A 144,179-nucleotide genomic window follows, 5' to 3' on the forward strand; every position below is an offset into this window, starting at 1 on the left:
ATGACTTCGGGGACATTGGACGGGGGCGAGAAAATAACATTAAGTAGCCTCCTGGTGTTGAAGAAAGAGTGTCTCCCTATCATAAAGCCTGTTTGGTTAAGCGGAACTATAGAAGGTATCACGAGTTGGAGGCGGAGGGACAAAATCTTAGCCAGTATTTTACAATCAACATTTAGGAGAGAAATTGGTCTGTAGCTGCCACAGAGAGTAGGATCTTTATCCTTCTTCAATAGTAGAGAGATGGATGCCATGGACAGGGTTTGAGGTAATCTGCCTTCTTTAAGGGAATCATTATACATCCTTGCTAGAATTGGGGCCAAAAGAGACGAATATGCCTTGTAGAATTCGACTGTGAAGCCGTCCGGACCAGGGGATTTCCCATTTTGCATAGATTTGATGGCTTCCTGTATCTCTAAAGTGGAAATGGGGTCCCCCATTCCGCCTGCGTTGACTACGTCAATTTGGGGGAAAGTTAAGGAGTCAAGAGGATTTGGGTTTATTGTGCCAATTGTGGGGCATTCAGAAGTGTACAAATTATTATAAAATTCAAAGAAAGACTTGTTTATTTCAATCAGGTCAGAGACTAAATTGCCTTCGGGCGACTTTACTTTGGGGATTAATCTGGAAGCGTTAACTGCCCGAGCCTGTTGAGCCAGAAGCCTCCCAGCCTTGTCCCCCTGTTCAAAAAAGCGCTGCTTAGTTTGCCTCAGTTGTCTCTCCACTACGCTCGTCATTAAAAGGTCATGTTCCAAATGTAATAATATGCGTTCTTTATATAAGGTTGGTGAGGGGGAGAAGGAATACGTTTCATCAATTCGGAGAAGTTCTTCCAAAATTGCCGACAGCCGAACCCTTTCATCCTTTCTTAGTTTGGAAACATACGATATAACCTGCCCACGAACATAGGCTTTAAGAGCCTCCCACACTGTTCCACAACTTACGTCAGCAGTGTCATTAATTTCGATATATAAACGAATCTGAGAGTTAACAAAGTCCTTAAACTTGTCATCTGACAGCAGGTGGGAACTGAACCTCCACAACTTAGCGGGAGTAACACTAAGAGGGAAGTGGATGTCAATTGATACAGGGGCGTGATCTGAGGTGGCTATAGGATGGTATTGACACGCGCTGGCAAGGTGTAGCAAGCTGTCATCAAGCAGAAAAAAATCTATTCGCGAGAATGTGTGGTGGACGTGTGAGAAAAAAGAGAAAGCTTTACTTTGAGGGTTTTTAAATCTCCAAGGGTCTGAGATTCCTAATTGTGCTGCATAATTTGAGACTACATTGGCGGATTTTGAGAGAGTGCCAAGTTTAAGGGATGACCTGTCGAGATGCACATCTTGAATCAAGTTAAAATCTCCACCCACGATTATGCGGTGATTGTCTGCGTTCGGGATTTTAGCAAAAAGGTTCATAAAGAATTGGTCATCATCCCAGTTGGGTGCGTAAACAGAAACCAAAATTACAGGCATGCCCTGCAAGACACCTGAAACTATGACGTAGCGGCCATTATTGTCGAGAATAGTATTTGTTGGTACGAACATCACACTCTTGTGAATAATAATGGCAGCACCTCTGGCTTTACTAGAAAATCTTGAGTGGAATTAATGGCCCATCCATGCCCGCTTGATGCGAAGGGTGTCAGACGTTTTAAGGTGTGTTTCTTGTAAAAATATAATGTCCCCTTTAAGATGTTGCAATCGAGTCAAGACCTTACCAATTTTAATAGCTTTGTTCATTCCTCTGGTGTTCCAGGAGATCAGGCGCACACTTCTGCCAGCAGTCGTCATACTGTTAGTCATATGGGGAGTCTAATGAAGGTGGTCTGAAAACGTTGTGCTTCCCGAGGACTGAGGGGAGAGGAGTGGTGGGGGGGAAGAAGAAGACCGGGGAAGGGGAAAAAACAGTACAAAAAAAACAAGCAAAGGCAAAAATAGACAAACCATAAACAAAACACAACCCATAAACCCAAATGTGACCATACCCGGAGCATCGCAAATACAAACCCTGACTGAGCGCTATAGCTCAAAGCTCAACAGCAGAACTTATCTTCCGGGGTCCCGTTCCCTATACTAAAAGCGGGAAGCCCATTGTAACACGGAAAAGTATCAAGTGAACAAACAAAAAAACAAAAAACTCAAGTGTATATATATATATATATGCATAAAATAGCAATTATACTAACATCCATAGATAGGTAAACAGCCTACCAATATAAGCATAGCAGGGGGCAATAAGGCACTGACATAGATCTCAAGTAACATACATAAATAAAATAAGGCCCAGAGATCAAGTAAAACAAAATAGAATTGCACTTTAAGGGTTAAAACCCATAGAAGGAATCAGTTCAAACAGCATTCAGAACAGTCCAAGTACCTGGGTCCCATGTAGTGTAAACAGTAGCAGGTACATTCATGTTCATTGCAATATCAGCGCTAGGCTCAAACTATCAGTGCAAATACCAGAGCGGCCAAAGTGCATGTACAAAAAGTGTCCATGAAAGCAGAATACAAAAAAAAGTCATAGTCTCTTACTAAACGTCCCATCAGACGCGTGAGACTGATTCAGCGTCAGGACGAATGGATGCTATGTAGCATTTAGCCTCTGCCACCGAGGAGAATCTCTTCTTACCTCCCTCCTTCGATACGATGGAAAGACTCGCAGGGAACAGCAGGGCTGGCTTGAGCCCTAGGTTGTAAAGCTCCGCCATCACCTCTCGGTATTTGTAGCGCTGTTCCATCACTTCGGGTGCGTAGTCCTCGTAGATGGCGATGGGCGTACCTTGGTATTGTAGCTTGCCTCTCCTGGCCCGGGCCTCACGGATAATATTCTCCTTCTGCTGGTACCTGTGGACGCGGATGATGACCGGCCGTGGCCTCTGTCCCGGCTTGGGCTTGTCGGTGAGTGAGCGGTGGGCCCTGTCGCACTCCGGCGGCGAATCAAAGACGCCCTCACCAAGGACCTCCATCAGCAGCTTCGGGAAGAATGTCGAGGGATGAGGGCCCTCAATGGATTCTGGCAAACCGACAATTCTTATATTGTTGCGCCGGCTGCGGGACTCGAGATCAGTGACCTTGGCCACCAGTTTAGCATTGCTGTCCGTTAGCGTAGCACAAGTAGCCTCCAGGGCTAACATGCGTTCGTCCTGCAAGTTAGCATTGGACTCGAGCGAAGCAATTGTCTGCCCGTGGTCTGACACAGTCGCTTGGATTCGGTTTAGTTTGGCTTCAAGAGTTGAGATGGCAGACTTAAAGTCGGCAGAGAGAGCTCTACGGTGGTCTTCAAGGAGGCTAGCCATGTCCGCCATGTTGAGATCGTTGCTAGCTAGCTCGGGGCTATCGGTCCCGGCGGTTTTTTCTTTTTTGTTGCTTTTCGCCAATTTGGACGGCATACTATGGTGGCGTTGTGAGCGGAATAATATTAATGTTCACTTGAATGTAAGTTAAAGAAAAGTTATGGGCTTCAGAAAAGTTACAGCACAAAAGTTTGCGGGAGCAGAACTACGCACGTCTCTACTCCGTCATGCCCAACCGGAAGTCCATGCCATCCATAGTTAATATATCTTTAGATAATTTGTTTCGTAGATTCTTCGGGCCAAGTACAATAACTTCAGTTTTGGTCGTGTTTAACATCAAAAAATGTAAGGTCATCCACGTTTTTAAGTCCTTGAGGCAGTCTTGAATTGTATTTAGATGATTAATTTCATCAGGCTTGATTGATAAATATAGTTGAGTATCATCCGCATAACAATGAAAGTTTACAGAATGATTCCTTATAATATTGCCTAACGGAAGCATATATAGGGTGAACAAAATAGGTCCAAGCACTGAGCCCTGTGGCACTCCATGGCTAACTTTGGTTTGCATGGAAGATTCATCGTTGACACGTACAAACTGAGAGCGTTCAGATAGATAGGACCTAAACCAGCCTAAAGCAGTTCCCTGTATGCCAACTAAGTGCTCTAGTCTTTGCAATAGGATATCATGGTCGATAGTATCAAATGCAGCACTAAGATCGAGCAAGACAAGAATAGAGACAAGTCCCTTGTCAGAGGCTATTAGAATGTCATTTGTGACTTGAACCAGAGCTGTCTCTGTGCTATGTTGTGTTCTAAAGCCAGACTGAAAATCTTCAAATAAATCATAGTTTTTTAAGTAATCACACAGCTGCTTAGCGACCGCTTTCTCAAGAATCTTTGAGAGGAACGGAAGATTAGAAATAGGTCTATAGTTGGCTAAAACCTCTGGATCGAGGTTGTGCTTTTTAAGAAGCGGTTTTATCACTGCTACTTTGAATGATTGTGGAACATAGCCTGATAATAAAGACATATTCATAATATTTAATAAAGAAGTGCTAATTAATGGAAAAACTTATTTTAACAGCTTAGTTGGAATCGGGTCTAAGATACACGTTGATGGTTTAGAAGAGAGAATCATTGAATTTAATTGTTCAAGGTTAATGGCTGAAAAGCATTCTAGTTTACTATCTAGTGTAATATTAGAACTTACGTTTCCGGGAGCTGTTGATAACACTATACTGGTTAAAGGCAAGAGGTCATTGATTTTGTTTCTAAGAGTAACAATTTTATCGTTAAAAAAGCACATAAAATCATTACTACTGAGTGCTATGGGAATAGAAGGCTCAGTCGAGCTGTGGCTCTCTGTCAGCCTGGCTACAGTGCTGAAAAGAAATCTTGCATTATTCTTATTCTCATCTATTAATGAAGAGTAGTATGCTGCTCTCGCTTTACGCAGTGCTTTCTTATATTCATTGAGTGTAATTTGCCAAATTAAACGAGATTCTTCAAGTTTAGTGGAACGCCATATCCTTTCAAGTTGTCTCGACTTTTGCTTTATTTTGCGGGTTTCGGCATTATGCCATGGAGCTAATCTATGTTGTTTTATTTTCTTCTTTTTCAAAGGAGCAACAGAGTCTAATTTTATTCGCAGCGCACCTGTAGCACTATCAACAACATGATCATTTTGGGGTGGTGTACATTTTGTATAAGTTTCCTCCCCTACATGCAGACATGCTATCGAGTTAAGTATTGGTGGAATCTCTTCCTTAAATTTGGCTATAGCACTAACAGATAGGTTTCTGCTGCAGGAGCTTTTGGCTAATGCTTTGTAGTCTAGTAACAGTACTTCAAAAGTTACTAAGAAATGGTCGGATAAAGCAGGATTATGCGGTTCGACTAATAGTTGCTCAATTTCAATACCATAAGTCAGAACAAGGTCAAGAGTGTGATTATAGCAGTGGGTTTGTTTATTTACACTCTGACAGAAACCAACAGAATCTAATATAGAGTTAAATGCAACAGTAAGGCTATTTTTATCATCGTCAACATGAATATTAAAGTCACCTACGATAATTACTTTATCTGTTTTAAGTACCAAAGCTGTTAAAAACTCAGAGAATTCTGATAAGAATTCTGAATAAGGACCTGGTGCACGGTACACTGTAACAAATAAGATTGGCTGCAAAGTTTTCCAGGTCGGATGCGTAAGACTGAAAATGAGGCTTTCAAAGGAGGTATAATTTAATTTTTGTTTAGTATTGATAAGTAAACTTGAGTCAAAGATTGCTGCAACTCCACCTCCTCGGCCCGTGCCTCGGGCAATATGAGTATTGATATGGCTGGGTGGAGTGGCCTCATTTATGCTGACATATTCTTCATGTCTCAACCAAGTTTCAGTGAGACAGCATATATCAATATTATAATCTGATATTAAATCATTTACCAATATTGCTTTAGATGCTAGAGATCTTATGTTTAAGAGACCACATTTAATCTTCCTGTTTTGTTGCACTGTAGTAGTTGTTACATTTACTTTTATTAGGTTATTATGTATGACACCTCTATTAGGTTTTACCTTAAATTGTCCTTGGGCAGACACACACACCGTTAATATTGGGTATTTTATTGGGTTCGGGATTCCTATGGATGACTGCCTAGGAGAGAGCGCAGAGAAGCGTGTAAGACTGCGACTCTGCCTCCTGGTCTCAACTCCAGTTTGTCATGGATTAAGTCCACAGAGCCCTGAAATGTTTGCCAAAATGAGATTTGCACCTTCCAAAGTAGGATGAATGCCGTCTCTCTTAATCAGACCAGGTTTTCCCCAGAAGGCTGTCCAATTATTCACGAAGCCCACATTGTTTGCTGGGCACCACCAAGACAACCAGCGCTGAAATGATGACATGCGGCTATACATGTCATCATTGATCAGATTGGGGAGGGGACCAGAGAAGATTACGGTGTCCGACATTGTTTTAGCATAACTACACACCGACGCCACATTAAGTTTGGTGCATTCTGATTGGCGTAAACGAACATCATTACCACCGACGTGAATAACAATCCTACTGTATTTACGTTTATTTTTAGCCAGCAGTCTAAGATGCGCCTCAACGTCGCCCGCTCTGGCCCCCGGAATGCATGTGACTGTGGACGCTTCGGTCTCTAAATTCACGTGTCTCATAATAGAGCTACCAATAACCAGAGTTGGCTTCTCAGCGGGTGTCTCGCTGAGTGGGGAATATCTGTTAGATACGTGAACGGGTTGGTGGGGACCTGCGGGTTTCGCGTTATGCCCCTTCTGAACAGTCACCCATTCTCCCTGCTGCTCGGGAGTTGCCGGGGGACGGCTAAGAGGAGCTACCTTTTGCCGGTCCGCACCGGCTAACATGGGCTTTAATGTAGCTGAGTTATTTTCTAAGATGCGGAGCCGGGCTTCTATGGCTATGATTCCCGCCTCCAACCTAACAACTATACTACATTTAACACATGTATCGGTACCGGTAAAGGAGGTAGGGGAGTAACCAAACATGAGACAGTTAGAGCAGGAAATAGCACCCGAGGGTGGGGAAAGAGCCATGGCTAGCTATCAAGCTAAAGTAGCTACCGTTAGCAAACCCGAAAAGAGTGTAGGCAACTGTGGAGTTACAGTCGCTAAGAGAAGGAGAGTTTGTGAGTGCTTAAGCTGTAGTAACGTGTGATTACAACGTCAGGCAGTTGCCGTGATCAAGAGTTTTAAAACGATCGATTAAGTTAAGATAATAAGCTATCAGCAACAGAACAGGCACACGGGATACCCGGAGATGACAACAACAACCGGAAGTTACAACATGCTTACCGCAATAGTGGTATAGCCACATGGTGTAAAGTAACTAAGTTCATAAACTCAACAAGTACTATACTTGGGCACAATTTTGAGATACTTGTACTTTATTTAAGTATTTCAATGTTTTGCTACTTTGTTCTTCTACTCCACTACAGTTCAGAGGTACATGCTGTACTTCTACTCCCCTACATGTATTTAATACCTTTAGTTACTTTACAGATGTGGATGAATGATGTGAAATATAATCAAGTGTTAAATCAGACTTTAGTTCCACCTGGAGTAAATCCACAAGCTACCCTTTATTATACAAAGTCATTCAAACTAGCTGCACCTTTATCAGCTTTGAGAACACTTTCATGATCAATCATTATAAAACATATCATATGTATTATTCTGAAATGGACCAATCTGCACAATGACTACTTTTACTGTCGCTACTTTCACTATATTTTGATGAAAATACTTTTCTACTTTTACTTGAGGAACATTTTGAATGCAGGACGTTTACTGTAACAGAGTATTCCTACACTCTGGTAGGCCCTACTATTACTTTTACTCAAGCACAAGATCTGAGTACTTCTACTTTTACTCAAGTACAAGACCTGAGTACTTCTACTTTTACTCTAGTACAAGATCTGTGTGCTTCTACTTTTACTCAAGTATAAGATCTGAGTGCTTCTACTTTTGCTCAAGTACAAGATCTGTGTGCTTCTATTTTTAGTCAAGTACAAGACCTGAGTGCTTCTACTTTTACTCAAGTACAAGACCTGAGTAGTTCTACTTTTATTCTAGTACAAGATCTGAGTACTTCTACTTTAACTCAAGTACAATATATATATATACTTACTTATACCACCTCTGTTTATAGCCTATGAAAAAAACTATTAGAAATAGAAGGCTAAAGCTAACGTTAGCACAGGGGTCGGCAACCCGCGGCCCACGGCCCTTTAAGCCCTCTGCTCTGGCTCCCTTGAGTTTAGACAAAAATAAGAAGGAAATAAAATAAAAGTATTTGTATGACTATTTATATTTTGTTGCACGGTTGAAAATGTTTCGTATCTTGTATTTTGGGGTGATACTGTGACACATAAATAAAAAACAAAACGGTTTTAATTAGGTCAACTAAAATATGCGTCACATCCTGCTACGGTCCCGCGCGAGCGCCTTTTCTTGGAGGCGCTCGCGCGGGGACCCCCGGCTCGATGAGCGAACTATGGATAAATCAAAGAAAAGTACCGGAGGAACACAGGATTTAATTCTGTGTGGACAGGATTTATGCTTTCACAGCAAACGATGCTGGTTTACCGGTATGTTTGATATGTAGAGAGAAGTTGTCAACGGTGCTGCAGCCTTTACGTATCGAGGAACAACACGGGAGAGGAAGACAGCTGACAATCTTCAGTCATAATTCAATGGGGTATGTAATTTATTTCAGAAAACACTTTTTGTTATATTCCATGGAATGCTCTTAACGTCCCGATAGCAATGAATATATTAAATGCTTTGACAATAAATACATACAAAAATTAATCTCTGGAAGCCTTAGCGCTGTAAAAAGCACGACCAATCATCTTAGCCGACCTGGCTAAAATAACTGGATGGCCTACCTGCCTGTCAGCCTTCCATCTGTGCACAAATTTATCTCGTGGCCTCATTGATGATGCACGTTCGTGTGTGTTGGAGGAGGGAATCTGTAAGAAAGTCTGAAGGAAGAGGCCTATTTTTTCCGGTTGTGTATCTTCAAATTCTAGCGCACACGAGCTGGTTTCTCCATTCTTACCTACCCTACCTTTAACTCGTTTTAGGGTGAAGCTATATGTTTTATTTATTTCAAAGTGGGCCCATTTTCATAATATTTTCTTTTCCTTCAAATGTGCAGAGGACTCCCCAAGTGCTGTGTTTAATTTATTTTAAAGTAGGCCTGTGTATTATTTGTAATTCTCCTTATAGGAGTTCTTTGTTTCTTATTAGAGGTTAACAGTTTTATATAATGTAATAAATAGCCTAATAAATGCAAAAAAACTGTAGTTTTTGTCTGGTATAACAATAAATACAACTTAGCTATCAAGCTATGAAATATGTTTTGCGGCTCCAGACAAAAGATTTTGGGGAAAAACGAGCAAAATGGCTCTTTTGGTCAAAAAGGTTGCAGACCCCTGCGTTAGCAGATAGTGACAATGTATGCTAGCTAGCTAGCTCAACGATTCCTTAAATAATATTGCCACAGAAAAACTTTTCAGTTCACATCACGCTCTGCCGCTCCGACAGGGAGCTCTGCTCTGAACACCTGAACGGCCCGTTCTAACAGCTGTTCACCAGCGGTCCAGTCTGTGCCACAGTGACTCTGGACGCACAGTTAATATTAACGAACGCACCCGTAGGTAATGTAGCTGCTGAAGCTAGACCATCATATCGGAGCAGAAGAGCCTTATTATACATCCACCATGAGCAGAGCCGACAGGCAGGAAGACTCGAGCCCACAGCTCGCACTTCATTATAATATATAAAAAAAGAACACCATGCGTGTCATGATGGCACATAACAGCTCACGGCCGCAGATTACTCCGGGTCCCAGACCCCCCCATACCCCAAACAATATTTTTATTGCGGATCTTCATGAATCACACAAACGACCTATTTTGGATTCAAAACGGCGAATTTCGCCGAAAGGTGACAAGTTTGCATCACTGAACCTAGACAGAGCACAACTGAAACATAACATCTGAGATGTAACAACATAATACACTTTTTGGGGATGCAGCTTGGGATGTGAGGAGTGAGGGACACGGCTTAGAACGGGCGTGTCGCCTGGCAGGACAGGAGAGTGTGTGCACCAGTCTGCCTTGATCTATGAATTCATGTCCGTGACACTCACTGCTGCCCACAGCTGTTTTATAGAAGGAAAACCTCCTTCACTTCATGAAAGTGTTTTAACCACACACACCTCTACACACACATGACGGGTGTTATTTTCCCCATAAGGAACAAGTCGCTGCAAATTATCCCGCTTATTACACGGCCACATTCTCAACAAAGTAACGACATGACTCCCTATATTAATTTAAATGCTTTTATGGATTTAGAAAATGTTTTTATTGATTTAAAAAATAGTTGTATGTATTGATTTAAAAAATAGTTGTATGTATTAATTTAAATTGACATTCACCCGCTAAGAAAAATAGACCGTTGTTATCATTTTGTAAACAGTCTGAATGAAACGGCAGCTGTCAGCTGTGTATTTACACAACTAATGGCCCATCAACCACAGCTCTCTCCCCCCCTCCCCCCCTGATCTTTCTTCTCCAGCAGCTAAATTAACTGTAGGTTACTCTGAGTTAAAAGCTTACAGTTAGACACAACACTGTCATTGCAAGTGACCCTCAGTTAGTTGACTTTTATGTTCAACTGCCAAATTCGTTACTGATAAAAAAGGGCTTCTACTGTACCTAATTACCTTAACACTAGAACCGCCCGAGGTTTTTGTATAGGCCTACCTAAACCCGTCAAATCCCGCGATTAGAATACAATTTTTAACAACATAGGGTGCTCCATAACACACTTTCAGGAAAAGTCAAGGACTGGGAGACTTTAATATTTTATTGAAAAAAAGTTACATTGCACACACACAACACACATCACACAAATTGACCCGATTGGTGGTTCTAGTGTTAAATAAACTCACTAATTAATTAAAACAGTTCAATACGCATTATTCTTATTCTTATCATTCTTTTTGAGCGCAGAAATAGTCTTAAAATCAGATCTGTTTTTTAAATGAAATCTGACGGCAGGCAGTTAGCTCTGATCACCTATGATAAATGTGCCGCACCTAATCGCTGGCCATTCAGCCACAGACACTGTTCGAAATGGGGGGGAGCCAGGGGGAGCTTGGCTCCCCCGAAGAGGGAGGGAGCTCCCCTGAAAGCTGACTTTGAGATAAATAGGGAGAGCCCAAAACAATCGTGCATATTTAGAAATGAGAAACATTAGAAATGTTGAGTTTCTGTAAATAACAGTTCTTGAAATAAATAATAGTTATTGTTCATTACAGTTTCTGAATATTTGTTTTATATTTGTGAATATGTCTGGGTGTTGCCATCTGTACGTGGCGGCGCTGCATTCTTACTTACGTTGCTACGGTTACGGCGGTGATGCCGGCGCGGTATTTGAAATGTTCATATTGATATTTTGTTAACTCTGGCTTTGTAATAAAAAATATGGCAAAACGAAAACAGCCAAGCGTCACAGCTTTTGGATTCACAAGCAAAGAAGCGAAGGAGTTGGCCGGCTGTACGCGGCGTTAGGGTCGAGCTTGACAGCTCCACACCGAGGGAGAGGCCTGCCGATGCGGAGCCTGAAGAGGCTTCAACAACGGCCACAGCCGCCGGCGTAGTGACACCGTCTGTAGTAGTAGCAGAGTGATTTTATAGCAATTGATCGAATCCGCGCTGCTGCGAGTTGAGTAAAGTTAGAACGATATTGGCAGATTCGGATTTCACGGATCAATAACTGATGAATAAAACGTTATTAAGGCGCAAATGACGTCTCCTAAGTACCGTGGTAAGGTTGACAATCACATGTTGATAAAAAAAAGGCAATATGCGCCGTCCTCCGAGCTGGACACATTAAATTGGTCTCTTTCCGCAGCCGAAGAAGAAACGAGTGCTCAGGAACCGTCTGCAAAGTGCAACACCGAAAAAAGAGAATAAAAATAATATTCAATCACTTCACTATTATACAGTATTACTACCAAACTCACTACACACATCAATAGTCTCCTGATGCTCATACTACAGCAGAGAGTTTGGAAGAATGTGCTTTTGAGTAATTTTGGGGAATATTTATAGTGTAACATCTTCAATAAATATGGCATCATCTTCAATCACTTCACTATTATACAGTATATTTCTACCTAACTCACTACACACATCAATAGTCTTCTGGTGGTCAGACTACAGCTGAGAGTTTGGAAGAATATGGTTTGGTTTTGATTTCTTATATTGACAAATCCAATGGCTCCATTATGTAGATCAAATGTGACCTGAAAAACCTAGGGAATATGTAAACATAAGTGTTATTTTCTATAATATACAGGTGCAAAACAATAATTTAATTTACACAGTATTCATTTTTTATTTTTCTCAACAGGAACAAGAAAAAAAGGGAAGCTTATATTCTAAATGTATTGGTTAAAAACCACACAAATATCTCAAAACTGCATGATTATAATAACGCTGGAAGTTGCCTGTAGACACAGTTCAGTCTCCTTTCTCAAGCCTACAGTACTAAAGGGATGCAAATACTTTGAATAATCAGTTTCACTCACCTTTTTTAGCTCTTACCTGGCCATCTGCTCTTGTGTGCCGTCTAGGATTACACCCATGATCCAGGAGGTATAGACGGTTATTGAAGATGATGCCATGATTTTACATTATAAATATTCACCAAATTTATTCAAAACCATATTCTTCCAAACTCTCTCCTGTAGTCTGACCACCAGGAGACTATTGATGTGTGTAGTGAATTTGGTATAAATATACTGTATAATAGTAACGTTATTGAAGATGATGCCATATTTATTGAAGATTTTACATTAGAAATATTCACCAAAATTATTCAAAAGCACATTCTTCCAAACTCTCTGCTGTAGTCTGACCAACAGGAGACTATTGATGTTTGTAGTGAGTTTGGTAGTATTAAGCTGTATAATAGTGATTGAATATTATTGTATTCTCTTTTTTCGGAGTTGCACTTTGCAGACGGTCCCTGAGCACTCATTTCTTCTCCGGCTGCAGATAGAGACCAATGTTTCCAGTTTGGAGGACAGCACGTATTGGCTTTTTTTGATAAAAATGTAGTTCGTTGTCAACCTTACCACGGTACTTAGGAGACGTCATTTGTGTCTGAATAACATTTTGTTCATGAGTTATTGATCCGTGAAATCTGAATCTGCCAATATCGTTCCAACTTTACTCAACTGCTGCTGCGCCAGTCAACAGAGCGTGCGTGTGATATATTTAGTAGCAGGATGTGCACTGAATAATAGGGCTCCCCCGAAAGCAAATGGGTAATTCGAACACTGGCCACAGAGCTCCCTCTATACAAATCAAACTGTAGACGGTGTGAAAGCACCTATTGTTTTAAATAATGGTCGGAATGTGACCTGTGAGCCTTCTGAATTACCGTGGGACAGCACATTCTAAACTAAAATGTTCAATCAATAAAGTAACATCTTATCTTATCTTAATAATATCTTCATATTAATAATAATAATAAATCATACAGTATGTATCCGAAAGGGAGCAGGAGGAAGCAAACACAAAAATATACAACAAATATACTGCATATTAAAGCGAACGATTGTAAAGGTAAAAGTATGAGCATAACAAATAAAGAAGTGTAATGTAAACATTTACATTATTATTATGATTATTTAATATATAAAGACTATATTGTTGCATTACAAGATTAGATATACTTTAGTTGATCTAAAATATTGATGTGTTCAAATGCTCTTCAAAACACAACTGAAAGTCCATGAAACTTGTCTTTCTGTATTTGTGAATGAAGTGCCATCTCCTGGTTAAAACCTGAAATTGAAAATCTGGCAACGCCCTCTTGGAAAATAGTGGGAGGGCTTAACATTCCTCTATACTGGTCTTAGGCAGGTCGTAGGCAGGAAGCTGTAAGCTGGAGTCTGAAATGAAGTGCTAGATCTGTAGGGCTAACCCATCCAGTGGTGGGGCTCAAGTCAGTATTTGTAATTTAATTACATACACACTATATCGTACCCCTTGACAGTGAAACGCCACGCGTGAGGCTTTTATTAGTCTCCTTTTATTAGCTAAATTACATCGAGAGCAAATGGTGTGAGTTAAACAATACAATAGCCTATTCTGCTAATTTGTCACGGTTTGTGAAACAAGCAGGACCCAAATGCAGATATAAACTGAAACTTCCTTTATTTCAAGGCTATGATATATATAGACAATGACAAAACAGAACACTCACCGCAGAACTAGTCAGGGAACAAGACGAACCGACCAAGACAGAAAGAAAACCCAGAACTTAAATACACACAAGACCAATCACACAACAAGACACAGGTGAGGAGGGAGGAGAAAACACAGGGCCCCAGGTGAACATAATCAGACAATTAGACACACCAGGGAAACTAATGACAAGAGGAAAAACACAGGGAAAAGGACCAGACAATAACCCAGAGGAAAACATGACATGGAAAACAGCAAAAACACCCAAACCTACAAAACTATAAACGTGACATAACATGAGAATTGTGACATAACCCCCCCCCTCAAGGGACGGATTCCAGACGTCCCAAAAAAACAAAAATCCAGCAGGGTGGGTGGAGGGGGTCTGGAGGACGGGTCTCGGGCGGACGGCCCGGGGGCAAGGCAGAGTTCAAAAAGGGGGGAATTCGGGCGGACGGCCCGAGGCAAGGCAGAGTTCAAAAAGGGGAATTCGGGCGGACGGCCCGGGGACAAGGCAGAGTCCATGGAGGGAATCTCGGGCGGACGGCCAGGGGGCAAGGCAGAGTCCGAGGAGGGGTGAAGACCCGACAGCTCCGGAGGCCGGTCAGGAGCCGGTGTCGGCAAGATCCCCCATGGAAGAGGACACAGGACCGGCAGGACCCCCGGCAGGAGAGCAGTCGGCGGAATCCCCAACGCGACAGGACATGGAGTTGGCAGGACCCCCAGCGGAAGAGTAGTCGGTGGGACCTCCAACGTGGCAAGATATGGAGTTGGCAGGATCCCCGGCAGAAGGGCAGTCTGCGGAACCTCCAACGGCTCAGGACATGGGGTTGGCAGGACCCACGGCAGAAGAGTAGTCTGCGGGACCTCAACGGCTCAGGACATGTTGGCAGGACCCCCGGCAGAAGAGTAGTCTGCGGGACCTCCAACGGGACCAGACATGGAGTTGGCAGGACCCCCGGCAGAAGAGTAGTCTGCGGGACCTCCAACGGCACAGGACATGGGGTTGGCAGGACCCTCGGCAGAAGAGCAGTCTGCGGGACCTCCAACGGCTCAGGACATGGGGTTGGCAGGACCCCCGGCAGAAGGGCAGTCTGCGGGACCTCCAAGGACACTTGAGTGGGTTGGTTCGCCAACAGAACCCGGGTAGCTGGCGTCGGACGGACAGCCAACAGGAGACGAGGTGCTGGAGTCGGCCGGTATGCCGACAAGACACGGGGAGCTGGCGTCGGACGGACAGCCATCAGGACACGAGGAGCTGGCGTCGGACGGACAGCCAACCGGAGACGAGGTGCTGGAGTCGGCCGGTATGCCGACAAGACACGGGGTGCTGGAGTCGGCCGGTACGCCGAAAGGACTCGAGGAGCTGGCATCGGCCGATGAGTCAGCAGGTGACGAGGAGCCGGAGTCGGGACCATGGTTACTGGAGCCGGCACTGAAGCCGGGAACATGGCTGTAAGGTCCGGTTCTGGAGCCGGAAACATGGCTGTAAGGTCCGGTTCTGGAGCCGGAAACATGGCTGTAAGGTCCGGCACTGGAGCCGGAAACATGGCTGTGTGGGCCGGCACTGGAGCCGGAAACATGGTTGTAAGGTCCGGTTCTGGTGCCGGAAACATGGCTGTAAGGTCCGGTTCTGGAGCCGGCAACATGGCTGTAAGGTCCGGTTCTGGGGCCGGAAACATGGCTGTAAGGTCCGGTTCTGGAGCCGGAACCCTGGCTGCTGGGCGCGGAGCGGAAGCCTGGACCCTGGCTGTGTAAGCCAGGTAATGGAGTATGGAAGCAAAGCTGCATGGGCCGGCACTGGAGCACGGAGCCACGGCTGCTGGGTTTGGCGCTGGAGCCGGAACCATGGCTGTTGGGCGCGGAACCCTGGCCTTGCGTCTCTTAGGAGTTTTTTGGAGGCTTCGTGGACCCCCAAACTCCAGACCAGACCCCAAGAAAGGGTCAGAAAATGAGGACTGGCTCTCAGGGCTACGTGAAAAAATCCTAAGCCACTCGGGCAACAAGCTCCAGAGCCAGGGCTTGCGAGCAACCTCCTGACGTGCCTCCTTCAACGCAGCCTCTCTACCCCGTCTAGATGAGGCGCCTTTCCACTTGTAAAAAATATACTCCAGAAAATATCCAAGACGTTCCGCCTGTAGCTTGAAAAGGTCTGCTGGGTCCATTTTAAGGTCGGTTCGTACTGTCACGGTTTGTGAAACAAGCAGGACCCAAAAGCAGATATAAACTGAAACTTCCTTTATTTCAAGGCTATGATATATATAGACAATGACAAAGCAGAACACTCACCGCAGAACTAGTCAGGGAACAAGACGAACCGACCAAGACAGAAAGAAAACCCAGAACTTAAATACACACAAGACCAATCACACAACAAGACACAGGTGAGGAGGGAGGAGAAAACACAGGGCCCCAGGTGAACATAATCAGACAATTAGACACACCAGGGAAACTAATGACAAGAGGAAAAACACAGGGAAAAGGACCAGACAATAACCCAGAGGAAAACATGACATGGAAAACAGCAAAAACACCCAAACCTACAAAACTATAAACGTGACATAACATGAGAATCGTGACATAATTCCACGTTGTTACAACATGCTACGCAGCGGCAGAAACAAGAAAAATTGGCCTATAGAATTGACACGGAGAGGGAGACAGAGAGAGAGAGAGACACAGACACAACAGGTGGCCTGTGTCTCTATTGTCATACAAACACTTTTTCAAATGACCCATTATTAAAAAATATATTCAAAACTCACTATTCACTCTTCAGGTGGGTCGTGTGACTCTGGCACCTGTTCGACTTGTACCACAATGCGAGGGTGTTTAAGAACAAATCTATCCATCCGAAATATACAATTAATCCTAGAAGTTATGCTGTCGGTCTGCAATTTACTCGGCGCGAGTTTGGGGACTTTTCACTGTGAACGTGACGTATCAGTAATGCATGACGCAGCAGACCCAACGTTTCGTTGCTCTGATTGGCTGTAGGTCTATTCAAATTGCATTCGGACTCGGAGGCATTTTGATCTGACCGCGGCCGCGCTGATATTATTACACGAGATAATTTCCACACCTTTAGTGTATAAAACTCCCCCGCTATTAGACTATTCCATTCACACCAACGGTGTTTCAGGGCCGGTTCGGAGCTGGAGCTTGAAAAGTACCGGGTTTTCGTGTTCACACCGCAGCGGAGCAGTCTCTTAGCTCCGGAATCCGGTTCGTTTCAAGCAGTTTTATCCAGTTTGTACATAACGATGGAGAAACTTAACACGATTTTCAGAGTTTCAGTGTTTCTGCCATATACTGTATAGGTTTTTGCTCATGATGAAGCAACGTGTCTGCGTGTTAAGGTGGAACCTGAGCATTCACGTTGATCACCTCTCATTATAACTCATTATAAATCTATAAAACTATAAATATTCAACTTTACTCCACATGTTCATTTGAGAACAGCTGTTACATACCTGGGTGAAGGTTACAGTTCATTTAAATGAAAGATACAACGTTACTCCACACTCATGCAGTGGCGAGCCGTGACTTTTATACCTAGGCCCTCTGACCCCCACACCTTCCCTCGAGTTATTACGTCACAGCGTATACTTCAGCGGAATATCAAAACAACGGCCCGGGGTGCAACACGCATCAATGAAAGCGACCCTCTACCACACAAAACAACACCTGTAAATAACCCTATTTGTGTTCTTTGAAATTGAAAAGGATATTGCATTGTGTTTGTTACTTTCGTTGCAGTTGTATGTCTTAAGTGTAATTTGGCATGCTTTTATTTTGAAGGCGAGTTAACGCTGTTGACAGGAAGTTGTTGTTGCTATGGAAACAAGAAAAGTTTCACAGCGGGCGGAACTTGTCATAAAGTCCGCGATAATAACACCCACCCATTTAGAGGGAAGATATGATTGGTCAATTGTACTGTCATTTTACATTACTCTCTCGTTCAGTTACGGCCCGTCCACACAGCAGCGTGCGTTGACGCTTGCCGGCGGGCGTGTCTGACACTCGACCAACAACCAATCACATGAATCTCCCGCCCCTGACACACAAGCAGCGGTTTGATTGGCTAGAGCTTGTATTGGCATATGATTCGATTGGCTGACGCTTCTGCGGAGGCGTGCCACGCCAGCAACGCTCCGCGTCGCTTCCCACGATGCATTTCGGCAAAAAGTGACATCAGCCCATTCAAAGTGAATGGTGAAGCGTCAACGCACGCCGCTGTGTGGACGGGCCGTTACTATAGCTGGGCCCTCTGTGAATTCATAGCTGGACCGCACGTCCTCTTCACAGTAACTCGCAGAGACGAGCTTCTTTCATTTAACCCTTCAAATTCCAACAGAAACTGAAAAGGCAGATTCGAAGGATTTATTTCTTTGGAAATGTTATTTTAAATACAATTAAGTCAAGTTATTTTGGTAAACTACAACAGCAACGACTTCATTCCATGGCACCAGCATCTTGGTTTTCCAACACCCAATCAAGGACTACAAAGGTGAGGAGCGTGGACAGCTCAAGTTTGGAGAGGACAAAGTGAAGGTTATTCCAGAACTACCTGACTCCTTCATAAATATACGCCCTGCCTTCTTCACCAAGAAATACCCTGTTCCTCCAAAGAGTAATATTACAGAGAATATAGTAAATGGGCCAGATAATAGTCTTCACATGTCACAACTCGCAATAGAGTACGAGTGGCTAGAAAAGGTTACTGTGACTGATGGCCCGGTGGATGTGACTTGGTCAGCCCACAACGCTTCAAAAAAGAAACACCCAACATTTGAGGTAAGCATCACATCACTTTTACCTCTGCTCCGAGATCAAGCCCACTCTATTGCTACTGTCAGACATGTGATGGACAAAATCAAGGACATTGTGGCATTTTTTAACCCAGGCCAGGTACCTGTAATTGCTGCTGACCAGCCAATTTATGCAGTAGCCAAACAGGTGCAGTGGCACTGGCCTGAAAACTATGGTGAGGACAAGTTTGTCATAATGTTTGGAGGCCTACATATTGAAATGGCTGCACTGAGGTCAGTTGGGACCCTACTCCAGGACAGTGGTTGGACAGGAGCTCTAGTTGAAGCTGGCATTGCATCTGCCGGTACAGCAGAATCGTTTTTAACAGCTTCAAGCATCACTAGGACATGACAGATGCACCAGATAACAGCATGCAGTTTGTTCAAGCTAATGAAGGTGGCCTATGCTGACTACTCCTGTGAGGCAACTGAAAATGCTGGGGAAGTTCTCTGTATTGAAGCTTGGTGTGAGAGCTGCAAACTAAAAAGCCCCCAGTTTCTCTTCTGGAATACAGTGCTGTCAATGGAACTGGTGATTTTCATGTTGATTCGATCATTCAGGGAAGCCAACTTCAGCTTATACTGTCATTCACTTGCTGAGCTCTTACCCTACTTTTTTGCAAACAACAACACAAACTGCACGTTGGCTTCCTATCCACCTCAGAGACATGATGACCTTAAAAAAAAAGCACCCTCACACTGGCCCAGGAATTTGAGAGTGGAACATTTGTTGTGCACAAATCAAGCCAAGAGTTCTCAGCAATGGCCATCGACCAAGCCCACTAACAGGCCAACGCTGTTGTCAAGGCAGATGGGGGAGCAATCGGCCTAACTGAAGATCCATCAGCACTCAGGAGGTGGATGATAGCTGGGCCTGAAATCAGCCATTTGGTCGCACAGTATGAAGCAGCCTCTGAAGTCAAAGAGGTTACAGAGCACACCAGCCACCATGAGCAGACAGAACGAGCTCAAATGGTATTCCTTGAGAAATTTGATAAGCTCTCACAAGTCATGACAGATATGGGCAATCCTTTCCAAGAGGAGAGTCGTGACCTGCTGTCACTAGACACAAAGGATATTGCTCACACCAGTGCAGTAGACTTCATGAGAACTCACTATGAAAGGGGCAAAGCTCAGTTCCAGGAATTCATGGCAGGAATCGACGTAGAAGATTCAACCTTCTACAAACAAATCAAGAAGAACCGTATGGATTTTTTTGGTCAAAAACCAGCCTCTATAATTTTTTCCAAACAGAAGGTATTGCAGGAGGAATGTCAACTATTCTCCAAACTGTTCATTTCATGCCAAAGTAGAGAATGTGACCTGAAGGAGTTCTTTGGTCATGAGAACCACCCATTCCCTGCTGCTCTGAGTGATGGGGGAAAGATTCACAGCTGCCAGAAATCCCAGCTTGCTGGCATTCTCGAGTCGCCTGTTGCAATCCCTGACACTGGGCCTGAGGCAGATATCATCATTATTGATGGTTCAGCACTGGTATACCGTCTTCCACCACGAGGCTCCAAGAGCTTTGAAGACTATGCAGCACGGGATTTCCTTCCCATGATCGAGGCATGCTCTACCAAGTACAAGAGGACTGACATTGTGTTTGATGTCTACCTGCCCATGAGCCTAAAGGTTGAAACCAGGTCAAGGCGAGGACGTGCAGTCAGACGTAGGGTGACCAAAAAGGGCAAAATTCCATCAAACTGGCAGAGCTTTCTCAGAGACGATGACAACAAAACTGAACTCTTCCACTACCTTGTTGACAAAATTGCACAGATGTCAGCGCAAAATGTGGTCATTGTGACCAAAGAAGAAAAGGCTCTAAGTACCCAAACCATGAGCCTAGACGAGTTGGCTCCCTGTAGTTACGAAGAAGCTGACACAATAATCTTTGTGCATGCCAAGCAAGCAGCAAAAGACGGCAGAAAAAACATAATTATAAAAGCCAACGATACAGATATTCTTGTGATTGCAGTCAGCATTCTTCCAACCCCTTCAGGAAATTGGTCTGCAACAGTTGTGGATTGCCTTTGGCCAAGGACGGAACCTTAAGTGGATCCCTGTGCATGACCTTTGTCTTTCTATTGGAATGGAAAAGAGCAAAGGGATTCTCTTCTTTCATGCCTTTACTGGCTGTGATGTTGTTTCAGCTTTCCGCGGTAAAGGCAAGAAGACAGCTTGGCAGACATGGGACGTTTTTGACGAGGCATCTGATCTCTTCAGTAAACTCAGCCAGTATCCACCGACAGTGGTTTACGATGACGAACTGAAGATCTTAGAAAAATGTGTGGTCATGATGTATGACAGGTCCAGTGTTGCTGAGGGTGTTAATGATGCCAGATTTGACATGTTTGCAAGGAAACAGAGGGCCTACAAGGCCATTCCTCCTTCCCAAGTGGCTCTACTGCAGCATTTTAAACGTGCAGCCTACCAGGCAGGTATATGGAGTCAGTCAACAGTGCTTCAACCTGAAATACAAAGTCCTGCAGAGTGGGGATGGACCAAAGAAGAAGATCATTGGCAGATATTCTGGACCAAGTTTCCGCCTATTGCTGAGAGCTGTCAGCAGCTGACCAAGTGTGGATGCAAGTCGGAATGCAGTGGACGATGCAAATGTTACCGATTTGGTCTTCCCTGTACAGCATTATGCAGCTGCAGGTGTCAGGAGTAAATACATACACAATCATACTGTGGCAATGTTATATCTATTAAACATGGAAATACGTTTCCTGTTGGTGTTTGAAAATCGTAGTTTTACATGTTTTTTGCAATTATCCATTTTTTTAATTGTTATTTTTTAAATGTTGCATTTTAAAATTACACAAAACAGGTCTAAACAAGTTCAAACCTATGCATTTGACTTTCCCATAGTCAAAAACATATAATTCAATACCAAAATCACCCAAATTGACTCAGTGGTTGAAATTATGTGGTAAAATACTGTTTCCTCGGCTGGAAAGGGCGGCCATCTTGGAAGATGGTCGCCATTTTGAAAATTGAAGTGGCTAACGGGCTTTTTTTAATTAAATGGCCCTGGAGGGATAAACATTGACATTTTGGTGCTTGTAACCACTTGTGAAAGATTGTTACAGCTATCTGCAGCACTATATCCTCTGCTGCTGAGGTGTTTCAAAATGCCATATGCCAAACACTGCACGGTCTGAAAGGTGTGAAGAATCTCAGCGATTAAATCATTGTTCATGGTGCCACTCAGGCTGAGCATGACAACAACTTCAGAGCCCTGTTCCAGAGACTGAAAGATAGTGGTCTCACACTTAAACGTGAGAAATGCGAATTCAACAAATCCAGGCTTGAGTTTTTCGGCTTCATCTTCTCAGCGCAAGGTGTTTCAGCTGATCCCAAAAAGGTTGTGGCCGTCCATCATGCCACAGATCCTGAAAATCAGAGTGAGGTCAGCAGTCTGCTGGGCATGGCCAGTTAGTGTGTTAATTATCACTATGTGTTACATCAATATGTGTGAATTATGTGTTTTGTGAAATGCTGTAGTGTTTTGTGAAATGCTGTAGTGTTTTCGGGAAATGCTGTGGCGTTTTGAGAAATGCTGCGGCGTTTTGTGAAATGCTGTAGTGTTTTCTGAAATGCTGTGGCGTTTTGTGAAATGCTGCGGCGTTTTGTGAAATGCTGTTGTGTTTTCTGAAATGCTGTGGCGTTTTGTGAAATGCTGCGGCGTTTTCTGAAATGCTGTGGCGTTTTGTGAAATGCTGCGGCGTTTTCCGAAATGCTGTTGTGTTTTGTGAAATGCTGTAGCGTTTTGTGAAATGCTGTAGTGTTTTCTGAAATGCTGTGGTGTCTTGCACTTCAGGGCCACCGTAGAAGACAGTCTAACCAGCGACACAGTCATGTCATACTTGTACCCTGGCAGACAGACAGAACTTATAGTGGATGCTAGCCCTGTGGGACTGGGTGCTATCCTCTGCCAGCATGATGAAAAAGGGGTGAAGCACATACTAGCAAGTAGGTCTCTAAGTGATGTAGCGAGGAGATACTCCCAGACTGAAAAAGAAGCACTGGCTATTGTGTGGAGCTGTGAACATTTCCACCTGTACATATATCATCCTTTCAAACTAGTGACAGATCATAAAGCACTGGAAATCATATGGACCAATCCCATGTCGAAACCACCTGCGAGAATTGAAAGATGGGGACTCAGGCTTGAGCCATATGAGGTCAAGGTGGAATACAGAAAGGGAGCTGACAATCCAGCTGACTACATGTCTCGACACCCTCTACCGTCAAAGACAAGTGACAGCACACGAGCAGCAAAAGTCGCAGAAGAGTATGCAAGCTTCATTGCAACTCATGCAACACCCAAAGCTATGATACTCACAGAGATCAAAGCAGAAACAATTAAAGACCCGATCCTTCAAGAGGTAATCTCTCATGTAACTCACAACACATGGCATAAGACTGATGAATCACAACACGCTGCCATATTAAAACAGTTTAGACGAGTAAGCAGCGAGCTGACAACGTCACATGCATCAGACATAGTACTACGGGGGGCACTAGAATAGTGATTCCCACAGCCCTACATGTTGTAAATTCCCCTTGTTTTCTTTGGTCTGCGTTGTATCGTTTGTGTTTTTTGGTCAGGCACATTTGGGGACAGCTAAGTAGCGCAGCTACGGGTCCTCGAGCTGTTTACCCATGTGCGTTTGATGACAGGACATTATTGCGGTCGCATCGTCACCTACATAATTACTGTCAAAGAGAGAATGCGCTCGTGAAGAATGTGAGCATATATGCAGATCTTTAGTGTTGGTAATGTTATGAGATTGTATGCATAGTGTCCTGCTGAGTCAGTGTGTTAATTAGTCTATTGATGTCCCGCTTTTATCTGTTATGCTGTTCAGAAATGGAGCTAATGCTACCGCTAGCTAGTTAGCTAAGTTAAGCTATTCAGTGATAGTGTGTGGATGAGATGCTAACTTAGCCTTGATTAGCCATGTGTGTGTTTGCAACGTGTCTCATGTAATGTGTTTTAGCCTCAATTAGAATTGCTGTTGCTTATTATTAATAACCAGAGTATGGTTAGTAATTGTAATGTGAACCTTATTTCTCAGTGATGCAAATTAGTCGCTTTTCGGCGCCTCCCGCTTTTTTAACGCTGATTTGGGTGACTTGTGTCCGTCAGGGGGGAGTCCGTCAGTCAGTCCGTTAGTCGGACGGACTGACTGACGGACAACTTCTCACTTCAAAAAAGAAGAAGAAATCTAGATTGCAAAATAATTAAACAAGCGAATGCCTGTTTTTCCTGGCCAAGGACAGGTTCCTTGCACTAAACACGAGCGTAACGTGTCTTCATGTGGTTATGTCTCGTCTGAAAGGAGTGCTGACGGAGAGCACCGGAACGCCGCTCCAGCTCTTCAAATATTGCAGTACCCATAAGGAGCCGTACACGTCACATGCCACAGTGTTTGCGTGGCTGTGTCTTGAAGTATTATTTGAGTTATTTGAAGTATTAACGTAACGTGTTATGGCAGGAAAATTCAATCTGGTATATTCATTTTAATGTCACCTTATATAGAATATGTGTTAAACTTGTGATTTCTGCATTGAGTGACTTCTGCCTAGCAGATACCAAGAAGAGGCCCCTAGGGTCTCTCTGTTAATTATCAATAGTGCTTGCAATTAACAGGGGAAGTCCCAGATACATTTTCAGATAATGTAGTTAAAGTCTTGTAGAATTAATGTTTATCTCCTACACATCCTGCAGGCCTGGAGACTTGGGTCACCCAGCAGTAACCAAGATAAACGTCCTTTTGAGCTTATCAATAAAATGTATTCATTCCTAGCAAGCTGACTTTGGGGTGAAGGGAAGTTCAGGGAAGCCATTAAGCCACAAGAACAATTAAACTTCTGTTAATCAACCAAAACTCATGACTTTCAGGGGACAGGACATTCGGACCTATAACAAGGGTCACTTCATAGAGAATATGGGTGTGTATTTCTTACTGTGATCAGATGTCCTGTATAATCATTTATCAACTATTCCTGTATTAGTGTTTTATTTGATTCCTCTGCTTTTATTCTTTCATATGTGGGTACTGGAGGGCTACAAACAGAGTGGAGAAATTAGCTTAAACATGTTTTATTACTCTATGGGAAATGGAAGCAGCATGTCAAATGATCAGGGAAATCTACTTGTTTTAAATAGATGTGTGTGGTTGATTACTTTGTATTAATAATAGCAGTATGTGTAAAGGAAGCTGGAAATATGCAATGTGAAACCTTTTATTTGAAATAAAGATTCTGCAGGGAATATTCTTAAAGAACAATAGCTCTAGTGTCTGGAAGAGCTGCAGGCTAAATGAGTGTGCGGTACTTTTTACTGCTTGAGATCAGAGCTGATGTTTTCCTCTTGTTATTATTGTTTGAGGTTAAGGTAACTCACATGTGTTATTTGTATAATCCAACTATAAAAAACTATATCTTAAAACTATCTTTATAAAATGCCAAAAGTATGTGAAACTTGCAAGGAGGGGTTTGTTATCTCGAATGTAAGGGTCGCCTCTGGCTCGCGCTGATTGGCTGTCTTTTCTAAGTGGAGGACCCCTCGGGGGGGGGGGGGCAGCCACATAGCTCCTCCTGGGGTTTTGGATATAAGCCGATGTTTTCTTTAGACCAGCCTCTTCTTTTCTTCAAACTGACCAGATCCGTGAGATTGGAGGAAGAGCAGGAAGTACTTCCTTTGTATTTGTCTTTTTATTTGTATCTGTATTTTGTACTGTTGCTGTTTATCATTAAAGCAAGATTATTGTGTAGCTTGTATTCTGGTGTTTCTTAATCCCTTCCTTTTCACGAATTTACCCAGCTTATCAAACGACACGCGGAGACGAGGTTGGTTTTCAACATCCTCCAAATCTCCAACAAGTGGTGACCCGACGTTTCTGAGTGGGGTGTTTTCGGGGAAGGGACCACCAGCAGCAAGCGGACGGAATAGTCCAGGGCTAAACATCTCGGCTTCTTCTGACAACTAACAACAGAGCTCTGACAATAACAGGTAAACAGATGCCAGTTTAATTCGAAATCTGTGATTTGACTATATTCCAAATTTTAGGGTTGTCAGACGAAGTTTACAGTGTTTTTATGGTAACAGTACAGATACATATTTTAGATAGGTAGGAAAGTTATATAACATAAAAGTGAATCAACGAGGTATGTAAGACGAAGGTGAAAGGCCCCGTACTTTTTTCAGAAAGGAGACGGCTGAAGACTCGTTGGGGGACGTCCAGTGACCGTTTTCAGACGGCATCCAGGAGACGAATCTGAATAACAATTCTTAGGTTCATAGGAATCGAAGTTGAGTTATAAGTAAAATCCAAAGGAGAGTAACGCAACCTTCAAAAAGCAATTTTGAAGTGACCGGACCTCATTAATCCTTTGTTCTGTGGGGTTGAATCTATAAGGCCAAACGTCACGATAAAGAGTTCTGCGAAGCCTGGGGACTCCTCCATGTCAGCGTCACATCGTTGAAAGACGGTGTTGAAGCGCGCTGAGAGGCTTGCTAGACTTGTTGAAATAAACATCGGACAATAAAGGCTGAATAGACTGTACGGGGAATTTTTCTGTGAATATTTACTGGTCAGATAAAGAGGCAAAGTTTGAGCCTGCTGCTTCCAAAATCATTTCTCCCCTCAGTGAGGTGGAGCTCATTCCTGGTCGGGTGCCGCCATCTGGTGGCAAACAGGGTGTGGCACAGAAAGGACAGACTAGCGGTTCGAGTATTGCTTAATAGTATAGTTTGTTGGCTCCATCTGCTGGACGTATTTTGTAGTATCTCTTGCAATATTGCGTTACACCTGGAAGACGCTTTAATCCAAAGCAACTCACAATAACTGCGTTTCACCAGGAACATACAATCAAAGAAGACAGGATCATTAAACTAATCAGGTTTTATAAGTGCCAAAACATTTCGAGTGCTACTCAACTGGCTTTCAATAAGCCAGTCCGCTGCTCCTATATAACTGCTTTACTGGTACTTTTCTGTTACTGCATTTATCACTCAAGGGGGAGTTCAAATACATGTGTTTATACACTCAAACTATTTACACGTCTAGACAAAGCCAGGGCAGTTAAATAAATACAATTACTACATTAGGAGTGACGACGAGCATTGTCCTGTATATCACAAATTACTAGTGAACACATATTAACCAAGTCAGATAAATACACGCGAAGTCAATATGGAAGGGCAGTTCAAAAAAAGTGATTTAGACGTCCCAATTCCCGGAAGTTTCCAAGAACAATGGGGACAGATTGAGGGATTGATTTTAAGTGGAACAAAACAGGGAGACAAGAAGAAGGCTTGTGCCGACCTTAGGTTCCTCCATGATAAAATGATAAAAGAAGATAGAGTGGGAGGGGATGACACTCTAGGTAATTTAGGCTCAGCTCTGAATCAGTATGAGCGACAGCTGGTAAAGAAACTGGGTAACCTAAACGAGCAGAAGCCCGGATTTTTTGCCCGTCAGAAACTAAAGGAAGAGAAAGAGGCGGTTGATAAATTAAGGAGGATTTGCCACAACGCAGCAATTGTCGGGAAGGGGATGATTGTGGTTCGCCCCCCAGTCAACAATCCCCCAGTCATGGTAGCAGCCCAAACACAGGGGGGGGAGTTTCAACGCTCTAGTGACGTTGGCACTCTCCTGTTCCCCCAGGACAGTAGGGACGCATGCGTGCTGACACCACCACCCACAGATGACGACATACATCAATATGTTGCAGAACGTATCGCATTTTATAGGGATATGACTCAAAAGGACACCTCGGCCTCAGACAGGAGGAGACGAAATCTCAGCAGTGCTGTAAATAACGGGTGCACTGCAAGAACGGCTAGTTCAGGAGAGGGGTCTCAGACAGGAAATGTAGGGGATCAGGAGGTCTCAATTCAATCCCCCCTGATTTATCCGGATTTATCCAGTGTATCTACACAACCGCCTCCTTACTCTTCCCCTGTCCCGAACGCACCCCCCAGGGATAGTCTACAAATGACACTGACAAAAGTGGGCTCTGGGTCAGCCCAAGAACAAGCAGGTGTAAGGGGGGGTAACTTTAAAATAGTGGGTAATGTTTCGCTAACTCCTTTAAGGAAGACCTCCATTAAAAGGGGCGAGAGCAGCCCCACACCGGAAGAATTGATCGCCATTGTAGAAAAATATGAGGAGAGGGAAAGAGCTTATGGTGGTGCGGACCATCAGGATAGGGAGGGGGTCTATTGTCAGGAAGCGGAAGAATCATTGAGAAGAGAGAAGGAAGAAATAGAACAAGTACATCAGGACAGCATGAATAAAGAGCAGGGGGGCGGTAGCCAACAACAAGCAGGTGGGGAAGGGTACAGTGGAGGTTCTTCCGAGGGCGAGGGCAGTTTGAGGGACCTGCCGTTCCAAGAACGGCAGGCACAAACAGGCCATTACTACACCAGCAAGGGAGGGGCATCGGGGGATGAGAGTGGTGAGCGTTCCTCTGGAGCAAAACAGGGAGATGTCAACGGCAGGGTGTGCAAGAGCAAGGTTAAGTACATAAGTATGACAGGAACGATCTCTGAACTGACTGCTACACAGGTCCTTGCACTTCCCCGTATGACTTTGAGATCCCAACACACCTCAGAGGACAACACACCTCTTCCCTTTATGGTTCCAGTATTACAGGCTCCTTTGGTGGCGCTCCCCAATGGGAATACCGCTTACCACCCTTTCTCACTAGGAGATGTGCATGCACTGGTTGACAAAATGCCGCTACCTACTGAGGGAGGGAGACATTGGATGAGAAAGTTTGCTGATATGTCAGTAGGACAAACAATCTGCCTTGGTGATTTCAGGAGGATATTAGCACAACAGACTTCCAGCCATGACGTAAAGAGAGTTGAGGAAAGATCAGGAACAGTAACAATGAACGATAACCAGCCTATCTCTTCCAACAACATACACAGCTTGCTGAGCTTGGCAATGAGAGCACATTTCCCACAGACGGGAGGAGGTTACGGCTCACTGTCTTTCACGTTCACACCTGGGGAGGCCGCAGCAACCATGTTGCTCAGGTCACGCCAACAATACATAGTAGCTACTGACTGTAGTCCAGAAAATAGTGACCAACATATGCAGATGTTCCGTAAAGCAATATTGGCAGCAGTACCTGCCGAGATTAAAGCTCTTATGGAGGACAACCCAGAAGTTGATCTACTAAACACGCAGACATGGGAGCGTCATCTGGGCCATCATGTAGGAAAATTTAACAAACAACTTACAAAGAATAAAACTGAGGAAGAAGAGTTAAGAGTGCAACTACTCCGTGCTCAGCTAGAAATAGCCCGTAAAACAGTTCAAAATGAGAAGAAAAGTGCCAAACAGCTGATTGTTCATCCTGTGGGGCCGGCAGAGCAGGCACCGGGTCCGCAAAACCCAAATGGGGGTTTTCCCAACCAAGGTCCATTCTATAACCAGCCCCAATACGGCTACAATAATGGTTTTCAGCAATGGAGGGGCGGGTTCAGAGGCACGGCTAAAGGTTTGGGAAGGGGTGGAACAGCTCCTGGAGTGATCCAATATCAGCAGAACGGGTGCTACATCTGTGGACAGGCCACCCACTGGTACAGGCGATGCCCACAGAGAGGGCGGGGACAGAGGGGGCAGGGACAAGGGAACAGAGCAGACATGCAGTATGTCCAGAAACCCCATGAGGCAGCCCCACAGGCCCAACACCAAGACCAGGGTCACGTTGCACCAAATATGATGGCTGCTCCCTATGGCCAGTTTGTCCAGTACGAACAAGACTGTTACCCACCACAATGAGGTCGCCCAGGGAACCCTGAATGTACGGGCCTGGCGGACCCTTACATGGACATGACTGTAGAACACGCGAAATTACCGTTCCTTGTTGATTCAGGAGCTCGATATTCAACTATCAACTCCCCCGTTTTTAACACATCCAAGTCCAGTAATACGGTCTCAGTCATAGGGTTTTCGGGAGGAATAGAGCAGGTGCCGCTCACTACGCCATTACCCACCAGAATAGCGGGCCAGCTATTTCTTCATCAGTACATTTTGGCACCCCAAAGTCCGGCTAACCTCATGGGGCGGGATGTTCTTATCAAAGCTAACGCCTCGATCCTCTGTTCCCCCGACGGACTAATAATATCATTCCCAAATGGCACTCGCCTCAATTGTTCACTGTCAACCATAAAGTCAGCTTCTCAAATGATGTTGGCCCAATCCACTGCAGCAGAAGCAACTCAGCAGGCCACTATATACTGGGGGTTGCTCGACCGGCCCCAAGACAACACACCAGGACTATTTTCCATTTTTCAACAATGGAAGCCGTGGATTAACCTCCTCAGGCCTTATGGTTCCCCTCCAGATCCTCCCCATCTGACGCTGAATTATGATAGAATGGACGACCAAAGTTATGCATATGCGTATGACGCAGAGGTGGCTATGTCCATTTGGGACGTAGCCACAACCAATTTATTTATGGGTCAAGCGGGGGTGGCTGCATCTGTTGAACTCACTGATGAGCAACTCTATTGGTACCGTATGTCAGCTGAGGCCACACCACACATTTCATTAGCTATCAGGAGGGGCTATGAAGCCAGGGAACTTGGTCCTATGGTAAAGACACTGCTAGAAGTCGAGGATTGGGAACCAACACAAATAGCAGCACTCACATACTCTCCCTCACACAAGGCTTATGCTCTAAAAATCTGCACACAAGAATGCATCTTCATGGAGAGACACGAAGTGGAGAGACATCACGGTAGAGAAAAGACTGACCATTCATTTACTGAAGACATGTTGCGTGACCTCCCACCTGACCTGTGGGCATCTGACTCTCATGACGTAGGTTTCTGCTCAAAGGCTGCACCAATAACATTTGAAGTGAGTAGCACTATGCCTGTATATCAACCACAGTACCCTGTTAAACCACAGGCCAAAGGGGGAATCAGCAAGGCAGTTGAGGGTCTGAAGAGAGCAGGGGTGTTGGATCCCTCACAAAGCGAGTGGAACACTCCAATACTCCCGGTATCAAAACCTAGCGGGGAGTACAGAATGGCTCATGATTTAAGGACCATTAATGCTATTACAACTACAGCTCTGGTACCAGTGCCTAACCCATACACGGCTATTTGTAATATCACACCTGAACATACCTGGTTCACCTGTATTGATCTGGCCAACGCTTTCTTCTGCATACCCCTGGCGGAGAAGATGAGGCCTATTTTTTCATTTACAATGGGAGGGGAGAAACTACAGTACACGAGACTGCCCCAAGGCTTCAGTCTGTCTCCAGGAATATTTAACAAAATACTCAGGGAACAGCTAGATGGCGTTTCATTACCAGAGGGGGTGGTGTTGATCCAGTATGTAGATGACCTTCTCATTGCAGCACCCTCCGCAGCCTCTTGTTTAGAGGCCACCAGGAACCTACTGGTTCGCCTCCATGCAACAGGGTTCAAGGTCTCCAAGAAAAAGCTACAATGCACCCGTAAAGAGGTGACATTTTTGGGCAGAGTTATCTCTCCAGCAGGTACGGGCATGTCAGCAACACATCAGGAGGTTATATTGCATCACCCAAAACCCAGGACAGTCAAAGACATGTTATCTTTTCTGGGTCTCACAGGCTACAGCAGACACTATATCCCAGAGTATAACCCAAGAACAGCTGTACTGAGGACACTGATCAATGAGAAAGGCATGCGCAATCTCACTGTCACACTGGACTGGACACAAGCTGCAGAAGCTGCGTTCATTTCTCTCAAACAATCCATGTCCCAGGTCACCTCTCTCGCCTCTGCATCCTATGCATTGCCATTTTTCCTTGATGTTTCTGAAAATGAGAACACAGTAAATGGTGTTCTATTTCAGAAAAAGGGGGGATGTAGGTCAATACTGATGTACATTAGTGTCACACTGGACAGAGTGGAGAACAGGGAACCTCCATGCACAAGACATGCGGCAGGTACAGCACGTATCTTAAACAAAATTTCACACATTGTGATGAGACACCCTTTGACAGTACTGACAACACATAGCATTGTCTCTTTTGTGAACTCAAGTGCATTCACAATGACTTCCACAAGACAGACCAGGTTAGAGAAAACTCTGACGCAACCACACATCACCTACACACATGAAGGAGTTAACAGCGCAGACACCATTGGCAGCGGAGAACCCCATAGGTGTGAGGAAAGAATCATCCAGGATGTGAAGCTAAGAATAGATCTCAGAGACGAGCCTATGCCACATGCAGAAAACCTGTTCACAGACGGCTGTTGTTTTAGACACCCCACCAAAGGGCTCCAAGCGGCCTACGCAGTCGTGAGTCAAAAAGCTGAGGGAGAGTTTGAAGAAAGATCAACAGGAGAAGTAACAGGGAAAGTCTCAGCACAGTTGGCAGAAGTAATGGGAGTCATTGCAGCATTAGAGCTATCAAAGGGAAAAGATGTAAACATCTATACAGATTCAGCATATGTTCATGGTGTCATACATGTGGAGATGCGCCAATGGATGCGAGCAGGATTTGTAACATCCACCAATACTCCCATCAAACACGAGAAACAGATCAAAAGGCTTGCAGAAGCAGTAATGTTACCCAACAAACTAGCTTTACTTAAATGTAAAGGTCACAGCACGGTGGACAACTATTTGGCTTGGGGTAACAATGCAGCAGACAAGGCAGCTAAAGCCAGAGCAGGGTATATACCCCAGTTTCAAATGCTGGTCTTAAAATCTGCTGACTTACTGCCCGCAGTAACAGATGATACTCTTAAAGAAGCTCAAGCAACAGGGTCTCCTCAAGACAAGACAGTATGGTTAGACAGAGGAGCTACCAACAAAGACGGGATATGGTACTCCCCAGATGGGAGACCAGTGATACCCCCAGGATGGATAAGATCAATGCTTAAAGAAGCACACGGCCCAACACATTGCGGCAAAACTCAAATGAACAGACACCTGACTCACTGGTGGCACCCCTACCTACCTGACATGATAGCTAATTACCTAGAGGAATGTGTAATTTGCTTAACCCATAACATCAGAGCCACTGTAAAACCGCACCAGGGAAAGTTTCCTTTACCTAAGATGGCAGGAGAAGAAATCATAATTGACTACACTGACATGATTGACAAAGTAAGAGGGTTCAGATACTTACTAGTTGTAGTCGATGCATACACAGGTTGGCCAGAAGCTATGCCATGCAGGAGAGAAGATGCAGACTCAGTGATCAAGTTCTTAGTCACTCATTACATTCCACTACATGGGTTTCCTAGGAAAGTGAGGTCAGACAATGGCAGCCATTTCAAGAACCACGACCTACGCACAGTAGAACAGTCTTTAGGACTAAGACACAGTTTTGGAGCTGTCTATCACCCCCAATCTCAGGGAAAGGTAGAAAGGATGAACCAGAACATCAAACAGAAACTCAGCAAAGCATGTGAGGAGACAGGCATGAAATGGTTAGAGGCCTTGCCTCTGGCTCTCATGTCAATTAGGAGCTCTATAAACAAAGGGACAGGCTTCTCCCCATTTGAGCTGACACATGGCCATCAGTTTCCTGGCCCAGGAGCCTTGAGTGTAGGAAAGGAAGTAGAGGTCCTGAGTCCGAAACCTTATTTCCAGCAGCTTAAGGGATTGGTGTCAGGACTTTCCACACAGGTTGCTGATGCCAAAGGGGGACCCGAAAAACACGAGGCCAACACAGCGGAGTTCGTCTGGCTGAAGGTCATCCGGCCCAAGTGGCTCAACCCCAGGTTCACCGGCCCCTACAGAGTGACCCAGCGGACATCCCATGCTGTCCGCCTAGAAGGAAAGGGGGACATCTGGTACCACTGGAGCCAGTGTGCAGCGGGGAAATCACCCGGAAGGACCCTCGACGACATCCGGACGGACCTGGCTATCATCAACGCGGACATCCCTACAGCAGACGACTTGGAAGCAGGCATCAGCGGACTGGAGGAGAAGGACCTCGCGGACATCCCTACAGCAGACGACTTGGAAGCAGGCATCAGCGGACTGGAGGAGAAGGACCTCGCGGACATCCCTACAGCAGACGACTTGGAAGCAGGCATCAGCGGACTGGAGGAGAAGGACAACAAGGACATCCCTACAACCGACAGCCCAGAAGTCGCCATCAGCAGGCCGGAGCACGAAGACACAGGACTTCACGGGAAGACAGAGGAACCTGCTCCCCTCTGATCAGGTTGCTATAAGCTACACATAGCACCTCATTTACTAACCCATTTTTTGAGGGAAGTGGTATCTTAACCCACAGTTTAAAGTTCTTTTAATAACCCATTTTTTGAGGGAAGTGGTATCTTAACCCACAGTGTAAAGTTCTTTTAATAACTCATTTTTGAGGGAAGTGGTATCTTAATCCACAGGTTAAAGTCATTTATTAACCTATAAGAAGACCCCATTTATAAACCCAAATTTAGGGAGTTGTTTTCTAAAAAATCTATATTTAAGGGATTTGTCTTTCTTTTTACCTCATGTAATACTGACACAGGGACCAAAACCTCTCAGAGAAGAATAGAAAATGTCTGAAGGAGCCCTGAATTTCCTGATAACTTGTTGGTCACTACTAGTGTTAGGAGTAATAATCTACTTGTTCGCCCTGCTGTATGTACATTGTAACCTTTAAAATCATGGTTGAGTGACCCAGTGGTTCACAGCATTTTTTAATAACTTGGGGGTTAGAATAGACGTATACTGACACTAGAAGGGTTGGAGCTCACAATATAACTATGTATGGTAACTGGAAATGGTTGGCAGGATTAGCCCTGGTTTCTACTGTGATTGTTACCATTATTTTAATCTTATGTGATTCCATTGACCACCCAGACTCCACTCCTCCGCCAAATGAATCCGTAACTAGAGTCAAACGGGGCCATTATGAGACAGTAGTTACCCCAATGTCTCCTAGACAAACCTTCACTCTCCATGCAGGTAGTGATGGAATAATACAACTCGACCTGTGCAAAATTGCCCCCTGCAGAAGCCTCGACCGTACCTATTCCTACCTAGCCAAATATGTCTGCTTAGCCCCTGCGGTATGTAACAAAACCGTCACAGATACGGTTAAAGGTGCTCCTTACATTTACAGAGGCAGTACATACAGGACCAAAGGCGACCCTGCTGTGTCCGTCACATACACATACGGGTGCACCTGCGAGTCCTGGTCCGGTGTCCTAGCAAATTCGGGTCCTGATGACTGGGGATACATGCCACCTTACCGATCGGCGGAAATCGTTAGATCCCTCAAACATAGAATGAAAGTGATTAGGAGAAACCCAAACGTCCCATGCGTTGTCAGGTTTTGTAATCCCGTACGCATAACGCTAAAAAATGTAGTGCTCTCCGACGCTGGACTTTATGTCCTCGCGGTACATGCAGGGGGGGGTTCGCCACAAGGCCTCTTCGAAATTAAAGTTAAACCTAAGGTGGAACGAAACCTTCCTCGGGCAGCATCTAATATTAAATACCTGTCTAAAATTACATGTACGGATAAATGCACGGGGGATTATAGCCAACTTCAACCTCTAGACGTCATCCAAATGGCCACAGGATACACAGATGACAACCTATGGTTAAAATGGGTTGCCCAAACAGCCCAAGAACAAATGGCCGGGGATTGTCTAGCCTGTGCTACGGCCCGCCCGCAATTAGCCACTGACCCTGCGCCCCTGTTTCCCACAGATACCTGGGGGTACAACTGTATGTTACAACTGACTAGGATGGCCAGCCCTCCTAACTGTACCACCCTAGCCAAAGTTTTCCCTCCAATTGATAATGACACTAGGACAGGCCCATTTACGCCTGACAAAGGCGCCGGTGGGTACACATGTTTTTCCATGGTTCAGAAATCCCCACGTTTTGACCTAGGAAATGTCTCTCCGGATTGGTGTAACCTCACCCTGTCTAGCACTAATATAGGACATTGGGCCAGAGCTGGGCTCTACTATTATTGTGGGGGTCACCGCCTGTTCACCCGTATTCCCGAACTATCTGTAGGATTGTGTGCTATGGTGCGCCTCCAGGCACCCCTAATGTTATTAGGCAAAAAACTGGGGCTCACGGACCCTAAAGACACACTTAATACCAACCTAATCACTCGACGTAGGAGACACGCGCTGTCCAAACGCCACGCCCCGGGCTCCTTCGATTTGTCTGTCGACTCTCCCACCTACATCGATTCCATCGGAATCCCACGAGGGGTCCCTAACGACTACAAACTAGCTGATCAAATCGCTGCAGGGTTTGAAAGTTTGCCAATTATCTCTGCCTTCTTCCCTGTGACCCCTATCAAAAATGTAGAAAGGATTAACTATGTACATTACAACATACTCCGATTGGCCAATCTCACTAGGGACGCGGTAGAGGGCCTGGCTGAACAATTGGGTCCAACGTCCCTTATGGCTGTGCAAAATAGGATGGCGTTGGATATGCTTCTTGCAGAGAAGGGTGGAGTTTGTGCAATGTTTGGGGAGATGTGCTGCACATTTATTCCCAATAACACGGCTCCGGACGGTTCCGTCACAAGGGCTTTAGAAGGCCTTCGCACCCTATCTAAAACTATGCATGAACAATCGGGGGTACACAATTTCTTAGAGGAGTGGTTTGCTAACATGTTTGGTCAATGGAAAGGTTTAATAATGTCTCTTTGTATTTCTGTAGCTACTTTTATGGCCATTTTAATAACATGTGGTTGTTGTTGTGTGCCTTGCATCCGCTCCTTGTGTGTCAAACTTATCATTTCCACCATTGAAGGAAAAGCTGCTCCTCCCCCACTGTACCAAATGCCCTTGTTGGCATATGCGGAGGGAGAGGACGAGTATGATGATTCGGCAAACAAGGACACAATTTTTTAACATAGTTTGGTCTTTCTTAACTGTCATTGGAGGTTGTTTTCTGTTCCCAAAGGTTTAATGAAGGGGGACAGACACAGTATCAAAGAACGACAGTACTTTTGTTTCAAATGTCTTATGTGTGTTGGTCTCGTGAAGGGAGACCAAAAGGGGGAATTGAAGTATTATTTGAGTTATTTGAAGTATTAACGTAACGTGTTATGGCAGGAAAATTCAATCTGGTATATTCATTTTAATGTCACCTTATATAGAATATGTGTTAAACTTGTGATTTCTGCATTGAGTGACTTCTGCCTAGCAGATACCAAGAAGAGGCCCCTAGGGTCTCTCTGTTAATTATCAATAGTGCTTGCAATTAACAGGGGAAGTCCCAGATACATTTTCAGATAATGTAGTTAAAGTCTTGTAGAATTAATGTTTATCTCCTACACATCCTGCAGGCCTGGAGACTTGGGTCACCCAGCAGTAACCAAGATAAACGTCCTTTTGAGCTTATCAATAAAATGTATTCATTCCTAGCAAGCTGACTTTGGGGTGAAGGGAAGTTCAGGGAAGCCATTAAGCCACAAGAACAATTAAACTTCTGTTAATCAACCAAAACTCATGACTTTCAGGGGACAGGACATTCGGACCTATAACAAGGGTCACTTCATAGAGAATATGGGTGTGTATTTCTTACTGTGATCAGATGTCCTGTATAATCATTTATCAACTATTCCTGTATTAGTGTTTTATTTGATTCCTCTGCTTTTATTCTTTCATATGTGGGTACTGGAGGGCTACAAACAGTGTGGAGAAATTAGCTTAAACATGTTTTATTACTCTATGGGAAATGGAAGCAGCATGTCAAATGATCAGGGAAATCTACTTGTTTTAAATAGATGTGTGTGGTTGATTACTTTGTATTAATAATAGCAGTATGTGTAAAGGAAGCTGGAAATATGCAATGTGAAACCTTTTATTTGAAATAAAGATTCTGCAGGGAATATTGTTAAAGAACAATAGCTCTAGTGTCTGGAAGAGCTGCAGGCTAAATGAGTGTACGGTACTTTTTACTGCTTGAGATCAGAGCTGATGTTTTCCTCTTGTTATTATTGTTTGAGGTTAAGGTAACTCACATGTGTTATTTGTATAATCCAACTATAAAAAACTATATCTTAAAACTATCTTTATAAAATGCCAAAAGTATGTGAAACTTGCAAGGAGGGGTTTGTTATCTCGAATGTAAGGGTCGCCTCTGGCTCGCGCTGATTGGCTGTCTTTTCTAAGTGGAGGACCCCTCGGGGGGGGGGGGGGGGGCAGCCACATAGCTCCTCCTGGGGTTTTGGATATAAGCCGATGTTTTCTTTAGACCAGCCTCTTCTTTTCTTCAAACTGACCAGATCCGTGAGATTGGAGGAAGAGCAGGAAGTACTTCCTTTGTATTTGTCTTTTTATTTGTATCTGTATTTTGTACTGTTGCTGTTTATCATTAAAGCAAGATTATTGTGTAGCTTGTATTCTGGTGTTTCTTAATCCCTTCCTTTTCACGAATTTACCCAGCTTATCAAACGACACGCGGAGACGAGGTTGGTTTTCAACATCCTCCAAATCTCCAACAGTCTTTAGTAAGGAGCCGTACACGTCACATGCCACAGTGTTTGCGTGGCTGTGTCTTTAGTTGTAAGCACAGTGGTGATCTGTTGTTATTAGCATCTGCTTAGCTAGCTATGCTAACAAATTTAAAGAGATGTTCTACAACCAGGTGGAAGAGAGCTCTCTCCTGAGAGGCTCAAATAACCTCAGCTAAGTGAGGTTAAGGCACACCTTGATATGATCATTATACTTATTAATGAGACTAAATGAAAAACAGGTATAAAATACTATATGACAGTAAAGTTATTAAAAATAACAAGAATAGAGTTTAAAAGGGGAGTGATTTGTAAAATATCCAAAAAGAAAAATCTGCTTACAGTTCTATTTCATATGGGTGTTATGCTGGTCATGCCACAACTGTGCACGTGCATGCATGCACGAGTCATGGTAAAATCTCTGGATTAAGAGGTTGCTTTTTCTTATAGAATAGAGTTTAAAAGGGGATTGATTTGTAAAATATCCAAAAAGAAAAATCTGCTTACAGTTCTGTTTCATACTGTATGGGTGTTGAAAGATGTACCCATAGATCTCCTAATGTTGCTCTCAAAGTGCACCAGATTGATGCTTTTAACTTCAATATTTAAAAAAAACATCTAATACATTTCCACACATCTTGTGTCCATATCTGTCTGTTATGGTGGTCATGCCACAACTGTGCATGTGCATGCATGCGCGAGTCATGGTAAGATCTCTGGATTAAGAGGTTGCTTTTTCTTTGCATAACATAAAAGAAAGGCGAAATGAATGGGCTGTGATTTTAGTATTTTTAAGCAGAGGTTGAGTTCAATAATTTGTCCCTCGGAGGATGTTGTAAAAATGTAAAGGAAAAAGGTTCCCCACCCCTGCTGTAAATAATAATAAAAACCCTTCATTTATAACTTAACATCTCTGTCTTCTATTGATCTGAGTATATTATAAAGAATAGCCAGTTAATTGAAGCATTATAGCACAGGCCTTTGTCAGATGGTATATTACGCTGTTTTTTTTCTGCTTCGAATAGTTCTCTCTTTTTTCACCATACCTGTGTTTGCATCACTGATTTCTATTTCTGTGTATTTTGCAGAAACTATGCAATCATTCTACATTCATTCATCAATCTCTATTCAACCATTCATTCATCATTCAATACTGCTACAGCTGTTGTAAGAAGCATTCAAGCGGAAATAAAGTCCAAAGACTGTATTTCCTGTCTCCGCGTCTACTCTCTAACCGGAGTGCTGTTTTTGGATGAAGCGGCTCCGGCACAAACATCACACAACATAAGATTCCCCGATACTACAAGATAGAGTCCTACAGCTAGCTCATGAAGGACATCAGGGCATCACTAAAACCAAAGCACTACTCAGAACAAAGGTGTGGTTTCCAGATATTGATCAGAGAGCAGAAGCATCAATACGCAGCTGTCTTGCATGTCAGTTAAATACCCCAGCTGTACATACTGAGCCATTCAAAATGTCAAGGCTACCAGAAGCACCCTGGCACCGCATCAGCACATACTTTTATGGACCACTACCAACAGGAGAGTACCTGTTAGTCATGATAGATGATTATACACGCTACCAAGTTGTTGAGAGTGTTAGATCAACTTCAGCTAACACAATCATTCCAGTCATGGACAAAGTTGTCTCTATGTTTGGAATCCCCAGAGTGGTAAAAACTGATAATGGCCCCCCATTCAACAGCAGCCAATTCTCTCAGTTTGCAGAATACTTAGGATTTCATCATCGCCGGATCACACCGGCTGAAAGATTCATGCGCACACTGGGCAAAGCAATATGTGTGGCAGAAACACAGGGAATTCATTGGAAACAACATTTGAACATATTTTTAAGTGAGTACAGATATACACCTCACAGCACAACAGAGAGCTCACCTGCTGAACTGAACTGTTATTCCAACGCAAAGTGTACACAAAGGTCCCTTCTGCCAACAAGAGCTCAGACTCAGATGTGAGAGCTAAGGACAAGAACGTTGAACTTGCGTTGAGCTTCATTTTTTCAACACTAGTTGCATTAATTTAACTAGGTTAAGATAAAAAGAGCCACAGAACCAAAACAGCATAAAGCTGCTGTGCTATTATCCCACCCATTTCTGCTTCTGCTGGTGGTGGTTCCCACGGCTGAAGGCCGCTATCCACCTGCTGTTGGAGGCCTACTCCCACCTGTTGGGTGCTACTGTGCGGGGGGGGCCTGGTCTGGAGATACCGCGGAGAAACCGGACTGTTGCCACACTGCTGCTTGCCTATTTCCTTGCTGCTGTCCTGACGTGGTTTTGCTTCGGGAAAATCGTGGATGCTGTTGAGCTGGACTGGGGAAATGGCAAATGTCGTGTTTCTGCTGTGCCTTTTGATGACTGTGCTGGACAAGGAGAATTTCGCTAGTCATCCTGAAAATTCTGCTGGATTCGGGTCTGTTGTGCCGCCCGCAGTGGACATCCCCTGTACAGGTTCGGATGGGTTGCACAAACAATTGCTAGTTGCACGGACATTCATTTCGTCAAATGTCTGTCTTTCTCACATGCCTGCCACGATGGTCCTTCAGAATTGTTTTTGAACTCTAATCTCACTTTCGCGAAGTTTGCTGGTGACTCTAGAACAGCTGACAATGTATGTGTGTTGATTAAGAGGAAAAGGTGCTTGGTATTTTTATTGTTGTTACTATCAGGAAATGTACAGCCAAATCCGGGTCCACCTAGTAGTTTTAGTCAAATAGCTACTCCTGCTGATTTTATTTCTAGATCGGGGTTAGGTTTAATTCATTTAAATGTGCGCAGTCTGTTACCTAAATTAGATTTTGTCTGTATTTGGGCGAGTTCAACTGATGCTGATGTCATTGTCTTATCAGAAACGTGGCTAGACAAATCCATCTTGGCCTCTGACATTTACATAAATGGTTACAATGTATATCGCACTGACCGTCCTAAAAAAGGTGGTGGCGTTGCCATTTATGTGAAAAATAAGTTTTGTGTAACAAATATGGTTTCCAAATCTGTTAGTAAACAACTAGAATTTTTAGCTGTGAATGTCGAACTAACAAAGGGTCAACAGGTCATGGTGGTGGGTTGCTACAGGGCCCCCTCGGCTGTCAAGGACCCCTTATCTTCATTGGCAAAACTGTTATCTCAACTTTCCTACAAGGAAATAGTACTGCTTGGTGATTTTAATTGGGACTGGTTAACTTCTGTGTCAGAAGATTTAAAAAACCTGTGTACCTCTTTGAACATTACTCAGAGTATAGACAGTCCTACTCGCCCAAATATTAAGTCCCCAAATAAATCCTCTTTAATTGATCTAATTTTAACAAATGTTCCATATAAATACTCATCTGTGGGAGTATTTGCTAATGATGTGAGTGACCACTGTGTTGTAGCCACAATTAGGGACACTAAAGTCCAAAAAGTTAAACCACGCATCATCACAAAGAGAGATAAAAAACACTTTGTGGAGCAGGGTTTTTTACATGATCTGTTTGATTTTGATTGGGGAAAAATCGATCTGTGTGCTGATGTAGAAACTGCATGGTCTTATTTTTATCTTGGTTTTATGAAAATTATAGATAAACATGCACCTCTGCGTGCATTTAGAGTGAAGGGACGAAACAATCCCTGGTTTTCTGCTGAACTGTCTAGTCTCCTTCATGAGAGAAACAATGCCTGGGCAAAGGCTAGGAAATCAGGCTCAGAGGTAGAATGGCTACGCTTTAGGCAGCTAAGGAATAGCTTCACTTCACATGTCAAAACTGCTAAGTCAAAGTACTATTTGTCAGTTACCACAGAAAACCTGAATAATCCTAAAAGATGTTGGAAAGCCATAAAATCGATTTCCACTAGTGATATCCCAAATGAGCTACCTCCGTGCCTCACCACAGCATCTGGCATTATATCAGACAGGGCTACTATGCTAAATTGCTTTAATAAGCATTATGTCTCTTGTGGCTCTCGGTTTGATTCTGTCACTGACTGTGCTTCTGCTTTTGTGAACGCTCCAGTCCTTGACTCTGAACAATGTGGTCTGGAAAACCCTTTCAGTTTTACATCTTTAACTGTGGGTATTGTCCATGAAGCTTTATCCAAGTTAGATCCTGGGAAACCGGCTGGCCCGGACAACGTAGAACCTTTCTTTTTAAAGATAGCTACAGATTTTATTGCTCCACCTCTTACTTCTCTTTTTAACCTCTCCCTCAGCACAAATACAATTCCTAAAGTATGGAAGTCTGCTTATGTCCTGCCTCTACTGAAAGGAGGGGAGGCAACTATTTTAAATAACTATAGGCCAATCTCTAAATGGTCAGTTCTGGCTAAGGTGCTCGAACGACTTGTGAGTGAACAAGTAAAGGAGTTTTTATATATAAATGATATCCTGTCTAAACATCAGTCAGGCTTCAGGAAGAAACATAGCACCATCACTGCAACAATGAAAGTGGTAAATGATATTACTAGTATGCTAGATAATAAACAGAGTTGTGCAGCTCTATTTATTGACCTTTCCAAAGCGTTTGACACCGTTGATCATCGCGTTTTAAAACAGAGGCTACTCAGTATTGGCATATCCAGTCATGCAGTGGGGTGGTTTGTGAACTACCTCTCTGAAAGGTCCCAATGTGTTCACATTGACGGGCTGTCTTCTGAGTGGTTAAACATTGCTAATGGTGTTCCTCAAGGTTCTGTTTTAGGTCCACTTTTATTCTCATATATATCAACAGTTTAGGTGAAAATGTGGATGAAGCTACTTTACATTTCTATGCGGAAGATACCGTGATGTACTGTGCAGGTCCCTCCATTCAGGAGGCGGTTGTTAAATTACAGGCTGTTTTTAACATTATTCAGACTCAGCTCTCTGAACTAAAGCTTATTTTAAATGTGGATAAAACAAAGATAATGCTCTTTTCAAAAGCTAAAAAGACACCAGAGCCTGTTTTAGATATTGTATCTACGCAAGGAACAAAACTTGAAGTTGTTGCCTGTTACAAATACCTTGGTATCTGGCTTGATGACTGTCTCTCTTTTAAACTTCATGTCAATAACCTGCTTAAAAAACTGAGGGTTAGGCTAGGTTTCTTTTTCAGGAATAAGTCCTGTTTCTCGCTTGAGGCCAGGAAAAGGCTAGTCGCTGTGACCTTTTTACCTGTGCTGGACTATGGTGATCTGATGTATATGAATGCACCTGCCAACTACCTGAGCAAATTAGATCCTGCGTATCATAGTGCTCTGAGATTTGTCACAAATTGTAAAGCACTTACTCATCACTGTACACTGTATACCAAGGCAGGTTTACCATCACTCACTGTACGGAGGCTCAGTCACTGGTACACTTTTATCTATAAAGCTATGTTGGGCAAACTCCCGTATTATATCTGTTCATTGATAAAGCAGAAAGTTGCAAGCAGCTATTGTCTGCGATCGCAGGATATAGTCTTGTTAGATGTGCCAAGAGTAAGGACTGTCTTAGGTAAGACAGCTTTTATGTGCGCCGCCCCACTTGCTTGGAACAGTCTACAGGCAAAATTGAAATTGAGCATTTTTATTTCTCTGAATTTATTTAAGGCACGTCTAAATGAAATGCTTTCTGACACTCTGGGTATTTGTAAATGTTGAATATGTAAATATGATATCCTCTGTTGTTTGTTTGTATGTTGTTTTTATGTTTCATGTGGAACTAAATGATGCAAGTCTCCTTTGTAAATAAGATCGATGATCTCAAGGAACCAATCTGTCTAAATAAAGGTTTGAAATGAAATGAAAAAAGGCTAAAGCCAAGATGAAATCTCATGCAGACACTCATCGTCATGCTACACCTCACACTTTCACTCCAGGTGACATTGTGTTTCATCGCCAGCCCAAGCATAACAAACTCACCATACAACACTAAACCCTACACCAGTGGCCCGCCAGACATTCTCATCTGGCCTGCACGACGGGGGTGACTGTGGCGTTGGCGGTAACCACTGTGTGCAGTACCGGAGTCCAACAGAGAGGCAGCAGCTGCGGGGCAGTAGACTGCGTACTGCGAAACCTTCCCTGCCTTGAAGAAAAAGTGATCCTTCGTTGTGAAGAGTCTGGTTAATGCGCTCCACACCACAGCAGTAGCCCCGCAGCGACAGAGTCCAGAGGCAGGAGCTGCGGGACAGTAGCCTCGAAGCAGGGTTGGGTTGTAACGGAATACATGTAACGGCGTTACGTAATCAGAATACAAAAATCAAGTAGGCTAACTGTATTCAGCTGGCGTTACATTTGAAAAACGAGTAATCTGATTAAAGTTACTTTCGTAAACCTGAAGTGAATACATTTTGGAATACTTATTGGAATTATTGGTGGAAAGTTTCCTCACAAAATGTAATATTCATTACCGGCAGAACTGTGTGCACACTGCACAGCGCTGCGGCATGTCTGTGAGCGAGAGAGAGATGCAGCGTGTCTGTGAGGCCCCGCCCCCACACACAGATGAGAGAGAGATCTCTTTTAAAATATATTGAAAGTTAGAAACGGAGATGGTTGGATAAAATGTGCAAGATAACATTTATGTAGCATTTATTTATTGTCGAAATGATGACATTTGATAACGGGATCAAATCAAAGTGAATGGCCTGCTGCCGCTGAATGCATGGGGCAAGTGACTGGAAAAAGTTAATACATCGTTTCAGATAATAAATAAATAATAATGATAATTCATTCTATTTAGGGGCACCTTTCAAAGCACACCTTACAATTCATAACATATTCCAAGGAAAGGTTTTAAGACAGTACAAATAATGCAGTCCGGGTAATGTTTTTTATGTGGGGTGGAGATGAGAGGGAGCTGTCCAGAATGACACCAAGATGTTGTGTTTGAGTTCTTGATAAGCCATTAAAACAGTAAAACAAGTGTCTCCTGTTCACCAAAACATACCCATCTGTTATGGAAAAAGAAATTATTCCAAAAGTATTCTAAAAGTAATCTGAATACGTTACTTTTTTAAGACACGTAACTGTAACTGTATTCTGATTACTTTCAGAGCATGTATTCAGTAATCAGGAAGTAACCCTCCCAACCCTGCCTAAGTGATCCTTCGTTAGCGTGAAGAGTCTGCTAAGCTTTATGCCCGGTCAACAACTTCACAATTCTGGGCTATATAAAAATAGCTGGCCCGCGATAGTGTCTATTGGATACATTTTGGCCCTTGGACAAATGTAGTTGGTGATCCCTGCCCTACACTGTGATTAAAGTCAAAAGCTCAATGGTTACAGCGGCAAGAGATGGACATCGCATAGTCAGGAACTGTTCATTCTTCAAGAAGACCTCTGGAGAACTAATTGACATCCCACCAGATCCAGTCAGTGGTGACTCTACTGTCACAACAACTCCCAGATATCCCATGAGACACGATAGTCGTCCTCCTGCCTATTTACAGGACTATACGTAGTGTATGGACTGCTAAACATGTGAATGATACGCTGGGTATATACAAATGTGTATATTTCCAATTGTTGTTAACTTGAAGAGACTGTTGAGTCCTGATTAAGACAAGAAGTAAGATTTATGTAGGAAACAGTTTTAATGCACTTTAAGTATGCATAATTTTGTGTGGAGGATGTGTCCAAAGCTAAAATGTGAATGTAAAAGTCTTAAAGATACTGTTACAGCAAAATTGCACTATTTCCAGATAACTGTTATGTTAAATGCAGTATAACAGCCAAATGTTTAAAGCTATTAAAAAAAGGGCAATGTGATATTCATGTGAATGTATTGTGCTCTCAGTATAACTGCGCCCCCTGCTGTCTACACAGGATATAGATAAACTAGCAGTGATGAAGTGCACAGTAAGCATGTATAACGTGTGTGTGAGCCAGCACTGGTTAATAAACCCTGTTAACGTCCAGCAAGTTGAGTCTTTCATGTCCAATCACAACATGGAAACATTACATCTTCTATCACTCCCATCTAGCATGGCCTGAAGCTCCGCCTGAACAATTGTCCTCTTGTGTTCAGGCAGCCAATAGCCGCATTCACACCGCAGGACTTTCCCTGGTACTTTGGTTCTTTAGTTCCGTTAGTACCAATAATGTCGCGTTCACACCGCCGGGACTGGTCAGTGCCGGGAACTCTTTTGGCCATTTTCAGTCCCTGCTAGAGAGGTGGTACGAACCTGGTGATAAAAGAGTGCCAATTTCTATTCTATTTCTATTGGCTGGGCGAATTGCAAACCACGCCCCTTTAGACTCTGATTCCGAACCAGCATTGCACTTACAGCATCCGACGAGTGGGTAAAATCCCTAGTTGGCTGCAATAACCCAGTTACAAAGCTGTATAACATGAGCACAAAGACAACAAGCTCAGTGAAATCCATCATGTCTGAGGTCGGAAAGTAAACAAACGCCTCATTTACAGCGGGTGGGCTTTATACCCCCTCCCCCGTGTTGTTGTTCTTCTCTCGTTTGTTTTTGTACTCGCCGTGAAGTGGTTTTGCGGCCTGCCAGTAAACCCAGAGAAGAAGAAGACGAAGTGACGGCAGCGTAATCTTGCCTCAGGGAAAGTACTGCGGTGTGAATGTGATTGGCACTAGCCCCCTGGCGGATTCAGTGCCGTGGTACTTTAGTGCCGGCACTAAAGTACGGCAAGTCCTGCGGTGTGAAAGCGAATAATATGGCCGTGAACGAATGGCAATGCCCTGGGGCATTTCTATGTGGTGGTGTACGAGAGAGGTGCGCCCTGGCAGCAGGGACAGCACATTGGCAAACTGCCTTTGCAACGAAGCAACGTCTGCTCTCTGGCCCAGTGAGAGCTGGTCGTCAACAGACCAGGGCTAATTTGTTGTTTTTAGATAGATAGAATAGAATGGGAGGGATGAAACCCTCTTTAATGTTCACACATGCAGAGCACACAGCACACACAGTGAAATGTGGCCTCTGCATTTAACCCATCCTAGCACCAGGAGTCTAGGAGCAGTGGGCAGCTATTGCACAGCGCCCGGGGAGCAATGGGAGTGGCGGGGCTGTCTTGTGCCTTGCTCAAGGGCACCACGGCAGGGCCCAGGAGGTGAACTGGGACCTCTCCAAGTAGCAATCCACACATAATTTTAATTACCTCCGGGCCCAACTCATCCCTCTCAATCACCGTGGTGGCCAGAGAAGTAGACGCCATTTCTCTCCATGCTTTAAGGCGGTTAAGGTGGTAAATCTGTGTTGCTGCCCCCCTGTCAGAACGCACCACTTCATATTACGTCCCCCACTCGTCGTGTGACCGCAAAGGGCCCTTGCCACTTGGCGATTAATTTGTAGCTAGAGGATGGGAGTAATATAATCAATTAAAACTGCGGTCACAGACGTGCATGCAGTTGTGGGCGGGCCTTCGCCTCCGAGCGCCTGTCGGGGAGGGTCGCCGGTCGTCCCGGCGTCAAGGAGCCGTTCATAATTTCTCAAATGTTCGTGTCCCGGACTCCTCGGTCCTCCGGCAGCGACCCAGAAACGGATGTGGGGGCGCCGCCTCGAAGGAAAACAAATTTCTCTAAAGGCTCGTTGAGGATCGATTATCGCGGAGGCTGTCTGGAGGAGCCTTAACCGTGGCGTGTGGTGCAGTGGGTTGTGCAGACTTTCTGCCCTTGACCGTTTGTTTACTCAATAAACGCATCTCCTCTGGATATTAGCATACCTGCCAACCCTACCGATTTGGGCGGTAGTCTACCGCTTTTGACATGTTTCTACCGCCTACCAACTTAGCTGGATTTCCCTACCGATTTTCAATCTTCCCAAACTATAACAAATAAAAATGACACTCCATAAAAACTGGACTCGACTTTTGGTGGACACCGTTTGCAGCGTGTCTGTGATCGCATCATACAAACAGTTCTCTGTGTTTCTGAAAGAGAAACAACTTGCAGACCGGGAGTAACGCTGCGGGAAAGGCAGCGTTACCCCCGACGAGGCATTTGAGTCCTGCAGGATTTCCCCGTTAATATCAGTGTCTCGAAAACACATGTTGGCGACTGAAAGACATCCAGTGTTTGGTATTTTCCGGAAGCATCCTACAGTGTCTCAACTAAAAGAGGACCACAGACACACACAACATATAATACAATTTTGAGATTTGGCGATATTTATCTCCCGTTCTTTCACTTTTTGACATTTTCAACACCAAACATGTCGTTAATGTCTCTGTTCAGTTAACTACAGCAATCTGAAAGCCTGTACATTATTTATATCACACTCTATCAGTAGAAAAATGCAGGAAATTACTTTTTTAATGCAGTGTTTTCTGATATATCGCGCAACACAAAGATATTTCGCTCTTTGCAAATCTTTGAGTCTAATATGTCATCAACATGAAACAAGAATATGAACCTGGCTTTATCCAATGTTCACACAAGAGTTCTACATCCTGACACATCCTTCATCTATTCTACACTGTCTCAACTGAAAGTGGACAAGAAACACATTAAAAATATAATAAAATGTGGAGACTTTGGGATATTTATCTCCCATTCTTTTACTTTTCGGGCATTTTACAGACCAGACATGTCGTTGATCTCACTGTTTACCAAACTACCACTTTTTCTGAAAAATGCACAAAATGATGCAATATATGTTAAATACGTGGTTTATACATGTAATTACCGGGGTTCCATTTCTTCTGATTACCTAATTTGGGCGAGCACATTTACCGCGTGCAAACCTACCTCTTTTGGATTTGGAAAGGTTTGCATGTATGTATTAGGCTATGTATGTTTTTAATTCAACTGCTTTAATTGTGAGCCAACATTTACAGTGAGAACAGCTGCTGAGGCCAGTGCAGAAAGTAAAACAGTGTGTATAATATATATCACTCAATAATATAAGTAACAGGCCGACATTACACACTTTATTTGTATGCTTCAGTAGATATCTACAAATAAACAGTTGATATTTTTCATGAAACCAAAAAGGGGTTCACATCATAACATATACATGGGCTGTAGCATGATACACTATATGCTTTAAGAGCTGTATGTGTGTGTTATGGAGTGTATATGTGTCTGTTGTAATTGCATGTGCCGCCAGCAGAGGGAGCTGCTGGACTAACACTCAACATCATTGCCAGCAGTGTGTGTGTGTGTGTGTGTGTGTGTGTGTGTGTGTGTGTGTGTGTGTGTGTGTGTGTGTGTGTGTGTGTGTGTGTGTGTGTGTGTGTGTGTGTGTGTGTGTGTGTCTGTGTGTGTGTGTGTGTGTGTGTGTGTGTGTGTGAGAGAGAGAGAGAGAGATAGATGATGTGGAAGGCAGAGTAGCTTATCTGACACCTAAATGTTGGAAAATGGTACATTCTAGCCTGTGAGCTCCCTGTTCAAGCGACTGACTATTCCTTCGCAATGGATATGGGCTGAACTTGTCCTGAAATGGAATTTTCCCGGCCATTTCCATAGGAGGCCTTTGCAAAAATGTGAGGAAAAGGCATGAAAACTGCACATTTTTCAAAATGGCCGACTTTCTGAGTGCCGGGTCAAATGGAAGGCAATTTGAAAGATGTCCGCAATCATAACAGCAATATGTATACAACGTCTCGTGCATATTGGAACAACCATATGCGAGTAGTTTGGCGTAATTTGCGACATGTAAATCGTCAAAAATGGTATATTCTCTGTTAGCTTACGACCGCCCCGATTGAGCTAGCAACTTTTTTATTCCCAATTTAGCATGGCTGTGGATATGGGCAGAATTTTTCCTGGAGTGGAATTCTTCCGATCATTTCCATAAGAGCACTGTGCAAATATTTGCTCAAAATGCATGAAAAAATGGCCATCTTCAACATTGTCATTTTTCTGGGGGACGGGCCTAATGAAAAGCCATTTGAAATATGTGTGGCATCATAATAGCAATGTGTATACGTTTGGTGAATATCGGGAAAACTATATTTGAGAAGTTTGGAGTCATTTGCGACATGTAAATCGTCAAAAATGGTATTCCCTGTTAGCTTACGATCTCCCCGATTGAGCTAGCAACTATTTTATTCGCAATTTAGCATGATATTGGACATGGGCTGAACTTGTCCTGGACTGGCATTTTTCTGATCTTTTCCCTAGGAGGAGTTCGCCAAAACGCACTTAAAACGGACATTTTCCAAAATGACCGACTTTATGGGGGGAGGGGCTAATGGAAGCCATTTTGAAATATGTCTGCAATCCCATGAGGAATGTCTGTGCCAAGATTTGTGTAGCTCGGAGAAACTATATGTGACTACAGCACAATAGGGGGCGCTATTGAGCCGTATTTGCAAAAACGTACGATTTTTTTATACAGTGTGGGAAAGGTTGTGGGCTGTCACGTGTGTTCCAACTCATTTCAACAAAAAGTTATGTGACCGTAAGTGAAACTGAATAGGACACGCCCACATTCATCATTGGTTGCAACACTTTAAATATCAGTTTATACTCATCCTGACAGTATATTTATTAAAAAATATATATATTTCGTCCATCCGTTCTTGAGGTATACATTTGTTGTGTGTTTGGCGCCCCCTATTGTCCTAATACACTGAACAAAAATATAAACGCAACACTTTCGTTTTTGCTCCCATTTTTCATGAGATGAACTCAAAGATCTAAAACATTTTCTACATACACAAAGTAACAATTTCTCTCAAATATTGTTCACAAATCTGAAAAAATCTGTGATGGTGAGCACTTCTCCTTTGCAGAGATGATCCATCCCACCTCACAGGTGTGGCATATATACCAGTCAGTATCTGGTGTGAGGGTTAGGATTAGAGTTAGGGTTAGGGCTAGGGAATGCTCCGGTTTTTGGACAAAATTAACATGGGATCACTCCGGTCAATGTACGTACTTCGTCTCACTGGAATATTAATGGCCAGTCTGAATACAACATTGACCCAATTTCCGGTCAATGACAGGAGAGTTTTGAAAGTGACAAAACACTGTTCCACACATTTAAAAACACTTAATCAATGTTTACCCAGGATCCATGCACCTTCCCTGGCTTGTAAAATGTGGTGATGCGCCCTGGAGGTATCCTACTATTTAAAACATGTATACACTCATGTACACCCTTCATAGGGTTCCCTAACACAATGCACACAGCATGGAGCAGCGACTCGGCCGTTTTCCCCCGTTTGTCCATTTGCCTATCAGTTTGTTAACGAAATGGACAGAGCCGGCGTTTTCCCCCTAAAAGTGACTTTTAATCGTGGTTTTTGCGTTTAAATGATGGGTGTTATCATTCACAAGGCCCCCTGACACAATACACATAGTCTGGAGCTCACTGGGGTCCTGCATATGCTTTAATCACACTTTTGTCCATTTGCCTATCAGTTTGTTAACGAAATGGACAGAGGCTGCGTTTTCCCCCTAAAAGTGACTTTTAATGGTGGTTTTTGCGTTTAAATGATGCGTGTTATCATTCACAGGGTCCCTTAACACAATGCACACACAGCCTGGAGCAGTGGAGCAGCGGCTCGGCCGTTTTCCCACTTTTGTCCATTTGCCTATCAGTTTGTTAACGAAATGGACAGAGGCTGCGTTTTCCCCCTAAAAGTGACTTTTGATGGTGGCCCTTGCGTTTAAATGATGGGTGTTATCATTCACAAGGCCCCCCGACACAATGCACACAGCCTGGAGCAGTGGAGAAGCGGCTCCTCCGTTTTCCCACTTTTGTCCATTTGCCTATCAGTTTGTTAACGAAATGGACAGAGCCGGCGTTTCCCCCCTAAAAGTGACTTTTAATCGTGGTTTTTGCGTTTAAATGATGGGTGTTATCATTCACAAGGCCCCCTGACACAATGCACATAGTCTGGAGCTCACTGGGGTCCTGCATATGCTTTAATCACACTTTTGTCCATTTGCCTATCAGTTTGTTAACGAAATGGACAGAGCCTGCGTTTTCCCCCTAAAAGTGACTTTTAATCGTGGTTTTTGCGTTTAAATGATGGGTGTTCTCATTCACAGGGTCCCTTAACACAATGCACACACAGCCTGGAGCAGTGGAGCAGCGGCTCGGCCGTTTTCCCACTTTTGTCCATTTGCCTATCAGTTTGTTAACGAAATGGACAGAGGCTGCGTTTTCCCCCTAAAAGTGACTTTTAATGGTGGTTTTTGCGTTTAAATGATGGGTGTTATCATTCAGAGGGTCCCTTAACACAATGCACACACAGCCTGGAGCAGTGGAGCAGCGGCTCGGCCGTTTTCCCACTTTTGTCCATTTGCCTATCAGTTTGTTAACGAAATGGACAGAGGCTGCATTTTCCCCCTAAAAGTGACTTTTAATGGTGGTTTTTGCGTTTAAATGATGGGTGTTATCATTCACAGGGTCCCTTAACACAATGCACACACAGCCTGGAGCAGTGGAGCAGCGGCTCGGCCGTTTTCCCACTTTTGTCCATTTGCCTATCAGTTTTTTAACGAAATGGACAGAGGCTGCGTTTTCCCCCTAAAAGTGACTTTTGATGGTGGCCCTTGCGTTTAAATGATTGGTGTTATCATTCACAAGGCCCCCCGACACAATGCACACAGCCTGGAGCAGTGGAGAAGCGGCTCCTCCGTTTTCCCACTTTTGTCCATTTGCCTATCAGTTTGTTAACTAAATGGACAGAGCCGGCGTTTCCCCCCTAAAAGTGACTTTTAATCATGGTTTTTGCGTTTAAATGATGGGTGTTATCATTCACAAGGCCCCCTGACACAATGCACATAGTCTGGAGCTCACTGGGGTCCTGCATATGCTTTAATCACACTTTTGTCCATTTGCCTATCAGTTTGTTAACGAAATGGACAGAGCCTGCGTTTTCCCCCTAAAAGTGACTTTTAATCGTGGTTTTTGCGTTTAAATGATGGGTGTTCTCATTCACAGGGTCCCTTAACACAATGCACACACAGCCTGGAGCAGTGGAGCAGCGGCTCGGCCGTTTTCCCACTTTTGTCCATTTGCCTATCAGTTTGTTAACGAAATGGACAGAGGCTGCGTTTTCCCCCTAAAAGTGACTTTTAATGGTGGTTTTTGCGTTTAAATGATGCGTGTTATCATTCACAGGGTCCCTTAACACAATGCACACACAGCCTGGAGCAGTGGAGCAGCGGCTCGGCCGTTTTCCCACTTTTGTCCATTTGCCTATCAGTTTGTTAACGAAATGGACAGAGCCGGCGTTTTCCCCCTAAAAGTGACTTTTAATCGTGGTTTTTGCGTTTAAATGATGGGTGTTATCATTCACAAGGCCCCCTGACACAATGCACATAGTCTGGAGTTCACTGGGGTCCTGCATATGCTTTAATCACACTTTTGTCCATTTGCCTATCAGTTTGTTAACGAAATGGACAGAGCCTGCGTTTTCCCCCTAAAAGTGACTTTTAATCGTGGTTTTTGCGTTTAAATGATGGGTGTTCTCATTCACAGGGTCCCTTAACACAATGCACACACAGCCTGGAGCAGTGGAGCAGCGGCGCGGCCGTTTTCCCACTTTTGTCCATTTGCCTATCAGTTTGTTAACTAAATGGACAGAGCCGGCGTTTTCCCCCTAAAAGTGACTTTTGATGGTGGCCCTTGCGTTTAAATGATGGGTGTTATCATTCACAAGGCCCCCCGACACAATGCACACAGCCTGGAGCAGTGGAGAAGCGGCTCCTCCGTTTTCCCACTTTTGTCCATTTGCCTATCAGTTTGTTAACGAAATGGACAGAGCCGGCGTTTTCCCCCTAAAAGTGACTTTTAATCGTGGTTTTTGCGTTTAAATAATGGGTGTTATCATTCACAAGGCCCCCTGACACAATGCACATAGTCTGGAGCTCACTGGGGTCCTGCATATGCTTTAATCACACTTTTGTCCATTTGCCTATCAGTTTGTTAACGAAATGGACAGAGCCTGCGTTTTCCCCCTAAAAGTGACTTTTCATCGTGGTTTTTGCGTTTAAATGATGGGTGTTCTCATTCACAGGGTCCCTTAACACAATGCACACACAGCCTGGAGCAGTGGAGCAGCGGCTCGGCCGTTTTCCCACTTTTGTCCATTTGCCTATCAGTTTGTTAACGAAATGGACAGAGGCTGCGTTTTCCCCCTAAAAGTGACTTTTAATGGTGGTTTTTGCGTTTAAATGATGGGTGTTATCATTCACAGGGTCCCTTAACACAATGCACACACAGCCTGGAGCAGTGGAGCAGCGGCTCGGCCGTTTTCCCACTTTTGTCCATTTGCCTATCAGTTTGTTAACGAAATGGACAGAGGCTGCGTTTTCCCCCTAAAAGTGACTTTTGATGGTGGCCCTTGCGTTTAAATGATGGGTGTTATCATTCACAAGGCCCCCCGACACAATGCACACAGCCTGGAGCAGTGGAGAAGCGGCTCCTCCGTTTTCCCACTTTTGTCCATTTGCCTATCAGTTTGTTAACGAAATGGACAGAGCCGGCGTTTTCCCCCTAAAAGTGACTTTTAATCGTGGTTTTTGCGTTTAAATGATGGGTGTTATCATTCACAAGGCCCCTGACACAATGCACATAGTCTGGAGCTCACTGGGGTCCTGCATATGCTTTAATCACACTTTTGTCCATTTGCCTATCAGTTTGTTAACGAAATGGACAGAGCCTGCGTTTTCCCCCTAAAAGTGACTTTTAATCGTGGTTTTTGCGTTTAAATGATGGGTGTTCTCATTCACAGGGTCCCTTAACACAATGCACACACAGCCTGGAGCAGTGGAGCAGCGGCTCGGCCGTTTTCCCACTTTTGTCCATTTGCCTATCAGTTTGTTAACGAAATGGACAGAGGCTGCGTTTTCCCCCTAAAAGTGACTTTTAATGGTGGTTTTTGCGTTTAAATGATGGGTGTTATCATTCACAGGGTCCCTTAACACAATGCACACACAGCCTGGAGCAGTGGAGCAGCGGCTCGGCCGTTTTCCCACTTTTGTCCATTTGCCTATCAGTTTTTTAACGAAATGGACAGAGGCTGCGTTTTCCCCCTAAAAGTGACTTTTGATGGTGGCCCTTGCGTTTAAATGATTGGTGTTATCATTCACAAGGCCCCCCGACACAATGCACACAGCCTGGAGCAGTGGAGAAGCGGCTCCTCCGTTTTCCCACTTTTGTCCATTTGCCTATCAGTTTGTTAACTAAATGGACAGAGCCGGCGTTTTCCCCCTAAAAGTGACTTTTAATCATGGTTTTTGCGTTTAAATGATGGGTGTTATCATTCACAAGGCCCCCTGACACAATGCACATAGTCTGGAGCTCACTGGGGTCCTGCATATGCTTTAATCACACTTTTGTCCATTTGCCTATCAGTTTGTTAACGAAAAGGAAAGAGCCGGCGTTTTCCCCCTAAAAGTGACTTTTAATCGTGGTGTTTGCGTTTAAATGATGGGTGTTATCATTCACAAGGCCCCCTGACACAATGCACATAGTCTGGAGCTCACTGGGGTCCTGCCTATGCTTTAATCAGGCGTTTTAACACTTTTCCCGGAGGGAGGCAAGGGGAGTTGACAGGGGTCTCTACCCACTATTCTCGGATACATTTCAACACTTTTAGCCATTTTTGATGGTTCTCCAAAAAATAACTCTGACTTTTTCAGAGTGTGGAGGAATGCAAGGGGAGTTGACAGGGGACTCAATCCGCCTTATGGGGCACTATTCTCGGATACATTTCAACACTTTTAGCCATTTTTGATGGTTCTCCAGAAAATAACTCTGACTTTTTCAGAGTGTGGAGGAATGCAAGGGGAGTTGACAGGGGACTCTACCCGCCTTATGGGGCACTATTCTCGGATACATTTCAACACTTTTAGCCATGTTTGATGATTCTCCAAAAAGTAAAGTGTTACTTTGTGAGTGTGGAGGAATGCGAGGGGAGTTGACAGGGGACTCTACCCGCCTTATGGGGCACTATTCTCTGATACATTTGTTCATTTTCACCCATTTTTTATGGAACTCCAAAAAGACAAGTTAGTCTTTTTTTTCCTTCCTCTTCTGATTTCTCACTGATTGAATGGCAAACGCGACCCGCCATCGGAGGGCCTCTGCCGGCCCGGCCTCGTGCCGGTGCTCTGGCGGTCGGTTCCTCCGAACTGCGGGTTCGACTCTGATGGCCGGGAGGGACGAGGGAAACGTCGGGGGGGTCTGCTGGAGGCTCCTGCTGGAGTCTTGCGTTTCACCGGGACCTGGCTCGAAAAACTCGAAACCCTGACTCCAGTGCAGTGTTGCGGCCATGCGCCTCCGGGTACCAGACTCCCCTGCCTCCTCCGTGTTGCGTGGGCTGCGTTGGGGTAACCCTGCGTGTCCGTTACCCTGCGTGTCTCTTACCTCCCAGGCCGACCGATATGAAGCGTTTCCAAGACGAACCGTCTGACTCAGGGGTCCCACCACGGGTTCCGTAGCGGGGTGGAAGTTCCACCTCCCCACTTCGCCGCGGAATGCAAGACAAACACCTGTTTCTCTCATCCTCCACTGTGGCATAGCAGCCTTAGTCGGCTGCGGCATTCAGCAATTGGCCTTGCTCCGGGCACAGGACCCTACTTCATCAAACTACCTGTTTGATCCTGCGTAACAACCACATATATGCTTGTCTGCAAAGACATTGATCGAATGGCAAACGTGACCCGCCATCGGAAGGCCTCCTCCCCGGGTCCAGCTTACGGTGCTTGGCGGTCAGTTCATCCAAACTGCGGGTGCTCCTGGAGCGGACAAAGATATGTGTATTTGCCTGAAGGATGGAAATAAACAAAGAATCATATTTTACAGGACATGACGGATATATGTTTTTTCCAGGCTTTTTGGAAATAAACCAAATGTGATTTTGCAGTGCATTATGTAGCTCATTAACCCATGTGATGTTGTGCAGTACATAACTGAGCTCATTTAACGATATGGTGTACCAGGCGAAGTGGGATGCTGCCATGTCCCAACTGGTCTCCGGAGGAATATAAGGAGAGTTGACAGGGGACTCTGCCCAGTGCTCATGAACCAAATGAGGGGTGTGTTAGAGGGGAAGGCTCTGGCTGTTTCTGCAGCCTCTGCCTCTACCTTCTCTCCCCACCCCGATACCAGCGCGTGCCTGCTGTAGAAGGCAGGTGCACGGGCTCTCACTGCCACTAACTCTGAGCCTGGCTCCCGAGCAGCACGTTCTCCCCGGCAGTCCGCCAGCAGATGAAAAACACCCACCTCTCCGCCTCTTCCGAGGGACGAGGGAACCGCGCGGGGGGGTCTGCTGGAGGTTCCTGCCGGGTGCTCCGTACTGCGTTTCACCGGGACCTGGCTCGAAAAACTCGGAACTCTGACTCCAGTGCGGTGTGGCGGTCTCGCCCTGGCCGTCCACCGTGCGCCTCCGGGTACCTGACTCCTCCGGGGGCAGGTGCGAGGGGTTCAATGCACCAAATGAGGGGTGTGTTAGAGGGGAAGGCTCTGGCTGTTTCTGCAGCCTCTGCTTCTACCTTCTCTCCCCACCCCGATACCAGCGCGTGCCTGCTGTAAAAGGCAGGTGCACGGGCTCTCTCTGCCACTAACTCTGAGCCTGGCTCCCGAGCAGCACGTTCTCCCCGGCAGTCCGCCAGCAGATGAAAAACACCCACCTCTCCGCCTCTTCCGAGGGACGAGGGAACCGCGCGGGGGGGTCTGCTGGAGGTTCCTGCCGGGTGCTCCGTACTGCGTTTCACCGGGACCTGGCTCAAAAAACTCGGAACTCTGACTCCAGTGCGGTGTGGCGGTCTCGCCCTGGCCGTCCACCGTGCACCTCCGGGTACCTGACTCCCCTGCCTCCTCCGGGGACAGGTGCGAGGGGTTCAATGCCTCCTCCCCCCGCTGCGGCGAAAGCCGGAGCGGGATGGAGCGCCCAGAGGTACTGTTATCCCCACGTTTTTGTACCCAAAACTGTCTTGTGAGCTCGTGGCAGAACCATGAAACAAAAAACAATCAATGTATCGGACCCATCACCAGCCCCGCGTTGGTGCGGAGGTGGGACCATTTTAACCAGGTGGTAACCCAAGTCCTCCCCTTGGTCCGTGTTCCCTGCATTGAAGCATCGGACCCATGGTTGCAATCACCAGTTGGCTAACGCATATAAACGGAGAAACAGAAAACCATTTAAATATACTTCATTGTGTGTGTTTTGGGAAGGATGTTGACCGAATGCCCGGTGTGCAGACTCTGCTATCTGGCTTTGAATAAGCACCTTAAGCACAAACATGCAGTGCGGAACCTGGAGGAAAGAGGCATCATTCTTAAAATGGCCAGTGGTAGAATAATTGTTCGGACCAAACCATGTCCCATCACAGGGTGTTCGTATGCTGGGAAGAAACTACACCGTCATGTAACTCGTGACCACCCTGAGTTCTCCCGAGATGAGGCACATCAGGTCATGGCAAGGCTGAAGCATAGTGTGGCCATGCAGTTGCTCCATGACCTCCGAGAGACTAATCCCATCATTGGAATGGCTACAGTATTGGATATAGACAATGAGGAGGAATACCCGGTGCACCCTCCACCCTTCTCCCCACATACCGAGTGTGACGAAGAGGACTGCATGCAGGTGAGGCTGGAAAATATGGCATTGAGGGCTCAGAAGGATGCCCTCATTGACGAGGTGAAGACCCTGCGCTCCAGGCTAAAACAGGGTCTAAAACCCAGGAAGCAGAATGCCACTGCTGCTCTGATTGAGGAAGACGAAGAATGTATACGATTTAAGGGCCTAGCAATCTCAAGTACCCCCGACATGAACACAGTAGCCTCCGGCAGCAATACCCCTCTCAAGATCCCGGTGAAGACTGTCATGCGGTCCCCAGAAGCCTCCGGAAGCAAGACCCCGGTGAAGACTGTCATGCGGTCCATAGAAGCCTCTGCGAGTGAGACCCCTCTCAAGTCTGTGATGCGGTCCCCAGATGCCTCCGGAAGCAAGATCCCGGTGAAGACTGTCATGCGGTCCCCAGAAGCCTCCGGAAGCAAGACCCCGGTGAAGACTGTCATGTGGTCCATAGAAGCCTCTGCGAGTGAGACCCCTCTCAAGTCTGTGATGCGGTCCCCAGAAGCCTCCGGAAGCAAGACCCCGGTGAAGACTGTCATGTGGTCCCCAGAAGCCTCCGGTAGTGAGACCCCGGTGAAGACTGTCATGCGGTCCATAGAAGCCTCTGCGAGTGAGACCCCTCTCAAATCTGTGATGCGGTCCCCAGAAGCCTCCGGAAGCAAGACCCCGGTGAAGACTGTCATGCGGTCCCCAGAAGCCTCCGGTAGTGAGACCCCGGTGAAGACTGTCATGCGGTCCATAGAAGCCTCTGCGAGTGAGACCCCTCTCAAGTCTGTGATGCGGTCCCCCGAAGCCTCCGGAAGCAAGACCCTGGTGAAGACTGTCATGTGGTCACCAGAAGCCTCCGGTAGTGAGACCCCGGTGAAGACTGTCATGCGGTCCATAGAAGCCTCTGCGAGTGAGACCCCTCTCAAGTCTGTGATGCGGTCCCCCGAAGCCTCCGGAAGCAAGACCCCGGTAAAGACTGTCATGTGGTCCCCAGAAGCCTCCGGTAGTGAGACCCCTGTATGCCAGAATACCCGTGCGTCTGTCTCCAATAAGCTGAAAGCTAATCTGGCTAAGGACTGGCCCTCTCCCCAAAATCGCTGGTCCACTGGGAAGGGACGGGGGAATACCATGCGTGAAATCACGTTGCCTAAAAGCATGGAGACGTACATTCAGACATACAGAGGTCATTGTGAGGGTCTCGCACCGACAGTAAAACGGAAAGAGAATTGTATGTCCAATGTCAGCCGGATAAAGAACTTCCTAGTATTCATGGCCCATGGTGTTGACCGGCTGTCAGACTGGCTGTTTCTAAAAGACACAAAGAGGGTCCGTGGCTGGAGCGAGTATATTTCAGAGTCGGGCCGGGCAGTCACAACATCACTGTTGTTTCTGAAGACTGTGAACAATTTCCTGAGGTACTTGTCTGGGTCAAAGCTCCGGGGGTGCAGGCTCACCCAGTCTGATATGACCCACATCATCAGAGAGGTGAAAGCCAACATTAACGATTTGAAAAAGTCTGTCACTGTCCACCGGTTTAAGGTGAAGAGGGACATGCTGGATCGTCTGCTGAGCTAGGCGGAGCTTCTCGCCGCCATGGCGGCCGCTGAGAAGCGCATCCCTGATCTCCTTGACCTGATGGCTAGCAATCCGACCTCAATCATCCAGTACCTGCTATATGGCTATCTAACCCTCCATTGGAGCCTCCTGTATGGCCACCGTCCGGGTGTGTACGCAAACATGACCAACACGGAGGTCTTTGAGGCGGACAGAAGGGGCACTGCTGAGGGCTACATCATCCACGTGCAGGATCACAAGACTGCCAAGACATTTGGTGAAGCACAGCTGGTGCTTACAATAAAGGAGTTTAGCTGGGTCATGCGGTGGATGGGGATAAAAGAGGGCTTGTCGGGTCCTCAGAGTGAATTCTTCCTTTTCACAACGGGGAAGCACGCTTCCAAGAACCTGAACGCTCACTTGAAGAGGGCTTGGGCTGATGCTGGGCTAGAAACAGCCGTCACCTTCACCATCTTGCGCACTGCCCTGGCTGACAATATCAAGCATCACCAAGATCCAGAAAGCAGGTCGATTCTCGCTAGGTTTATGTGTCACGACGTAAGCACTGCAGACCGGTTCTACGCAAATACGCCTGGAATAAAGGAGGCATTGAAGATCCGCTCCATTTTCAGGGCGGCAGCAGCTGCAGCAGCATCATCATCAGAAGGAGGTCTACCACCGTCAGCTACCTCCGAAGATGACTCAGGGGCGGAGAGCAGCGATACCTCTTCTTCAGGACCGATTGATACTCCTGATGAGGGGAAAGGGGCCGTGGACTCAACCCTTTTTCCCCGGTGCACCGTACAAGTTAGACAGCTAAAATGGCCCCCAGGCCCCTGTTAATCATGTTGTAATCATGTTGTTATTATGTTTATTTTGTATACTGTTTTTGTAAAAATGGTGTGATAATTAAATAAATAAAAAAACAAAAGTATAACCTTGAAGGTTCCCAGGGCCAAATACAGTGCCAGGTATCAGACTATTTAAACAATGTGTACCAATGATTAAGACACCTTCCCTGGCTTGTAAAATGCGGTGATGCGCCCTGGACGTATCAGACTATTTTAAACAACTTTTCCCTGCCTTTCAAACACGTATCCCTGGGTGTATTAGCCTGTCATTTTGCAGGATATCATTTAACATTGACCTCCTCCTGAAAATGGACATATTCTGTGCATTTCCGGGAGAGGTTACATGTTAAATTATATCCTGGAAAATGACAGGCTAAAACGCTCTTCCATACGTTTAAAAACACTTTTCCGACTATTTTAAACAACTTTTCCCCGCCTTTCAAACACTTGTTCCTGGGTTATAGCCTGTCGTTTTGCAGGATATCATTTAACATGGAATCTCTCCTGGAAATGGACATATTCTGTGCATTTCCAGGAGATGTTCAATGTTAAATGATATCCTGCAAAATGACAGGCTACAACTCTCTTCCAGACGTTTAAAAACACTTTCCCCGACCATTTAAACATTATTTCTGGCTTGTAAAGTGCGGTGATGAGCCCTGAAAGTATCAGACTATTTAAAGGGTTACCAGGAGCATGAGAATATCCTCCAAAGAAGGGGTGGTGGTGTCATGAATAAGGCCGAATATGGATGCCGATGTGCGGACGGTAAAGAACCGCAAAATCCACCCCCTTTAGGGTAACCAGGGGCATGAAGTTCTGTAGGGTGTGAACATCTGGGTTTAGTCTGTGGGGGAGTGCTTAAGTCCGGGAGTCCGGGGACTCACGGTGTGCAAGGTTATGGAGGTGTTATCATTCACAAGGCCCCCTGACACAATGCACATAGTCTGGAGCTCGCTGGGGTCCTGCATATGCTTTAATCACACTTTTGTCCATTTGCCTATCAGTTTGTTAACGAAATGGACGGAACCACTGTTTTCTCCCTAAAAGTGATTTTTGATGGTGGATTTTGCGTTTAAATGATGGGTGTTATCAGAGCAGCGGCTCCTCCGTTTTCCCACTTTTGTCCATTTGCCTATCAGTTTGTTAACGAAATGGACAGAGGCTGCGATTTCCCCCTAAAAGTGACTTTTAATGGTGGTTTTTGCGTTTAAATGATGGGTGTTATCATTCACAAGGCCCCCTGACACAATGCACATAGTCTGGAGCTCACTGGGGTTCTGCATATGCTTTAATCACACTTTTGTCCATTTGCCTATCAGTTTGTTAACGAAATGGACAGAGCCTGCGTTTTCCCCCTAAAAGTGACTTTTAATCGTGATTTTTGCGTTTAAATGATGAGTGTTATCATTCACAGGGTCCCTTAACACAATGCACACACAGCCTGGAGCAGTGGAGCAGCGGCTCGGCCGTTTTCCCACTTTTGTCCATTTGCCTATCAGTTTGTTAACGAAATGGACAGAGGCTGCGTTTTCCCCCTAAAAGTGACTTTTAATGGTGGCCCTTGCGTTTAAATGATGGGTCTTATCATTCACAAGGGTCCCCGACACAATGCACACAGCCTGGAGCAGTGGAGCAGCGGCTCCTCCGTTTTCCCACTTTTGTTCATTTGCCTATCAGTTTGTTAACGAAATGGACAGAGGCTGCGTTTTCCCCCTAAAAGTGACTTTTAATTGTGGTTTTTGCATTTAAATGATGGGTGTTATCATTCACAGGGTCCCTTAACACAATGCACACACAGCCTGGAGCAGTGACGCAGCGGCTCGTCCGTTTTCCCACTTTTGTCCATTTGCCTATCAGTTTGTTAACGAAATGGACAGAGGCTGCGTTTTCCCCCTAAAAGTGACTTTTAATGGTGTTCTTTGCGTTTAAATGATGGGTGTTATCATTCACAGGGTCCCTGACACAATGCACATAGTCTGGAGCTCACTGGGGTCCTGCATATGCTTCAATCAGGCGTTTTAACACTTTTCCCCACGAAAATGATTTTTAATCATTTTTTGGGGATATATAAATCAAATTCCGGGTAATGCGGAGCACAATTGTACCTTTTACTATTTTAATGAATCTGCATAATATATCTTTGGTCTATAAAAAAGACATATTTGGATTACTTTGTCAGTTTATGGAGCTTATCCCACAAATCTCGGAGGATCCTGGCCGAATTTGGCAGCTCATAGGTGGCCTGCCATAGGCCCCCACCCGTGGAAAGAAAAAAAATGAAAGAAAACGGTCAATTATATGTTAAAATAATCAAAAAATGAACTTTTGAAATTACAAGGGAGAAGGGGCTCAGAAGAAGGGGCTGCTCAAGTGTTCGGCGCTTCGGGATGAAGCCCCGAACACTTTTCCCCTCCCCCCGTTGCAATGTACAACGGAGAGGGGAATCCAGACTTCCCCCTCTCCTTTGTAAAAAACCGTTCATGTTTTCCAAGATACTGTCTGCACGAAATCGGAAACCCGGTTTTTGAGAGGACTCAGAAAAAAAAACGGCTGTGTAACTTCATGGAGGAATTCATCCGCCGTATGTTCACTCTGGCTCGGATACATTTTGTTGCCCGGAGACCCCCCAGCATGGTTCTTACCAAACTTTAAGTTTTTGAACTGGGCTCCGGAGGAAGGCAAGGGGAGTTGACAGGGGACTCAATCCGCCTCATTAGGCACTATTCTCGGATACATTTCAACACTTTTAGCCATTTTTGATGGTTCTCCAAAAAATAACTCTGACTTTTTCAGAGTGTGGAGAAATGCAAGGGGAGTTGACAGGGGACTCAATCCGCCTTATGGGGCACTATTCTCGGATACATTTCAACACTTTTAGCCATTTTTGATGGTTCTCCAAAAAATAACTGACTTTTTCAGAGTGTGGAGGAATGCAAGGGGAGTTGACAGGGGACTCTACCCGCCTTATGGGGCACTATTCTCGGATACATTTCAACACTTTTAGCCATTTTTGATGGTTCTCCAAAAAATAACTCTGACTTCTTCAGAGTGTGGAGGAATGCAAGGGGAGTTGAAAGGGGACTCTACCCGCCTTATGGGGCACTATTCTCGGATACATTTCAACACTTTTAGCCATTTTTGATGGTTCTCCAAAAAATAACTCTGACTTTTTCAGAGTGTGGAGGAATGCGAGGGGAGTTGACAGGGGACTCTACCCGCCTTATGGGGCACTATTCTCGGATACATTTCAACACTTTTAGCCATTTTTGATGGTTCTCCAAAAAATAACTCTGACTTTTTCAGACTGTGGAGGAATGCAAGGGGAGTCGACAGGGGACTCAATCCGCCTTATGGGGCACTATTCTCGGATACATTTCAACACTTTTAGCCATTTTTGATGGTTCTCCAAAAAGTAAAGTGTTACTTTCTTTGAGTGTGGAGGAATGCGAGGGGAGTTGACAGGGGACTCTACCCGCCTTATGGGGCACTATTCTCGGATACATTTCAACACTTTTAGCCATTTTTGATGGTTCTCCAAAAAGTAAAGTGTTACTTTGTGAGTGTGGAGGAATGCGAGGGGAGTTGACAGGGGACTCTACCCGCCTTATGGGGCACTATTCTCGGATACATTTCAACACTTTTAGCTATTTTTGATGGTTCTCCAAAAAGTAAAGTGTTACTTTGTGAGTGTGGAGGAATGCGAGGGGAGTTGACAGGGGACTCTACCCGCCTTATGGGGCACTATTCTCGGATACATTTCAACACTTTTAGCAATTTTTGATGGTTCTCCAAAAAGTAAAGTGTTACTTTGTCAGTGTGGAGGAATGCGAGGGGAGTTGACAGGGGACTCTACCCGCCTTATGGGGCACTATTCTCGGATACATTTTTTCATTTTCACCCATTTTTTATGGAACTCCAAAAAGACAAGTTAGTCTTTTTTTTCCCTTCCTCTTCTGATTTCTCACTGATTGAATGGCAAACGCGACCCGCCATCGGAGGGCCTCCGCCGGCCCGGCCTCGTGCCGGTGCTCTGGAGGTTGGTTCCTCCGAACTGCGGGTTCGACTCTGATGGCCGGGAGGGACGAGGGAAACGTCGGGGGGGTCTTCTGGAGGCTCCTGCTGGAGTCTTGCGTTGCACCGGGACCTGGCTCGAAAAACTCGAAACCCTGACTCCAGTGCGGTGTTGCGGCCATGCGCCTCCGGGTACCAGACTCCCCTGCCTCCTCCGTGTTGCGTGGGCTGCGTGGGGGTAACCCTGCGTGTCCGTTTCCCTGCGTGTTTCTTACCTCCCAGGCCGACCGATATGAAGCGTTTCCAAGACGAACTGTCTGACTCAGGGGTCCCACCACGGGTTCCGTAGCGGGGTGGAAGTTCCACCTCCCCACTTCGCCGCGGAATGCAAGACAAACACCTGTTTCTCTCATCCTCCACTGTGGCATAGCGGCCTTAGTTGGCTGCGGCATTCAGCAATTGGCCTTGCTCCGGGCACAGGACCCTACTTCATCAAACTACCTGTTTGATCCTGCGTAACAACCACATATATGCTTGTCTGCAAAGACATTGATCGATTGGCAAACGTGACCCGCCATCGGAAGGCCTCCGCCGGCCCGGCCTCGTGCCGGTGCTCTGGCGGTCGGTTCATCCAAACTGCGGGTTTGACTCAGAAAAGTCAGCGGCGAATGCCGGAGCGCATATATGCTTGTCTGCAAAGAGGGACATGCCTGGTCCCGCCCAGGTGTTCTTCTACGGCTAGTGTCCAGCCAGCTGCGGTATCAGCAAATTTGACCCGCCATCGGAGGGCCTCCTCCCCGGGTCCAGCTTCAGGTGCTTGGCGGTCGGTTCATCCAAACTGCGGGTTTGACTCTGCTCCTGGGGCGGACAAAGTCAGCGGCGAATGCCGGAGCGCATATATGCTTGTCTGCAAAGAGGGACATGCCTGGTCCCGCCCAGGTGTTCTTCTACGGCTAGTGTCCAGCCAGCTGCGGTATCAGCAAATTTGACCCGCCATCGGAGGGCCTCCTCCCCGGGTCCAGCTTCCGGTGCTTGGCGGTCGGTTCATCCAAACTGCGGGTGCTCCTGGAGCGGACAAAGATATGTGTATTTGCCTGAAGGATGGAAATAAACAAAGAATTATATTTTACAGGACATGACGGATATGTGTTTTTTCCAGGCTTTTTGGAAATAAACCAAATGTGATTTTGCAGTGCATTATGTAGCTCATTTACCTATGTGATGTTGTGCAGTATATTACTGAGCTCATTTAACGATATGGTGTACCAGGCGAAGTGGGATGCTGCCATGTCCCAACTGGTCTCCGGAGGAATATAAGGAGAGTTGACAGGGGACTCTGCCCAGTGCTCATGAACCAAATGAGGGGTGTGTTAGAGGGGAAGGCTCTGGCTGTTTCTGCAGCCTCTGCTTCTACCTTCTCTCCCCACCCCGATACCAGCGCGTGCCTGCTGTAAAAGGCAGGTGCACGGGCTCTCACTGCCACTAACTCTGAGCCTGGCTCCCGAGCAGCACGTTCTCCCCGGCAGTCCGCCAGCAGATGAAAAACACCCACCTCTCCGCCTCTTCCGAGGGACGAGGGAACCGCGCGGGGGGGTCTGCTTGAGGTTCCTGCCGGGTGCTCCGTACTGCGTTTCACCGGGACCTGGCTCGAAAAACTCGGAACTCTGACTCCAGTGCGGTGTGGCGGTCTCGCCCTGGCCGTCCACCGTGCGCCTCCGGGTACCTGACTCCTCCGGGGGCAGGTGCGAGGGGTTCAATGCACCAAATGAGGGGTGTGTTAGAGGGGAAGGCTCTGGCTGTTTCTGCAGCCTCTGCTTCTACCTTCTCTCCCCACCCCGATACCAGCGCGTGCCTGCTGTAAAAGGCAGGTGCACGGGCTCTCAGTGCCACTAACTCTAAGCCTGGCTCCCGAGCAGCACGTTCTCCCTGACAGTCCGCCAGCAGATGAAAAACATCCACCTCTCCGCCTCTTCCGAGGGACGAGGGAACCGCGCAGGGGGGTCTGCTGGAGGTTCCTGCCGGGTGCTCCGTACTGCGTTTCACCGGGACCTGGCTCGAAAAACTCAGAACTCTGACTCCAGTGCGGTGTGGCGGTCTCGCACTGGCCGTCCACTGTGCGCCTCCGGGTACCTGACTCCTCCGGGGGCAGGTGCGAGGGGTTCAATGCACCAAATGAGGAGTGTGTTAGAGGGGAAGGCTCTGGCTGTTTCTGCAGCCTCTGCTTCTACCTTCTCTCCCCACCCCGATACCAGCGCGTGCCTGCTGTAAAAGGCAGGTGCACGGGTTCTCACTGCCACTAACTCTGAGCCTGGCTCCCGAGCAGCACGTTCTCCCCGGCAGTCCGCCAGCAGATGAAAAACACCCACCTCTCCGCCTCTTCCGAGGGACGAGGGAACCGCGTGGGGGGGTCTGCTGGAGGTTCCTGCCGGGTGCTCCGTATTGCGTTTCACCGGGACCTGGCTCGAAAAACTCAGAACTCTGACTCCAGTGCGGTTTGGCGGTCTCGCCCTGGCCGTCCACCGTGCGCCTCCGGGTACCTGACTCCCCTGCCTCCTCCGGGGGCAGGTGCGAGGGGTTCAATGCCTCCTCCCCCCACTGCGGCGAAAGCCGGAGCGGGATGGAGCGCCCAGAGGTACTGTTATCCCCACGTTTTTGTACCCAAAACTGTCTTGTGAGATCTTGGCAGAACCATGAAACAAAAAACAATCAATGTATCGGACCCATCACCAGCCCCGCATTGGTGCGGAGGTGGGACCATTTTAACCAGGTGGTAACCCAAGTCCTCCCCTTGGTCCGTGTTCCCTGCATTGAAGCATCGGACCCATGGCTGCAATCACCAGTTGGCTAACGCATATAAACGGAGAAACAGAAAACCATTTAAATAGAATTCATTGTGTGTGTTTTGGGAAGGATGTTGACCGAATGCCCGGTGTGCAGACTCTGCTATCTGGCTTTGAATAAGCACCTTAAGCACAAACATGCAGTGCGGAACCTGGAGGAAAGAGGCATCATTCTTAAAATGGCCAGTGGTAGAATAAATGTTCGGACCAAACCCTGTCCCATCACAGGGTGTTTGTATGCTGGGAAGAAACTACACCGTCATGTAACTCGTGACCACCCTGAGTTCTCCCGAGATGAGGCACATCAGGTCATGGCAAGGCTGAAGCATAGTGTGGCCATGCAGTTGCTCCATGACCTCCGAGAGACTAATCCCATCATTGGAATGGCTACAGTATTGGATATAGACAATGAGGAGGAATACCAGGTGCACCCTCCACCCTTCTCTCCACATACCGAGTGTGACGAAGAAGACTGCATGCAGGTGAGGCTGGAAAATGTTACATTGAGGGCTCAGAAGGATGCCCTCATTGATGAGGTGAAGACCCTGCGCTCCAGGCTAAAACAGGGTCTAAAACCCAGGAAGCAGAATGCCACTGCTGCTCTGCTTGAGGAAGACGAAGAATGTATACGATTTAAGGGCCTAGCAATCTCAAGTACCCCCGACATGAACACAGTAGCCTCCGGCAGCAATACCCCTCTCAAGATCCCGGTGAAGACTGTCATGCGGTCCCCAGAAGCCTCCGGAAGCAAGACCCCGGTGAAGACTGTCATGCGGTCCATAGAAGCCTCTGCGAGTGAGACCCCTCTCAAGTCTGTGATGCGGTCCCCAGAAGCCTCTGGAAGCAAGATCCCGGTGAAGACTGTCATGCGGTCCCCAGAAGCCTCCGGAAGCAAGACCCCGGTGAAGACTGTCATGCGGTCCATAGAAGCCTCTGCGAGTGAGACCCCTCTCAAGTCTGTGATGCGGTCCCCAGAAGCCTCCGGAAGCAAGACCCCGGTGAAGACTGTCATGTGGTCCCCAGAAGCCTCCGGTAGTGAGACCCCGGTGAAGACTGTCATGCGGTCCATAGAAGCCTCTGCGAGTGAGACCCCTCTCAAGTCTGTAATGCAGTCCCCCGAAGCCTCCGGAAGCAAGACCCCGGTGAAGACTGTCATGCGGTCCCCAGAAGCCTCCGGTAGTGAGACCCCGGTGAAGACTGTCATGCGGTCCATAGAAGCCTCTGCGAGTGAGATCCCTCTCAAGTCTGTGATGCGGTCCCCCGAAGCCTCCGGAAGCAAGACCCCGGTGAAGAGTGTCATGTGGTCCCCAGAAGCCTCCAGTAGTGAGACCCCGGTGAAGACTTTCATGCGGTCCATAGAAGCCTCTGCGAGTGAGACCCCTCTCAAGTCTGTGATGCGGTCCCCCGAAGCCTCCGGAAGCAAGACCCCGGTGAAGACTGTCATGTGGTCCCCAGAAGCCTCCGGTAGTGAGACCCCTGTATGCCAGAAGACCCGTGCGTCTGTCTCCAATAAGCTGAAAGCTAATCTGGCTAAGGACTGGCCCTCTCCCCAAAATCACTGGTCCACTGGGAAGGGACGGGGGAATACCATGTGTGAAATCACGTTGCCTAAAAGCATGGAGACGTACATTCAGACATACAGAGGTCATTGTGAGGGTCTCGCACCGACAGTAAAACGGAAAGAGAATTGTATGTCCAATGTCAGCCGGATAAAGAACTTCCTAGTATTCATGGCCCATGGTGTTGACCGGCTGTCAGACTGGCTGTTTCTAAAAGACACAAAGAGGGTCCGTGGCTGGAGCGAGTATATTTCAGAGTCGGGCCGGGCAGTCACAACATCGCTGTTGTTCCTGAAGACTGTGAACCATTTCCTGACGTACTTGTCTGCGTCAAAGCTCCGGGGGTGCAGGCTCACCCAGTCTGATATGACCCACATCATCAGAGAGGTGAAAGCCAACATTAACGATTTGAAAAAGTCTGTCACTGTCCACCGGTTTAAGGTGAAGAGGGACAAGCTGGATCGTCTGCCGAGCCAGGCGGAGCTTCTCGCCGCCATGGCGGCCGCTGAGAAGCGCATCCCTGATCTCCTTGACCTGATGGCTAGCAATCCGACCTCAATCATCCAGTACCTGCTATATGGCTATCTAACCCTCCATTGGAGCCTCCTGTATGGCCACCGTCCGGGTGTGTACGCAAACATGACCAACACGGAGGTCTTTGAGGCGGACAGAAGGGGCACTGCTGAGGGCTACATCATCCACGTGCAGGATCACAAGACTGCCAAGACATTTGGTGAAGCACAGCTGGTGCTTACAATAAAGGAGTTTAGCTGGGTCATGCGGTGGATGGGGATAAAAGAGGGCTTGTCGGGTCCTCAGAGTGAATTCTTCCTTTTCACAACGGGGAAGCACGCTTCCAAGAACCTGAACGCTCACTTGAAGAGGGCTTGGGCTGATGCTGGGCTAGAAACAGCCGTCACCTTCACCATCTTGCGCACTGCCCTGGCTGACAATATCAAGCATCACCAAGATCCAGAAAGCAGGTCGATTCTCGCTAGGTTTATGTGTCACGACGTAAGTACTGCAGACCGGTTCTACGCAAATACGCCTGGAATAAAGGAGGCATTGAAGATCTGCTCCATGTTCAGGGCGGCAGCAGCTGCAGCAGCATCATCATCAGAAGGAGGTCTACCACCGTCAGCTACCTCCGAAGAGGACTCAGGGGCGGAGAGCAGCGATACCTCTTCTTCAGGACCGATTGATACTCCTGATGAGGGGAAAGGGGCCGTGGACTCAACCCTTTTTCCCCGGTGCACCGTACAAGTTAGACAGCTAAAATGGCCCCCAGGCCCCTGTTAATCATGTTGTAATCATGTTGTTATTATGTTTATTTTGTATACTGTTTTTGTAAAAATGGTGTGATAATTAAATAAATTAAAAAACATTAGTATAACCTTGAAGGTTCCCAGGGGCAAATACAGTGCCAGGTATCAGACTATTTAAACAATGTTTACCAATGATTAAGACACCTTCCCTGGCTTGTAAAATGCGGTGATGCGCCCTGGACGTATCAGACTATTTTAAACAACTTTTCCCTGCCTTTCAAACATGTATCCCTGGGTGTTTTAGCCTGTCATTTTGCAGGATATCATTTAACATTGACCCTCTCCTGAAAATGGACATATTCTGTGCATTTCCGGGAGAGGTTACATGTTAAATGATATCCTGCAAAATGACAGGCTACAACTCGCTTCCATACGTTTAAAAACACTTTTCCAACTATTTTAAACAACTTTTCTCCGCCTTTCAAACACTTGTTCCTGGTTTATAGCCTGTCATTTTGCACGATATCATTTAACATGGAATCTCTCCTGGAAATGGACATATTCTGTGCATTTCCAGGAAATGTTCAATGTTAAATTATATCCTGCAAAATGACAGGCTACAACTCTCTTCCAGACGTTTAAAAACACTTTTCCCGACCATTTAAACATTATTTCTGGCTTGTAAAGTGCGGTGATGAGCCCTGACAGTATCAGACTATTTAAAGGGTTACCAGGAGCATGAGAATATCCTCCACAGAAGGGGTGGTGGTGTCATGAATAAGGCCGAATATGGATGCCGATGTGCGGACGGTAAAGCACCGCAAAATCCACCCCCTTTAGGGTAACCAGGGGCATGAAGTTCTGTAGGGTGTGAACATCTGGGTTTAGTCCGTGGGGGAGTGCTTAAGTCCGGGGGCCCGGGGTCTCACGGTGCACGAGGTTATGGAAGTACCACTGTTGCCGGAGGTCCTCAGTCCGTCCTTTGGGGCTCTGTCAGGGGCTACAGAGAGGTGGTTTTCCCGGTCCCTCTCCTGGAGGTATGAAATAACCTGAGCTCCATGTGAGGGAGCCGTGCTGGAGCTGCTTAGTCCGTCCTTTGGGGCTCTGTGAGGGGCTAAAAAGAGGTGTTTTTCCCGGTTTATTTTAATGTAAGTCTGACATGAGCAGAGTGTGCATGTGAGGGAGCCGTGCTGGAGTTGCTTAGTCCGTCCTTTGGGGCTCTGTGAGGGGCTAAAAAGAGGTGTTTTTCCCGGTCTATTTTAATGTAAGTCTGACATGAGCAGAGTGTGCATGTGAGGGAGCCGTGCTGGAGCTGCTTAGTCCGTCCTTTGGGGCTCTGTGAGGGGCTAAAAAGAGGTGTTTTTCCCGGTCTATTTTAATGGAAGACTGACATGAGCAGAGTGTGCATGCTTTGAAACTAATCCACCCACGCTTAGCATGCTATTGTAGGGTATAAATCGTACCTTGTCACCATGCATGTAGCTGCATTTAAAAAAAGCTTACAGCACCGGGTATTCCCAGGTGGTCTCCCATCCAAGCACTGACACGGCCCGACCCTGCATTACTATGGGTCTCTGAAACAATCTGACTTTTACCACACTGTGAGCAGGGTTTAATCCGATTTTCAGCACTCTTTCCCCCGCAGAAACTAGTTTAAATCACCGTGGTCACCATGGTGGGGATTTAGGAATGTACCTGTGTGTGGTGCGGAGCTTCCCTGCACTTTAAATCCATTGATTTGCCCTGTTTTTGTTGTATTTTTTACTATTAATGCACTGTGCTCCCTGGGACGACGCGCCCTCCTGTGGGGACACATGAGAACTGCACTCAAATAACTTTGTGCTTTTTAAACAGTTTAACATATTTTTTTCCACATTTAAAAACCGCTTTCTGCCCTGGAAATCATTTCTAATCATTATTACCGTTATGGAGGGGCTGCAGGAACACTTTCCCCGCCTTGCAAACATTTATTCCTGGTTAAAATAATCAATTTGTTCCGCCTGCTTTCCGTCAGCACCTCTGCGGCTGTCGGATTAACACAGATGAATGCACTTTTAACACTCACGCAGCCAGAATTCCTGCTCTTTTCCTGGGTTACAAAGTGAGGTGACGCAGCCTGTCCTCTGAGTCTCCCCGCCTCTCAGAGACTTATTTCTGGGGAAAAAAAGCCATGTGCTCAGGCCCCTGGATCTCTGCATGTGTGTGTGCCTGTGAGTCTCTGGCTACTGTCCACATGCCCGCATTATGAGGCACTATTTTCGGATACATTTTCTAATTTTCACCACTTTTCATGTTTTTATTATGTATATTGTTATATTATTATTATTGTATATATGTATACTGTGTATACTGTTTTTGTATAAATCATGTGATTATTAAATAAATAATAAAACATGAATATAACCTTGAAGGTTCCCAGGGGCAAATACAGTGCCAGGTGTTAGACTATTTAAACAATGTTTACCCAGGATTCAGACACCTTCCCTGGCATGTAAAATGCGGTGATGCGCCCTGGAGGTATCAGACTATTTTAAACAACTTTTCCCCGCCTTTCAAACACTTGTTCCTGGGTTATAGCCTGTCATTTTGCACGATATCATTTAACATTGACCCTCTCCTGAAAATGGACATATTCTGTGCATTTCCAGGAGAGGTTACATGTTAAATTATATCCTGCAAAATGACAGGCTACAACTCTCTTCCATACGTTTAAAAACACTTTTCCGACTATTTTAAACAACTTTTCCCCGCCTTTCAAACACTTGTTCCTGGGTTATAGCCTGTCATTTTGCACGATATCATTTAACATTGATCCTCTCGTGAAAATGGACATATTCTGTGCATTTCCAGGAGAGGTTACATGTTAAATGATATCCTGCAAAATGACAGGCTACAACTCGCTTCCATACGTTTAAAAACACTTTTCCAACTATTTTAAACAACTTTTCTCCGCCTTTCAAACACTTGTTCCTGGTTTATAGCCTGTCATTTTGCACGATATCATTTAACATGGAATCTCTCCTGGAAATGGACATATTCTGTGCATTTCCAGGAGAGGTTACATGTTAAATTATATCCTGCAAAATGACAGGCTACAACTCTCTTCCAGACGTTTAAAAACACTTTTCCCGACCATTTAAACATTATTTCTGGCTTGTAAAGTGCGGTGATGAGCCCTGACAGTATCAGACTATTTAAAGGGTTACCAGGAGCATGAGAATATCCTCCACAGAAGGGGTGGTGGTGTCATGAATAAGGCCGAATATGGATGCCGATGTGCGGACGGTAAAGCACCGCAAAATCCACCCCCTTTAGGGTAACCAGGGGCATGAAGTTCTGTAGGGTGTGAACATCTGGGTTTAGTCCGTGGGGGAGTGCTTAAGTCCGGGGGCCCGGGGTCTCACGGTGCACGAGGTTATGGAAGTACCACTGTTGCCGGAGGTCCTCAGTCCGTCCTTTGGGGCTCTGTCAGGGGCTACAGAGAGGTGGTTTTCCCGGTCCCTCTCCTGGAGGTATGAAATAACCTGAGCTCCATGTGAGGGAGCCGTGCTGGAGCTGCTTAGTCCGTCCTTTGGGGCTCTGTGAGGAGCTAAAAAGAGGTGTTTTTCCCGGTTTATTTTAATGTAAGTCTGACATGAGCAGAGTGTGCATGTGAGGGAGCCGTGCTGGAGTTGCTTAGTCCGTCCTTTGGGGCTCTGTGAGGGGCTAAAAAGAGGTGTTTTTCCCGGTCTATTTTAATGTAAGTCTGACATGAGCAGAGTGTGCATGTGAGGGAGCCGTGCTGGAGCTGCTTAGTCCGTCCTTTGGGGCTCTGTGAGGGGCTAAAAAGAGGTGTTTTTCCCGGTCTATTTGATGGAAGTCTGACACGAGCAGAGTGTGCATGCTTTGAAACTAATCCACCCACGCTTAGCATGCTATTGTAGGGTATAAATCGTACCTTGTCACCATGCATGTAGCTGCATTTAAAAAAAGCTTACAGCACCGGGTATTCCCAGGTGGTCTCCCATCCAAGCACTGACACGGCCCGACCCTGCATTACTATGGGTCTCTGAAACAATCTGACTTTTACCACACTGTGAGCAGGGTTTAATCCGATTTTCAGCACTCTTTCCCCCGCAGAAACTAGTTTAAATCACCGTGGTCACCATGGTGGGGATTTAGGAATGTACCTGTGTGTGGTGCGGAGCTTCCCTGCACTTTAAATCCATTGATTTGCCCTGTTTTTGTTGTATTTTTTACTATTAATGCACTGTGCTCCCTGGGACGACGCGCCCTCCTGTGGGGACACATGAGAACTGCACTCAAATAACTTTGTGCTTTTTAAACAGTTTAACATATTTTTTTCCACATTTAAAAACCGCTTTCTGCCCTGGAAATCATTTCTAATCATTATTACCGTTATGGAGGGGCTGCAGGAACACTTTCCCCGCCTTGCAAACATTTATTCCTGGTTAAAATAATCAATTTGTTCCGCCTGCTTTCCGTCAGCACCTCTGCGGCTGTCGGATTAACACAGATGAATGCACTTTTAACACTCACGCAGCCAGAATTCCTGCTCTTTTCCTGGGTTACAAAGTGAGGTGACGCAGCCTGTCCTCTGAGTCTCCCCGCCTCTCAGAGACTTATTTCTGGGGAAAAAAAGCCATGTGCTCAGGCCCCTGGATCTCTGCATGTGTGTGTGCCTGTGAGTCTCTGGCTACTGTCCACATGCCCGCATTATGAGGCACTATTTTCGGATACATTTTCTAATTTTCACCACTTTTCATGTTTTTATTATGTATATTGTTATATTATTATTATTGTATATATGTATACTGTGTATACTGTTTTTGTATAAATCATGTGATTATTAAATAAATAATAAAACATGAATATAACCTTGAAGGTTCCCAGGGGCAAATACAGTGCCAGGTGTTAGACTATTTAAACAATGTTTACCCAGGATTCAGACACCTTCCCTGGCATGTAAAATGCGGTGATGCGCCCTGGAGGTATCAGACTATTTTAAACAACTTTTCCCCGCCTTTCAAACACTTGTTCCTGGGTTATAGCCTGTCATTTTGCACGATATCATTTAACATTGACCCTCTCCTGAAAATGGACATATTCTGTGCATTTCCAGGAGAGGTTACATGTTAAATTATATCCTGCAAAATGACAGGCTACAACTCTCTTCCATACGTTTAAAAACACTTTTCCGACTATTTTAAACAACTTTTCCCCGCCTTTCAAACACTTGTTCCTGGGTTATAGCCTGTCATTTTGCACGATATCATTTAACATTGATCCTCTCCTGAAAATGGACATATTCTGTGCATTTCCAGGAGAGGTTACATGTTAAATGATATCCTGCAAAATGACAGGCTACAACTCGCTTCCATACGTTTAAAAACACTTTTCCAACTATTTTAAACAACTTTTCTCCGCCTTTCAAACACTTGTTCCTGGTTTATAGCCTGTCATTTTGCACGATATCATTTAACATGGAATCTCTCCTGGAAATGGACATATTCTGTGCATTTCCAGGAAATGTTCAATGTTAAATTATATCCTGCAAAATGACAGGCTACAACTCTCTTCCAGACGTTTAAAAACACTTTTCCCGACCATTTAAACATTATTTCTGGCTTGTAAAGTGCGGTGATGAGCCCTGACAGTATCAGACTATTTAAAGGGTTACCAGGAGCATGAGAATATCCTCCACAGAAGGGGTGGTGGTGTCATGAATAAGGCCGAATATGGATGCCGATGTGCGGACGGTAAAGCACCGCAAAATCCACCCCCTTTAGGGTAACCAGGGGCATGAAGTTCTGTAGGGTGTGAACATCTGGGTTTAGTCCGTGGGGGAGTGCTTAAGTCCGGGGGCCCGGGGTCTCACGGTGCACGAGGTTATGGAAGTACCACTGTTGCCGGAGGTCCTCAGTCCGTCCTTTGGGGCTCTGTCAGGGGCTACAGAGAGGTGGTTTTCCCGGTCCCTCTCCTGGAGGTATGAAATAACCTGAGCTCCATGTGAGGGAGCCGTGCTGGAGCTGCTTAGTCCGTCCTTTGGGGCTCTGTGAGGGGCTAAAAAGAGGTGTTTTTCCCGGTTTATTTTAATGTAAGTCTGACATGAGCAGAGTGTGCATGTGAGGGAGCCGTGCTGGAGTTGCTTAGTCCGTCCTTTGGGGCTCTGTGAGGGGCTAAAAAGAGGTGTTTTTCCCGGTCTATTTTAATGTAAGTCTGACATGAGCAGAGTGTGCATGTGAGGGAGCCGTGCTGGAGCTGCTTAGTCCGTCCTTTGGGGCTCTGTGAGGGGCTAAAAAGAGGTGTTTTTCCCGGTCTATTTTAATGGAAGACTGACATGAGCAGAGTGTGCATGCTTTGAAACTAATCCACCCACGCTTAGCATGCTATTTTAGGGTATAAATCGTACCTTGTCACCATGCATGTAGCTGCATTTAAAAAAAGCTTACAGCACCGGGTATTCCCAGGTGGTCTCCCATCCAAGCACTGACACGGCCCGACCCTGCATTACTATGGGTCTCTGAAACAATCTGACTTTTACCACACTGTGAGCAGGGTTTAATCCGATTTTCAGCACTCTTTCCCCCGCAGAAACTAGTTTAAATCACCGTGGTCACCATGGTGGGGATTTAGGAATGTACCTGTGTGTGGTGCGGAGCTTCCCTGCACTTTAAATCCATTGATTTGCCCTGTTTTTGTTGTATTTTTTACTATTAATGCACTGTGCTCCCTGGGACGACGCGCCCTCCTGTGGGGACACATGAGAACTGCACTCAAATAACTTTGTGCTTTTTAAACAGTTTAACATATTTTTTTCCACATTTAAAAACCGCTTTCTGCCCTGGAAATCATTTCTAATCATTATTACCGTTATGGAGGGGCTGCAGGAACACTTTCCCCGCCTTGCAAACATTTATTCCTGGTTAAAATAATCAATTTGTTCCGCCTGCTTTCCGTCAGCACCTCTGCGGCTGTCGGATTAACACAGATGAATGCACTTTTAACACTCACGCAGCCAGAATTCCTGCTCTTTTCCTGGGTTACAAAGTGAGGTGACGCAGCCTGTCCTCTGAGTCTCCCCGCCTCTCAGAGACTTATTTCTGGGGAAAAAAAGCCATGTGCTCAGCCCCCTGGATCTCTGCATGTGTGTGTGCCTGTGAGTCTCTGGCTACTGTCCACATGCCCGCATTATGAGGCACTATTTTCGGATACATTTTCTAATTTTCACCACTTTTCATGTTTTTATTATGTATATTGTTATATTATTATTATTGTATATATGTATACTGTGTATACTGTTTTTGTATAAATCATGTGATTATTAAATAAATAATAAAACATGAATATAACCTTGAAGGTTCCCAGGGGCAAATACAGTGCCAGGTGTTAGACTATTTAAACAATGTTTACCCAGGATTCAGACACCTTCCCTTGCAATGTAAAATGCGGTGATGCGCCCTGGAGGTATCAGACTATTTTAAACAACTTTTCCCCGCCTTTCAAACACTTGTTCCTGGGTTATAGCCTGTCATTTTGCACGATATCATTTAACATTGACCCTCTCCTGAAAATGGACATATTCTGTGCATTTCCAGGAGAGGTTACATGTTAAATTATATCCTGCAAAATGACAGGCTACAACTCTCTTCCATACGTTTAAAAACACTTTTCCGACTATTTTAAACAACTTTTCCCCGCCTTTCAAACACTTGTTCCTGGGTTATAGCCTGTCATTTTGCACGATATCATTTAACATTGATCCTCTCCTGAAAATGGACATATTCTGTGCATTTCCAGGAGAGGTTACATGTTAAATGATATCCTGCAAAATGACAGGCTACAACTCTCTTCCATACGTTTAAAAACACTTTTCCGACTATTTTAAACAACTTTTCCCCGCCTTTCAAACACTTGTTCCTGGGTTATAGCCTGTCATTTTGCACGATATCATTTAACATTGATCCTCTCCTGAAAATGGACATATTCTGTGCATTTCCAGGAGAGGTTACATGTTAAATTATATCCTGCAAAATGACAGGCTACAACTCGCTTCCATACGTTTAAAAACACTTTTCCAACTATTTTAAACAACTTTTCTCCGCCTTTCAAACACTTGTTCCTGGTTTATAGCCTGTCATTTTGCACGATATCATTTAACATGGAATCTCTCCTGGAAATGGACATATTCTGTGCATTTCCAGGAAATGTTCAATGTTAAATTATATCCTGCAAAATGACAGGCTACAACTCTCTTCCAGACGTTTAAAAACACTTTTCCCGACCATTTAAACATTATTTCTGGCTTGTAAAGTGCGGTGATGAGCCCTGACAGTATCAGACTATTTAAAGGGTTACCAGGAGCATGAGAATATCCTCCACAGAAGGGGTGGTGGTGTCATGAATAAGGCCGAATATGGATGCCGATGTGCGGACGGTAAAGCACCGCAAAATCCACCCCCTTTAGGGTAACCAGGGGCATGAAGTTCTGTAGGGTGTGAACATCTGGGTTTAGTCCGTGGGGGAGTGCTTAAGTCCGGGGGCCCGGGGTCTCACGGTGCACGAGGTTATGGAAGTACCACTGTTGCCGGAGGTCCTCAGTCCGTCCTTTGGGGCTCTGTCAGGGGCTACAGAGAGGTGGTTTTCCCGGTCCCTCTCCTGGAGGTATGAAATAACCTGAGCTCCATGTGAGGGAGCCGTGCTGGAGCTGCTTAGTCCGTCCTTTGGGGCTCTGTGAGGGGCTAAAAAGAGGTGTTTTTCCCGGTTTATTTTAATGTAAGTCTGACATGAGCAGAGTGTGCATGTGAGGGAGCCGTGGTGGAGCTGCTTAGTCCGTCCTTTGGGGCTCTGTGAGGGGCTAAAAAGAGGTGTTTTTCCCGGTCTATTTTAATGTAAGTCTGACATGAGCAGAGTGTGCATGTGAGGGAGCCGTGCTGGAGCTGCTTAGTCCGTCCTTTGGGGCTCTGTGAGGGGCTAAAAAGAGGTGTTTTTCCCGGTCTATTTTAATGGAAGACTGACATGAGCAGAGTGTGCATGCTTTGAAACTAATCCACCCACGCTTAGCATGCTATTTTAGGGTATAAATCGTACCTTGTCACCATGCATGTAGCTGCATTTAAAAAAAGCTTACAGCACCGGGTATTCCCAGGTGGTCTCCCATCCAAGCACTGACACGGCCCGACCCTGCATTACTATGGGTCTCTGAAACAATCTGACTTTTACCACACTGTGAGCAGGGTTTAATCCGATTTTCAGCACTCTTTCCCCCGCAGAAACTAGTTTAAATCACCGTGGTCACCATGGTGGGGATTTAGGAATGTACCTGTATGTGGTGCGGAGCTTCCCTGCACTTTAAATCCATTGATTTGCCCTGTTTTTGTTGTATTTTTTACTATTAATGCACTGTGCTCCCTGGGACGACGCGCCCTCCTGTGGGGACACATGAGAACTGCACTCAAATAACTTTGTGCTTTTTAAACAGTTTAACATATTTTTTTCCACATTTAAAAACCGCTTTCTGCCCTGGAAATCATTTCTAATCATTATTACCGTTATGGAGGGGCTGCAGGAACACTTTCCCCGCCTTGCAAACATTTATTCCTGGTTAAAATAATCAATTTGTTCCGCCTGCTTTCCGTCAGCACCTCTGCGGCTGTCGGATTAACACAGATGAATGCACTTTTAACACTCACGCAGCCAGAATTCCTGCTCTTTTCCTGGGTTACAAAGTGAGGTGACACAGCCTGTCCTCTGAGTCTCCCCGCCTCTCAGAGACTTATTTCTGGGGAAAAAAAGCCATGTGCTCCGCCCCCTGGATCTCTGCATGTGTGTGTGCCTGTGAGTCTCTGGCTACTGTCCACATGCCCGCATTATGAGGCACTATTTTCGGATACATTTTCTAATTTTCACCACTTTTCATGTTTTTATTATGTATATTGTTATATTATTATTATTGTATATATGTATACTGTGTATACTGTTTTTGTATAAATCATGTGATTATTAAATAAATAATAAAACATGAATATAACCTTGAAGGTTCCCAGGGGCAAATACAGTGCCAGGTGTCAGACTATTTAAACAATGTTTACCCAGGATTCAGACACCTTCCCTGGCTTGTAAAATGCGGTGATGCGCCCTGGAGGTATCAGACTATTTTAAACAACTTTTCCCCGCCTTTCAAACACTTGTTCCTGGGTTATAGCCTGTCATTTTGCACGATATCATTTAAAATTGACCCTCTCCTGAAAATGGACATATTCTGTGCATTTCCAGGAGAGGTTACATGTTAAATTATATCCTGCAAAATGACAGGCTACAACTCTCTTCCATACGTTTAAAAACACTTTTCCGACTATTTTAAACAACTTTCCCCCGCCTTTCAAACACTTGTTCCTGGTTTATAGCCTGTCATTTTGCACGATATCATTTAACATGGAATCTCTCCTGGAAATGGACATATTCTGTGCATTTCCAGGAAATGTTCAATGTTAAATTATATCCTGCAATATGACAGGCTACAACTCTCTTCCAGACGTTTAAAAACACTTTTCCCGACCATTTAAACATTATTTCTGGCTTGTAAAGTGCGGTGATGAGCCCTGACAGTATCAGACTATTTAAAGGGTTACCAGGAGCATGAGAATATCCTCCACAGAAGGGGTGGTGGTGCCGTGAATAAGGCCGAATATGGATGCCGATGTGCGGACGGTAAAGCACCGCAAAATCCACCCCCTTTAGGGTAACCAGGGGCATGAAGTTCTGTAGGGTGTGAACATCTGGGTTTAGTCCGTGGGGGAGTGCTTAAGTCCGGGAGTCCGGGGACTCACGGTGTGCAAGGTTATGGAGGTGCCCATGTCAGGGACACATGCTGGAGGTCTGTGGTCCGTCATTTGGGGGTGTTGGAGGGGCCACAGAGAGGAGATTTCCCCGGTCTCTGTCCTGGATGAGTGAAATAAACAGAGTCTCCATTTCAGGGACACATGCTGGAGGTCTCTCTCCCGAAAGTGGACGTCCATTGCCTGTAAATAGGTCTAACATTAGGTCTGTCACTTTGGCTAACCGCACCACTGTCGGTCGTCTCCCGAGAGTGGACGTCCATTGCCTGTAAATATGTCTAACATTAGGTCTGTCACTTTGGCTAACCGCACCACTGTCTGTCGTCTCCCGAGAGTGGACATCCATTGCCCCTAAATATGGCTAGGGAATGCTCCGGTTTTTGGACAAAATTAACATGGGATCACTCCGGTCAATGTACGTACTTCGTCTCATTGGAATATTAATGGCCAGATTGAATACACAATCGACCCAATTTCTCCGGTCAATGACAGGAGAGTTTTGAAAGTCACAAAACACTGTTCCACACATTTAAAAACACTTAATCAATGTTTACCCAGGATCCATGCACCTTCCCTGGCTTGTAAAATGTGTTGATGCGCCCTGGAGGTATCCTACTATTTAAAACATGTATACACTCATGTACACCCTTCATAGGGTTCCCTAACACAATGCACACAGCCTCGAGCAGCGACTCGGCCGTTTTCCCCCGTTTGTCCATTTGCCTATCAGTTTGTTAACGAAATGGACAGAGGCTGCGTTTTCCCCCTAAAAGTGACTTTTAATGGTGGTCTTTGCGTTTAAATGATGGGTGTTATCATTCACAGGGTCCCTTAACACAATGCACACACAGCCTGGAGCAGTGGAGCAGTGGCTCGGCCGTTTTCCCACTTTTGTCCATTTGCCTATCAGTTTGTTAACGAAATGGACAGAGGCTGCGTTTTCCCCCTAAAAGTGACTTTTAATGGTGGTTTTTGCGTTTAAATGATGGGTGTTATCATTCACAGGGTCCCTTAACACAATGCACACACAGCCTGGAGCAGTGGAGCAGCGGCTCGGCCGTTTTCCCACTTTTGTCCATTTGCCTATCAGTTTGTTAACGAAATGGACAAAGCCTGCGTTTTCCCCCTAAAAGTGACTTTTAATCGTGGTTTTTGCGTTTAAATAATGGGTGTTATCATTCACAGGGTCCCTTAACATAATGCACACACAGCCTGGAGCAGTGGAGCAGCGGCTCGGCCGTTTTCCCACTTTTGTCCATTTGCCTATCAGTTTGTTAACGAAATGGACAGAAGCTGCGTTTTCCCCCTAAAAGTGACTTTTAATGGTGGCCCTTGCGTTTAAATGATGGGTGTTATCATTCACAGGGTCCCTTAACACAATGCATATAGTCTGGAGCTAACTGGGTTCCTGCATATGCTTTAATCACACTTTTGTCCATTTGCCTATCAGTTTGTTAACGAAATGGACGGAACCACTGTTTTCCCCCTAAAAGTGATTTTTGATGGTGGCCCTTGCGTTTAAATGATGGGTGTTATCATTCACAAGGGTCCCCGACACAATGCACACAGCCTGGAGCAGTGGAGCAGCGGCTCCTCCGTTTTCCCACTTTTGTCCATTTGCCTATCAGTTTGTTAACGAAATGGACAGAGGCTGCGTTTTCCCCCTAAAAGTGACTTTTAATGGTGGTTTTTGCGTGTTATCATTCACAAGGCCCCCCGACACAATGCACACAGCCTGGAGCAGTGGAGCAGCGGCTCCTCCGTTTTCCCACTTTTGTCCATTTGCCTATCAGTTTGTTAACGAAATGGACAGAGGCAGCGATTTCCCCCTAAAAGTGACTTTTAATGGTGGTTTTTGCATTTAAATGATGGGTGTTATCATTCACAAGGCCCCCTGACACAATGCACATAGTCTGGAGCTCACTGGGGTCCTGCATATGCTTTAATCACACTTTTGTCCATTTGCCTATCAGTTTGTTAACGAAATGGACAGAGGCTGCGTTTTCCCCCTAAAAGTGACTTTTAATGGTGGTCTTTGCGTTTAAATGATGGGTGTTATCATTCACAGGGTCCCTGACACAATGCACATAGTCTGGAGCTCACTGGGGTCCTGCATATGCTTTAATCAGGCGTTTTAACACTTTTCCCCACGAAAATGATTTTTAATCATTTTTTGGGGATATATAAATCAAATTTCGGGTAATGCGGAGCACAATTGTACCTTTTACTATTTTAATGAATCTGCATTATATATCTTTGGTCTATAAAAAAGACATATTTGGATTACTTTGTCAGTTTATGGAGCTTATCCCACAAATTTCGGAGGATCCGGGCCGAATTTGGGAGCTCATAGGCGGCCTGCCATAGGCCCCCACCCGTGGAAAGAAAAGAAAATGAAAGAAAACGGTCAATTATATGTTAAAATAATCAAAAAATGAACTTTTGAAATTACAAGGGAGAAGGGGCTCAGAAGAAGGGGCTGCTCAAGTGTTCGGCGCTTCGGGACGAAGCCCCGAACACTTTTCCCCTCCCCCCGTTGCAATGTACAACGGAGAGGGGAATACAGACTTCCCCCTCTCCTTTGTAAAAAACTGTTCATGTTTTCCAAGCTACTGTCTCCACGAAATCGGAAACCCGGTTTTTGAGAGGACTCAGAAAAAAAACGGCTGTGTAACTTCATGGAGGAATTCATCCGCTGTATGTGCACTCTGGCTCGGATACATTTTGTTGCCCGGAGACCCCCCAGCATGGTTCTTACCAAACTTTAAGTTTTTGAACTGGGCTCCGGAGGAAGGCAAGGGGAGTTGACAGGGGACTCAATCCGCCTCATGAGGCACTATTCTCGGATACATTTCAACACTTTTAGCCATTTTTGATGGTTCTCCAAAAAATAACTCTGACTTTTCAGAGTGTGGAGGAATGCAAGGGGAGTTGACAGGGGACTCAATCCGCCTTATGGGGCACTATTCTCGGATACATTTCAACACTTTTAGCCATTTTTGATGGTTCTCCAAAAAATAACTGACTTTTTCAGAGTGTGGAGGAATGCGAGGGGAGTTGTCAGGGGACTCTACCCGCCTCATGAGGCACTATTTTCGGATACATTTCAACACTTTAAGCCCTTTTTCATGGTTCTCCAAAAAATAACTCTGACTTTTTCAGAGTGTGGAGGAATGCAAGGGGAGTTGAAAGGGGACTCTACCCGCCTTATGGGGCACTATTCTCGGATACATTTCAACACTTTTAGCCATTTTTGATGGTTCTCCAAAAAATAACTCTGACTTTTTCAGACTGTGGAGGAATGCAAGGGGAGTTGAAAGGGGACTCTACCCGCCTTATGGGGCACTATTCTCGGATAGATTTCAACACTTTTAGCCATTTTTGATGGTTCTCCAAAAAGTAAAGTGTTACTTTGTGAGTGTGGAGGAATGCGAGGGGAGTTGACAGGGGACTCTACCGTCCTTATGGGGCACTATTCTCGGATAGATTTCAACACTTTTAGCCATTTTTGATGGTTCTCCAAAAAGTAAAGTGTTACTTTGTGAGTGTGGAGGAATGCGAGGGGAGTTGACAGGGGACTCTACCCGCCTTATGGGGCACTATTCTCGGATAGATTTCAACACTTTTAGCCATTTTTGATGGTTCTCCAAAAAGTAAAGTGTTACTTTGTGAGTGTGGAGGAATGCGAGGGGAGTTGACAGGGGACTCTACCCGCCTTATGGGGCACTATTCTCGGATACATTTCAACACTTTTAGCCATTTTTGATGGTTCTCCAAAAAGTAAAGTGTTACTTTGTGAGAGTGGAGGAATGCGAGGGGAGTTGACAGGGGACTCTACCCGCCTTATGGGGCACTATTCTCGGATACATTTCAACACTTTTAGCCATTTTTGATGGTTCTCAAAAAAGTAAAGTGTTACTTTGTGAGTGTGGAGGAATGCGAGGGGAGTTGACAGGGGACTCTACCCGCCTTATGGGGCACTATTCTCGGATACATTTCAACACTTTTAGCCATTTTTGATGGTTCTCCAAAAAGTAAAGTGTTACTTTGTGAGTGTGGAGGAATGCAAGGGGAGTTGACAGGGGACTCTACCCGCCTTATGGGGCACTATTCTCGGATACATTTCAACACTTTTAGCCATTTTTGATGGTTCTCCAAAAAGTAAAGTGTTACTTTGTGAGTGTGGAGGAATGCGAGGGGAGTTGACAGGGGACTCTACCCGCCTTATGGGGCACTATTCTCGGATACATTTCAACACTTTTAGCCATTTTTGATGGTTCTCAAAAAAGTAAAGTGTTACTTTGTGAGTGTGGAGGAATGCGAGGGGAGTTGACAGGGGACTCTACCCGCCTTATGGGGCACTATTCTCGGATACATTTCAACACTTTTAGCCATTTTTGATGGTTCTCCAAAAAGTAAAGTGTTACTTTGTGAGTGTGGAGGAATGCGAGGGGAGTTGACAGGGGACTCTACCCGCCTTATGGGGCACTATTCTCGGATACATTTCAACACTTTTAGCCATTTTTGATGGTTCTCCAAAAAGTAAAGTGTTACTTTGTGAGTGTGGAGGAATGCGAGGGGAGTTGACAGGGGACTCTACCCGCCTTATGGGGCACTATTCTCGGATACATTTCAACACTTTTAGCCATTATTGATGGTTCTCAAAAAAGTAAAGTGTTACTTTGTGAGTGTGGAGGAATGCGAGGGGAGTTGACAGGGGACTCTACCCGCCTTATGGGGCACTATTCTCGGATACATTTCAACACTTTTAGCCATTTTTGATGGTTCTCCAAAAAGTAAAGTGTTACTTTGTGAGTGTGGAGGAATGCGAGGGGAGTTGACAGGGGACTCTACCCGCCTTATGGGGCACTATTCTCGGATACATTTTTTCATTTTCACCCATTTTTTATGGAACTCAAAAAAGACAAGTTAGTCTTTTTTTTTCCTTCCTCTTCTGATTTCTCACTGATTGAATGGCAAACGCGACCCGCCATCGGAGGGCCTCCGCCGGCCCGGCCTCGTGCCGGTGCTCTGGAGGTTGGTTCCTCCGAACTGCGGGTTCGACTCTGATGGCCGGGAGGGACGAGGGAAACGTCGGGGGGGTCTTCTGGACGCTCCTGCTGGAGTCTTGCGTTTCACCGGGACCTGGCTCGAAAAACTCGAAACCCTGACTCCAGTGCGGTGTTGCGGCCATGCGCCTCCGGGTACCAGACTCCCCTGCCTCCTCCGTGTTGCGTGGGCTGCGTGGGGGTAACCCTGCGTGTCCGTTACCCTGCGTGTTTCTTACCTCCCAGGCCGACCGATATGAAGCGTTTCCAAGACGAACTGTCTGACTCAGGGGTCCCACCACGGGTTCCGTAGCGGGGTGGAAGTTCCACCTCCCCACTTCGCCGCGGAATGCAAGACAAACACCTGTTTCTCTCATCCTCCACTGTGGCATAGCGGCCTTAGTCGGCTGCGGCATTCAGCAATTGGCATTTCTCCGGGCACAGGACCCTACTTCATCAAACTACCTGTTTGATCCTGCGTAACAACCACATATATGCTTGTCTGCAAAGACATTGATCGAATGGCAAACGTGACCCGCCATCGGAAGGCCTCCGCCGGCCCGGCCTCGTGCCGGTGCTCTGGCGGTCGGTTCATCCAAACTGCGGGTTTGACTCTGCTCCTGGGGCGGACAAAGTCAGCGGCGAATGCCGGAGCGCATATATGCTTGTCTGCAAAGAGGGACATGCCTGGTCCCGCCCAGGTGTTCTTCTACGGCTAGTGTCCAGCCAGCTGCGGTATCAGCAAATTTGACCCGCCATCGGAGGGCCTCCTCCCCGGGTCCAGCTTCAGGTGCTTGGCGGTCGGTTCATCCAAACTGCGGGTTTGACTCTGCTCCTGGGGCGGACAAAGTCAGCGGCGAATGCCGGAGCGCATATATGCTTGTCTGCAAAGAGGGACATGCCTGGTCCCGCCCAGGTGTTCTTCTACGGCTAGTGTCCAGCCAGCTGCGGTATCAGCAAATTTGACCCGCCATCGGAGGGCCTCCTCCCCGGGTCCAGCTTCCGGTGCTTGGCGGTCGGTTCATCCAAACTGCGGGTGCTCCTGGAGCGGACAAAGATATGTGTATTTGCCTGAAGGATGGAAATAAACAAAGAATTATATTTTACAGGACATGACGGATATGTGTTTTTTCCAGGCTTTTTGGAAATAAACCAAATGTGATTTTGCAGTGCATTATGTAGCTCATTTACCCATGTGATGTTGTGCAGTATATTACTGAGCTCATTTAACGATATGGTGTACCAGGCGAAGTGGGATGCTGCCATGTCCCAACTGGTCTCCGGAGGAATATAAGGAGAGTTGACAGGGGACTCTGCCCAGTGCTCATGAACCAAATGAGGGGTGTGTTAGAGGGGAAGGCTCTGGCTGTTTCTGCAGCCTCTGCTTCTACCTTCTCTCCCCACCCCGATACCAGCGCGTGCCTGCTGTAAAAGGCAGGTGCACGGGCTCTCACTGCCACTAACTCTGAGCCTGGCTCCCGAGCAGCACGTTCTCCCCGGCAGTCCGCCAGCAGATGAAAAACACCCACCTCTCCGCCTCTTCCGAGGGACGAGGGAACCGCGCGGGGGGGTCTGCTTGAGGTTCCTGCCGGGTGCTCCGTACTGCGTTTCACCGGGACCTGGCTCGAAAAACTCGGAACTCTGACTCCAGTGCGGTGTGGCGGTCTCGCCCTGGCCGTCCACCGTGCGCCTCCGGGTACCTGACTCCTCCGGGGGCAGGTGCGAGGGGTTCAATGCACCAAATGAGGGGTGTGTTAGAGGGGAAGGCTCTGGCTGTTTCTGCAGCCTCTGCTTCTACCTTCTCTCCCCACCCCGATACCAGCGCGTGCCTGCTGTAAAAGGCAGGTGCACGGGCTCTCAGTGCCACTAACTCTGAGCCTGGCTCCCGAGCAGCATGTTCTCCCTGACAGTCCGCCAGCAGATGAAAAACATCCACCTCTCCGCCTCTTCCGAGGGACGAGGGAACCGCGCGGGGGGGTCTGCTGGAGGTTCCTGCCGGGTGCTCCGTACTGCGTTTCACCGGGACCTGGCTCGAAAAACTCAGAACTCTGACTCCAGTGCGGTGTGGCGGTCTCGCCCTGGCCGTCCACCGTGCGCCTCCGGGTACCTGACTCCTCCGGGGGCAGGTGCGAGGGGTTCAATGCACCAAATGAGGGGTGTGTTAGAGGGGAAGGCTCTGGCTGTTTCTGCAGCCTCTGCTTCTACCTTCTCTCCCCACCCCGATACCAGCGCGTGCCTGCTGTAAAAGGCAGGTGCACGGGCTCTCAGTGCCACTAACTCTGAGCCTGGCTCCCGAGCAGCACGTTCTCCCTGACAGTCCGCCAGCAGATGAAAAACATCCACCTCTCCGCCTCTTCCGAGGGACGAGGGAACCGCGCGGGGGGGTCTGCTGGAGGTTCCTGCCGGGTGCTCCGTACTGCGTTTCACCGGGACCTGGCTCGAAAAACTCAGAACTCTGACTCCAGTGCGGTGTGGCGGTCTCGCCCTGGCCGTCCACCGTGCGCCTCCGGGTACCTGACTCCTCCGGGTACCTGACTCCTCCGGGGGCAGGTGCGAGGGGTTCAATGCACCAAATGAGGGGTGTGTTAGAGGGGAAGGCTCTGGCTGTTTCTGCAGCCTCTGCTTCTACCTTCTCTCCCCACCCCGATACCAGCGCGTGCCTGCTGTAAAAGGCAGGTGCACGGGTTCTCACTGCCACTAACTCTGAGCCTGGCTCCCGAGCAGCACGTTCTCCCCGGCAGTCCGCCAGCAGATGAAAAACACCCACCTCTCCGCCTCTTCCGAGGGACGAGGGAACCGCGCGGGGGGGTCTGCTGGAGGTTCCTGCCGGGTGCTCCGTATTGCGTTTCACCGGGACCTGGCTCAAAAAACTCAGAACTCTGACTCCAGTGCGGTTTGGCGGTCTCGCCCTGGCCGTCCACCGTGCGCCTCCGGGTACCTGACTCCCCTGCCTCCTCCGGGGGCAGGTGCGAGGGGTTCAATGCCTCCTCCCCCCGCTGCGGCGAAAGCCGGAGCGGGATGGAGCGCCCAGAGGTACTGTTATCCCCACGTTTTTGTACCCAAAACTGTCTTGTGAGCTCGTGGCAGAACCATGAAACAAAAAACAATCAATGTATCGGACCCATCACCAGCCCCGCGTTGGTGCGGAGGTGGGACCATTTTAACCAGGTGGTAACCCCAGTCCTCCCCTTGGTCCGTGTTCCCTGCATTGAAGCATCGGACCCATGGCTGCAATCACCAGTTGGCTAACGCATATAAACGGAGAAACAGAAAACCATTTAAATAGAATTCATTGTGTGTGTTTTGGGAAGGATGTTGACCGAATGCCCGGTGTGCAGACTCTGCTATCTGGCTTTGAATAAGCACCTTAAGCACAAACATGCAGTGCGGAACCTGGAGGAAAGAGGCATCATTCTTAAAATGGCCAGTGGTAGAATAAATGTTCGGACCAAACCCTGTCCCATCACAGGGTGTTTGTATGCTGGAAAGAAACTACACCGTCATGTAACTCGTGACCACCCTGAGTTCTCCCGAGATGAGGCACATCAGGTCATGGCAAGGCTGAAGCATAGTGTGGCCATGCAGTTGCTCCATGACCTCCGAGAGACTAATCCCATCATTGGAATGGCTACAGTATTGGATATAGACAATGAGGAGGAATACCCGGTGCACCCTCCACCCTTCTCTCCACATACCGAGTGTGACGAAGAAGACTGCATGCAGGTGAGGCTGGAAAATGTGACATTGAGGGCTCAGAAGGATGCCCTCATTGATGAGGTGAAGACCCTGCGCTCCAGGCTAAAACAGGGTCTAAAACCCAGGAAGCAGAATGCCACTGCTGCTCTGCTTGAGGAAGACGAAGAATGTATACGATTTAAGGGCCTAGCAATCTCAAGTACCCCCGACATGAACACAGTAGCCTCCGGCAGCAATACCCCTCTCAAGATCCCGGTGAAGACTGTCATGCGGTCCCCAGAAGCCTCCGGAAGCAAGACCCCGGTGAAGACTGTCATGCGGTCCATAGAAGCCTCTGCGAGTGAGACCCCTCTCAAGTCTGTGATGCGGTCCCCAGAAGCCTCCGGAAGCAAGATCCCGGTGAAGACTGTCATGCGGTCCCCAGAAGCCTCCGGAAGCAAGACCCCGGTGAAGACTGTCATGCGGTCCATAGAAGCCTCTGCGAGTGAGACCCCTCTCAAGTCTGTGATGCGGTCCCCAGAAGCCTCCGGAAGCAAGACCCCGGTGAAGACTGTCATGTGGTCCCCAGAAGCCTCCGGTAGTGAGACCCCGGTGAAGACTGTCATGCGGTCCATAGAAGCCTCTGCGAGTGAGACCCCTCTCAAGTCTGTGATGCAGTCCCCCGAAGCCTCCGGAAGCAAGACCCCGGTGAAGACTGTCAAGCGGTCCCCAGAAGCCTCCGGTAGTGAGACCCCGGTGAAGACTGTCATGCGGTCCATAGAAGCCTCTGCGAGTGAGATCCCTCTCAAGTCTGTGATGCGGTCCCCCGAAGCCTCCGGAAGCAAGACCCCGGTGAAGACTGTCATGTGGTCCCCAGAAGCCTCCGGTAGTGAGACCCCGGTGAAGACTGTCATGCGGTCCATAGAAGCCTCTGCGAGTGAGACCCCTCTCAAGTCTGTGATGCGGTCCCCCGAAGCCTCCGGAAGCAAGACCCCGGTGAAGACTGTCATGTGGTCCCCAGAAGCCTCCGGTAGTGAGACCCCTGTATGCCAGAAGACCCGTGCGTCTGTCTCCAATAAGCTGAAAGCTAATCTGGCTAAGGACTGGCCCTCTCCCCAAAATCACTGGTCCACTGGGAAGGGACGGGGGAATACCATGCGTGGAATCACGTTGCCTAAAAGCATGGAGACGTACATTCAGACATACAGAGGTCATTGTGAGGGTCTCGCACCGACAGTAAAATGGAAAGAGAATTGTATGTCCAATGTCAGCCGGATAAATAACTTCCTAGTATTCATGGCCCATGGTGTTGACCGGCTGTCAGACTGGCTGTTTCTAAAAGACACAAAGAGGGTCCGTGGCTGGAGCGAGTATATTTCAGAGTCGGGCCGGGCAGTCACAACATCGCTGTTGTTCCTGAAGACTGTGAACCATTTCCTGACGTACTTGTCTGCGTCAAAGCTCCGGGGGTGCAGGCTCACCCAGTCTGATATGACCCACATCATCAGAGAGGTGAAAGCTAACATTAACGATTTGAAAAAGTCTGTCACTGTCCACCGGTTTAAGGTGAAGAGGGACAAGCTGGATCGTCTGCCGAGCCAGGCGGAGCTTCTCGCCGCCATGGCGGCCGCTGAGAAGCGCATCCCTGATCTCCTTGACCTGATGGCTAGCAATCCGACCTCAATCATCCAGTACCTGCTATATGGCTATCTAACCCTCCATTGGAGCCTCCTGTATGGCCACCGTCCGGGTGTGTACGCAAACATGACCAACACGGAGGTCTTTGAGGCGGACAGAAGGGGCACTGCTGAGGGCTACATCATCCACGTGCAGGATCACAAGACTGCCAAGACATTTGGTGAAGCACAGCTGGTGCTTACAATAAATGAGTTTAGCTGGGTCATGCGTTGGATGGGGATAAAAGAGGGCTTGTCGGGTCCTCAGAGTGAATTCTTCCTTTTCACAACGGGGAAGCACGCTTCCAAGAACCTGAACGCTCACTTGAAGAGGGCTTGGGCTGATGCTGGGCTAGAAACAGCCGTCACCTTCACCATCTTGCGCACTGCCCTGGCTGACAATATCAAGCATCACCAAGATCCAGAAAGCAGGTCGATTCTCGCTAGGTTTATGTGTCACGACGTAAGCACTGCAGACCGGTTCTACGCAAATACGCCTGGAATAAAGGAGGCATTGAAGATCCGCTCCATGTTCAGGGCGGCAGCAGCTGCAGCAGCATCATCATCAGAAGGAGGTCTACCACCGTCAGCTACCTCCGAAGAGGACTCAGGGGCGGAGAGCAGCGATACCTCTTCTTCAGGACCGATTGATACTCCTGATGAGGGGAAAGGGGCCGTGGACTCAACCTTTTTTCCCCGGTGCACCGTACAAGTTAGACAGCTAAAATGGCCCCCAGGCCCCTGTTAATCATGTTGTAATCATGTTGTTATTATGTTTATTTTGTATACTGTTTTTGTAAAAATGGTGTGATAATTAAATAAATAAAAAAACATTAGTATAACCTTGAAGGTTCCTAGGGGCAAATACAGTGCCAGGTATCAGACTATTTAAACAATGTGTACCAATGATTAAGACACCTTCCCTGGCTTGTAAAATGCGGTGATGCGCCCTGGACGTATCAGACTATTTTAAACAACTTTTCCCTGCCTTTCAAACACGTATCCCTGGGTGTTTTAGCCTGTCATTTTGCAGGATATCATTTAACATTGACCCTCTCCTGAAAATGGACATATTCTGTGCATTTCCGGGAGAGGTTACATGTTAAATTATATCCTGCAAAATGACAGGCTAAAACGCTCTTCCATACGTTTAAAAACACTTTTCCGACTATTTTAAACAACTTTTCCCCGCCTTTCAAACACTTGTTCCTGGGTTATAGCCTGTCGTTTTGCAGGATATCATTTAACATGGAATCTCTCCTGGAAATGGACATATTCTGTGCATTTCCAGGAGATGTTCAATGTTAAATGATATCCTGCAAAATGACAGGCTACAACTCTCTTCCAGACGTTTAAAAACACTTTCCCCGACCATTTAAACATTATTTCTGGCTTGTAAAGTGCGGTGATGAGCCCTGGCAGTATCAGACTATTTAAAGGGTTACCAGGAGCATGAGAATATCCTCCAAAGAAGGGGTGGTGGTGTCATGAATAAGGCCGAATATGGAAGCCGATGTGCGGACGGTAAAGCACCGCAAAATCCACCCCCTTTAGGGTAACCAGGGGCATGAAGTTCTGTAGGGTGTGAACATCTGGGTTTAGTCCGTGGGGGAGTGCTTAAGTCCGGGGGCCCGGGGTCTCACGGTGCACGAGGTTATGGAAGTACCACTGTTGCCGGAGGTCCTCAGTCCGTCCTTTGGGGCTCTGTCAGGGGCTACAGAGAGGTGGTTTTCCCGGTCCCTCTCCTGGAGGTATGAAATAACCTGAGCTCCATGTGAGGGAGCCGTGCTGGAGCTGCTTAGTCCGTCCTTTGGGGCTCTGTGCGGGGCTACAGAGAGGTGGTTTTCCCGGTCCCTCTCCTGGAGGTATGAAATAACCTGAGCTCCATGTGAGGGAGCCGTGCTGGAGCTGCTTAGTCCGTCCTTTGGGGCTCTGTGAGGGGCTAAAAAGAGGTGTTTTTCCCGGTTTATTTTAATGTAAGTCTGACATGAGCAGAGTGTGCATGTGAGGGAGCCGTGCTGGAGCTGCTTAGTCCGTCCTTTGGGGCTCTGTGAGGGGCTAAAAAGAGGTGTTTTTCCCGGTCTATTTTAATGTAAGTCTGACATGAGCAGAGTGTGCATGTGAGGGAGCCGTGCTGGAGCTGCTTAGTCCGTCCTTTGGGGCTCTGTGAGGGGCTAAAAAGAGGTGTTTTTCCCGGTCTATTTTAATGTAAGTCTGACATGAGCAGAGTGTGCATGTGAGGGAGCCGTGCTGGAGCTGCTTAGTCCGTCCTTTGGGGCTCTGTGAGGGGCTAAAAAGATGTGTTTTTCCCGGTCTATTTTAATGGAAGACTGACATGAGCAGAGTGTGCATGCTTTGAAACTAATCCACCCACGCTTAGCATGCTATTTTAGGGTATAAATCGTACCTTGTCACCATGCATGTAGCTGCATTTAAAAAAAGCTTACAGCACCGGGTATTCCCAGGTGGTCTCCCATCCAAGCACTGACACGGCCCGACCCTGCATTACTATGGGTCTCTGAAACAATCTGACTTTTACCACACTGTGAGCAGGGTTTAATCCGATTTTCAGCACTCTTTCCCCCGCAGAAACTAGTTTAAATCACCGTGGTCACCATGGTGGGGATTTAGGAATGTACCTGTATGTGGTGCGGAGCTTCCCTGCACTTTAAATCCATTGATTTGCCCTGTTTTTGTTGTATTTTTTACTATTAATGCACTGTGCTCCCTGGGACGACGCGCCCTCCTGTGGGGACACATGAGAACTGCACTCAAATAACTTTGTGCTTTTTAAACAGTTTAACATATTTTTTTCCACATTTAAAAACCGCTTTCTGCCCTGGAAATCATTTCTAATCATTATTACCGTTATGGAGGGGCTGCAGGAACACTTTCCCCGCCTTGCAAACATTTATTCCTGGTTAAAATAATCAATTTGTTCCGCCTGCTTTCCGTCAGCACCTCTGCGGCTGTCGGATTAACACAGATGAATGCACTTTTAACACTCACGCAGCCAGAATTCCTGCTCTTTTCCTGGGTTACAAAGTGAGGTGACGCAGCCTGTCCTCTGAGTCTCCCCGCCTCTCAGAGACTTATTTCTGGGAGAAAAAAAGCCATGTGCTCCGCCCCCTGGATCTCTGCATGTGTGTGTGCCTGTGAGTCTCTGGCTACTGTCCACATGCCCGCATTATGAGGCACTATTTTCGGATACATTTTCTCATTTTCACCACTTTTCATGTTTTTATTATGTATATTGTTATATTATTATTATTGTATATATGTATACTGTGTATACTGTTTTTGTATAAATCATGTGATTATTAAATAAATAATAAAACATGAATATAACCTTGAAGGTTCCCAGGGGCAAATACAGTGCCAGGTGTCAGACTATTTAAACAATGTTTACCCAGGATTCAGACACCTTCCCTGGCTTGTAAAATGCGGTGATGCGCCCTGGAGGTATCAGACTATTTTAAACAACTTTTCCCCGCCTTTCAAACACTTTTTCCTGGGTTATAGCCTGTCATTTTGCACGATATCATTTAACATTGACCCTCTCCTGAAAATGGACATATTCTGTGCATTTCCAGGAAATGTTCAATGTTAAATTATATCCTGCAAAATGACAGGCTACAACTCTCTTCCAGACGTTTAAAAACACTTTCCCCGACCATTTAAACATTATTTCTGGCTTGTAAAGTGCGGTGATGAGCCCTGACAGTATCAGACTATTTAAAGGGTTACCAGGAGCATGAGAATATCCTCCACAGAAGGGGTGGTGGTGCCGTGAATAAGGCCGAATATGGATGCCGATGTGCGGACGGTAAAGCACCGCAAAATCCACCCCCTTTAGGGTAACCAGGGGCATGAAGTTCTGTAGGGTGTGAACATCTGGGTTTAGTCCGTGGGGGAGTGCTTAAGTCCGGGAGTCCGGGGACTCACGGTGTGCAAGGTTATGGAGGTGCCCATGTCAGGGACACATGCTGGAGGTCTGTGGTCCGTCCTTTGGGGGTCTTGGAGGGGCCACAGAGAGGAGATTTCCCCGGTCTCTGTCCTGGATGAGTGAAATAAACAGAGTCTCCATTTCAGGGACACATGCTGGAGGTCTCTCTCCCGAGAGTGGACGTCCATTGCCTGTAAATAGGTCTAACATTAGGTCTGTCCCTTTGGCTAACCGCACCACTGTCGGTCGTCTCCCGAGAGTGGACGTCCATTGCCTGTAAATAAGGCTAACATTAGGTCTCTCACTTTGGCTAACCGCACCACTGTCTGTCGTCTCCCGAGAGTGGACATCCATTGCCCCTAAATAGGGTTAGGGTAATGTTGTGAATCGAGTGGCCCATGGAAGTGGTGGGGTTGTGTTATGGGCAGGCGTATGTTATGGATGATGAACACATGCCACTCGATTCACAACATTACCCTAACCCTAACCCTAACCCTAATCCTAACAGCCTGTCCTCCTACAAAAAACGACCAAATAGGTCGATTGTTTAAGCAGTGTTGATCACAATATTACGACCCATAGCCACGTAGCTTTCCTCCTATTCATTTCTAGCAGCAGTTTATTACGACCTTTTGTCACGTTTTGTCAAGATCGTAATCCCGTGAACTTTAACCTTGCGCATCAATAAAAGTGCGACGAGCCAAGAAGATGAAGATGAAGAAGAAGATGAAGAAGAAGACGAATTGTTAAAGAGCGTCAGAGCTGTACAATTGGTAAATCTGATTTCTGTATTTCATTTGATTTGTTTACGCTTTTAATTAATCCTGTCGTTTTTCTACAAATCATGTTTAACCACGATATTTCAGTTTTACGTTTTAGGGCTGGCCCGTGGAATAGGCAGTATAGGCGAATGCTTGTTGTTAGCAATAGCATGGCTGTAAAGGTTAGCGCTTAGCTTAGCGCTTAGCTTATATGCGCTAACGGATATGTATTGCAATATAAGAAGGTTTGTCTACAACAAGTTGGAGGGAGAGTTTTCTCCTTCGCACAAAAGGAGCTAAAATCTTGCCTAAAAACAAAACCCTTGGTAGCACGTGACATAACACATAACAATGGCAAAAGTATGTATATTCAGCTAACCAGACCAGGACATGATATGACCGTAAACAATGCGAAAGGAAATGGCATTTTAATAATAATAATAATAATAGTTGACATTTACATGGCGCTTTTCATAATGCACACACTTTTTTTCTTCTAAATGTCACCTAACATGTTGCATTAATGATAGTTAGGGTAAGTTCAACACTTGAATATCATCGGGTCATAGTTGTTTTACTACTTTAAACATTCGCTAATTCAACTTAAGTTTTGTGAAAGCATCACATCTAGTTAAAAAGAGAAATATATTTCCCTGTAATTACTGATTTACCTGGGACTTGATTGATTTTGGTGCCTGTAGTTTTATTTTGGCAAATGCTTATTTATGAAGCAACAATTAAATTACATGGTAGCACAACTAATCTGAGTTCATCGGTTTGGTTTTTTTCAAGTCATCTATCAATTCAATTATTTTAAGTAGCCTTTTATCATAAAAAAATCCACGGTTCTTTTCAGAGCTATATTCCTCTTCCTACTCTCTTTCACCCCTCTCGTTTTCTTTCTTTTCTTTTGTTTTTCTCCCTCCCTGTATGTCAGTTCATCATTTGTTTGTTGTTGCCCTTTTTATCCTCACTTAAAAATGGCATCCAAGCAACTGAATGAATGGCTAGAGATAGGGAATGCCCTCGCAGATGAGTTGGCAAATAAGGCAAGTACAACATTATCCAAATATGTATTATAACTAGGGCCGGGACTCGATTAAAAAAAATAATCTAATTAATTACAGGCTTTGTAATTAATTAATCGCAATTAATCGCATTTTTAATCACATATAAATATTTGACCTGAGAACAGTGAGAAGCAATTTTTTTCACATGGATTTTAGTATACCATTGAATAATGACTGAATACATAAGCTTAAGCAACAAAACATTGTTTATTTTTTTCAAGGTGCTACTTAACCAAGACCAACAGAAAAGTGCAATTTTTGCCATAAAGTGTAGCAATAGCATATTTAGGAATATAGTACATTTCAGAGATTCAGGTAGCCTATAGGTAGGTAGACCTTCTGTAAACTATAACACTTTGTTTTTTAAGTAAAATACAATACTTTCAAGTACATTCAGAACATTGGAAACCCTGACTATTAGAAAACATCTCTCTGTTGCTTCAGAGGCCATAACAGACTTTGTTGATTTACCAACAGTTGATTTAAAAAATCTAAAAAATGTCAGTCCAACTCTCTCAATAACCTTGGCCAAAACAATAAACAGTTCAACATAAAGTGCCAGTTGCACCAACAACACAATAAATAGTTCAACATAAAGTGTACTGTACCATTTAAAATAAAATAAAAAAGTGCCAGTGATTGACCTCAATCCCTCCTATTCTTCCAATATCCTGATGAAAAATAAAATCTCTCTGTTGCATAGGCCACTGTTTGATCAACGCGAATTGGGTGTGGGTCCTTGTACTCCGAGTCGGGCTAACGTCCACGCTAGCTTCCACGCTAGCTGCTATAGGTTTTGCATTGAGGTGATACTTGAGGCTTGATGTGATGCGGTGATATGCAAATTCCTTTTTGCATAATTTGCAAACAACCGTGCTCTTATTGACGCTTCCATCCGTCCGTTTTTTAAAACAAAATGTCCAATCCACGGGGCCAACCAAAGCGGTCTCATCAGCTTCTTCGTTCGACTATTGTTCACTGTGGTTTGTTGTTGTCTGAAGTCATGAACGTGAGTTGGTGCTCCAGTATAATCGGTACCCCTGAAACTCATCCAGTGAGAAACGTTCCGCGGTGCAAAAATAAGTGCGATTAAAATGCGTAAATTTTTTTAACGCGTTAATGTTTGTGTAATTAATTAATCTTAATTAAAGTCCCGGCCCTAATTATAACATTTACTCAAATGATAAAAGAAACACACATTACAAAGATGTGTGTGCAACAATTAAGGGAAATATATATTCTCTTTTATATATTTATATATTAAGATACCAAAGAAACCAAAGAAACCAAAGAAACCGAAGATACCGAAGATACCAAAGAAAATAACGCAAGGATCAAATGTTTCCTGGAGGGAGAGGGACCTGGATGGGAACATTATAGCCCAACATTGGAATAAGAATCGATCTGGTCTGTAAAATATAATCTAGTTCTAGTGTTTCATTAAGTTTGAATGTCGTTGGTCGGTCCTCAATAATGTTTCCTATATCATCGTACTTTGTTTATGCAGTTAAACTTTCCAGCTCTCAGGAGTCCCCAGAGGTCGAGGAGACACATGAGATTCCTCTACAGGTCCCAATTCTTGGTATGCACAATGAATTCTTAAATTATCCTTCAATTGAAATGTAGGTAATTGTTTGTAATATGTAATAGCTTTGTTCATGATACATTGTAAAGTGAAAAGCCATGTATGGAATATCTTTTTTTAATTAAACTAAATTCCATGATTTGTTTTATATTTTGTTATTTTAGATCAACATCTTCAGACACTGAGAAACCTGATGGGTTCTCTCACTGTCCCTGCATCATCAGAAGAAACACCCACTGCATCAACATGGACCCAAAGACAGTTGAAACGTGAACAAAAATTCAGAGCTGCAATGCCAGAGCTCCTTAATTTGAAATTGGCTGCAGAGATTGTCACTACACGTTCCTGTCTCCAATGCAAAACTGCTGATGCTGTGGTCCGGTGCTTGGACTGTGTTCCACCAGGAACTCCCTTTCTTTGTCCGGCATGTGACCCTATTATCCATGGTAAACATGTCTTCCATGACAGGGAAGCCATGTTTGATGGGTTTTACAGACCTATTCCTCCCACATCCTTAGTGGTTGTGGATGAAAATGGCCAATATGGACTCTGTGAACAAGGTGGGTTCAAATAATGTATTACATATTCCCTTACCATGGTTTCCTAATGTGCACTACATATACAGCGGCATCATTTTCACCATGTCGGAAATTTGCTTTAACTGTTAAAATGTCTCAATTTGTATTGACTACATGTCCTAACATGTCCTAACATGTCCTAACATGTGTCTGCTTCCAATTCCTCCACCATCCCAAATCTGCTTCTGTGGTCCAAGCCAAGATTTCACCATCATCCCAGGAAAGCAGACCGTGTTGGTGACTATCAATGGTTTGTTGCCACCAGAAGACGATCAAGCAGAAATACAGGATTACTATTATACTTTTGTCCTACATTGCATAGATAGCTGTCCAATTGCACATTTATATTTTTTCCCAGGTCCATACAACGTTCGTCTGCCTTCTGTGTGCTGTCCAATTTGTTCCGCTAAATGGTCCCCGAGCATAGGTGACTTGCTGGGATACAAATACTGGCCAGCAACCGACAACTGCAAAACTATTTTTAAGTTTGATGTGTTCACATCATTCGAGCAAATGAAATTGGCAAGCCCAGCATTATCCCAGCAAGTATTTATAAAAATGCTTGAACATCGATCGTTTTCCACAGGAAGGGTAAGAATAAAATGTGGTTTTCAAGATTTTTGAATACCAAACTTTTAATTAACCAAATGAATACCATTCTTGTTTCCAGACAGGCAGAATCTGTAGCGATACCTTCCAAAGAGTCTTTCGGGAGTTTGCCTTCTGTAATTACAGACAAGAAGATCTGTGCCTGGTGGAGCCCTTTAAATGCCCAGCATGCACACCTGACATACTGGCTATTGCTGTAGATGGCAATAGAAAGCATTATCGCTTCAAGAAGTCCAGAGGGTCAGTGAAATCATATTCTCATTTTAGTTGTTGTTTTATTGACTAAGCTGAATGTCTTTGCTGAAATGTTTAACTTTCCCCAACTCTGCCCTTTCTTTTTCCAAAGTTTGTAGACCATCAGAAAACAATAGTTGGTTTGAAATTACACATAATTATATCAATCCAATTCATAAACATTATTGTAGGCCTATATGACGCCTGTAAAGTTAACTCAACTTTAAAATGTTAAATGGTTGACGTTAGTTGGATATGTTGGAGCTAAGAACCAGTTTTGGATATAATCGCTTCATGAAAAATGTATTAAATTGCCCAGGAACCTTTTTCTATGCCTTCCTCTGCCCTATTCCATGCCCATCAATATAAAGGATGTACTTTTATTTTTACCTTTTTACAAGAAGTCAGTAAACTTTTCACTGATGTTAAATAATGGTGACAAAAGACTTTACACAGAATTACAGATCAAATTCACAAAGACCTTTTCCACATTTATGAAAAATTGATGGCAAAAGCAAATTGGCCATATTAAATAGAGGACACAATCAAACTTATGATAATGTTGTTTACAATTTCTTTCTCGAATTTTGCAGGACAGATGAACCGTCTCTATTTGATGGACTGTTCATTGCCCAGGACAGTAAAGTGTCTGCCTTTGTCGACAAAATCAGGAGCCAGATGACGATTGTAAGAATCTATTAAATCCCCTAACCCTTTATTTATTTTTCTTAGCACAGGGTTAAATGTAACAGATTGTGTCTATTTCAGAAAAGTGGTTGTGATGTTTGTGGACCGGCAACATTCACAGCTTGCAGAGAAACCTCACACAATTCCAGGGCCAAGGTGGATGAGGAAGGCCTGCAAATAGCTCTGTGCAGACATGGCATCTTGCTACAAGGCCTAAATCACTACCGTGTTGAAATATATGCCTACCCAATGTTCCTGCAGAAGGAGCTGGCTGAAGTTGCGAATGCAACATTCTTTTGTATGGATGTTGCCTGCAGGTACTTATAACTATTGCAAAATTGGAAGTGTTTGTGGGAAACGTGTTATCTATTTAATTCTTGCACATCCAGTAGATGTAAAGCAAAAAAAGCATTCATTTGGATAAATGCTGATGTTGGTTACAAGGATTGTACTGGTAATTTTAAGGACCTGGTTTATCTTTTTACTATTCTGCCATCATGCAACTGGAAAAGCTAATCGATTTTGTCATTACAGGTACTGGCCTTATTTGGAGAAGATGGCAGCAAAGTTGCCTGAGCTCCAACCACTTACAGAGATGAAACCTTTTCTCTCTGTAATGCACGCCAAGGCCCACACAGGCAAATGCGAGGTACAGTATGCAAGTTAAACATTTGTGTCACTAGATTCAAATGTTTTAGAAATTGTAGTGCACATAAGAATATCATGTAGTATATTCTATTCAAGCTAGTGGAATAATTGTAATAGTTACAAATGTTGACAAAATTGCTACAAAACAAACTGTCACAAGGATAGGCTTCCAAAACCCATTATGTTTATTTTAGTAAATATATTCACACTGTAGAAATAATGAATGAACAGAGCTTCAAATAACTGCAGTTGTGACATTGTAGTTCAAAGCATAATTCAATCTCAGAACATTTTAACTTTCTGAAATTGCTCCTGACACTGATGTTAACTAAAGATGTACAGTACAAGATATTATAATATTGAACTAAATATATAGATCTCATTGTTTATGATTCTGAGCAGGTGAAGTGGGGTGGCAGAAGCCAGGAAGGTGCTGGAAATACTGTCGGCGAGGAAGTGGAACAGGTTAACAGCTTCCTCTCAAGGGCAGCTCTGACAACAAAATACATGATCAAATCAGGTTGGTAGAGGAAAACAAATAGTTTTAAGTAGTGCCACATTGTAAAGCTCATATGAATTTTCATGTTTTTGTGTTTACAGCTAGAGCAGATATGATAACCGTGCTGGCTATGCAATGGAACCACAGGAAGGTGGAGAATCTCCACAAGACACTCTCAAAGAGATTTTTCAAAGTAAGACGTCCATGCTGCATTTCAAAATGTACATTAAGAATATCTTAGTTTCTTGTTGTAGTAATTTAACACCATCCTTAGCTACATGTTGTTGAATTGAATGTATTCTGCAATCATTTCATTATGATGGTTCTGCCATGGCACACTGTTCTGCCAAGAGAGTCTCTGTTCTGTTTGTTTGTAATAAAGCACTATAGGTTGATTCATCTGCATTTCTGTATAATAATAATAATAATAATAATAATGTTAATCCTGCTTGATCTTGAAATAAAAGGGACACTAAGGTGATACTTGCCAACCTTGAAGAGAAGGTGTTTAGCATTTCATGTTGTTGTCTGGTCAGTTAATGTGCATAAAGGAATTCAGTAAAAAACAACCTTCTCAACCAACTGGAACGCATATTCACTTTTTCCTTTTAAACATTCTAACCAGACTACACAGAGAGCACAAACTGAAGTGGACAATCTTGAGAGTCTCAAGCAAGAGCTGAACATCTCCCTGGAGGACACGGAGCAGTGGGTGTTGGAGGTCAAGCAATGGGCAGCCACTGGTATGTTATAGGATCACTGTGGTATAGATTTGGTTCCATATTTCCAAACATTTGGCTTCATGTTTTATGATTATACCTTGTTGTTTCTGTTTTCAAGAGAAACATGGAGCCCAGAGTAGCCAGGAGGAGCTCCAGAGAGAAATAGATGAAATGATTTATTCCCTCCGAAGAAAGAAACACGACCTCTATCGACAAAATTGTATTTATTATTACGTTATCTAGAAACAATATTTGTTTCTTGTTGTTGTTATTGTTTGTATTATTAATATTAGTTTATTTGTATTTTGTTTTACTTTACAGACAGCAACCAAACAAGGCAACGCAAATGGAGAAGACTGACAGAGCTCAAGAAGAAACTCAGAGAGAGGATACTGCAGTACAACACCATTGATGCCTGTTCAGAGAAAATTGACACAGAAGCAGCATGCGGTCTGTCTGAGGATGTCATTCTGCCCTGGGAGGCGCAAGGAGATGGTAAGAAACAACTTGTTTTTGTTTGCCCTAGATATTCCATAAATTCAGTTGTAGTACTAGAATACAATCACCAATGTAACAAAGAGCTGTCAACATAGGTGTCACAAATCATAATGATCACAACAAATAATTTTGAAATAATTATATTGAAAGGTCTGTATGATGTTGCCCTATCAAGTCTTAATAGTCTAGTCTCACTGGGACAGGCGCATCTATGGAAGCAGTAAAACCCTTCCTGACCACCCTGAACTGCATACTAATGTTGAATCTCAAGACATACTGAGTGTAATTCTGCCAACATAGACAGAATTGAACAAATTCAGCAAGCGGCGAGGTTGAATTCTTTTTTTACCAGATTTTAAGGTTTTGGTCAATTTAAGTTAAAAAGATTGAATACAAACTGATATTATTTGTTTTATTAGCCTTACCATTGTGGTTGTTATATTTAGTGTTTTTTCCATTATAGTGGTGAACCTGCGCACAAAGAGGCGACTTTTTGACCAGGTTATGCTGGTCAGGCGTATGGAAGAGGAGAAAGTCATCATTGTGAAGGAGATGACCCAGCATTGTCAAAATCTGAGGCAGGCACTGGACAAACTGGACCACCTCCTTCATCAGACAAAAGACGACATCAGGAACTAAAGTATGTTCCACAAATACCGATTTATAACATTTGCCACTGCCCACCTCCCAGTGTCAAATGTCTATCACTGAATAGCATCTGTAATGATTGCATTTTTTCTGAATCACAAATCTTTTTAGCTAATATATAGCCTCGGGGTTAAACATTAAAATTGCTTATATGGAACCAACATCAATGCTAATTAAAAGTTGCCTTACATTGCCTTATCATTTTGCCTTACATTGCCTTGTCATTTTGTCTTTTTATTTTAGTTTCTCCAAGCGATATAACAGAAGAGGGATACAGGGGACTGCACTGCTGTATTTTACACCATCAATATCTTCTGGAGCAGAAACTAAGCAGAGTCACCAGCACCTACAGCTGTATTGGCACGGACTCGTCTTTTCTCATGATGGAGGAAGACATTGAAGACGGTAATGAGGACGAGAAAACAGGACGGTGATGAGGACGGTGATGAGGACAACGAATAGGACGGTGATGAGGACAACGAACAGGACGGTGATGAGGACGGTGATGAGGACAACGAACAGGACGGTGATGAGGACGGTGATGAGGACAACGAACAGGACGGTGATGAGGACAACGAACAGGACGGTGATGAGGACGGTGATGAGGACAACGAACAGGACGGTGATGAGGACAACGAACAGGACGGTGATGAGGACGGTGATGAGGACAACTAACAGGACGGTGATGAGGACAACAAACAGGACAACGAACAGGACTTAACAAGTCTATCGTGTTGTATGCATGTGAACGTATTAAAACGAGTATTACGATTGAATGGCTTGTTTATTACCTTTTTTTTTATATGATCCTGCTTTGCATTTACTATGTCTGGTATTCAACTAAATGCCATTAGCAGTTATCAGTCACCTTCAGATCCGAGTTACCTCGAGGGCCGGAGGTTCCCCACCCCTGGTATAAGGTTTTGGTGATCACCCTTATTATCATCATGTCATTTAATCATGATCTGTTTAATTAGCCAATGCTTACATCCAAAGAATGTGTCTAGACTTTACTCCTACAGACACACACTAACAATAAAAATGGAGCTAAGTAATACACTCACCAGCCACTTAATTAGGTACACCTTGCTAGGATGGGTTGGACCCCCATCTGCTTGCAGAACTGCATTAAGTCTTCATGGCATAGATTAAACAAGGTACTGGAAGCATTCCTCAGAGATTTTGCTCAATATTGACCTGATCGCATCACGCAGTTGCTGCAGATTTGTCGGCTGTACATCCATGACGCAAATCTCTGGTTCACCACATCCCAATGGTGCACTGTAGGATTTGGATCTGATGACTGTGGACTGTGACATTTGAGTAAAATTCATTGTCATGTTCAAGAAATCAGTTGGAGAATATTTGAGCTTTGTGACACGGTGAGTTATCCTGCTGGAAGTAGCCATCAGAAGATTGGTACACTGTTGTCATAAAGGCATGGACATGGTCAGCACAACCCGGTATCACGGCAAGACGTGAACATGTGACGATTTACCATGATGGGAGACGTGAAGCTGTCACAATTTCGTCCCTTCAAACGTGACAATTACACAGTATTGTTAACGTGGCCCAACCAGTGGAGATATACCCGGAAATGCCAAGCAAATGCTACCCCAACAGTCGGTTGTTATTATTATCAATATTAATATAATAATGATTTAACTTGTAATAGACACACTCGATTTCGCCAATTTTCTTGTTGCCCCAGCTGGTCGGCACCTCTTTTAGCAGAAACAAAGGCTACATTCATTTATTAAATCGATGTGTGTGGATGTGGAATTAACGGACGTGACGTTGCGCGATTGCGTTACCAGGCAACAGCTTCGGTTCATGTTCATTTATAAACTCTTCAACTCGAACCGTAGTTATATTTTAAAACATTTTAGAAAGCCTCACGAAATACTTTAATGTACATTTTAATTTAAATGTGAGGGAATGTGTGTATAGCAAAATACATCCGTCAAAAACAATACCGGAAACAGACGTAGGCAAGATCCTCAGCTCGGTGATTCATGGTTTAGCCGCAATGCACGTTGGGAAATGGTGTTTATGCGATGTGAAATCCGAAAACATTTAAAAAAAAAAAAAAATACTTTATTCCGAGTTTGCTTGCTTTTCTCTTTGGAGCTAATCACATTACGGCATTGTAATACACAGTTCGGCTGCATTACATATTACATATCTGCCGTAGTTCTCTATTTATAGAGCCCTGCTGAGAAGACTTCTAGACAAACAGGAAGAACTGCCGCCAAAACTGAAAAAGTGACGTGGATCATAAATATATCAGCCATTTAACAACATCTTAGATTTATTTTCACACAATACGTCTCCTTGCAATATCAACAGTAATTCGGCTGACTTTTATATTTGATCCAATTGGTAGATAGGCAGTATTTACACCATAACGGTGCACAGCTGATAGACGGGCACCTAGTGGTTAAAGCGCGTTATTTAATTTTATTATTATTATTAACTAACAGAATAAGAGACCTGACAGGTGTTAAAAGTTATATGACAGATTATCCTGTTAAACAGCAGTATAATAAGTGTTGACTCATTTCCAGCTGCCAGCAGCAGCAGCAGCAGAGAGAACATGATGATGATGACTCTCATTTCATTTCATTTCAAACCTTTATTTATACCAGTGGCGTTTTCTCCTGGAGGCCAAGGGAAGCCAGGCTTCCCCTGTTTTTTCGGATTGTAGTTATAATTTTAATAAATAAATAAAAACACTTCTTTGTTGTGTGTTGCTGCCGGCCCGTCTCTCCCCCATTCTCATTGAGTATTTTACAAAGAGTGAAACAGCGCCCCTCTAGATGTTATGGTGAAACAGTAGATTGCACTCTCTGTTGCGAGAGGAGGCCAGCCGAAATTTGCTTCCCTTGGTGAAAAAAAAATGGAGGGATTGACCAATCAGATGAGGCACACGTCATGCCCCTGCCAACCTGTGATTGGTCAGGGCCATGCCAAGGGAAGCCAGAGGCGGCTGGCTTCCCTTGCCTCGCAATCCAATCAAATCGCATCAATTTAGTGGTGCAGTGACGCGTCCCAAAAAGCAGAAGTAAGCTGCGCTCGGTTTCCCTCGACAAAATAGCAATGGGATTTCTCCATAGGATTTTGGAAAATAGCTCGAAAAAAGGTCAGTGGAAAACGAACCTGTTATGTAAATGCACGTTTTGTTCAGTCGGATAATGTCTACCCTACTTTTATAATTTTCGAATCATAAATCTAATCGATAGAAGATAGATAACGTCACTGCACCACTCTCACCGCCGTTAGAAAGTAGCAAGCAACTAAAGCAAGTGCAATTATGGAGGGTGGAGATTCGGAGTATTTAATCGAAAATAATTGAACTAAACTTCCGCTGCAGCAGCAACAACAAATACAATCTGATGACAGGCCAATGCCCAAACTGGAGCTGTGTACAGCGAGGAACAAAAGAGTGAACCGGACGTAAAACGTTAAAGGTCTCCTGATTTAGTTTGTGAATGAATGCTTATTAAAGTTTCGGCTGGAGAGTGCGTGCGGACCTGTCGGTCAGATAACAGGCGTGAGTAAGTCCTGCATCTGTATGATACAAATGTGTGTGAAATGATACCGGGCGCTGTAATCACTCATCTGGTTACGTTATTACATTGACCACCACACCCCCACCCCAAAAGAAAGGACGTATTGTTGGCTTCCCCTAATTTTTTCCCCACGCCACGCTACTGATTTATACAGGTGTATCCCATTGAGATCATTGATCTCTTTTTCAAGGGAGACCTGCTCAAGTAGGTTCCACATGAAACATAAAAACATAAACAGAACAACAAAAGGACATCATACAGCATCATTTACATAACTATCCACATAAACAGGTACCAATAGCTTCCGATTGAGTAGCATCCAACCGAGCTTTAAAAACATTTAGTGGCACCAGATTGCTCAGTTTCCATTTAATTTGCAGACTATTCCAAGACAGAGGAGCTGCGCATCTAAAAGCTGTCTTCCCTAAGACAGTCCTAGCAGTTGGCACATTTAATAAAACCACAGCATTAAGTAGCCACTTACAATTTTCCGTGAGATCAGGGAGCAGATATAAGATGGAAGTTTCCCTAACATGGATTTGTATATAAAAATGTACCAGTGACTGAGCCTCCGTACAGTTAGTGAAAGCAAACCAGCTCTTGCATACAGGGTACAGTGATGGGTTAATGCTTTAGAGTTTGTCACAAATCTTAGTTCACTGTGATACGCAGCATCTAACTTGACCAGGCAATTGGCAGGTGCATTCATATAAATCAAATCACCATAGCAGGTCAAAGGTCACAGTGACTAGCCTTTTCCTGGCCTCAAGCAGAGAAACAGGACTTGTTCCTGTAGAAGAAACCTAGCCTAACCCTCAGCTTTTTAAGCAGGTTATTGACATGAAGTTTAGAAATGTGAGACAATCATCAAGCCAGATACCAAGGACTCTGAGAAGACGTGAGCTCCTGATCCCCTTTAATCTCCACTGACAGTCTCTTGTGAAGGCCTTATAACTGTATCACAATGGATATTACTGAGTTTGCATAGAACCAAACGTGTTCACGTGTGAACGTGAACATTAATAGAATATCACCTCCCATCTTCAGAGCAATCTGACTATTATAACATTAGCGTTAAGAAAGCTTAATTAAATATCTGCCACAACATAAGTAACTGGATCAAAGTAACAGTACAGTCCGCGGCATCACATCATAATGTATCATATATTTCCTTATCTGAGTCAGCTGAGCCGTATCTGGCCGTCCAACACTTACAGTGTCACATACTGTATGCAGAAGTATTATTTTAAGCAACACATTAGGAAAACACTCGAGTCAAATGTAATTAAAGTCAGATCGTGTCTTAGACGGGGCATATCATAAACCTGTTAATGTACGCATTCAAACACTTTTTCTTGTACCAGCTGTATTCACCTTGCAGGTGCAGCTATGTGGCTTTTATCCTGGATAAAGTGTTTGAGTCATGGATGTTTAAAGTTTAACGTCTTCATATTTGTCTAATTATATAGTTGACTTTTCATTCAGGAAGTATGACGCTGCGCTGTCAGTGCGCTTCTCCATGTTTGTGATTGGTCGAATGCTCCAAATACTACCCCTTTTATGTGAACGCGCACCTAACTAGATAGGACACGGCTGGCTTGAACGATCCACTTGATAACCCGTGTCGTAGTGCCGTTTAGCGAGAGGGCGTATGTTTTGGATTAGGCCAACCGGCTAACTCAAACATATCCAGGTTAGGTTGAACCAGTTTCGTGGTATACCCCCCAGGTCTTGTCCTGACTGAGCACAGGCACCTGTAGCCTTGGCTACTGTGCTCTCAGTGTTTTGTCTCCCTGTTCCTGCCTATTGGCGTCAGCTGATAGAGGTGTTGGTTTTATCTTGTTATGCACAATGTTGATTCTTCTCTCAGAACTAGCTAAATATGGGTCTCGGGTAGAGATCTTCAGAATCGGTTTGGCATCTTTTGTGTCAATTTGTGGCACACAACATGTCTTGTGAATAAACCATCAGTTTGCCATCAGAGTTCCTGCTCTCCTCGTGTCTCTCTGACTCCTGTTTCCATTGCTTCAGAAGTTTCCATCGCATATGAGAGATTTTTAAATGTTTGTAAATGATTTTGGTTTCAGTGTGTGTGTTTCACATGGGTGAACAGTATATTTATATGTTATGGAATGAAATACAATGTCAGATTCGGGGAAAGTTAGGGGAGTGCATGTTAATGTGTCTGGAGGTGGCGTGTTCCAAAAGTGTTTGGGTTTGTCTGCCGTGTGTGGGCTGCGTTCCATTTCAAATTGCCGCCTGTACAATGTATGCACCAGTCTGTGATATGCCGATGTGCAGGCCCGCCCCTCCATACACGCCGATCACACAGACAAATCTGCCGATCTGCCTCTCGCCCTCATCTTGTGGAGGGAGCCTCATCTGATGCGCAAATGCGGTGCAATTGAGCTCGCCACAGTTTCTGCTGCGAGGCTCCACTAGCTGTAATCGGCTTGGTGTGTCCAGGGTTTACACACCACCCCCCCTTCGACGCTCGCGAGGGCCTCATCACATCACAGCCCTACCGATGTGATATAATGTATAGGACCTTTTTCCTCATGGGTGTCATTCACAACAGACCAATCATGACAGTTTTAGAGAATGAGTTTGTATGGATACACTTAAAACATATATTTGTATTTGTCTTGGCTTCAGCTCACTGATAACATAAGAACACAAATAGGCACAACACTTACATAGATGCTTTTTTTATATGTATTTTATTACTCCAAAGTAAAAAAAAAAAAAAGTCAACCATATTTAACTGGGAAAGTTTTCCTTTGGCTCCCAGGAATTTTTCCACTTCGCCCCACTGTAAAACAGAAACACAGCCAAAAGTATTACTTTTTTTCAACTGTTTGGAATATGTAGTTCTACAGTATGTTGACAATGCTATTTAAAATGAGAAGATACACTAAGTCACTCAAAAATATCATGATGAAAGTGCAGTATAATGTATATATTTATATATAACACGTACATCATATATAATACAAGGTACAATTTTTATTTCAAAGTCAATGTTTCATTTGACCAATTCTTTGAATTTGCTGTCTTATCAATGCCCAAACATACAGCACTAAACTTAGACAACTGCCTGCAAGACTGCACAGTGCACACAGAAATAATACGACTTACTACTACTAACTATACTTATAGTATAATTGTTAAGAACAAATGTAACAAGTCAGTAATTACAAAAGAGATCAAATACCATCCAGCCTCACATATCAATCATTTAACCTTTAGTGATATTGATCAAGGATAAACTCTATTGTATATTTTATTTTAATTTCTATTTCAATGTAGGCTACTTCCCTGCTTATGTGTTACAATCAGACAGCGTTTCTAGGGCGCGATGTCTGAATGACGAAGGGCAGAGAACTTGGATGTCTTACTTTATGGCGCAAACGTCTGATAGAGCCATTGATGACATGGCTCCCCACCCCCATGTGATCAACTAAATTGAATTTACTGCTGAGGAACCCAAAATGTTTAAGTTAGTGATCTCAGGGTTGATGAAGTTGGTTGGTAAGACTACTTTGTGGCCCCTGTTCTGCCAGACCCATCAGCTACACTGAAGGAAACTTCAGATTAGATACATACCATCCAGAGCAAGACTGCCACTGCACCAACACCTCGGTATGGCCCTGAGTAAAGAAACACAGATTTTAGGTAAACTTCATTTTTTTCAAATGTCATACATGTAAATACAAAAAGTCCAGTGAAATCAAATGATAATTTGAAATAATAGTAGGTACGATTAACTCAAACATATGAAGGACTGTAACATAGTCAATAGCATTTTCCCCATCAGTTTAATATTTTGGAATACTATTATTATTTTAAAAAGTATTTTTACTGCCAAGAATAGGAATTCACCTACAAAGGATTACAAGAAAAAATGTAATATACAAATAAATGGCTGGACATGATGCATTAATGCGACATGAAGCATTACACAAGTACCTCAACCTTAAATTAATAATAAATTATTGTTACTGTAATTTCAATATTTACATTAGCAGTCATGCTTAAGACTGAAACACTCCTTTTAAACAAAGTATACGAAAATCCAATAAGATAAGACTTGGTTCCACGGAAACATTATTGTCATTGTTTATTTATTTTAAAATATTTTCTTAACAAACCTCCCTGATTCGTTCCCTCAGTAGTTTTTTTCAGGGGAAAGTGTCTGACCCTTGATGAATGGGACATTCTGCAAGGAATTAAAAGATGGTAATAAGTTGAAGTTCAGCAATAACCTCCTAAACATTGCCTAACATCACATTGTGCTCAATTAAACTGTTCAAAATGGCACTGAGACTTTTGATACTGCAAAGTCTTAAACAAAACAAAAGGTGGTGTATTCTAATTGTACCGATGATTGTTTTCTCTCTCTTTAACTAATTCAATGTGCAAAATCAAACACAGTTTCAGTCGATGTAAATAAGATAATTACGAATTAACCCGCACATACCATTAATTGCCACTTTATTCCTTGTTGGTCTTCTTTTCTGTGAGGAAGACACTGAGGAGAGAGCAGGAGTCAGGCCGGAGGAGAGAGCAGGAGTCAGCCCGGAGGAGAGAGCAGGAGTCAGGCCGGAGGAGAGAGCAGGAGTCAGGCCGGAGGAGAGAGCAGGAGTCAGGCCGGAGGAGAGAGCAGGAGTCAGGCCGGAGGAGAGAGCAGGAGTCAGGCCGGAGGAGAGAGCAGGAGTCAGGCCGGAGGAGAGAGCAGGAGTCAGGCCGGAGGAGAGAGCAGGAGTCAGGCCGGAGGAGAGAGCAGGAGTCAGCCCGGAGGAGAGAGCAGGAGTCAGCCCGGAGGAGAGTGCAGGAGTCAGGCCGGAGGAGAGAGCAGGAGTCAGCCCGGAGGAGAGAGCAGGAGTCAGCCCGGAGGAGAGAGCAGGAGTCAGCCCGGAGGAGAGAGCAGGAGTCAGCCCGGAGGAGAGAGCAGGAGTCAGCCCGGAGGAGAGAGCAGGAGTCAGCCCGAAGGAGAGCGCACGAGTCAGCCCGGAGGAGAGAGCAGGAGTCAGGCCGGAGGACACAGGAGTGAGGAAGAGAGTGAACTCAGTGTCAGTCTCGGTGGTAAGAGGTACAGACAAGTCTGATCCTGGGTCTGCAGCCATTTCTGCCTGTGTGGTTGAAGGGCCCTCAGGTTCAATTGCCAAAGTCACTATTGAGAAGAAAAAAAAGTAGACGCATGGTGAATAAATGACCAAGTATAATCCGCCATATACATTTATAATCTGAGTAATTACAGCTAAAAATGAAACAGCGGAACATCAGTGATTATGTGTTACAATGGCGTTTGTTAGCAACCAGGAAATGACACCAGTAAGGACAAACAGATGAGAATGCTGCGTGGGGTCTGGGTGCCGTGTTGGCGGGACGTTGCGGGGCTCGCTGATCCGCCCTTTGGGGCTCGAGGAGCAGACAGTGTGAGCTGGATTACTGGTGTTGTTTCCTGGTTGCTGCGTGGGGTCTGCGAGACAGCGAGGAACTCAGTCTGAGCACACACACACACACTCACAGCCAGGCTGTGAGTGTGAGTGTGAGTGTGAGTGTGAGTGTGAGTGTGAGTGTGAGTGTGAGTGTGAGTGTGTGTGTGTGTGTGTGTGTGTGTGTGTGTGTGTGTGTGTGTGTGTGTGTGTGTGTGTGTGTGAGGAGATCCACGGAGCCTCGACTGAGAAAAGATAAGGCTGAGTGAGTGTGTGTGTGTGTGAGCCGGTACGTCACTATGCCCGTTACGTCACTATACTCAGGAAGAAAAAAATGGAAAAAGAGAAATCTCCAACGAGGCGTTCTGGGGCAGCATAGACAGGTATTTTCTGTGTTAGAGTTTTACTCGCTACAGGGTGTACTTTGAGGGTTTGTGACTCTGCAGACCGTTTACATGCAGAAAAACCTTCATAACACACAAGGGGACGGGTAATAACCAGAAAAGCATGACATGGGCCCTTTAACTGACCAAACAAGACAGAACGACATATTTTTACTACTTGGTAAACAGTGATTCACATTTTTTTACATTTAAAACCAGATAACTGAGCAACTTATTTACAAAAAATGTTAACAGATAAATTGCTGAAATATAGCATGCAGATTTGTATACTTTACCATTAATAAGGCTTTCGTAAATCCTCTTTATGGTAACAAGTGCATTGTTAGCATCTTCTGTCTCGATTTGCCATGGACAGATGCAATCGGCCGCAAAACCATTTGTGCCTCTCTTGGCAAGAAGGAGGATGGGACGCCGATCTAACATTTTACATTTGTGGAGCTGGAACACAATGGACACAAAAAAACAAGAAATATTATGTACACAACAGCTCTAAACATCATCACACACCTAAAGCCATTATAACTCCATTTATTTTTGCATAAGTGAAAAATGCACTGATGTGATACGTGTGCACATTGAGTAAGGCACCCCACAATTAACCAGGTGTGATTTTAGACCCCTTTTAGGGGAGCCCCTAAAAAAGAACTGTAAAAAAAAAAAAAAGTTTATTGAGCTCGGGTTCACTTTGAGTTTTTTTTACATGGGCATGGTTATTTTTATATGGGTTAGGGATGCCAGCGATTATTCTATTTTTCGAATATTTGTTACAGTCTCCATAATCTAAAATTATTTTTAAAATTTGATTTTATTTATATATATTTGTATTATTATTTATGTTTTTCTTTTTTTTCCTGGCTTAGTTTCAATTCGTCGGCAAATAAACGATTAATATTCGCCAGGGCTGTCCGATTTTGATCATGGTCAGTTTCTGGCATCCCTAATATGGCTCCATTTAACTCTCACATTCAGATATCTGAATAAGCTACATTTAGCTTTGAAACATGTCAGCAAGCTCTAACCTATATCATTTCAGGTTCAAAGTTCTGCATTAACAGCACTTCAGATGTAAAGCTGGTGTTACAGGGGAATTTTGAAATGACTGGTCAAACACGGCTCAAAGTCAGAGAATATGGTAAGCTTAATGAAAGTGCTTTTAAGGGCCTCTTTATTAATACTAACTCTTTCCAGGTTTTGATTGTCTTTCAATCACTATATTAATATGGGCTGGTTTTGATTCTGTGACATTCTTGGTTTTACCATTTATTAAAAAATGTATATGACATTTCATTTATTTTACTTTTAGAAACCATAGTCACATAATTATGTGTTTTCCATACCATGAAGTTCCAAAATAAAATATAAAACACCAAAATGCAGGTTTTTTTGTAAGATATAATTAGAAAAACATGTACATTGAAGCTCTGATTCTAGGAATTACCACTGGCCTGAACTATGTTACTTCTGGTTAAGAAATAATGTTTTACCAAAACTGGGTGCCTGCAAGTACAAACACTATCTAACATCAGTTTGAAAAAATGTGTTATGCCTTTACAGATTTAAATACAACGGTGACAACAATTTTGCTTAACACATTACATGAAGTGCAGTAATCGTGCACTATTCTGTACTTCTCACATAAACTTAATTAAGAAATTAGGATTATTTTTAAAAAGTAAATGAGGGCGACTGTTGGAAAGTATAAATCAATTAAGTAATTTAACAATTTGTATAAAAAGATTAAGATCAGGGATTATTTACACACTTTTTTATGATAACTGACATCTGCAAGAGAAAAAAGCTTACCAGTAAATGTGTCGAGTCATACACTTTGTTGACACTGTGGTTTTTCTTTTGCGTGGCCTTCCACTCCTGTGCAACCTTTTCTTTTTGCTTGGAGAGTTTCTCTTTGTCGGGTTGGATGGCACCACATTGTTTGCATTTTTTACTTGCTACTCCTATGCTTTGCCTGCATGTCTGGCACACTTTTTGAGTAGGCATCTGTAACAGAAACACAGATAATGTCAGGGAATACAAAAAATAAGAATACTACATGTATACTACAAATGTTTACAGGATTCATGTATTTTATTATATCGTGAAAAATCTTGTTAAAACAATGAACGCTTTTTATCTTTTAGATAGGATGAACAAAAATCACAAGAGTAAGGAAAACAATGTTATACAGAGTCAGTCACATGTTTAAGGTGACTGTTATGGACAACCCTAATCTGTCAATATCTGGTTGATCCAAAAGTTGATGCTCCATCATCACAGAAAATAATACTAAAATCATCATTACCAGGGGTGTATTGCTAATTCTATAAGTTCTGCATGTGTGCACGTGCAGTTGTGGCTCGTTTTGAAGCTTATGTAACTACTGTCAATTAACACTCCAGCCAGAATCAACAAAGAATGGTCATTTATTAAGTCTGCATTATTGAATAAATGTGTGATTCTTACAGTAAATGCTGGACACAGCTGCGTGATAGTTAAGTGATCAGTGAAGGACCTTTATAAACTAACTCCCTCCTGCTGAGGTACAAAGGTTACTATATAAAAAGTGTGAACATTTATTTAGTATCCTATCCGTGTGAATATGTTTTAAGTGGGGGTGGACCTCATGTCCTCTAGGGGGGTCCGGAGGCCCCGGGGAAGTTAAATACATCAATCTTGTGCACTTTGAGGGCAAAATTAACTAAATCTATGGATACATCTGTCAACACCCATATGAAACTTAACTGTATACATTTCAATAATGAAAAAAAAGGATAAGAATAATACATTTTTTTTATTTATCTTTGTGCATATTTAACTATTTACTGTTTTTTTTTTTTATGCATTTGTTGTATGTCCAATAGTATGAATTGTAATGATTTCATCGATGTTTTAGATTCATTCGATTTTTTTTAGGGTGCTGTGTGACGTTGAACCTGCGACCTGCAACTTGTGACCTATGAACCTGTATTTGTATGCTACCAAAGGAGCTATTGAACCTAAGAACTTGAATTTCCGACTCCTATTGTGGAACATTACAATAATATAAAAGTGTGGCTTGGAAATATGTATTTCCATATATGGTGACCAAACTGTTTCAGACCCACTGAGATAACTTAGACTAAAGTTAACTGTGTAAACATTACATTAGGTACATTAGCCTCTTAGCCTATCCGTTATCATAACTAGCTAGCACCAGATGCTAACAACCATCCCCGTTTTAGGTGCCGGAGCGGTGTTCCGGCAGTATTACACCCCTGGTGACTCTTCACTTAGATAAATAGTATTTAATATAGTTATAAAGAATGTGACGTGTGATAACATTTGGATCAACCGCATGAACCGATGGATCACATAACTTCCATGCTCACGTTAACGTTAGCTGATTCTAATTTTGGCTAATTTAGCTTTGCTATCATTATTCTTAGGTAAACATAGTAATCTTAGTCACTGTACTAGACGACAAAATAAAACAACATAATACATATCCCAAAATGAATAAACTTTTGATATCTGACTACTCACGTTTATTAGCTTGTCTGGGAAATAAATGGATGTTGTCAGTGATGCAGTGACGAGTCCAAAACCCCGGTGAGTTAGCATTTTACCACTTCCGGTTCCCTCGCCTCAGCCAATGACATTTCTCCATAGGATTTGGGAAAATAGCTCGAAATAAGGTCTGTGGTCGACACAAATTTAAGAGACGGATCACGTTTTGTTCTACGACAGACAGCCGTGATTTTTGAAGAGTGTAGCCTACGTGTCTGAAAAACGATGGTTGTTAACAGAAATTGTCGAGGATGTTGTACGTCATTACGCCGCCTCCCGTTGATTTAAAACGCGCCCGTGGGTCGTAAAGGTATACCGGCTGACGCACCCGTTGATTGAAAACGCTGCTCTGGGTCGTATTAATGGGTCGGAAAACAATCGACCTATTTGGTCGTATTGGTTGGAGGACTTGTTGAATCCTAATCCTAACCCTCACACCAGATCCCCCCCCAGACCCCCCCAATAAAGCAAAAATGCATGTTTCAGAGTGACCTTTTATTGCGGCCAGCCTAAGGCACACCTGTGCAATAATCATGCTGTCTAATCAGCATCTTGATATGCCACACCTGTGAGGTGGGATGGATTATCTCGGCAAAGGAGAAGTGCACACTATCACAGATTTTTTTCAGATTACTGAACAATATTTGAGAGAAATGGTTATTTTGTGTATATAGAAAATGTTTTAGATCTTTGAGTTCATCTCATGAAAAATGGGAGCAAAAACAAAAGTGTTGCGTTTATATTTGTGTTCAGTGTACGTTGCGATTGATGTCAGCGGCGCCGGATTCATTTCAGAAGTGGGGGGGGGGGGGGGAAGTGCGTGTGTATGTGACATGTACTTGCCAACCCTCCCGATTTTCGCGGGACCGAGACTCCCGTTTTCCTCCCGGGGTCATATTTATCCCGCATTTCTCCCGATTTCTGACTAAATCTGATTTGTTTCATTCTAACATAACACACCAAATGTTACTGTTTCCACTCGGAATTCAATACAGCTACACCATTGTTTGGTTCCATGGTAATGTGTCTCTTTGGTAGTGCGAGCAAATGAAAGTCTGAGAGGGTCTTCAGGAGGAAGATAGTCAGAGAAAACAGAACAAGAATGTACAACTCGACCCTCTGCTCACTCCTTTCCTGTAAATTAAACAGGTCCAGCCCACACACATGAAAGCGCAGTTCATTCCATCTCTTCTTTTTTCCTGCTACGCTCTTGTTTGACACGCTGACATGGTGTTTGACTGAAGAAAGCTCTGTGAAAAGTTCCAGTTATTAACTCGGTATTTACAAAGCTGTCATCTCCACATTTGGAGAAAGTTACAAGCCGTTTGACAGTAGCAAATCTGCATATTTCACAGAAGACCCGTTTAGTGGTTTTGCAAATAATTAATCACTCTCTGTTTTTGTAGCCTACTATTCTGCATTGAAGTACCTTTCTCTTTGCCCAAATAAGCTTTTATTTGCCCGTCACAATGTCCCGACAACAAACCTCCACGGTTCAACGATGCCAGCGGCGGCGGTTTTGACAGCCTCTGCGGCCGCAGAGCAGCTGCTTTTGGGTTCATCTGGCTGCGCTGGTTCTATGATTGAAGGGACCAGGCTCCGGAGTTGCGGATGTCAGGGATGTGACATTCAAGTTGTTGAATTTCAGTTTAGTTTGACACTAGTATTTTGTTTTCTTATGCGCCTGTTCTTCTGACATGTTTGCAAGTCTATCTAGGTTAATGGCTGACACAAACAGAACAACGTGACAAATAACGTAAACAACGTAACAAATCTTGTCAAAACATCTAAGCTTTTGTATTGGTTGTAATTTTCAGGGATATGTTTGAATGGTGTGACAATGTCCTATTTGATTGGATTACAATGTACATATTCTTCCTGTTATGTCTGCCTGCTTTATTTTACCTGATGCAAAGTGACCTGCTGCTCCATCGAAATCAGTCGCATTGAACCGAAGACACATTTTGAGTATAGACTGCTGGAAAGAGGAGATTCCTAGCTTTCTAATGATACCAGGATTGTTTTTGTACTCCAAATATTAAGCAAAAATATTTCCCATTATATAATGACTGTCACCGAGTCATCATTTTGAGAAAAAGGCCTTCAAAGTTTCCTCCTCTCTGGAATCCATTGATCTGATTGATTAGCGGAGCAAATGATCAAAGTAGTAACGGAGGGAAAATATTTTCGTTTGTGTATTTTTGCGTTTGTTTCCCGGGGGAAACCCTCACGAGAAACACCGGCTGTTATTGGTGACGTTAAGTTATTCCGTTCTCCGCTTGTAATTATGCCGTCACAAGCTTCAAAGTTGTATGTTATCTGAATTTGCCGGAACAAGTTTAATATTCTGAAAGCCAAGACTTTGTTTATTTGAAATCAGATTAAAACAAACTGTAACGGACCCTGCCGTGTCATCTATGATTAGGCCTACTATGCCTTACATTCATAATTTCAGTGGAGGGAGGGGGAGCGGCGCTGTGGAAGAGCAGAGTGGCGAGTGAGAGCTGTCATCTTCCCTTTACAAGCTTCAAAAATGCCTGTAGCTGATGAGATTGAATATAACAATAAAAAATGACGAAATATACACAGCTCAGATCACGTTTTAGATGCGACTTTAGAGTAGAGGGGAATTATTGAAACGGGATTTGTACAGTGTTCCGTGGCATCCGCTGCTACGAAAATGTGGGGCAGGGCTGTAAAGTGGGGGGGCCAATGGCCCTCTGGCCCCCTGCTTCCGGCGCCCTTGATTGATGTCGGCCACATTTGTCCACACATCGTGCTCATTTCCTAAGCTAATATGTCTGACCCTCCACTAATGCTGTACACTAAGTTGGGTGTTGAAAAACAAGAAATAGACATTTAAGTTAATATTTCACTGTTTTTAACATTATGCTCATTTAAATAAATAAAAAAGTAGGCGGAGCTTAGGGATACCAGAGGATAATATGCAGAGCAGCTCCACCCGGATAAGTGTGCAAAATTTCAGGTCCATCAGACTTACGCTGTGACTATTTAAATGTTTCAAAAACTGAATATTCACAGGTGGCGCTAGCGAGCATGTTTCAAATTTTGAACCCATCGACTCCAGAATCTAAAATGTTTCACCCGTCCTGCCAACTTTTCCAAATGTCGCTACCTGAATGGCGTCGTAAAGCCCTCAAAAACAGGTTTAGTCCCCAGAACAAGAATCGGGAGAATAATAATTCAATGGATAACAATAGGTCTTCGCACACTTCGTGCTCAGGCCCGAATAATAATAATTTGCTTTACAATAGGTCTTCGCACACTTCGTGCTCAGGCCCTAATAAATGTTAACTTGGTAAAATAAGATATAAGTGAACGACAAAAATAAAATACGTTAAATGTATTTGTTATTGGCTATGGTAGGTTATTGTTCACATACTTATTTGATTATTAAAATGTAAACCGATCTTTTTCATATGGGTGTTTAAAGTTGTACCCCCTAGATTAGGTCTCTAGTAATTCTGCTCAAAGTGCACCAGATTGAGGCATTTTACTTTAAAATAAAATAAAAAATCTTCCCTGGGGGGTGCCAGCTAAAATCTCGCCCAGGGCAGCAAATTGGTCAGAATCGGCCCTGCTTCTACCAATGCCCCCGGCCGAACCAAGCGCTGATGGATCATTGTCTGATAACAGCCCGTGTCCATCAGAGCCTGGTGTGTACCCCGCTGTATACATACAGATATACCGACGGTACTTCCCCTCGGGACCGGGGCAGGACACCAACGGTCCCGCAACCCGAACCAGCTATCCGACCTCTATGAGCAAGCACTCGCCGCGGAAGCGGCCGGGCTGCCTTACCGCCAGCAATCCTGCCCTGGCGTCTGAGGAGCCCCCGGTGGTGCCGCCTGACCAGACGCGTAGACTGGACCCCGAGAAGAGACAGGAAAAGGGGGAGAGTTAGTCAGTCATAAAAAGTGTTAGAATAAAACATACTCCACCTCCCTAATTAAGCAATTAATAATCTATAACAGAGTCCATCCTCAGTATGTGCTGGTACATCTGGCAGCATGTAATTCTGCAAATCACACTACACTCGGATGCCATTCAGCTGATGCTGTAATCCAAAGTGATTTACATACAGGAACAATTTGGGGTTCAGCATCTTGCCTGAGGAGACTTCGACATGTTGACTACAGGGGCTGGAAATCAAACCATTTACCCTGATTGGTAAACGCCCATTTACTTCCTGAATCATGGTTGCCCTATTTCACATACATAAACATAAGTCTGCCCGGTGAAGCTCAAACCTCTAACACATGTAAGTTAATTACAAAGTATGATTACAAAAACAAATATATAAATGAAATTACACAATGGGCAGCATTTAAAGAAAGTAGAAAAAAACAAAGCCCTGTTAAATGGGCCAAGGTACATTTTTGCTAATACGGTGTGCACAAATATGAACATAGAGAAGTGTTGTTGAATGTCCCCTGAAAAGGCTATGAAGCTATATCAGGGTCATAGGTTTTGATCATTCAAAAAAATACAATTTATTTGAAAGTTCAAGTTTTTATCCTGAACTTTGAAAAATACATTGATGTATTCAAACTAAAAATAAGTATTTGAAATAATTTTTCAGGTTGAAAATTATTTTTGATTCAGTTCAGCAATTTTTTGGAGTAAAATATTTATTTTCATATTTCACTTTTATACCAACACGTTCTCACTCCCAACCCGTAACATATTGACGGACGGTCAGGGCCCCTCCCCGTCACTCTATTACGTGCAGGGTACCCCTTGGAAGTCAGTTTTCAACGGGCAGGGAGTCCCCATTGACTTGCACCGAGCTCCCTGAACGTTGGTAATAGAGGAGTTGGGATCGTGGCGAAATGCTCTCCGCAGATCCATTCTCACAGCGTTTATCAACCTTTTTCTTACTCAATATCAAGCCACACTTATTGTTTTTACTTCTTTATTTTAATTGAATAATGTAGGACTTTTGTTGCCGTCAGTTATGGGGAGAGTAGGGGCTCAGAATACTGAAATCTGTATTGTTTCATCGTTTTTTCCTTCTAATTTTGTATTCTTTTCTAAACCACACACTGTTATTTACTCAACAATAACACATAATTATCCTTATGTTTATGTATTTTTTTGATTAATAAACACAAGTTGGAGTCCGTCAGGACCGAGGGTCGGAGCAGCTCATAGTAGTTGCTTTAGAGCAGGGGTTTTCAAAGTGTGAGGCACGCCTCCCCTGGGGCGCGCCAGAGAGCTTCAGGGGAGGCGCGGCCGCCAGAAAAAAATAAAGAGAAATAGTGAAATATAGCTAGTTAACGGCTCTGGCTAAATGTATGCGAGCGGCAAAATATGGATAGATTTTTTGTGAAGTCACCTAAAGTGAGAGAGGAGACAGCGCCTGCCAAAAAACGGAGGAAGTATGACCATGATTATTTGAAGCTAGGATTTTCATGGACCGGTCCTGATGACACTCCACTGCCACAGTGTGTTATCTGCAACGAGGTGCTTGCTAATGACAGTATGAGACCAGGGAAACTCCGGCGTCATATTGAGACGAAACACCCATGTTTGGTGACCAAGCCACAGGAGTTTTTTGACCATAAGCTCCAGGAATTGCAGTCACAGAAAACTGTCATAAACACATTTAGCACTTTGAATACAAAGGCAACCGAAGCATCATACAGAGTGGCGTTACGGATAGCTAAGGCAGGTAAACCTCACGACATTGGTGAAAAGTTACTCCTCCCTGCTGCTAAAGATATGGTTTCAGTAATGATGGGAGAAGCTGCTGCTGCCAAGCTAGATGTCATCCCAATGTCTGACAATGCCATCCAGCGCCGCATCTCAGACATGGCATCTGATGTGAAGGAACAGGTGCTGGACGGTATTCGCTAGAGCCCTTTTTTCTCCATTCAGCTGGACGAGTCTACCGACGTCGCTCACTGTGCTCAGCTAATAACATATGTGTGCTATATTAAAGAGCTCGGTGTCCAGGAGGAGTTTTTATTTTGTCACCCTCTGCCAGCTCGCACTACAGCAAAGGAAATCTTCAAGGCTTTGAATGGTTTCATGCAGGAGAATCAAATTGATTGGGGCCGCTGTTGTGGAATATGTACAGATGGCGCAAGAGCAATGACAGGTCGCCACAGCGGTCTGGTAAAAAAGGTGCAAGATGTTGCCCCCGCCGCTGTATGGAACCACTGCATCATCCATCGCCAGGCCTTGGCGACCAAGAGGATGCCCAAAGAGCTGCGTGCGGTCCTGGATGAGGCAGTAAAAATTGTCAACTTAATTAAATCACGCTCCATGAATGCCCGTCTCTTCTCCATCCTCTGCAATGAGATGGGCGCTCACTTCCACCAGCTGCTGCTGCACTCTGAGGTCCGGTGACTGTCCCGGGGCAAGGTCCTCACTCGCTTATGTGATTTGCGCGAGGAAGTTCTTCTCTTCCTCACCGAAATCAACTCCCCACTGGTCAAGCACATGGAGGACATGAACTGGGTTGCAATGTTGGCCTATCTGTCCGATATATTTGACAGGATAAACCTGTTGAACACCTCTCTGCAGGGCAAAGAGTGCAATGTCTTTTTGGCATACGATCAGGAGGAGTAATATTCATCCCGCTTCCATCACATTAGTATGCATAAAAAGTGACAGGTGCTGTGAGAGGTCACACCTCTCCCTACTTATACTAATGAGCTAAGTCCCGCCTCCCCTTTGATCGAGGTGTGAGATCTCAAGTAGGTGTGATATCCCAAGTAGGTGTGAGATCCGTCGATAGGAGGGGGGTGATGTGTATTCACAGGTGTGAAAAGCCCCCACTGTTGCGCCTTATGGTGTATAATAAAAAATGTTTCAATCACATTAGTATGCATAAAAAGTGAAAGGTGGGCCCGCCCCCAAGTGTGTGTGTGTGTGTGTGTGTGTGTGTGTGTGTGTGTGTGTGTGTGTGTGTGTGTGTGTGTGTGTGTGTGTGTGTGTGTGTGTGTGTGTGTGTGTGTGTGGGGGGGGGGGGGGGGGGGGGTGTTACATGCTACATGGGGTGTTACATGTTACATGGGGTGTTAAGACAGATGCCTGTCTTAACACCCCATGGCCCTGCAGTCGGCCAGAGGCTGTAAAAGTCCTGGAAAGCAGGCAGGCACCTCGTTTGAGAGATGACTGTGTGTGTATTAGAGAGCCTGAGGAGACACATTTTTACCGCCCATGCTTGACTGTTTATCTGTGGACTTTCAACTGTATGCAATAAAACAAAAAGGCCCAGTGCTGCTAAGAAATAAGTTCAGAAAGCTCTGAAAGCTCTAACAAAAGTAACTCTCCAGGTATTTCAGACAGAGTATGCGGATTCGGTCTGATCAGAACAAAGAAAGTCTGCACACACTCCCTTACTGTCACACTTTCCTCTTACTATGGCCAGTGTCTGTAAAGGTGGGGGAGACTGTCTCCCCCCTTCCTGCCATCTCTCTCTGTTTCTGATGATGTGTAAAATATACAAAATAACGTTTTATATACTTACTCTCTTGTTAAAAGGTGATGAAGTTTGCAGCGTAAGCCAGCCATCAGTGTTCTGGTTTTAAGGTTTTGCATACCTCAAAGTGTGTCTAAAAGTATATTGGCAAGAAAAAAAAGCCAAAATCCGCCTAGGCCATTAAAAAGAAACCGAATTCCACGTTTTACAAATGAACAGACACAAATGCAGACTTGACTACTTGGCAGTTGATTAGAGCAGATTTGTCCTTTTTCATCTCTCAAAGGTTTGGGTCCTGTTCAACACTGGGTACAGAAATATATTCAATATACAGTCATTTGTACGTAAAAAAAAATTGAGTTGTAAGCACTTAGAAATATACATTTGATTGCATTTAAATTGGCTGTAGACAACTTATATTAATGAAGTAGTTGATTGCACAAATTTGTAATGGATGTAAAATAAAGACGACATTAGCATTTAAATTGGCTCCCTATAAGACTTGCTTTCTCTATGAAATTATGTCTGGTTCTGAGTAGTGTTCTCCCTTTCACAATAAAAAGCCCAAACACAATACTTTCTGAATCACTGCAGGAAGTAATGTGCTAAAATGCAAATACAAATAGCTTACAGTAGCTCCCAATTAGTTGAACAATTGGAAAACCGCAAGGACTGTGGAAACACCTACTGGCAAAGGATTGTGGATGCAAATTATGCAAAGAGGAAGAAAAAACATTCTATCTAAAGCTATATAACACAATCTGCATATTGACAGTATGAGTACAACAAAAACAGTATGCATGTTGATGCAAACGACGATGTTCAGTAAACGATCAATCAAAATCGAAGGATCCAATGTATTTTTAAATCGAGCAGAAATAGAACTAGTCTCCCAGTTCAAGTATCTTGAACAGGGAGTGTCATATTGGACTCGCACTTGACTTTTTAAGAAACATATCCAGAAAGTATCCAATACCATTAAATTCAACTTGCAACATTTTAAACAAATTAGACCTTTTCTTAACTGTCAATGCTGCAAAGTCATACCTCCACTGTATGATTCTATCCCACATTGAATACTGTTTTACAAACTGGTCGTTTGCTTGTGCCACACACCTGAAACCCATAGAACAGCAAGAAAAGCCTCCGAAGCGCCTTGAATCCTCCAATCATCCGTGAAAATGTCTTTATCAATAAGAGTCTGGTTGATCTCAGTAATGAAGTCGGTGAGCCAGAGTCTTTTCATTAACGCGTTGTAATTGTTTCTTAAGAAAAAATCGGGCATGCCATTCAGACAATCGTGTTGCCTCTGGCCGGGGTGACTGACTCGGCATCCGTTGCATATTTCTTCTCTGTACCGATGTATCACCCCCTCCACAATATCAACCAACACTGATTTCACTGTGTCCATAAACAGAGACGTCTTGGCCAAGGAGCAAAATAAGCAGCAGTAGTATTGCAAGATTCGGGTGTCCAGAATGGTGGTGATGATGGTAGTCCAGGAGTTTGTTCCTGGCTGCAACTCGCGGGGGGAGACTTGGTTTTTCTCAGATCCATAGCTAGTTTTCAAACTGTCTTCTTAGTGGGGTCCTTAGTTTTAGATGCTTTGCTGAGTCGAGGGAGGGACTTATTGCGTTGAGTGGGGGGAGTCATCTGTAGAATTGAGAGTTTTTTCACCAGTATAATGTCCCTCGCTGTTTGAGTGTTTTTTTTTAAAAGTTATTTTTCATCTATCATTTTCAACCAAGCAGCAAGAGGTCAAATTTAAGAATAAGTACTAGTTTGTCACCATTTTACGGGGAATAGTCAGAGCGCAATGTCACATCTTAAAGACAGCTTGAACTGGATAAATGGTTAGTCTTCAAACATACCGTACGTTCTGCATGTTAGTATATCTGGCCAATTGGTTTAGGCCCTACTTCTGAAGACGCATGCTCTCAATAGGGAAGTCACGCTTTGGGAAGAGGTGTTTCATTTCACAGATCCACCTTGATTCTTGTTGTGCTGGCTGAAGGAAGAGGGACGGGGGAGGAAAATTCAGAGGATGAAGAAGACGAAAAATAACTTGTTTTTTAAAACGGACAGCACGTCAGTTTCAAGGAAAAGATGACACCGTGTTTATGCATGACATGCAAAATATCTTGAAGCCCTACAACCACAAAAAAAAAAGAAAAAGGTACAAGTATATTGTGTTAAAAATATGGCAAAAAGTCGTAATATTGTATAATGTATTATTTCGTCGAAACAGTGTTAAAATCTTGCCTTTTAGAGTCGCAGTCTTTTACAAATATTCTGTTTTGTTAAGAGCTACCAAAACATAGTAAACATCGCAATTATTCCCAAAACAAAACTGGGAATGGGGACATCGATAACATATTTTAATGTTTAATTTTCTTCAGGGCTACCGTAGTGCACATTCATGAACACTTTAAAACAAAGATAATGCCAACAAGTGTAAATGAGCCGGATTTTTGCTCTGAGCTAATTTCCATCTGTAGCCCCGTCACATACAGCATATAAGAACATGACATTTATATATACAGCAAAAATAAAATACATGATATGCAGAAAGAGCATGAGCAGCATACAAGCATTTACCACATGGCAGTACAATGTAGCAGCTATGATATATAAAGTGCAAGATAAGATAAAAAGCGTTACATAAAAGTGCAAGAGGGGATACCCCCGTGTTAAAGTGCATTTATTTAGCGGTGATTACACGTCTGTTTGTTGCTCAACCATTCTTTAAGTTGATCTTTAAAACTATTTTGAGTGGGACAATCCCGTATCTCAGTTGGGGGGCTATTCCACAATGAGCTGCCTTTAATGGAGAGGACATTTTGTCCAAAGGTGGTCCGTCTGTGGTGGACTTCACAGTCTCCTCTGGTTTCTGACCTAGTGCTGCGTCCAGTGTGTTTTCTGTGGATGAATTCCCCCAAGGGGAGGGGGGGGGGGGGGGGCAGCCAATGCAAATATTATTTTAAAAAAACCACATACTTTAAAAGACATAAAATTGTCAAAAACTCAAGAAATTGTGATTTTCAAGGATGGTACAGTGGTGGTATGACTGTGGCTTTCTGTCAAACACCTGGATAGCTCTCTTGAACAGCTGTTCTATGGGTTTCAGGTGTGTGGCACAAGCAAACGACCAGTTTGTAAAACAGTATTCAATGTGTGATAGAATCATACAGTGGAGGTATGACTTTGCAGCATTGACAGTTAAGAAAAGGTCTAATTTGTTTAAAATGTTGCAAGTTGAATTTAATGGTATCGGATACTTTCTGGATATGTTTCTTAAAAAGTCAAGTGCGAGTCCAATATGACACTCCCTGTTCAAGATACTTGAACTGGGAAACTAGTTCTATTTCTGCTCCATTTAAAAATACATTGGATCCTTCGATTTTGATTGATCGTTTACTGAACATCGTCGTTTGCATCAACATGCATACTGTTTTTGTTGTACTCATACTGTCAATATGCAGATTGTGTTATATAGCTTTAGATAGAATGTTTGTTCTTCCTCTTTGCATAATTTGCATCCACAATCCTTTGCCAGTAGGTGTTTCCACAGTCCTTGCGGTTTTCCATTTGTTCAACTAATTGGGAGCTACTGTAAGCTATTTGTATTTGCATTTTAGCACATTACTTCCTGCAGTGATTCAGAAAGTATTGTGTTTGGGCTTTTTATTGTGAAAGGGAGAACACTTCTCAGAACCAGACATAATTTCATAGAGAAAGCAAGTCTTATAGGGAGCCAATTTAAATGCTAATGTCGTCTTTATTTTACATCCATTACAAATTTGTGCAATCAATTACTTCATTATGATAAGTTGTCTAAAGCCACTTTAAATGCAATCAAATGTATATTTCTAAGTGCTTACAACTTAAAAAATATTTACGTACAAATGACTCTATATTGAATATATTTATGTACCCCGTGTTGAACAGGACCCAAACCTTTGAGAGATGAAAAAGGACAAATCTGCTTTAATCAACTGCCAAGTAGTCAAGTCTGCATTTGTGTCTGTTCATTTGTAAAACGTGGAATTCGGTTTCTTTTTAATGGCCTAGGCGGATTTTGGCTTTTTTCTCTTGCCAAGATACTTTTAGACACACTTTGAGGTATGCAAAACCTTAAAACTAGAACACTGATGGCTGGCTTACGCTGCAAACTTCATCAACTTTTAACAAGAGAGTAAGTATATAAAACGTTATTTTGTATATTTTACACATCAGCAGAAACAGAGAGAGAGATGGCAGGAAGGGGGGAGACAGTCTCCCCCACCTTTACAGACACTGTTTTTTAGAGAGAACCCCTCCCCCCTCTGTCTAGTGATAAGATGGCAGGAAGGGGGGAGGAGGGGGCAGGGCCAGGCTCACACACACACAAACACACACACACACACACACACACACACACACACACAAACACACACACACACACACACACACACACACACACACACACACACACACACACACACACACACACACACCAAAAGGCCTGACAGCCATAGGAAGAGGTAAGGGTGACAGTAAGGGAGTGTGTGCAGACTAACTTTTGACTAGGAAGGTGCTTTCTTTGTTCTGATCGGCCCCAATCTGCATACTCTGTCTGAATACATTGAGAGTTACTTTTGACTCTAACAGTGTTCCACTGGAGTCATAGCTTTCTGAACTTATTTCTTAGCAGCAATTCGGTTTCTTTTTAATGGCCTAGGCGAATTTTGGCTTTTTTTTCTCTTGCCAAGATACTTTTAGACACACTTTGAGGTATGCAAAGCCTTAAAAACTAGAACACTGATGGCTGGCTTACGCTGCAAACTTCATCGCCTTTTAACAAGAGAGTAAGTATATAAAACGTTATTTTGTATATTTTACACATCATCAGAAACAGAGAGAGATGGCAGGAAGGGGGGAGACAGTCTCCCCCACCTTTACAGACACTGGCCATAGTAAGAGGAAAGTGTGACAGTAAGGGAGTGTGTGCAGACTTTCTTTGTTCTGATCAGACCGAATCCGCATACTCTGTCTGAAATACATGGAGAGTTACTTTTGTTAGAGCTTTCAGAGCTTTCTGAACTTATTGCTTAGCAGCAGTGGGCATTTTTGTGTTGTATTGTATACAGTTGAAGGTGTGAAGGTCCCCACACACACACACACACACACACACACACACACACACACACACACACACACACACACACACACACACACACACATACACCTCCTTGGGAGGACATCAGTGAAGGTCCCCACACCCACACACACCCACACACACACACACACACACACACACACACACACACACACACACACACACACACACACACACACACACTTGGGGGCGGGCCCACCTGTCACTTTTTATGCATACTAATGTGATTGAAACATTTTTTGTTATACACCATAAGGCGCAACACTGGGGGCTTTTCACACCTGTGAATATACATCACCCCCCTCCTACCGACGGATCTCACACCTACTTGGGATATCACACCTACTTGAGATCTCACACCTCGATCAAAGGCGAGACGGGACTTAGCTCATTAGCATAAGTAGGGAGAGGTGTGACCTGTCACTTTTTATGCATACTAATGTGATGGAAGCGGGATGAATATTACTACTATCAGGTCTCTGCATTCAGGAAAAAGTTGGACCTGTGGTGTTCTCATGTTGAACGGGGCTCCGTGGAAATGTTCCCAACGTTGGCAGATGTTGTGGGGAGGGCAGGACTTCAACTGGACTCCATACAACAGTTGGTCATTGCGCATTTGGAGAGTATTTTGGAGAGGATACCTTGGCAAATCAGTGGGTGAGAAATCCATTCTCTTTCCCAGTGACACCCCGTGATGGACTGACCATGCAAGAGGAAGAGGCTGTACTCAAGCTGAACTCGAATATGGACTTGAGACAAAAGATGAGTAAAGTGTCACTTGCTCACTTTTGGCTGTCTGTGGAGACCGAGTTCCCCGACCTCGCCAAAAAGGCTGTTCAAGTGCTCATTCCCTTCACCTCCACCTACCTGTGTGAGTGCGGATTTTCCGCTTTGGCATTGATAAAAAACAAGTACCGGTCAAGGCTGCAGCCAGAGGGGGATCTGCATTTGTTTCTGTCTCCATTGCATCCCCGCATCACCCGCCTGTGCGCATCAAAGACGCAGACTCATTGTTCCCACTGAAGTATAGGGGTGAGTGTAATACGGAGGCAAAGTTGGCGTTCAGTGTCTTGCCGGGAGCATAGGATGTATCCACGATGTTAAAAATGTTTAAAAATGTGTTTTGTTAAGGGAAATGTTTGCATATATCTTCAGTTGTTATATATATATAGAGAGAGAGATTATGTCTATTATGTGTAGGGATGTAGTATTATTATTGTACCACTACGGGGCAGGCTTGCGTCATATGTAAATGAGGGGGTGTTAACCAGATCTATGTGTGTTGTGTTGCATTCTAAGTTATCTCGGCTGAGAGAAAGGATGCACACAGTGCAGAGGAAAATTAACCATGCCCAAGGGCTAAACAGTTCATCATCTCCGTCTCAAATATTTCTCTCCGAGTGCAACGTTTGAGGAAGCTGCCATCCTTAACCTCAACATAAAGATAAAGAGGTTTAAAAAAGCTATTGTTTAATGTTTTAAGGAGGTGACACTCAGCCAATCAAAAAAGAGAAAGGTAGACAGCGAAAACAGAGCATTTTATGACATGTTCTCTTACTGGACCTCTTTGAAATGCAATGTAATACCCCTGCATTATAGCAACAACAACAATAATATTAATAATAGCAATAATAATTGGGAGGGGGGGCGCGGCTGTGATTATGTTCTCCGAGGGGAGGCTCACCTTCCCACACTTTGAAAACCCCTGCTTTAGAGAATTTTACACCCGGAAGTAAGTATTCTCTCCGCGTCGCTTGACAAACCCCGTGATAGTCCTCAAGCTCCGTGATTGGATGTTTGAGTGTGCGCCGAGGGTTACGCCGAGCGTCGAACAACACTTTGAAATGGGATGGAACTACGGCAGACTGTCCAAAACTGGATTTGAACGGGTCCACCCCGATTTCCAATAATAAGAAGTTGCCAGTATTAAACTGTGTACATCCCTGGAGGTTTAGGGTACAGGAAACACTCAAATTTAAAACATATAATGAATAAATGGGTGAAAATTGCTTGTGCCCATAATGGGCAGCATTAATATATACACACATGACAGCTAAGGTCAGAAGAGCTTTATTTAACAGCTGGTCTTATGTCTGTGACCCCTCCTGTTGTTAATTGATAAGCCTGAAACATGCACTTGTCAAGGTTCAGAGGCAAATATGGCATAGCCATCGATCTTCTTACATTACATTACATTGCATTTAGCTGACGCTTTTATCCAAAGCGACTTACAATAAGTGCATTCGACCAACAAGATACAAACTTGAAGAAAACAGAATCAGGTTTCTTAGAGCTAAAACATTTCAAGTGCTACTCAACTGGCTTTAGATAAGCCAGTCCTTTATTAGTATATAAGTGCTTTGTTAGTAATTATATCTCTCGAAGTGGAGTCGAAAGAGATAAGATATACTTTTTTGATCCTAAGTTGGAAACATTTGCGTTACATCAGCATGTGTAACAGTTGTAAATATGCAGTGGTGTTTATTTATAAATCCTTTAGTATAATCACACAAATTCTGTGTTTTATATTTAATGATTATTTGTTCTTTATTTATTGATTGTTCAATACCTGACAAGGTCGGAGATGAAAACCCTGGGTTGCAGGTTCCTCAACAGTGCATTACAAGACATCTATCAATATGTGTGTATACCTCCACCATTAAACTGTCGTATTCTGCACATTTATTATACTATCTACATACATCTTAGTATAAGACTATAATACATATGTTTAATATCAGTTACAATAAGTGCTTAAACATACAGTAGTTAACATTGCAGGAAAGCAATATATTAGTACTTTGTCAGGCTTAATGTTTATACCCCCAAAGCTTTTTTCTTATTCAAAATAAGACCTTAACCTAAAGTATTCTTTAATGTTTAAATAAAGCCTTATTAGTTTGTCTGTCTGTGTCTCCTATTAATATCTAATAGTACAAATAATATTCATTTATTTCAATAACGTGCTTTAACCACCAGGTGTCCCTTTTTATCAGCTGTGCACCGTTATGGTGTACATATACCAATATACTGATTGGATCAAATATAAAAGTCAGCCGAATTAGTATTGATACTGCAAGGAGACGTATTGTGTGAAGAGATATTGAAGATTTGATTTGATTGCTGATATATTTATGATCCACGTCACATATTCAGTTTCGGCGGCAGTTCCTAATGTTTGTCTAGAAGTCTTCTCATCAGGGCCCTATAAATAGCGAACTACGGCAGATATGTAATATTTAATGCAGCCGAACAGTGTATTACAATGCCGTTATGTGATGACCTTCAAAGAGAAAAGCAAGCACACACGGAATAAAGTATTATCTTTATTTGTATGTTTTCGGATTTCAAATCAACAGGAAGTCCGGTTAACTATAATGTCCGTGCGCAACAATACCCCAACCCATAGATCCGCAGGTGCATAATAATCACCACATTACACACATCCCTTCTCATTTAAATTTACATTAAAGTATTTTGTGAGGCCTTCTAAAATGTTTTTAAATATAATTAGGGTTGTAGTTGAAGAGTTTGCAAATTATTGCGTTGCGCAATCGCACAACGGCACGTCCATTAATTCCACAACCACACACATGGATTAACATCGATTTAATACATTAATTTAGCCTTTGTTTCTGCTAAAAGAGGTGTCGACCAGCTGGGGCAACAAGAAAATCGGCGAAATCGAGTGTGACTATTAAAAAATAAATAATTATTATATTAATATTGACAATAACAACCGACCGTCGGGGTAGCATTTGGCGGGGAGCGTTCTCATGGCGTCTATTATCAACGCTATGGGAGGTCTATGAAGGTCTATGGGACGCCCTGCCTGTTGAAAACTGACTTCCAAGGGGTACCCTGTACGTAATACAATGACGGGGAGGGGCCCTGACCGTCCGTCAATATGTGACGGGTTGGGAGGTTGGGAGTGAGAACGTGTTGTTTATACATATTTTGATATTTGAATCGTTATTTTTTTCAGTTGCAGATTTTACGTTTTCAGATTCAAAACAATAAATGTTTCAGTTTCAAATCTTGTTTTTTCAGGTTTCACATTTATTTTTCGCCTTCAGATTGTTTTTCGCTTTCAGATTTTTTTTTTCGCTTTCAAACTTTTGGCCCTGATGTTGCTTGGGTATGGGCTTAGATTTGTCTCATAAATATTTGTGTGTACATAAAAATAATTTGTGTGAAAATATGTGATTTGTAAATGTAAAACACCATTCACACATGCATTTAAAAGATTTGCAAACTCACAAATAAATTAGCAAATGTAAAACGGATCTGCAAATACGCTAAATATTTTCACAAATAAAAAATTTCCGGCGGTCTCGACTAAAATCTACTCGTGTCACTCAGTTATTTTCGGAAACCACGTGATGGCCTGCTGATGACGACATTTCCGCATGGTTTCAAAGTAAGAGCATGATGGTTTGTTTAATGCACTGTTTTTGTTTTATAATGAACAGCGGAACGTTAGATCAGTGGTTCTCAACTGGTGGGTCGCGACCCAAAAGTGGGTCGCGGACCCGTTTCGAGTGGGTCGCAGATGTGTGAGTGAAAAAAAAAAAAATGGAAAAAAAAAATTCCTTTTTTTTTTGGAAGAAAAAGTCAAACTTTTATTTTGAAGGCCCGATTTTCTAACGCTGTGCATGCAGTAGGCGTTGGACTGAAAGTACCGGAGACCATAAACGGTTTTGAAAACTTCTGTCAAGTAGTGATCATCTTCTCAATAAAACATCTTTGCTGATGTTTTTCGAGTCTTCTGGCCAATCAGAATCAAGATTGTTGCCGGAAGTCCCCACGGAGAATAACTTTGCGGTATAACTATTCTTTATACACCCATGGGTACAACTTCAGATAAAAATGAACACATAATGAAATATGACCCCCGGTTTGATGATTGACAGGTCACAGAACCCTTACCCACAATTTAAAGTATTTCACACAGACTATCTCCTCTTTGCTCTTCTCTCTGTGTGGAGCAGCAAGTTCAGCTGTCAGAACAAAATGAAAAACAAACAATGGCATAACATTTTATTAATATGTCGTAATACATTTATTTATTTTCTTCTCAGAGTGTACCAGAATGGGTAGTTTAGTATTTCAAAACATCTCCTAGGGGACAATCCCCCCAGACCCCCCTTTTGGGGTTAGGTTTTCAGCACGTGTGCCTTTTTATGTTATACAGTTCAGCTTTGATTCTATCATCTCATTAAACCTTATTTAAAAGCATTATTTTGTTCTGTGAAGGGATATAAGGGATATCAGATCAAGGGGCGTTGGTGAACTCCAGTTCAAATCCCGCCTCGACGCCACTGCGTCAGGCCGTTGTGTCGTTGGGCAAGACACTTTACCCGCGTTTGCTCCTGTGGGTAATGTCCACAGTAATGACTCTTACATGTCTAATGTGTGTAATCTGTATTTGTAAAGCGCTTTGAGCACCTGTAAAAGCGCTCTAATAAAAAATGTAATGCATTATTATTATTATTATTATTATTATTATTATATGCACTGTACTTCACTTTAATTAATATTGTATGCTGCAAAGCGTATATATTACTGCAGGATTTTTTTGTTGAATAGATTTGAGTGGTTCAACATTTTGGGTCGCAATCTATTGACTAAGGAAAAAGTGGGTCCCGAGGCCCGACCAGTTGAGAACCACTGCGTTTGATGCATTCTTTATCACCATCATCATCATGTTATAGTGATACAGTTAGTTTGTGTTTATTTGTTCAATACAGCATATATCGAGCACATTTGTATGCATTGATGTTGAAGTAGGCTACAGGCTACGCCACTTTCAGGTCATTGGGAGCTATACAGCTGGCAGCGAAGCAGCCCCAGAGATAACTCTTTCTTCATTGTTTTTTGTGTATTCATTCAAGCGGTTCAAAGTTACAAAGCACTTCACATCTTATTAATCGGTCTAGTTTTACCTTACCAGTGCAGTGGTAAAGTAATCTGTAGAAAAGCACCGTATTTAGGTCAGCCTTCATAGTAAGGCTACCTTAAATGTTATAATATTCATTGTGTCCTTTCTACTGTATGCATATATTCCTGTCTATTGCTTTCATTTGTATTTAATGTAACTATGTTTATACTTGTTTCCACACATTTCAGAATTTGGGATGAATTAAGTATCTATCTATCTATCTATCTATCTATCTATCTATCTATCTATCTATCTAACGATGTATGACAACCACAACAAAATATATATATTTTTTAGCATGGGCCCCTGGCCGGCTCTGGGCCCCGGTGCGTTGCACCGGCTGCACCGGCGATAGTTACGACACTGGTCTGACCACTGCAGGAAGGAAGAACCTGCGGTATCCAGTGATGACTGGTCAATTAGTGTCAGCAGAAAGTATTACAAATAATGATTACAAAAAAATTATCATAATGTGTAATCATCTGATTCGTCTGTACATTGCTGTTTTAGTCTGTGTTCTTCTAATTAGTGTCTACAGTGTGTGCCTATTGAGCTGTTTAGAGCCATGTGGGACAAGACGCGATCATGCCCCTCCCTCTCACTGAATGGTGACTGTAAAAACTACACTGCGCATGCTCAGAGTATTTTCCTATTTAATGTGTGTGGCAAAAAAATAATTACCATAGGGGTACTTAGCTGCCATCCCCACCAGTGGCGTCGCCTGGCCTGGGCATCCGGGGCATTAGCCCCGAATGTTTTTTCTGTAGCTCCGGACAATTCTCCGTCAATAATATAATACATTAACCGTGCTTTACGTGAAACTCATCATGACACAAGAGAAGACGGCAGGATTGTAATTTCCCGTGTTCAGTGAATGCAACACAGAGGCATGACACCAGACCAATCAGAGAGTTGCATGGAAATAAACGTGTGCTTGTGTCATTCAAGCTCGGCTCAGTGCAGGGGCGGACTGGGACTAAAATTCAGCCCTGGAAACTGACCCAGTCCGGCCACATGAAATGTCAAATGTTAGAAATCCGCTGCTTATTATTTAAAGTTTTACGTGCGATTCGCTCGTTTTTCCCTCTCTGTACACAGCTCCAGTTTGGGCATTGGCCTGTCATCAGATTTCATTTTTAGTTGCTGCTGTAGCGGAAGTTTAGTACAATTATGTTTGATGAAATACTTCAAATCTCCACCCTCCATAATTGCACTTGCTTCAGTTGCTTGCTACTTTCTAACGGCGGTGATGACAGTTACAGTACGAACTGAAGTTGATGCGATTTGATTGGATTGTGAGGCAAGGGAAGCCAGCCGCCTCTGTATTGGTCTTGGCATGACCCTGACCAATCACAGGTTGGCAGGGGCATGACGTGAGCCTCATCTGATTGGTCAATCCCTCCTTTTTCTTCACAAAGGGAAGCCAATTTCGGCTGGCCTCCTCTCGCAACAGAGAGTGCAATCTACTGTTTCACCATAACATCTAGAGGGGCACTGTTTCACTCTTTGTAAAATACTCAATGAGAATGGGGGAGAGATGGGCCGGTGTCGGTACCAGATGTGTTCGGGGTACCATATGTGTTCGGGGTCCGTCTCTTACCAGTGACGTCACGACGTCACGACGTAATGACGTCACGCATTGTGATTGGCTGTACGGTAATTTACCCACGCTGTTTAGACTAGTATAGAGGAGTTTTTTGATCATTACATTACATTGTATTTAGCTGACGCTTAAGTGCATTCGACCAACAAGATAAAAACTTGAAGAAATACAATAAAACTTGAAGAAAAACAAAGACGAATGAGGAGAAGAACAAGAGAAATCGAAGGTAAGAAGAATATAACGTAATATGGTAGGTATGTAATATGTTCAGTGACGTCGGTACGTTAGTTCAAACAGTAACAACGGACTATTTTTCTTAGCGTATGCATGTCAATTTAAATCAACACATACAACTATTTCACATGTACAATATTTTCTTAGCCCTAATACTTAATACTACTTATTTCGTTTTGATTGTTATATTTGATTATATTATATATTATCAATAAATTATATATTATATATCAATATGATATACTTTTCTATATAATAGATTATCAAAAAAAGTATTTATTAAGTAAGGGATAATGTGCAGCAATCACAATCAAGTCCACAATCGAATCCATAAAGACAAAGTAAATCTGTTTAGAGTTGTTTCATATGGATGTTGAGAGGTATCCATATATCTCTTCATTTTGCTCTCAAAGTGCACCAGATTGATGCATTTAACTTCAATATTTTAAAAAAATCACTCCAAAGGGAGTGCTTGTTCTTCCTTCTGTCTGTCTGAATCTGTGTATTCTCATGTTCCGATTAACCCAGCCAAATTTTTCTTCTTTTGTGTCTTGATGTGATCTTGAGTCGAGGCTGATCCTCTTGCTGTGGTCCCGCATCCTGGATCCTCTATCCTGAGTTTTGGATTAAGTCGTGGACTTCGGGTCGTGGCTGAACCTGTCTCTGCGGTCCTGCCTGGGTCTCATCGTGCTGCCTCCCTGAAGGCTCCCATAGGATTGTTGACATCTTCGTGGATTCATCCTATTATTATAGAAGCATGCATTTCCTAACATACGGTCTACCTATGTTGCAAATGTATTATCTCTTCGATTTACACACGGCATCTATTGCACGTCTGTCCGTCCTGGGAGAGGGATCCCTCTTCTGTTGCTCTCCCCGAGGTTTCTCCCATTTTTCCCTTTAAACTGTGGGTTTTCTCTTGAAGTTTTTCCTTGTACGATGTGAGGGTCTAAGGACAAAGGGTGTCGTTTTCTTCTCATACTGATATTCTGAACAAACTGCTGCTGTATTAGCTGTAAAATGTCTTTACTGTCGGGTATTTTTATTATTTGTACAGCACTTTGGCTCGACCAAAAATCGTTTATAAATGTGCTATATAAATAAAACTTGATTTGATTGATTTGATTTGAAAGGGTGTGCGCCAAGGTTCCATATTAGGACCAATAATTTCACCATATACTGTATGTAAATAATCTCTAATAATCTTTCAAATGCTGCTTTCTATTTCTATGCAGATGATACTGTTATTTATTGTTCATCCTCTTCTATAGAGCAAGTCTTGATTTCCTCCAGTCTGCCTTTGATGTTATTCCATCCCATTTATCTCAACTCAAGTTAGTATTAAATGCAGACAACTCCAAACTCATGATATTCTCAAATCGCAAAAAGTTAACTTCTTTTCTCCCCAACATTTGTACTGTTCAAGGGACTGACATTGACATTGAAAGGGTCACTACATACACATATCTAGGTTTTATTATTGATCAGAACTTATCTTTCAAGTCACACACTGAAAATGTTGTTTTAAAATTAGGTTTCTCCTTTCAGACAAGGAAACATTTGATCTCTGCAACGTTTTTACCAGTATTGGATTCTGGTGATCTGCTTTACATGAATGCCTCTGACCAGTGCCTAAAGAGTTTGGATACTGTGTACCATTGTGCATTATGTTTTATTACATATATATATATATAATATATATATATATATATATATATTGTGAGTTTGGAATAAATATGCACTTCATGAAAATTATTAGTTGGTTACTGTTAGTAAAAAAACAGTAAGGTTAACACTGGATGTTTGTTACACTTGGATATGTTTTCTGTAACACTTGTAACATAATTATTCTCCAGTTTATGCATTTGAGTGACTTGCAGTTAATGCTCGACATTCAATTCAAAACCTTTATTTATCCAGGTAAAATCCCATTGAGATCAATGATCTATTTTTCAAGGGAGACCTGCAGCAGTAGGTTCCACATGAAGACATAAAAACTTAAACAACAGAACAACAAAAGGACATCATACAGCAAAAAATACAGGGATTACAATTTACATATCTATCCACATGTACAGGTACCAACAGCATCTGACTGTGGAGCATCCAACCGAGCTTTAAAAACATGTAGTGGTACCAGCTTGGTAATTTTACATTCTTTTTGCAGACTGTTCCAAGTTAGTGGAGCTGCACATCTAAAAGCTTTCTTCCCTAAGACAGTCCTAGCACTTGGCACATTTAATAAAACCACAGCATGAGATCTCAGGCAATAAGTACTTTCAATTTGCCGAGAGATCAGGGAGCAGATATAAGATGGTACTTTATCCAACATGGCTTTGTAAATGAAAATGTACCAGTGACTGAGCCTCAGTACAGTAAGTGATGGCAAAACCGCCTTGGTTTACAGTGTACAGTGATGTGTAAGTGCTTTACAGTTTGTCACAAATCTCAGTGCACTGTGATAGTAAAACCTTATTGTGGTGTAATTATATATCCAAAGCAGTCAGAAGTCAGAAAATCTTTAGTGATGTTTAACCACTCAGCAGACAGCCCATCAAAATTAACACATTGGGACCTTTCAGAGAGGTAGTTCATCTTCTACATATAATAACGGACAAAGTAAAGAATGAAGTGTAGGCTATGTTTAAATGTTCGGAATTTGACCGTGTATGATGGTCCTCTTGAGTTGCCGTACAGCCAATGGCGTACAGCCATTGCTCCGTTTTCATGTTTTTTTAACATGTTTTTCACAAACATTTTCACACGCTAGGAGCATAGGAATAATTCAATTCGGTTCGTCATGATCTGTAGATGTGATTTGCCCCCGAGCACCCCTGGGTAAATTACCGTACAGCGAATCACAATGCGTACAATGCGTGACGTCATTGGTAAGAGACGGCCCCCGAACACATACAGGACTGTCTCAGAAAATTAGAATATTGTGATAAAGTTCTTTATTTTCTGTAATGCAATTAAAAAAACAAAAATGTCATACATTCTGGATTCATTACAAATCAACTGAAATATTGCAAGCCTTTTATTATTTTAATATTGCTGATTATGGCATACAGCTTAAGAAAACTCAAAAATCCTATCTCAAAAAATTAGAATAGTTCCTCAGACCAAGTAAAAAAAAAAGATTTATAACAGCAAAACACAATCAAACATTTGAATATGTCCATTAATGCACTCAGTACTTGGTTGGGAATCCTTTTGCACGGATTACTGCATCAATGCGGCGTGGCATGGAGGCAATCAGCCTGTGGCATTGCTGAGGTGTTATGGATGCCCAGGATGCTTCAATAGCGGCCTTTAGCTCATTAGCATTGTTGGGTCTGGTGTCTTTCAGCTTCTTCTTCACAATACCCCACATATTCTCTATGGGGTTCAGGTCAGGGGAATTTGCAGGCCAATCGAGGACAGTAATGCCATGGTCAGTACACCAGTTACTGGTGGTTTTGGCACTGTGGGCAGGTGCCAGATCATGCTGGAAAATGAATTCCTCATCTCCATAGAGCTTTTCAGCAGACGGAAGCATGTAGTGCTCTAAAATCTCTTGGTACACAGCTGCATTTACTCTGGGCTTGATGAAACACAGTGGACCAACACCAGCAGCTGACATGGCTCCCCAAACCATCGCTGACTGTGGGAACTTCACACTGGATTTCAAGCAACTTGGATTTTGCTCCTCTCCAGCCTTTCTCCAGACTCTGGCGCCTTGACTTCCAAATGAAATACAAAACTTGCTTTCGTCTGAAAAGAGGACTTTGGACCACTGTGCAACTGTCCAGTGCTTCTTTTCCTTAGCCCAAGTCAGACGCCTCTTCCGTTGTCTTGAGTTCAGAAGTGGCTTGACCATGGGAATACGGCTATTGTAGCCCATTTCCCGGACACGTCTGTGAACAGTGACTTTTGATACCTGGACTCCAGCTTCAGTCCACTGTCTTTGAAGCTCCCCCAAATTCTGGAAGCGACTCTTCTTCACAATGCTGTTAAGGCTGCGGTCATCTCTCTTGGTTGTGCAGCGTTTCCTGCCACATTTCCCCCTTCCAACAGACTTTTTGTGGATGTGCTTTGAAACTGCACTCTGTGAACAGCTTGCTCTTTGAGAAATTTCTTTTTGTGTCTTACCCTCCTGATGGAGGGTGTCAATGACGGTCCTCTGGACAGCAGTCAGATCAGCAGTCTTCCCCATACTTGTGATTTAGTTTACTGAACCAAGCTGAGTGTTTTTCAAGGCTCAGGAAACCCTCGCAGGTGTTTCGAGTTAATTAGACGATTCAAGTGATTCGTTGAACACCCTACTAGTATACTTTTTCATGATATTCTAATATTTAGAGATAGGATATTTGAGTTTTCTTAAGCTGTATGCCATAATCAGCAATATTAAAATAATAAAAGGCTTGCAATATTTCAGTTGATTTGTAATGAATCCAGAATGTATGACATTTTTGTTTTTTTAATTGCATTACAGAAAATAAAGAACTTTATCACAATATTCTAATTTTCTGAGACAGTCCTGTATGGTACCGACACCGGCAGAATAATTACCGAAACTAAACGAAGTGTTTTTATTTATTTATTAAAATTATAACTACAATCCAAAAAAACAGGGGAAGCCTGGCTTCCCTTGGCCTCCAGTAGAAAACGCCACTGAGTTCAAGGGATAATTCTCATCCACCTCTTGCTCTTGCCCTGCACTTGTATGTGCCAGTTGAGCTGGTTCTTCCAGCTCAACTCTGTTCCTCATCATGAACGCAGGAGGCTGGCTCTATATCTGAACTTGCGCCCTCATCATTGTCTTCATCATCTTGCACTTGTTCTAAGCTGCTGATGATAGAGCTTGTAGCAGCGCTGCTGCCAAAAAGGTCTGTCAATTTGCGACATTTATATGCTTCACCTGCGAGTGACTTCACCTTTTTTTCTCTTGCCTTCTCGGCCCCACCTTTTTCTTTTCGTTTTCTCTGATTTTTATCCATGTTTTTTCATTCTCCCTGGGCCCTTCTCACTTCGATTAAATGGATTCTTGCTTCCCTCACTTGCGTCGTTTCCCTGCGACTAGTCCCTCCCACCAGGGAAGCATGGAGAGATGCAAGGAAACCACGAGAAGCAGGGAAATTAGTTTTAAGAGCAATGGGACGTCCTTTCCTCCGGAGCGTCACGTGAAGCGACGTCCTTTTGTGATGACGCTGCACAGCTGATCGTTTGACAGCAGCCAGCTCTGTCCCCGTTATTTCCACACACACCCCCGCCTCTGTTAGTACACATTTACTGACACAAACATTTGTATCATCTGTTGTAGACACAAATAAATAAAAATAAAATAAGAACTAATTCTCAAAAAAAATAAACGCCATTCTTAAAAAGTATAAACGAACGAGCGAACGAGTTTGAACGAACGAGTTTGATTAATATTGATTAGAGGGCACAAAATAAATAAAATAATTCAGAGAAGAAAAAGAGATATGTTATCTATCAAAACCCAGTTAGATTAACATTCATTGGATTGCACACTTTGTTTGTGTGGATATGTAGCTAATTCCTATTTTAATGACTGCGGTTTGCCAGACGAATTAAAAGCTAGTCAGGTCAGTGACAAACTACCAGCTGAAACCCATGAAGGTCATTTAGGAAGAAGGTACCAGGCCTATATACATTTTGGATAGAAAGAGGTTCAACCTTACCAAACACAAGATGTCACATGATGCCATTGCACGTTTTATTTTTGTCCATCATGCGCTCCTACAAGATCAGGAGCAGGCCAGGCGTCGTCGGGCAAGACTACAACAACAGGCTATTTGTTTCATGGAGGTTGTTACGATATCTGAGAGGACCCAAACGCAGGACACGGCAGAGTGTTCAAAAAGGGTTTATTAGTGAACAAAAGGTGCGGGAAGGATAATCCGGCAGGAGTGGCGAGGAAGTGGAGGCTGGTGACGACAACACGGCGGTCAGAGAATGATCCTGGAGCACAGGAAGAAAACACGTTAGCGTCAGAACATCCAGAAATAAGGTAGCTGATAATGCTGAGTAGCCTGGAGGTTTACCACTGTGGTTTAACAACGATCTGGCGCCGACAGGTTGTGGAGCCTCTGCTGATATGCCGTTGTAGATGGCTGATGAGAATCAGGTGTGAGGGTGAACAGCTGATTGC

The 144,179-nt window shown here is 44.2% G+C and overlaps 3 protein-coding genes across 7 annotated transcripts; 2 read left to right on the forward strand and 1 right to left on the reverse strand.

The window, feature by feature from the left end:
- The first annotated feature begins 23,391 nt into the window (after positions 1-23,391).
- LOC307040634 (uncharacterized protein) lies at positions 23,392-29,744 on the forward strand. 3 transcript variants are annotated; one of them, XM_079683674.1, is made up of 2 exons: positions 23,392-23,680; positions 25,763-29,744. In XM_079683674.1, exon 2 carries the CDS (start codon positions 27,135-27,137, stop codon positions 29,736-29,738), a length of 2,604 nt encoding a protein of 867 aa, XP_079539800.1. In that variant the 5' UTR covers positions 23,392-23,680; positions 25,763-27,134; the 3' UTR covers positions 29,739-29,744. The 3 variants fall into 3 exon arrangements, with proteins under 3 accessions (XP_079539800.1, XP_079539798.1, XP_079539799.1); XM_079683672.1 differs by having other exon boundaries at positions 23,394-23,680; positions 24,217-29,744; XM_079683673.1 differs by having other exon boundaries at positions 23,394-23,680; positions 24,276-29,744.
- A 591-nt stretch (positions 29,745-30,335) lies between these two features.
- Positions 30,336-105,410, forward strand: LOC307038823 (uncharacterized protein; the record flags this gene model as incomplete). The annotated part of the gene is made up of 12 exons (XM_079680500.1): positions 30,336-31,436; positions 100,805-100,983; positions 101,571-101,664; positions 101,746-101,981; positions 102,199-102,313; positions 102,715-102,832; positions 102,913-103,004; positions 103,437-103,554; positions 103,652-103,753; positions 103,855-104,028; positions 104,495-104,671; positions 104,923-105,410. The coding sequence occupies 11 exons, from the start codon at positions 30,336-30,338 to the stop codon at positions 104,668-104,670; spliced, it is 2,505 nt and encodes an 834-aa protein (XP_079536626.1). The 3' UTR covers position 104,671; positions 104,923-105,410.
- Positions 105,411-110,462: 5,052 nt separating this feature from the next.
- Positions 110,463-118,024, reverse strand: LOC307041595 (uncharacterized protein). Of its 3 annotated transcripts, XR_013808808.1 has the most exons (7): positions 117,613-118,024; positions 115,897-116,091; positions 114,369-114,531; positions 112,732-113,424; positions 112,403-112,470; positions 111,858-111,901; positions 110,463-111,063 (listed from the first exon to the last, which is right to left on the reverse strand). XR_013808808.1 is itself a non-coding variant. In XM_079685058.1 (6 exons), the coding sequence occupies exons 1-5, from the start codon at positions 117,688-117,690 to the stop codon at positions 112,433-112,435; spliced, it is 1,167 nt and encodes a 388-aa protein (XP_079541184.1). In that variant the 5' UTR covers positions 117,691-118,024; the 3' UTR covers positions 111,090-111,901; positions 112,403-112,432. The 3 variants fall into 3 exon arrangements, 2 of the variants coding, with proteins under 2 accessions (XP_079541183.1, XP_079541184.1); XM_079685058.1 differs by lacking the exon at positions 110,463-111,063 and having other exon boundaries at positions 111,090-111,901; XM_079685057.1 differs by lacking the exon at positions 110,463-111,063 and having other exon boundaries at positions 111,089-112,470.
- Positions 118,025-144,179: the final 26,155 nt, after the last annotated feature.

Source organism: Notothenia rossii (genome assembly GCF_949606895.1).
Source record: "Notothenia rossii genome assembly, chromosome: 5".
Classification (NCBI taxonomy): Eukaryota; Metazoa; Chordata; class Actinopteri; order Perciformes; family Nototheniidae; genus Notothenia; species Notothenia rossii.

Excerpts from the sequence above, each read along its gene's own strand:
- LOC307040634 (XM_079683674.1), top strand. The coding sequence starts at position 27,135 with ATGGAAGGGCAGTTCAAAAAAAGTGATTTAGACGTCCCAATTCCCGGA.
- LOC307041595 (XM_079685057.1), bottom strand. The coding sequence starts at position 117,690 with ATGCTAACTCACCGGGGTTTTGGACTCGTCACTGCATCACTGACAACA. Across the intron at positions 116,092-117,612 it reads TCCCAGACAAGCTAATAAAC|ATGCCTACTCAAAAAGTGTG; the intron begins GTGAGTAGTCAG and ends TTTCTGTTACAG. Across the intron at positions 114,532-115,896 it reads ATGACTCGACACATTTACTG|CTCCACAAATGTAAAATGTT; the intron begins GTAAGCTTTTTT and ends ATTGTGTTCCAG.